Below are 144,179 nucleotides of genomic sequence, written 5' to 3' on the forward strand. Positions count from 1 at the left end.
TGGAGCATAGGAAGCTGAGGGGTGACCTTTATAAAAGTCTGTAAAAAAAATCATGATGGGAAAAATAAGGTAATTATAGTCTGTTTTTCCTGGGATATGGGAGTGCAGAATTAAGGTGAGAGGGGAAACTTTAAATGGATGCTGAGGGGATCTTTTACACTTAGGTTGGGAAATATAGGGAATGGTCAGTCAGTGGAAGTAGTTGAGGAGGTTATTGTTGCAACATTTAAAGACATTTAGACAGTGAGGAAAGATTTAGAGGGATGTGGGCTACTTGGTTGGCATTGACAAGTTAGGCTGAAAAGCCTGTTTCTATGCTATAAAACTGGTATGACACGTACAATCGCCAACACCATGTCCAGTACCACTAGTAACTCATCACCTTATTTAGTTATCCCTTGATTTCTGATGGAAATATGTTCCTGGAAAAATTTAAGCTAAATTTTGTAAATCAGAAGGATTGGGCATTTTGCATTGTGGATATTTAAGCACAATGTATTCCTAAGCATTGGAGAGTAGTGTTTTCCTTTGTGAAAAGAAGCTTCCATTCACAGAAGACAAAATCCAGAGTCCATGTTAACGCAAAAATATTGTAAGTTGAGGAATTTTTGTACTTTCATGGAAATATTACTGCAAAAATTTAAATGGTTATTTTTTTTTACTGAAATATTAATAGATAGTTCTTTTTCACTGTTGTACCACTCCAAACATTGATTCCTTCCACCCTGACATACAGTGGTTGGAGCATCACCTCTGCAAAATGTACTGCAGACAATAACAAAAAGCTACTACTACCACCTGAAGGTTCCCCTCCAAGTAATACACCATCCTGATCTGGAGATGTTTCTCCAGTCTTTCATCGTTGCAGTGTTTAAATCCTGGCCAGGAGGAATTACAATACTGTAGCAGGTGGTAAAAAGGCAATTGGGAACGTTGACTTTGATCTTGAAAAATGGGGAAAAAAAGTGCTTCGATTTCGCCTTTTAATCCCAACAATGCTTCATGCATCTTTAGTATCAAAATATTCATATTTCACTACCTAATGTAGTTTCGTGCCAATCGGAAAACAAAAGGAGATAAATTTGTTGGAATTATGTCATGAATGTTCAGTCATATCAATGAGTTCATGGACACTGGCTTTGGAGAAGAAAATTATCCATGTAAAATAGATCCTGTGAATACACTGGAAATGCCTTAAAGGTTTGTTAATGTAGATGAGGCCATAAGCTTCAATCTATTAATAATTGAATTTTTTTTATTGACACCAGTGGGAATTGGCATTCCTTGGAGATCTGGCACATCATTATCGTTGAACAATTGACATCTTTAGGAATTATCTTAAAAGTCTATTACAATTGATGTTTCAATTTGTGCTTGGTTCTTGCTTTGAAAGTCAGATGTTTTACATTTGATTAGTAACATGGAAAGGTAAGATTTTTTTTTAAATTAATGCTACGGGCAGTTCCCTAAATTAAAATGGATATAAAGAGTGTGATTTAAGTGAAAAAACAGAATTTGCATGCACTGTGTCCACAGCAAGCAAGTAGGTATTTCTGTTAAAGCAGTGCATCTTAATATTTTTTCCACCTTGTGGATTATGCTGTTTGGTTCAGACTATTCAGCCCTGACCTGCTGGTTGGACAAATAGGTTAAAAATACCTTAGAAGATATTCTTCCTCCTGCTCACTCCTAGGTACTGGGCTGGACATTGAGGTACAATTATGCCATTATATCTAGACCACACCAAATAAATTACAAATGTTTCCATTCAGCTAGTATGGATGGAGGATTAATACTGCCTGGCTGTCTTTGTATCCAAAATCCAGATGCCTTTGAAGGAGGGCTTCTATGGGGGTGGGGGGGGGGGGTGGAGAATGTGATGTGGTAGAGGTGGGAAACAGAGTCCCACTTCCCCTGGTGAATTGATAAAAAGGAGAAAGAAAAACAATGTTTTAACAATTCAACTTGTAAGAAAAGATACTTTTAAACTTTATCAGAATGTAAGAAAAACATACAAATAAAAAAATGTAATATTTTATCAGTTATGACCCAATAGCAAGCAGCTATTGGAAGCCTGATTGATAGAGGAAAGGATATTGGAGGAGAAAATGGAGGATGTAATGGATAAAATAGAATGAAGTAGATGGACGCTCTGCAAAAAGAAATAAGATATGGGGGAATATTGATCTATTAGAAAACTTTAGCAAAAGGAATAATATCAAAATTGTTGGTCTTAAAGAAGGAGTGGAATGAGCAGAATCTATACTATTCTTCCAGGAATGGTTGCCTAAAGTTTTGTGTGAGGATAATGTTGGAACACATATTGAGATTGAAAGGGCACATAGGTCCCTTAATTGGTCCAAAAGCCATGTTCTGTATTGATTAAATGTTTAAGATATCAAGGCAGAGAAAAAATACTCAACACAGCAGCGAAGGGAGCAAAGGCCAGAGGAGGACCGTTGGAAGCTGAGGGAGGCAAAGTGAAATGCAGTTGGGAATTCAAACCAGTAAAAAGATCCCTTTGGCAAGAAAGGATATAACTTCATACTGCGCCATCCAGCAACTCTGAAGGTTATAATGCTGGGTGGTGAAAATATTTTTTTTTTGGATCTTCACTATGCAACAGACTTCGTGAATCAATTACCAGAATTTGTAATTGAAATGGTGTATACATTTTAAGAAATGTTTTCTTTTTTACATATTCCTCTTCCATATAAAGAATGAAATATTACTTTTTGGAATTTTCTGGGGGAATTAGGGACAGTGGGATCCTGACTTCTGTTACATCATGCGTGCCACAACCTTTTTCCACAACCTTTTTCTCTTTTTCCATTGGATTGTTGGAGACGGTGCGTTTTGTTCCAGGGGATAAGGATTGATTGATCTCTGAAGGGGAAAGCATGGGTTGAGGGGATGAGAGGGGGTAAAGGCCTTGATTTGATGAATCTCTGTAGGGATGAGTAACACTGAAATTTACATTTTAATGTTAATTTGGTTTGAATGGGACAGTTAAAGAGGATATTGATTTGTTAAAAAAATGGGGGCCAACCTGACCTTCCTTCAAGAAACTCACTTAAATGAAAAGTAACATCAAAAATTAAGAGATTGGGTGCTCAGGTCATAGCTTCTTATAACTCAAAAGCAAGAGGAGTTGCAATTTTGATAAGGAAAAATCTTCCAGTAAGAATGCAGATGTAGTTACAGATCCTGCAGGTAGGTTTTGTAATGGTACACTGTCAGATATATTCCGAACCCTGGACACTGATGAATTTGTATGCTCCAAACACTGGTGATGAGAAATTCATTAATTAATCTTTTTCAAATTGGCAGACGCATATGAAAACATCTTAGTGGGAGGGGATTTTTTAATGTTTGTCTGGATCCAATTCTAGATAAATCAACATGGGGTGTTGTTAGGACAAAGGTGGTGAAAGCTACCTTGGTATTAATGAGAGAACAGAATTTAATGGATGCCTGGAGAAGATCTCACCCAAGGGAGAGGGACTTCTTTCTATTTTAATAGTCATGAGAAATCTAGGATAGATTTGTTTTTGGCATCAATTCAACTACAGGGTAGGGTCGTGGAGGTTGAATTATTGAGCAAGACTTTTATCAGAACATTTACCTCTGGTATTAACAATTTCAATGCCAGATAAATAAAAGATGGTGCTTTAATTTGTTGCTGTTGAGAAGATCGGACTTTTGTGATTTTACAAGGAGACAAATTGAGATGTTCTGCGAGACCAATTGTAATTCAATCACCAATATATTTATTATCTGGGATGCTCTAAAAGCAAGAGGATAAATAATAAGTTATACTTCAAGGATTAAGAAAGAATACACAAAGGAGGTGAGAAGAATTAGAAAATGAGATACTTTATTTGAAAAAGGAGCTTCAGCAAAGGGGTTATGAAGAAAAACGTAGATTATGTATAATACATTATAAACATATAAGACAAAAAAAATTAGGAACTAAACAAAGGGACTATGAGGTAGGTGAAAAAAGCCCTCAAGGTCCTTTCTTGGCAGTTGAAAGCAGAACAGGTCTCAATAACAATCTACGTGGTCAAAATACAAACAGGACTTACAAACAGCACAAAATTAATGTGGCTTTTAGACAATCTTATTCAATTGAAGAGTTCCTCTCACAATTGGAACTACCAAATTTAGATTTAGAAGAACAGGAAGGTCTCGATGACCCCTTCACTCAGATGGAGATAAGGGAGGCATTGCAAGTCAAAAAGTCTCCAGGGAGGAAGGGTTCCTCCCAGAATTTTATAAAGAATTTAAGGATCTTTTGATCTTTTCCAAGAGTACAATCTCTTTCAGACACTGCTCATACAATTGCCTCAGAGGTTTATTTTCAGGAACTAAACAAACATGTCAGAAAATTTCTTTGGAATGGTAAGACGACTAGAGTCTCCATAGAAAAGTTAACATGGAAATATGAGCTGGGAAGTTTACAACTCACAAACTTTAAAAATTATTACTGGGCAGCACAGACTAAATTTCTTACTTCCCTCTTTGAGGGATGAGTCAAGTCTTCATGGGGGAAAATAGAATTGTTTAAAGTGGAAGAGAAAATAGCAGAGAATTTTATATATAAATGGGACTCAAAATTAATATCTGGTGAAGCCCCATTGTTAAAACATAATATTTGGAGCAAAATAAATTACCAGATGGCGACCATCTCCAAAAGCACCCCTGACTCAGGATAGACTTATACCTTTAAAATGGGTAATAAGATTTTAGATATCTGGTCCCGAAAAGGGATCCTGTTCATTGAGGATTCTTATGAGCCGGGGCAACTTATGTCATTTAAACAATACAATATTCTGCTATTTTCAGTTAAGAGCATACTTAAGGGATAAACTGGGCCTGATTATGACTCTCAAAGTGAAGTGACATGGAAACTCTGACTTCACAAAGAAATTTACTTCACCAATGTATCTTACTTCAAATGGGAACCCATAAACAGGGGGTTCATAAGTCTAGACAGAGATGGGAATCAGACTTAAATATAAGTATTGGTGATCAAAGCTGGCCTGATTTATGTTGGGTCTGTATTACAAACACAATAAATGTAAGATACAGATTGGTGCAAAATAATTTTTTACACCAATTATATCTCACACCGCAAAAATTAAATAAATTAAAATCAGACATTTCAGAAAAATGCATTAGGTGCAATGAGGAGATAGGAACTCTTTTAAATTCAACTTGGGCATGTTCCAAGGTAAGACCCTTCTGGGTAGATCTGGGGAAATTCTTAGAGCAAATTACAGGAATTCATTTTCCACAGAACCCAAACTATTCTTACTGGGGAATATTGCCAGTGTAAGACCTAAATGAGGTTGTCCCTATATCAAACAATGTTTGACAATATCGCATTGGCAGTGGCCTGAAAATGCATAGCGGTAACTTGAAAGTCTGATTCACATCCAAGTATAGCCTGTTGGAATGTGAAAATATATAGCTGTGTTCCCCTTAAGAAGATTAATTATAACCTAAGAAATAAGTATGACATGTTTTTAAAAATATGGCAGGATATATACATAATGCAGGTGCAAATTTTTAATTGTGCCCCATCTCACCCATGAGGCCTCGATATGTAGGTAAATCATGAAAATGTGCAACTTGTGGGGTGAATGATGATTCCCTGACAATTCCTCTATCTTTTTCTTTCCTTTTCTTTCTTTTTCTTTTGTACTGCATTTCTTTTTTAAATTTCATGGGAGGTGGGTGGGGGATTATAGTCATCAGATATCATAGATTATTATTTTTACTCTTCAATTTTTTTTTCATTGTATTTTGTGATTGCATGTTTGGCTTTAAAAATGTAAATAAGATATTCCAAAAAAAAAGAGGGCTTCTACTTTTTGAAAGGAGCTTCTGTAATAACACTGAGCAATGCAACAATAAAGTTCCGGGAGCATTGTTTCAAGGACCATCTAATATCCCCCAGGATCAGGACACATCTTGGTGATGGAGATCATTCCTACCCATATGTAGATAGTGTCCAATTAGTTCTTTAAACTCCTGATTCTTGAATGTGGAACAAGTAGAGTTGGCCTAATCTAATAATCAGACTATTCTGCATCTTTGCTTGCTAAAATAAAATGATCTGAGACAGCCTGAATCAACTGATGCAACAGAAGGTGGAGTAGGTGTCCTTGGTAATACAGAGTCAGAATCTGGTATGATACTGAGATTGTGAATAAGGGTTAAGATTTGGATTATTGTCAGGGAGAAAAGGATGGAATTTGTGCCTGGGAAATGGTCTTCCAAACACCTGGGTAGAGGAGATCCATGTGCTGGATGTTGGATGTATATTTTATTAAACAGGCCTTTAAAATCTGGTTTGGAGACTCAACTTATCAGATCATCTTCAGTTATTAAATGCTTACAATCAATTTTTGCTTACTATGCAAGGGATGGCAGAAAGAGTAATACTTTTCCACACCTCACAAATTAATTCTTCCCCGTTTCATTTACTCAGAATCCTTCTACAAGGAGCAATGTCAGATCTACTGACAAACAAAAGTAATGGAAGTGCACATTGGCTGGGTGACTGAGGGTGAGAGAGAAGCAAAATGACCCAGCAAGGTGTAATACAGTGCATAAAGTGTAATATGGGATTCTGGCAAATGTAAAGTCATCAGTTTTGGGATCCAGTTTCTAGCAAAATGCCTTTGGAATCTTGGAAAATTGCCTCCTAAAAACAAATTCTAGAAATGAAGCATTTTGATTTTTTTTTTGGGGGGGTGGGGTGGGAAGGGGTTGTATCCCCCTCAAAAGGATAAGATGAAAAATTTATTTTGGAGGAAAATTTGAAATTGTAAAATTTCCTTAACTAAGAGTGTGACATGATCAATAAATGAAACCTGATTTTCACTTCAGTTCAAATAAGTGCTGGGAAGAGAGATACTGGATATCCGAGATAGAGTTAATGAGATCACTTCCCTTGTCATTTTAACACATATTAATTCCACCGAGGTTTGTTTTGTAATTTATTTTATTTTGTTCCAAGCTGGTAAGAATCCAGCTAAAATGATCTCTGCTGACATTTTAGGTTGTGCTAAAGTGAAAGTAGTTAATTTTTGAAAGTATGTTCAAGTCTCTTGCTAAAATAATGAATTAAAATAGCTTTTTGTGAGCATCAAGGGTTTTAAACTATTTACCCAGATTTCTCATTTGGAATTTACTGTGTTGCCTTATGTCACAGTGCTTCAATTTCTGTATGGATATGACAAAGGGTAGTTATTTCATAATGTTGCCTGTAGAAATGTTTATTTTCCAGAATACTACCCCCTCAAATAGTATGCAGTAGCATTCTGTCTAACGAACTAGAATCAGTTTACATTTGTAGAATATTGATAGTTGGAAGTAAACCAAATGATGATTCACTGTAATTTCACTAGGGATTTAAAAAGCAGACAATAGAAAGGGTTGCCACTTACAATTTCTAATGAGCTATTTAGATTTGAATAATTAATTTATTTTAACTTCCTTCTCTTTGAGAATCTCCATGTGTGAGCCTAATCCCTTTCACATCAGTTTCCTAAATTTCATTCAAACCTGTACTACTGGAATAAAATGTGTTGCTACCTATCGAGAGTCCTAAGTAGCATGGATTTAGGCCCACTCTCAAATGAAAGACATGGGAGCAGATGAATAGTTAATTGACTTGAAATGTTCCCCTCCTCAGATACATCATCATCTACATTTTTGTTTCTCCTTGTGACGTTATAGACCCTGGACAGCTTTATTTTCAGACAAGGGACAGGACTGAATATGCACCGGGAGAGAGAGGAGCTCGCGCTGTGGGAAGCGCTGAAGCAGTGTGCTAAGAAAGTGAACAGCTGCTTGGAGCGCGAGAGCCATGTGCTGGGAGAATTGACAGCTGTCATGAGCACGAGAGCCACGTGCTGACGGCGGTGGGCTTGTGGAGTGCACGCCCGCTGTTGAAAACCATACTCTGCCAATCAGAAGAGCTGAAGGCTCAGCACGCTGAGTTTGAACAATCAGACAGGCTACAGTTAGTCAGACAGCTTTGCCAGGCAGGAGGCTGAGTTGCTTCATTCGCAGGTGATAGTACTGCCATGAGGAACTATCTGTCGGTGTGCTCACCCAGCAGCTTCAGTTAGAGGAAAGGAGACTGAGCTGTTGTCCTGACAGCAGTTTGTGACACTCTGATTCCAAGAGAGAGAGAGAGAGAGAGAGAGAGAGAGAGAGAGAGAATGTGTGTGTGTGTGTGTGTGTGTGTGTGTGTGTGTGTGTGTGTGTGTAATCTATGTTTCTCCAGTCCCCTTTCAAGAGGAGGACTTCATGAGACTGAAGTCACTTGACAACCCAAGACATGGTTTTAGAGGAGAAGACTCGTGTGAATGAAAGTCACTTGACAACCGTAAAGAAGGCTTTGCAGGGGCGGATCTAGTGTTAGTGACTAGGAAATCACTGTGTGAACATTCCCTTTGTGAAGAAATTAAAGCTGGTCGTTACCACATTAGAAAACTCTGGAAAGTCTCTTGTGTTCCCCTGCCAAGGTTGTAAGTCTGCAGTGATAATGATCATCTCTTTCCAAGTCTAACTAAAAGACCTGTGTGCAACTCTACTAAGTAATCAATGCCTAGAGACCAGATTCTGTGGACTCTTCTTTTGACCAACTGACTTGATGGGACTGACTCGAGGTTTTGTTTTGGGAGTTTTATTTTGGGGCATTTTGGGCTTGAACTGTAATGGTCTGGGTTTTGTTTCCTACATACACGCAATAAATATCTGTTGTTAGTATATAGTTGCCATAAAGGCTTATATTTTGGTGTTAAGTGTATGGAGTTAATTCTATTACTGATCAGTTATTAAATTTTGATTTAAACTTATCCCATCTCTTTATGTGTCTCTCAATCGCTGCTGGTGAGGTGTGACAGTGGAACTCTTTTCTTTACCTTAATCCCAAAGTTTAGCAGAATATAAATACTCTTGGCTTGAAAGACATTTCAGTCCGAACCTGGTTTAAAAAATTGAGAAGGTATTCCATTTTGCAGCAATTGATTTAAGACAAAATTTGACCAAAAGGCACCAAAGCTTGTGCATTATTAATTTTCTCTGTTCACAATTTAATCAAATACAAATACTGTTATTTACCAAATATCAAAAAGATTAAGAACCATATTCTGATAATGGAAAGGAAATATTTTAATTGTCACCACTTCCTAGAATCTGGAAATATTGCCCTCAATCTCCCAACTGTGTCTCCTACCCTTTTTTTTGAAACAACCTTAATGGGAAAGAAAATTTCATGTTTCCACTGTGTAATTTTTTTATATCATCAGATGATTTGTAATCTTCTGTCTGCTTCCTCTAAGCCTCCACCTCCCTTGACTAACATCTTGCTAGACTATTGCCAATAATACCTACTGCTGCTAGAACAGGCTGAAATGAGTTCATCTCTGCTTGACGCAGTTCATATGAAAAGCCTTTGGGAGTATTGAAGAGTAATATTATAGATTATATTTTCTCAGCATTTCTTTTTTTTTTGCTGATTAGTTTGCATGTTACTGACAGATACTCCAACTGTGCTTGATACATTGACATCTATGGCAAATACTCCCTAACAATTCTGGAGAAATGCTTTTTTTTAAAAAATCTACTTTTTTTCTAAATGTAGAGTAAGGGGAAAAAACGTAACATACACTAAATACAATTTAAATCCTTAAGGAAATTAAAGATATTCAGAAAAGACATCCACAATGAAATGTGTTGTTCATATCAAGCTGAGTGTTACAAATTGTATGGATTAGATAGATTAGATTTCAGAATGGGCAATTAGTCACGTCAATTTGATGCCAAAGATTGGAGTTTGGTACATTTTGAAAATAAAAATAAAGACACAAATAAATCAGAGTTGCTGAGTGATTTATTTATAAAATAATTGCAATTAAAGTCACAATTAAATTTTTGATCCTCAGTTAATCCTACTGTAATCACATATTTAATTGCTTCAGTGATAACATCTTAATCAGGTTTGGGTTATTGCTGACATTAGATCTGACTGTAGATGAGGCATCTTTTACATACATTCATCAGAGGAAACAAAATGGAGGGATTAGGAAGAGGAACTTAGTTCAACATTATTTCCTCGAAATCTGAGATGTGATAATGGATGAATGTCTTCAAAATTCTGAGGATTATAATTAATGATTATCAAGTATTCCCACTAGTTATCAAGATACAGTAATAATGTGCAGTATTAAAAATAATTTAAAAAACAAATTAAAAGTGAGGTTAGCACATTATGCTTAGGTGAAATTCTCTTCCACAAATATTGTTACATTCAAGTCCATATATTCTAACAAAAAATTATGGCACAGAAGGGAAGAAGAATATTGGAGTATTTGGGAAACAGCCAGACCATCATTTGTTTGATTGTCCATATGTTCTGCTTTCATATATTATCAAGTCATAGAGCTGAACAGCAAAGACAACAGGCCCTTTGACCCACCTTGACTACACAAAGGCACCTAGCTGAGCTGGTGCCATGTTCCTGCAATTGGCCCATATCACTCTAAGCTCTCCCTATCCACGGGCACATTTAAATATATTTTAAATGTTGTAATTCTATCTGCCTCCACCACTTCATCTGCTATCTCATTCCATATGAAAAAGTTATCCTTCAGTATTCATTTAAATAAATTGCCTCTAAAATTGGACTCCTTCCTCTGGAAAAAAGACTGTGACCATTCACCTCATCTAAGCCCCTCATGGTTTTACAGACATCCAATTTCCTACACATCAGCGAAAGCAGCCCTACCTTATCTAACCTCTCTTTGTAACTCAAGTTGTCTAGTACTGATAACATCCCAGTGGTTTTTCTGCACCCTCTCAAGCTCAATCACATCCTTCCATTACTTAGGCGATTAGAACTACACCCATTATTCCAAGCATAGGCTTGCCAATGTCTTGTACAGCTGTAACACAATGTCCCTTCTTTCGCATGGAATGGCCTGACCAGTGAAACCAAGAATGCCAAATGTGTTCTTCACCACCTTGTCTACTTGTTGCCATTATATACACTATATACCTCTACTCCTAATTCTTACTATCCCACATCACTCTCCAAGGCCTGCTAGTTAGTGACCTGTCTTGGTTTAACTTCCCAAGATGCAGCACTTTACATTTGACCATGTTAAATTTGATCTGCCACTTTCCCATTTGAGCTAGATCCTGTTGTAGCTCTACCATCAATTTTGGTGTCATCTATAAACTTACTAACCACATTGCCTGCATTTTCATCCAACTTGATAATTAACTTGATAGAAGGCAGTCCAGTATGAAATACTGAGGTAGTACAGTGCCAATTACTGTGGTCACAGGCCTGCAATCTGGAAAATAACCCTTACCCTACCACCCTCTAACTCTGATTTTAGGACTCAATGAAATGTATTCTTTTGGACAGACTGTATATATCTTTCTGTTATGAAGTTTGCTATTGAATGTCAAAAGAGGTAAATAAGCTTTTGAGTCAAAAAGTAAACCTGAAATGTCAAAATGACCAGCAAATTAAATGAATGATATCTTCACAAAATTAGCCTAAGATTATAATTCAGCTTCTTAAAAATTCCAGTTGAGCTTAAACACTTGTCAATGCAGAACAGAATGATCTGCTGCTTTAAGTATGCTCTCATGGACTTGGAGCATGCAGAAGTTAATAAGGACACCTGAAAACTGTCAAAGAGGCTATTCTTAGTGAATGAGGTAAAACCCCTTTTGACAACGTGGGAAGAAGGGAACAGCTTGAATCTCCTTGCCCAGTGCACTTCATCACAGGCTTCACTGGGGACTTAATCACAAAGGAAGATACATTTTTAATATCTAAAAACTTAGATGATTTTTCATGCCCTTGGAAATCTCAAGCCAATTAAGTACTTTAAAAGTACAATCACTTGTAAGGTAGAATATTCAGTAGCTAACTTACACACAAACAAGTTTCCACAAACAACATCAATAATATCTAAGTTGCCAGTTTTCTAGGATTTTATCAAAAATATATGTTGTTCAGAATATTGAATTTTTAAAAGCTGAATTTTTTTTTCCAGGGAGCAATTGCAGAAAAGATATAGGAGTTTCAGCTGAGGTAAGTTAGCTTCCCTTATCATATAGTCCTGCACTTTATGGTTTTATGCAGCTCTATGGATTGAAAAAGAACCATTTTATAATGAATTATAGATTGTAACTGGTGTTCAAAATGTATTGATGTCAAAAACAGTTGACAAAGCAGAAACAACATTATCCTCAATTGATTTGTATGGATAATATGACAACTTCCTTATCAACATTGCAGTTATCAAATTAACGCCATTTCCCCTGACTTTGAAGTATCTCCAACCCAAACAATAACCTATATCTCGCCCTTCTTTTGGGGTCAGCCTCATTCCCCCCCCCCCCCCCCACACACCCACACACACACACACACACACACACACACACACACACACACACACACACACACACACACACACACACACACACACACACACACACACGAAGGGCCACACATGACAATAAAAAGACAATAGGAAGACCAATGCCGCATGGTTGAAGATATGTTGTTACAAATAGAAACTTTAGCTCAGTTGACATAGATGGATCAGCAGATAAATATGTAAAAATCTCTCACCCTGGATTATTATCTAGTGAGAACTAGAGTACACCAAGCACATGGGAATCCTTAATGCACTGATTGCACCATCTAGGTTTAGCTATTGGTGAGAGAAGGCCTTTTGTGCATTAGCTTTCAGGAAAATAGCATTCTTTTTCAAAGCAAGTGTGCAAAATCAATGATAGAAAGTGCAATATTCACAACAAATGAAAGTGCCCACAGAAGAAACCTTCTCAATGACAAATAAACTTCTAATTATTGCTAATTTTAAGAGAATTAGAAGAAACTATGGAGCAGTGAAGATTCCTTAACCCATCTTTTAGAAATGAACTAAAACAAAATGTCAAAGGGGAAAGAAGGTGCTGCAATTGTGCCACCACAATTCTCTGAGGAATCAAAGCAAGCAGGCCTGTATATGGTTTGGGGAAGGTCCCTAATTAACACTGGCAATTGATATTGTGACTGATTTTTGAAGATGCTAAAATTATACTTTGTGATCTGAAATACGTTTGAGCGTGTGTGTGTGTGTGTGTGTGTGTGTGTGTGTGTGTGTGTGTGTGTGTGTGTGTGTGTGTGTGTGTGTGTGTGTGTGTGTGTGTGCATTTGAGAGAGAGAGAGAGGTAAAATATATTTGGATTTCATTCTTGAGCTAACACTTTTAGATTATTTCTTAATAGGTTGAAGGTGAGTCACAGTGGAACGAGTTGGATGGGTGCTGTGCTGGCAGACGTGAGTAGGCAGGCTGGTGGGTTTTTGAAGAGGAGGGAGAGATAACTGTTAGTTCCTGTTGTCTATCCTGTGCTAGACAATTTCAGAACAAAGAAAAATCTTGTGGCACTCGCAGGATGTGGCCCCAGCAGTGGTAACACGACATGGAAAGTGCCCTTGGCTGTGACTTCCACTAAATTTTTTAACCGTTATCATGTACCAAAACCTATTCTCTTGATAAATGAAGGCTCCATTTAATCACATTTTCCAGTGGAAATAGTTCCATCCAATGTGTAGCTTTGTAGTGAACAGATCTATTTAACAGTAATTTGCATAATTACTCCCCATGCTACGTCAGGATGCTTACAACCATGAGTGTCAAGGGAAAGAATAGCTGTTATGCAGATTTATGGAATGTTTTGCATGAGATGGGCCACCCTTCCATTGGTTTGGAAATTACACTGACCTATCAGTGTTACTGACAGGAAAAGCTTCAAACAGAACCACTGGAATGTTTTGCATCTTGCACTGATGAAATCGTCTGAGTGATTTGGTGTCCTTTGTGTAAGACCGACTTGAACAGAGATTATGGTGAAAATGTTTCCATGTGAATTCTACACTAGAAAATGAAGATGTAATTCTGTGATTTTCATTTTTTTTTTATACTGTAGACTGGACCATAAATGGACCTTTTCTAACATTCAAAAAATGTTAATACTTTGAGTTCTAGCTTGTAGTAACCCACATTGCCCCTCTCGCATCTAGACATATGTAGGGCCAAACATTTTTAATCTGCAAACTCAATGAAGAAATGTTTTACAACATACAATCCTTAGGAGTTAAGATATTCATTAATAAATAATATGTTTAAATTTTATATATAGTCACTAAAATTCATGCAAGTGGTTAATGCTTCCAACCTCTTTGACTTGCATATCGGCCTTTCATAACCTTAGTTCCTTTTCCAGGTACACCACCTCTCTACCTCATCTCACTTCATAGCCTGTAACTAATTGCTAGAATAATCTAGAAGATGCAGCACTCTTATGCGGGCTGTGTTTCTCAGAACAACATTGTGATGGAAAACAGATTATTAAGCCTCTTCACCCCATCATGTCCATGCTGACCACCATGTATGTAGCTCTGTGAAAATAAAAACAGATAAAATTGGAAACACTCAGCAGGCCAGGCAACATCTGTGCAAATAGAAACATGTAAGGTTTCAGGCTACTATGGGCACTCACCTGGCTCAAGCTATGCCTGACTTTTTGTTGGAAACATGGAATAAATTTTTGTTTCTGTCTGACTCAGACTCACTACCTCAACTCTTCTTCTCTTACATCGACAATTACAGTGGTGCTGCATCATGCGTTCATACACACCTTCTGCTGCTCCTCTCATCTTCACATGGTCCATCTCTGACTTTCCCTTCTCTTTCTGTATCCCTTGGTCTCCGCCTCAGGGATATGCTGAACCCTGACATCCATTACAAGCCCATTGATTTCTGGACTAGCTGTGAGGCTCCAACATTTTGTGCTTTTATTTCAGATTTCCAGAATCTGCAGTTTTTGCTGCGCTTATTTTGTTATGTAGCAACACAAATGTCATTTATTAGCTGTTGGTCCAAACCCCTCTGAACCTTGGTGCTTCCGACCATGCTCTGGATGAAAATGGTTTTACTCAGATTTTCTCCAACCTCCTACTCCTTTACTCTAATCCTATGCCCTCTAGTTTTAGACACCGCTGCTCTGGGGATATGTTTCCTTGATTCTACTTCACCCTCACAATTTTATTTCCTCAACAGGTCCCATGTCAGTCTTCTCTGCTTCAAGGAAAACACTGTACTCTCTCTAGTGCAATCATATCCTTATCAGTTTATTGAGGAGTAACACACAGGTTAAGGTACTGGACACTGGAGATAATGGCCAGTACTTCTAAATGTGTCATATGATAGTTTATGCATTCACGTGGAACAGAATTATGGTACATATCAGTATATAAGGAACATAAAATTTGAGGCATAGCCAGTTTGCCATGGCAAAGATGTTTAAAATTAGAAGTGTACATTTAAAATGTACGGAAAGAGGGTTAAAGGAGACCTGAGGGGTAATTTTGTACACAAGGGGTACTTGATATCTGAAATGAGCTGTTAGAGGAGGTGGTGGAGGTGAGAACAGTAACAATATTTAAGAGGCATTTGGCCAATTTTTTGAATGGAGGAGAATGGAACTAATGCAGTGAAATTTAATTAATATGGACGTGGTGGATTGAAGGCCTGTTTCTATTCCGTCCAATAGTACAGCTTGAATTTTATACTGGATTTTTGAGGTGCGGGTACTAGGGCCCGAAGTTTCTTGTGTGCATTTCTTTGATCATCAGATTAAGATATTGTAAATTACTACTTCAAGACACCAAGAAAGAGCCCTGTGTCCAATGAGGTAGTGAAAGAAAAAGAACAAAAGAATGGATGAAAAGAGATGAAGGAGAGCAAAGTAAAATAATAAACTTTAGGTTTAAATAATTTTCTGACAAAAAAAAAACCTTCAGGAACTCCAGACTTCAATAATATATTCTCAGTACCACAGAGATTATTGTTGACCACATTTTTGAAAGCTACTTCAACTGGAAAGAAGTGAATACCTTGTGGTGTTGGATTTAATTTGTATATACCAGGGCAGGTAAATGCAGCTTTTAGTGAAGCTATTGCCAAGTAGTACATCCTTGCTTCTGACATTTAAATTTCCACATTTAAACGTGGCTCTCCCTTGGTCTGGATTTGATGTGGTATTTGAGCAAATCATACTGAATTCTACCAATCTTGCAGATGTGTAAATATTATTTTGAAACATTATTTTAAAAGTAAAGATGTAAATTATAATCTTAAAATATGTAAAAAATTACAAGAGCTTAATTTTAACACCTATTCCCCACCTCCACCCTTTGCAACACCATAAAAATAACTGATTTACCTCCGTAAATGTTGACAATGGTTTAAAAAAAAACTGCCTTCTTAAAGCAGCTAGAATGCATTAATTCGGCATGAACTCCATGGGCAAGTTCTCATGAAAATATCTCTTTTTCTGCATCTGAGCTTTGCCATCAGGAAATTGTAAACTGGAATATTTTTGCTGAGCAGCAGAAAAGATAAACTTATAGTCTCCACAAACTAAAAAAAAGCCAGGTATTTGAATATAGACATTAAAAATAACATATAATTCAGATGATTAAACTGTGAATTGAGCTTTATATTTCTTGAGAATGGAAGATTAGAGGATGATTAAATGAAATGTTTAAGATAGTGGAAGTTTACATTTGAGAGAAGCCGTTTTCTCTGACAGGACTCTCCAAACAAGGTAGAGCCAAGCTGTTCCAGGCTGATGCCATAAAACACTCTGCGTAAAGATTGGAGGAAATGTGGCTTTGGCTCCATCAATAAATTTCTGAGGCAAGGTCAATAGAAAATTTCTAAACTGACACTGAAGGATTGTTGTTAGGTAAGAGATGCAGCCAAGATGGTAGAGAGATTTAAGGTGCAGATAGGCAACTATATAATTAACTGGCAAACTCCTTCATCTAGGTTCTTAATAAATTGTTAAAATAATGAATTTAAAAGGAACAATTGGCTGTTAAAGTTCAAGTTTATTTTATTCAGAACTATGAAAAACTTTTTTCAGATGAGGTTGATCGGTTGTGTGAAATCACTAACTGGCTTCATTTGGCTTTCCTTTCGAATGGCAAGATTTGAAAATAATAATGTGGCTTGAGTGATAATGTATTAATTTACTTATAATAATTTCACCTGTGTTTTCTATATTTTAGATTTTACCTCAATGCACAGTACTGTATATGCACAATGAGATTTTATCTGATGCACAATGTGCTTATTAATCGCAAATCCTTGGTATACTCTTGCTTTAAAAACTCTTCCAAACTTGATTAGGCACACAAAAGAGAGGTACATCCGTTACCAAGCAGAAAATGGAGAAAGAGAGGGGAATAGAGAGAGAGAGAGAGAGAGATCTATTTTAGGTGGTATTATTAAAAATCAATAAGAGTAGGTAGATTGCAAACCTTAGATTCCCACCAACTTACTTTGCAAAGCATGTTTTGTGCCTTTTCGTTAAATGATAGCTGTGTGCAGACATTGTTAGTGAGATATTATTTCTTTTTGTTGGATAGTTCATCATAAGTTATTGTTCACAACTATAGTAATGCATTTAAAAATTCTGCATCCAATTTTTAATCTCATATAGAATGAATTGTTGCTTGAAGGGAAGATCCTGCCTGACCAACCTACTGGAATTTTTTGAGGTAATCTCAAGTAGGATGGATAAAGGAGAGGCTGTGAATGTTGTCTATTTGGATTTTCAAAAGGCCTTTGATAAGGGCCACATAAGAAGCTACTTAATAAGATGAGAGCCCATGGAATTACAGCAAAGATATTAGATTGGATGGAGCATTGGCCGATGGGCAGGAAGCAAAGGCTGGAAATAAGGGAATCCTGGTCTGGTTGGTTGCCAGTTACTACTGGTGTTCCACCATGGTCAGTGTTGTGGTCCCTTCTGTTTACAATGTATATCAATGATTTAGATTATGGATTAAATGGTGCCGTGGCTAAATTTGCAGATGACACCAAGATAGGTGGTGGAGCAGGAAGTGTTGAAGAAAGCAAAAGGTTGCAGGGAGATTTGGACAGTTTAGAACAGAGGGCAAAGAAATTGCAGATGAGATACAATGTTGAGAAATGTAGAGTTGTACATTTTGGAAGAGGAAATAAACAGGAAGATTATTATTTAGAAGGGGAGAAAATTTAAAATTCAGAAATGCAAGGGGACTTGGGGATCCTCGTGTAGGATAACCTAAAGGTTAACCACCAAGTTAGATCAGTAAAGAAAATGAATGCTATGTTGGCATTCATTTCGAGAGGAATAGTGTATAAGAGTAAGGAGGTGTTGATGATGCTCTATGGGGCAGTGGTGAGACCTCCTTTGGAGTACTGTGTGCTGTTTTGGGCCCCTTATCTTAAAAAGAATGTACTGATGTTAGAGAAAGTACAGAGCCAAGATGATTCCTGGAATGTAAGGACTAACATATAAGGACCATTTATCAGCTCTTGGACAAATACACAATGAATACACATTGGAGTATAAAGAATGAGAAGGAATCCCATAGAAATATTTCGAATGCTGAAAGGATTGGACAGAGTAGATGTGAATAAGATGTTTCTCTTGGTGGGTGAGTCCAGGACAAGAGGGCACAGTCTTGGAATTAGAGGGTACCCATTTAAAACAGAGATGAGGAAAAATTTCTTTAGCCAGAGGGTTGTGGATTTGTGAGACTCATTGCTACTTACAGCTGTGGAGGCCCATTATTGGGGAAGTTTAACGAGGAGATTGATAGGAATCTAATTAGTCAGGGTATCAAAGGATATGGGGAAAAGACCAAAAATTGAAACTAGATGTGAGAATGGTTTAGCTCATGGTGGAGAGGCAGAACAGACTCGAAGGGCAGAATGATCTATTTCTGTTCCTTTACCTTGTGATCTTCATCTTATGAATGAAGCTAGAAGCATATAAAGGAATTTTTGTGCATAGATGAAGGTGAAAGGGGATTTGCCTGAAATTTTTGTTAGGCCCAATTCCAATGCAAATCTAGGGCACGATGTAGGTTTCAATTTCCTTTTCCAGGTTCAAATATAGCTGACTGCATCAAGCAGAGTGTAAGCTGTAGATCATTTCCTTTGTTCTGGGACAGCCATGTGTGTGGTCTTTAAAGGCTGCCTCAGAATAGCACAGAAATGGAATGCACCTTTATAAATGTGGAACCAGGAGGAAAAAATGGTGAACTTTAATATGACCAGAAATAGTGTGCATAAAAGTATTCAAAAGAATTAGTAACACTACCAATTGATATGGTGATTTTCAATGCTGATCTGAAGCACAAAGGAAAATAAGTGGCTGTTGAAATAAGTTCTTTTGAAATGTTCCAGTTTTAATTGTTTTATTGACAGCTTCTGAAAAATTGTCATTTATGTCATTTATGTTAGCCTGCCAGGTAGTGTCAGTGGTTGTTCATCATCAGAAATATGATGGTGGAGGGGAAGAAGCTGTTTTTGTTTTTGTAACATTGCTCCTGTACCTCCTTTGTGATAGTAGCAGTGAGAAGAGGGAATGGCCTGGATGGTGAGGTCCTTGATGATAGAGACTACTTTCTTGAGACATCCCTCTTGTAGATGTCCTTAATGGAGTGAAGACTAATGCCCATGATAGTGCTGGCCGAGGTCACAACTCTCTGTAGCTTTTTCCTGTCCTGTGTGTTGCCACCTCCGTACCAGACAATGATGCAACCAGTCAGAATCTTCTCAAATTCCTCATAAAACATAGCCACTAGTGAGCCTTCATGATTGCATTGACATGAAGGCCCCAGGATAAATCTTCAGAGATGTTTTCACCCAGGAAATTGTTCTTCACCCTCTCCACTGCTGACCCCATGATGAGAACTGGTTTGTGTTCTCCTGGTTTCCACTTCCTGAAGTCAGGTACATGGATACGAAAGATTTGGAAGGAACAACTCTACTCACTTTACACCTTTGACTGTGAGGCTCAATACGATAACAACACCATCTACAAATTTTCTGTTGCCTGGGTTTCAGCATCTGAAATACAAGGAAAGAATGAGCAAATTAGGTCTTTATTCCTTGGAACAAAGAAGACCGAGAGGGGATTTGATAGAGGTTTTTAAGATAATGAGAGGGATAGATAGAGTTGATGTGGAAAGGCTTTTCCCATTGAGAGTAGGAGAGATGGATACAAGAGGTCATGGGTTGAAAGTTGATGGGTAAAGGTTTAGGAGTAACATGAGGGGGAACTTCTTTACTGAGAGAGTGGTTACTGTGTGGAATGGGCTTCTAGGAAAGGTGGTGGAGGCAGGGTCAATTTTGTCATTTAAGAAAGAGTTGGATAAGTCTATGGATGGGAGGGGGATGGAGGGATATGGGCAGAGTGCTGGTAAGTGGGATTAGAGGAGGGTACTAGCAGGGCCATATTGGCCTGTTTCCTGCTGTAATTGTTCTATGGTTATATCTGATACTAGGGTAGTGGTTTATTACAGAAACAGCATACAGGAGGGATATTGAAAATTTGGCTGAATGTTGTATTAACAACAACCTCACACCCAATATCACAAACACCAAGGAGCTGAATGTGGATTTTAGGAGGGGAAAACCAGAGATGTATGATCCAGTGATTATTGGGGTATCAGAGGTGGAGAGGGTGAGCAAATTTAAATTCCTGGGAGTCACTATCTCCGAGAAGCTTTCCTTGACATCGTGCCTCTACTTCCTCAGGTCTGCGTGCAGGTTTACTATTACATCGGAAATCTTGGCAAGCTTCTACATGTATAGTTGGAAGTGTGCTGACTGGCTGCTTAGCAATCTGGAATAGGAGTAGCAATACCTGTGAGTGGAAAGCTCTTCAAAAGGTAGTGGTCACCACCCAGAACATCACAGGAAAAATTCTCCCCACCATTGAGAAAATCTACATGGAACACTGCCGTCAGAGAGCAGTAGCAATCATTAAGGATCCACACGACCTGCTGCCATCAGGTAAAAGGTATAGGTGCCACAAGACATGTACACCAGGTTCAGGAAAATTGCTACCCCTTCACCATCAGTCTCCTCAACAATAAACTCAATCAGAGACCCATTTAAGGGCTCTTACTTTGCACATTGCTTATTACTGAATATTTTCTTTCCTTTCTCTCTTTTGTATATATACCTTTTCTCTTGAATACAGTTTTTGGCACCACCAATAAGTAGAAATTCTGCCTGGCCTGCAGGAAAATAATCTGAGGGTTGTATGTGATATCATGTATGTACTGTGACAATAAATCTGAACTTTAAGCTTTGATCTTTGAACTTTGAAGTGGTCAAATGCAGGAAAATGGGACGAGTTTGAATATATAACTTGGTCAAGTTGTGGTATTGGGCCTATTTCTGTGCTGTAGGACTATGTCTCTTAAGGGTAGACCAGATTTCTATTTGGCAGAGCACCTATGTTCTTTCCACAACAGATATCTCAAGTTTCCTGTTAACTTGCCCATTCTTGGCCTTCTCCACTGCTACAAAGAGAACAAAAGCAAATTGGAAGAACAGCATCCATATTTCATTGGATAGTTTCCAACCCAATGTTATGATCATTAGAATTTTCCAGTTTCAGGTAACCCATATTCTAGTGTTTTCCTCCCACACACACTCACTGTTCCACCTTATTTATTTCTCATTTTGTTCAACTTACCCATTTACTCCCCCACAGGGTTCCATTTGCCCATTGTCACCTCTCATTCTGATGCTACTCATCACCAACCAGTCTCTATTCTACCACCAATCCTGTGCTGCTATATATTGGCAATCGTTTCTCTTCCCTTTCAATCCTGATGCACAGTCTCAAGATGAAATATTGACCACCCCTTTTGCTTCCACAGATGTTGCTTGATCCACTGAGATCTTCCAGTGTCCTGTTTTCCCATCAACAATTTCACAAGTTAATTCCCTTTAGAAAATGAAATCCATTGGGACCCAGAAACCTGTCACCCTAAAGATCCAACAATTTGCTCAGCATCACTGCCCTGCTACTTGTAATTTTTCTGGGCTCCCTTGCAACTCCTAATTTACAGTCCTTTCTGGAATGTTACTCTTATCCTCTATAGCCAGGACTGATGAAAAATGTCTGTTTAATTCATCTGTCATGGAGTCATGGAGTTGCATAGCCCGGAAGTGAGGCCTTCAATCCATAATGTCCAAAATGACCTCCTTGCCCATTTACATAATTACATTTGCCCCCATTAGCTCCTTATCCTTCAATGCCTTGCCTATTTAAATGCCTTTTTAAACAGTGATTGTGTCTGATTCTTCCACTCTTCTGACAGCATTTCAGATACACTCTCGGTGTAAAATACTTTCCCCACCTTACCTCTCACCTTAAATCTATTCTCTCTTGTTTTTGAAGGCCTTTCTATGGGATAAAAGATTCTATCTACTCTATATCTCATAATTTTATATATTCATATAGGTTAACCCCCAGCCTTGTTTGGCTTCATGTTAAACCCAGCCTATCCAATCTCATCCGATAACTAAATTCCTCCAACCTACACAACATTTTGGTGAATCTCCTCTTTCATTCTCCAGAGCAATCACATCCATCCTATACAATGGTGGTGTAATCAGTGCTTTAAGTTACAACATAACCTCCCAGTTTTTATATTCTGTGCCCCAACCTGTGAAGACAAGCATGCCATATGCCTTGTTTATCTCACAATCTACCTGTGTTGCAGTCTATTTTTTAATATTTTATTTAAATTTTAAGAAAATACAGGATATAGGACTCAATTAATAATATAAAATTAATACATTGAACATAAAATCAAAGAAAAACATTCACAAGGTCCAAAAACAATAAAAAGGAAAGGAGAGTCCCTCTTCTCCCAGCGCCCCTCCCAGATTCGAAAGAAAAGGGGACAGAGAGCAGGGAACAGAGGGAGATAAAAGAAAGAAAATAGAAAAGAAAAAGCAACAGGAGCAGGGTTTGACATCTCAGAGTCACATAATTTTAAAAGTATTAAATTTCTAATAAGGAGTATACTAATTGACAAATAACAAAATAAATTATACAATCTGGGCATTTAAGTAATCTAAATAAAGTTGCCAAATTTTGACGAACGTACTATATCTATTCCTAAGACTCTAAGTAATCTTCTCAAGGGGAATACAACTTTGCACTTCCATGTTCCAACGATCAATGTAAAATAGGGAACTGGATTTCCACATTACTGCTATAGATTTCCTGGCTATTGATAACGCAATTTTAATAAATTTAGATTTACTTCTGGAGAATTTAACTTTTATAACTGCCAAATTCCCCAGAAGAAACAATTCTGGCTCTAGATGGACGTTCACCCCCACAATTTTTGTCAACACTTCTCCCAATTCTATCCAGAAGGGTCTTAATTTCATGCATAACTAGGTGGAATGTAAAAAGGTACCAACATCTTTACCACACCTAAAATACCTATTTGAAAATTCTGGTTTATTTTTATGTATTTTTTGAGGTGTGAGATATAATTGGTGCAGAAAATTATAATAAATCAGTCTATATCTAGAATGAATTAAGGTAGTCACAGTATATACACATTGATCTTGTGGATCGATTACAAACTCCAAATCTGATTCCCATCTCTCTCTCTCGATCTATGTAGTCTAGATTTTGAGCTTTGATCTTGGATCAGAGTATATATATTAGAGATGAATTTGGTTGCATTCCCCTTTCATGTTTGAATTTCACATTGGTTGGACCATTAATGGTCCCCACCTTTCCCTCAAAAAAGGTTGCAATTGGAGATAGCAGAAGAATGTGTTGTTAGGTAAATTATATTTACTTTTAAGTCCATCAAAAAACACAAATTGCCTCTTTTGACTATCACAATCTTCAATACCATGTTGGTACCAGGTAGCCAAGATTCTATTACCCAAAGTTATGGGTTTTAAACTGTTTTGAGATAGAGGCGTCTTTGAGGATAATCCCACAAATTGTTTAATTTTATCTCAAATGTAAATTACATGTTTCAATAATGGGTTTTTTGTTTTCCTTTAAATTAATTTAAAATTCCATTTATAAATAAATTCTTCTGCCATCTCCTCTTCTACCATGTGTAAGCCAATTTTAGCCCGACAAGGAATTGCCTCATTAAAAAAGCAGCAACAAAACAAATTTGTGCAGCTAAATAATGTTTTTAAAAATCTGGTGATTTTAACCCTCCCAATTTATAATCCCAGGTCAATTTATCCATGGGAATTCTAGAAACTTTACCTGACCAAAGGAATGAATGACTATGTCCAGTCAGAATTTTAAAAAAAACTATTAGGTAGTGGGATAGGTGGGGATTGAAAAAAGTATTTAAGACTCAGCATTATCTTCACTTTTAGACAATTTACTCTACCCAATAATGTGATGGGTGGGTTTACCCATGTACGTAAGTCCTCCTCAATTTTCTACAGCAAGGAGAGATAATTAATCTTGTCTCTTTCTCTTTGGCTTGGCTTCACGGATGAAGATTTATGGAGGGGGTAAAAAGTCCACGTCAGCTGCAGGCTCGTTTGTGGCTGACAAGTCCGATGCGGGACAGGCAGACACGATTGCAGCGGTTGCAGGGGAAAATTGGTTGGTTGGGGTTGGGTGTTGGGTTTTTCCTCCTTTGCCTTTTGTCAGTGAGGTGGGCTCTGCGGTCTTCTTCAAAGGAGGTTGCTGCCCGCCAAACTGTGAGGCGCCAAGATGCAGGGTTTGAGGCGTTATCAGCCCACTGGCGGTGGTCAATGTGGCAGGCACCAAGAGATTTCTTTAGGCAGTCCTTGTACCTTTTCTTTGGTGCACCTCTGTCACAGTGGCCAGTGGAGAGCTCGCCATATAACACGATCTTGGGAAGGCGATGGTCCTCCATTCTGGAGACGTGACCCACCCAGCGCAGCTGGATCTTCAGCAGCGTGGACTCGATGCTGTCGACCTCTGCCATCTCGAGTACTTCGACGTTAGGGATGTAAGCGCTCCAATGGATGTTGAGGATGGAGCGGAGACAACGCTGGTGGAAGCGTTCTAGGAGCCGTAGGTGGTGCCGGTAGAGGACCTATGATTCGGAGCCGAACAGGAGTGTGGGTATGACAACGGCTCTGTATACGCTTATCTTTGTGAGGTTTTTCAGTTGGTTGTTTTTCCAGACTCTTTTGTGTAGTCTTCCAAAGGCGCTATTTGCCTTGGCGAGTCTGTTGTCTATCTCATTGTCGATCCTTGCATCTGATGAAATGGTGCAGCCGAGATAGGTAAACTGGTTGACCGTTTTGAGTTTTGTGTGCCCGATGGAGATGTGGGGGGGCTGGTAGTCATGGTGGGGAGCTGGCTGATGGAGGACCTCAGTTTTCTTCAGGCTGACTTCCAGGCCAAACATTTTGGCAGTTTCCGCAAAGCAGGACGTCAAGCGCTGAAGAGCTGGCTCTGAATGGGCAACTAAAGCGGCATAGATCATTCAAATTACTATTAAATTTAATCCCCAAATACTTCATATCAGATTTAACCTAATTAAACTGATTGCCATATTGATTTTGGGTATAGTCTCCTTTGCCTGAAGTTAAAATCTCACTCTTGTCCCAGTTTATTTTATATATAGTCTTTCCAATAATTATCCAGTATGGTCTTAAGTCTAACTAGAGATGTGGCAGTCTCAAGAAAAGTCCCTCTGTTTATCCTTTTTACTCGATACATCTTTTGACCTCCCAAAATATATGACCTCACATTAATCAGGATTAAGTTTCATCTGTCAATGATCCACCCAACTTTCCATCTGATCTAGATCAAACTGTATTCTTAGACAATTTTCCTTGCTGTCCACAACACCACTGATTTTGTTTCCTTTTATTAATTGATTATGAAAAAGGAACTCCAAGAAAACAGCTGAAACAAAAAAAATCAGATCTCTAAAATTTTTGCATCATCGAAGTCTTGAATAAGACAACGGTCAGTTAACTAATTTAACTAATAATCAAGTTTATCCTTCAATTGCTGAATTGCTTGCACTTCTGGCAATTTTTGTTAATTTTAGGTTGTGTAGGATTTAAAATATTTAACATTAAATAGAACTGTGCCCTTTAATTGCCTTGTTTGGTTTTTCTCATGAATTGGATAGCCAGATGAGCAATTTTATTGAACTGGAAAGATGACTCTTCACCTACCCCCTAAACATTGGTTACATGATGTAATGTCCTATTTAAGCTTAGTGAAAATTAGATCCAACATGAATGATAGAAAGTTTCAATTTGAAAAGATGTGGGGCCCAATCATAGAATATTATAATGATTGGAAGAATTAAGACTTTTGGATGTTCTGGTGATACTCTGTCCAGTTTCTGAAGGTCGCTATATGATCCATATCTTTGCATCCTTTTCCACAAGGCAAATTTGATTAAAGGGATGGGATAGAATAGATTTAGTTTTAGGGTTTTTTTTTGCTTTCTTTTCTTTTTATTCCTTTATTTTAGATTAACTTGTTAAATATGGGTTTAAAATTGGGTGTCATAGATCATATCATTATATTAGACAGAATTTACCCTTTGTCAAGGGATTGTCTACAGTGGTTTACATATTTTCTATCCAGAAATATTTTTTAGAAATATTGTCAAATAAACAAATATGGATAGGTTTTCAATTTACATTTATATTAATTTGTGATATGCATATAATATGACCTGTTATTTGTTTTATTAGATGTCATTGTATGTAGGATTTATATGTTAAACTCAATAAAAATATTTTAAAAAGCAGAATATATATATTTCTCATTTCTGCCACTAGCACATATTTTACAATTACTACAAGATTAAATTTCTTTTCTTTTTCAATATTTTTATTAGATTTTTATATAGAAATACATTCAAAAAGGGTAGATGCATAGCAATGATACAACTGTAATAAAGTAAGCGAACTCACTATAACAGGAAAGATTTTTAATTCCAAGATGAAAAGATTAAATTTCAAACCTTTAATTTTGCCTCATCTAGAGGTGGAACATACCCACATCCGTGATTAGATAATACTTCTTCATAATTATAGGCAATAAAAAAAAGTCATGTGTTTTGTCTCTTAAGAAAATTATTGGATTTCTTAATATTGGCATTACACTGGAATTGCCAACATTATATTGAAGTGAGTGGAAAATGTAGTGAATGACATTGGTAAGAAGATTCTTACTGTCAGGGCTAGAGACGATCTGATGGAATCTAACCATTTTCAGTCAGAAGTGTCAAATGAATGATCCATCTCAGTTTCCTCCTGAGAACCTCAATATTACAGACATCAGGTTTCACCCAATTCAAGTTACTACACATTAAAACACGAGACAGGTGAGGACACTGATTGCAGTAAAGACAATGGGATCACAAAACATACCTGCTGTAGTCATGTAGACTTACAGTCCAGAAATAGCTGAACTTCTCTCATAGCTTTTCCAATACAGTTACAACAATGGCATTAAATCAACAATATTGAATACTACTCAGCTGTCTTATTCACAAAAAAAACAAATCCAGTTCAGTTATATAGCCTCCAATTACTCTGTTACTAATCATTAGTAAAGGTATGGAACAGTGCTATGAAGTGGCACTTGTTCACCAATAACCTGTTCAACAATGTTCAGTTTGGTCCGTGCCAGAACTCCTTTGCTCCAGACCTCATTTCAGCTTTGATCCTAACATGAACAGAACAGATGGATTTCCGAGGTGAGATGAGAATGTTAGCTCTTGAAATCAGAGCATTGTTTGAATAAGTGTGTTATCAAGGAGCCACAGTGAAACTGAAATCAATAAGTTTCATGGAGCCCAATTAGTGTCATCATATCTCATGCAAAGGAAGATGGCTGTGATTGGCGGTGGTCATTCCTGCCCTGAAAAAGTTCCTTAGGACAGTGTTCTGAGGCCCATCTTCCTTCAGCTTAATTACCTTGCTTCCATTATCAGGCCAGGAATTCAAATGTTTGCTGATATTTGAACAACATTTCTAAGATGCTCCCTTAAAATCAACCCTTTTCACTATTACCTTGGCACACATGACAATAATTAATTTATAAACTATTTGGTACTATCTCCTTTGGCTTGGCTTCGCGGACGAAGATTTATGGAGGGGGTAAATGTCCACGTCAGCTGCAGTCTCGTTTGTGGCTGACAAGTCCGATGCGGGACAGGCAGACACGGTTGCAGGGGAAAATTGGTTGGTTGGGGTTGGGTGTTGGGTTTTTCCTCCTTTGCCTTTTGTCAGTGAGGTGGGCTCTGCGGTCTTCTTCAAAGGAGGTTGCTGCCCGCCGAACTGTGAGGCGCCAAGATGCAGGGTTTGAGGCGATATCAGCCCACTGGCGGTGGTCAATGTGGCAGGCACCAAGAGATTTCTTTAGGCAGTCCTTGTACCTTTTCTTTGGTGCACCTCTGTCACGGTGGCCAGTGGAGAGCTCGCCATATAACACGATCTTGGGAAGGCGATGGTCCTCCATTCTGGAGACGTGACCCACCCAGCGCTGCTGGATCTTCAGCAGCGTGGACTCGATGCTGTCGACCTCTGCCATCTCGAGTACTTCGACATTTGGGATGAAAGCGCTCCAATGAATGTTGAGGATGGAGCGGAGACAACGCTGGTGGAAGCGTTCTAGGAGCCGTAGGTGATGCCGGTAGAGGACCCATGATTCGGAGCCGAACAGGAGTGTGGGTATGACAACGGCTCTGTATTCGCTTATCTTTGTGAGGTTTTTCAGTTGGTTGTTTTTCCAGACTCTTTTGTGTAGTCTTCCAAAGGCGCTATTTGCCTTGGCGAGTCTGTTGTCTATCTCGTTGTCGATCCTTGCATCTGATGAAATGGTGCAGCCGAGATAGGTAAACTGGTTGACCGTTTTGAGTTTTGTGTGCCCAATGGAGATGTGGGGGGGGCTGGTAGTCATGGTGGAGGACCTCAGTTTTCTTTAGGCTGACTTCCAGGCCAAACATTTTGGCAGTTTCCGCAAAACAGGACGTCAAGCGCTGAAGAGCTGGCTCTGAATGGGCAACTAAAGCGGCATCGTCTGCAAAGAGTAGTTCACGGACAAGTTTCTCTTGTGTCTTGGTGTGAGCTTGCAGGCACCTCAGATTGAAGAGACTGCCATCCGTGCGGTACCGGATGTAAACAGCGTCTTCATTGTTGAGGTCTTTCATGGCTTGGTTCAGCATCATGCTGAAGAAGATTGAAAAGAGGGTTGGTGCGAGAACACGGCCTTGCTTCACGCCATTGTTAATGGAGAAGGGTTCAGAGAGCTCATTGCTGTATCTGACCCGACCTTGTTGGTTTTCGTGCAGTTGGATAATCATGTTGAGGAACTTTGGGGGGGCATCCAATGCGTTCTAGTATTTGCCAAAGCCCTTTCCTGCTCACGGTGTCGAAGGCTTTGGTGAGGTCAACAAAGATGATGTAGAGTCCTTTGTTTTGTTCTCTGCACTTTTCTTGGAGCTGTCTGAGGGCAAAGACCATGTCAGTAGTTCCTCTGTTTGCGCGAAAGCCGCACTGTGATTCTGGGAGAATATTCTCGGCGACACTAGGTATTATTCTATTTAGGAGAATCCTAGTGAAGATTTTGCCTGCAATGGAGAGCAGCGTGATTCCCCTGTAGTTTGAGCAGTCTGATTTCTCGCCTTTGTTTTTGTACAGGGTGATGATGGTTGCATCACGAAGGTCCTGAGGCTGTTTTCCTTGGTCCCAACAAAGCTTGAAAAACTCATGTATGGCAACAAAAAAGTAATGTTTATGAAGCAAAGAAACAGACCCTTCAGCCCACTGCCTCCATGTTGACCATTAAACACCCATTTATCCTTCATTAATAAATGTAATTCTCCCTGCACTCTCATCAACTGCCCACTGATTCTACCATTTGTTCACTAAGGCAATTCCCAGTGGGCAATTAACTACCCACATAACATATTTCTGTCATTTTTAAATTTAGACATATAGCAGGGTAACAGGCCATTTCGGCCCACGAATTCATGCTGCCTAATTTATACCCAATTAACCTACACCCCCGGTATGTTTTGAATGGTGGGAGGAAACCAGAGCCCCTGGAGAAAACCCACACCATGCAGACACAGGAAGAACGTATAAACTCCTTACAGACAGTGTGGGATTCAAACCCTGGTCCTCATCACTGGCGCTGTAAGGCATTGCACTAACGGCTACGCCAACCCTGTTGCCCTGTTTTATGTCTGGATGTCAGTAATTTGATAATATTCTTTGACCATCCCCTTGTGCCTTACAAATACAACTGCCATTTTTGAAAGCCACAGTATGAAAAGTTTTCACACCTCATTAATAAGTTTCAGAAATAAATACAAGCAAAGGATGGAAAATTCACCAACATTATTCAAATCCATTCAGAGATTTAAAATGCACTGTTTAATTGATAACTCTACGGGTTTCTCAATTAAAAGTAACCATTCTCTCAACCAGTGGAATCACTGAAGTGCCTGAAAATTCAAACTTGTAATAATATTAGAACAGATGAGACGACAGTCTTAAAATTCAAATCATGTCTGAAAGCCTGCAGCAAAAAAGCGGGTGTCTACAGTTCCCCAATCATGTGGTTGATAAACCATGCAATCACAAGGAAAGCTTTCATTGATTCTGTAGTCAGTTCTACTTAATGCACTGAAGAGATGGATGTAGAAAAGCTGTAAAGATTTCCTCAGGCTACTTGGTACTTGATGGCATCTGAAATATTTATTGGTTTAAATTCTGTAACATAATAAGATGTTACCTGATGGAATAGATCCTTTTGTCACTTACCTGTTTGTGTCCAAGAGAATGTGCAGATGAATTTGAGTAAAGTTAGCCTGCTTTTTGCCAGTTTCCTGGAAAACATTTAAATAATGATCCTTAATAATCCATCAGGTGGTGTTTGTCATACATAAACTTGTTATATTAGTACTGAGTAACATTGGCACAGTATTACTGACCAGGTGATATCTCTTTCAAATCTCATAGGCATACTACTAAATTGGCCCAATCGTCTGTGGAAAAGGAAGTGCACAAGGAATCCACTGAATTAATAGTCATCAATGAAAGAAAATATGAAGGGAAGATTATACACGCCACAAGATTAACAGGCATTACATAACCTAACATAACATAAGGATTTTATGAAGTTACCCCATTAATGTTTAATCATGGTGCATAATCCTATAGCCAACTTTCAGACCTAATATAATCCATTACCTTTTGAAATGATTTAATTCACCACATTGGCCATTGAATGTTACACTATGATTTTGAAATTGAGCTTCTGTCACCAGTTGCAATATAATATTTATGTACATGTCAAATTTCATTCTGGCAGTATTAGAGAAATAAAGTTACTTTGGATGTTAAGTAACTTTTTGTTATTATCATATCACTGTTTGTCTTGAACTTCCAGAAAATATTGATCCAGTTAATGGAGAAGTTTGGGCAGAAATCTTTGTTACTGATTTAGCTGACCATGATCACATGGTTTTCAAGTAATTTTTGTTTACTCTTCTTATTGAGCCTTTCTATATTTTCTATATCTTTGAGTGCATTTTTATGGCAACAGACACAAATTAAAAATGACTATAATTTCACAGCTTCAAACTTGAACAGTGCTGTCATTTTATGAACTCAAAATTGATTTTACCTGAGTGGATCAAAATAGGATTAATTTGTAGATAAAGCTACGCCAATCACATGAGAGGATCAGGCACTTTTGTTTGCACCTGACTATTTCCTGGCATCAGGCAGGCACACTCCATTCACTCAGACTACCATGAACTGGAGCTGAAAGCTCCATGACTGTTTTATCAGTCTTATACAACCCAGGAGTGGAGTTACCTAGATTCTTGGCTTTCTCCCAATTGAAAGGGTGACTCTTCTGACAATTAAAAACCTGACTGGCTGCCTTACAACTGTCTACTGGTCAAACAGCTCCCAATGTTCTCATGAATGATAAAAAATATTACTCACCTCATGTTTAACTGCCATGTTAAAACCATTGATACCATTCCATTGGTGGAAGTTTTGGAATTGATGTAGTCAATCACTCAATTAGATTTGGGTAAAACACGAAAGTCTGCAGACACCGTGATGAAGGTAAAAACACAAATGCTGGAGAAATTCAGCAGGTCAAACAATATCGTTTATATAGCAAAGGTAAAGATACATCACAAACATTTGGGCTTGATCCCTTCATCCTATGAGCAAAATGTAAGCATGTGCCAAAATGAAAAAGAAAACAATTAGGTTTGGGGATGGGATTGGGGATTTCAGGATATGAGATGAAGACATGACCAACTGTCGTGTTTTGAAGAGTATCAGGTTCGGTGGGTTCACAGAGAGACTAGTCTGGACACAGGTGTTACAATCTCACGTAACTTTATTGAACACACAGGAGACAAATGGGAGAATGTCAAACAATACTTAATTACTCCACTAGACAACTATAGACATTCACATCAGTCCCAAGTTGGCCGCCTATATTCTACACACTCCTGCACATGTATACACTCACAGACGGACTTCAGCATACACTCCCAATCCCTTGTACCTCAGGATGCAGCTCAGTGATAAGTAATACGTATGGGGTTATTAACACTTTAACAAGACAGGGGCTTCAACAGGCATTCCCAATCCTTGTACCTTGGGGTGCAGTTCAGTGTTAAGTAATTTACAGTTAGTAACATACTCTAACAAGACAGGGAGTTAAACACACACTCCGAGTTCCCTGTATCAATGGATGGGGGTTGGGGGAATCTCCCTGCAAGGACTGATCTATTGCAGTACTACGGTTTAACTTACCACGACACTTCCGGTGATGTCCACAGTAGTGACCTTACGTGGAGCAATGTCCAGGGATTGGACCATGAGGCAGAGAGAAAGGATGTATTATTCGGTGATGTTATATACAGTTCTGACCTAGGCGCCTAGCCAATAATAATCCAGGTCATTTAAACAAGGTGTGCACTCATGGGTGGTCGGAGTCCAACCTTGATTGACAGGTGATGTGACTTCTGAATAAGTTTCAGACAGGGAGGACATGTGACCGCCCACAATCCACAATGTTTTGGAGAGGAAGGGAGGCCATAGGTTTCTCCACAGTCCACATATAACACCATTTATAGAGGTTATTCCCAGAGTCTTCAGTGGCTTCACAGCCTTAGATAACTAAGGAGATCAAGGAACGCATTAAACTAAAGGCTAGTCCATACAAAGTCACCAAGAACAGTGGGAAACTAGATTGGGAAAACTTTAAAAAGCAACAAAGAACCATGAAACAAGCAATAAAGAGAGGCAAGATAGACTATGAGAAAAGATTAGCACAAAATATAAAAGAACAGATAGAAACATTTTTAAAAAGGGTGGCTAAAGTGAATGTTGGTCCTTTGGAGAATGAGAAGGGAGATTTGATATTGGATAATGAGGAAATGGCTGAGGCTTTGAATAATTATTTTGTGTCAGTATACACAGTACACACCAACATGGCAAAGACAAATGTTATGGATGTGATGGGATGTGAGGACCTAGATGTAATAGCTATCACAAAAGAGCTATCTATCTCAGAAAACAGGAGATAGATAGATAAATCTCTTGATCCTGATGGAATGCATCCCAGGGCACTGAAAGAAATGACATAAGTTATAGATATGGCTTTGGTGATAATTTTCCAAAATTCCCTGGACTCAGGGCAAATGTCACGTGGCTATTCACAAAAGAATGTAGGCAAAAGGCAGTGAACTATAGGCCAGTTAGTTTAACATCTGTAGTTGAGGAAAATGCTTGAAGCTATCATGAAAGAAGAACTGGATCCATCAGGCAGATGTAGCATGGATTCAGCAAATCTTACTGGAGTTCTTTGAGGATATAATGAGCACAGAAGATAGAACAGATGGACGTTGTTTACCTGGATTTCCAGAGGCATTCGATAAGATGCTGCATAAAAGATTTATACATAAGATAAGAATGCATCATGTTGGGGGTGATGTATTAGCATGAAAAGAGGAGCGGACCAATAGAAAGCAGAAAGTTGAGGTACAAGGGTGTTTTTGTGGTTGGGTAATGGTGGTGAGCAGTGTGCTGCAGGGGTCGATGCTGGGGCTGCAATTGTTCATGATATAAAATGATCTGGTCATGGGATCCATGGAACCTTGGCTTTGTGGATTCAGAATTGACTTGCCTGCAGGAAGCAGAAGGTACTCTACCTGGAGGCCAGTGACAAGTAGAGTTCTGCAGGGATCTGTTCTGGGCACTTGCTCTTTGTGACATTTATAAATGACCTGGATGAAAAATTAGAAGGATAGGCCAGTAAATTTGCTGATGACTTGAAAGTGGGAGGTGTTGTGGAGATTGTGGAGGACAAGGATGATCCTCTGCTTCTGTGGCTGCTCATAGGGGCTGGCCCAACAACAAAAGCTGAGTCTGAGACAAGAACTATGCATGAACCATAATCGAATGGCACACTCATTTAGTGATGAGAGCTTCCCCCAAAGAACTCAAATGAGGTGGCTCAAAAGCCATTATACCAGTAGATCATTCAAGGACGCACACTGTGGAAGAAATGATAGAGTTTCTGGGGCAGAAGCCACTTGAGTTTTCAGCAACTGAATTGAATAACACTTTCCTACACAAACTATTGTGTTGACTAGCACACACTGGTTCTGTTGCTTTCAATTTTGCGCGTGAAGACAGGAGATTCTTGGGAAAGGACAACATACGGCAGATTTTTCATTTCACCATGTGATTTTATCCACCTATGATAGCAATGCCTCCCTCAGGGAGTTACCATTATAAATACTGCAAGGGTTAAAACAAAGGTTTGCATGCTCCCCACTCTACCTGCCATGATCAGTTGATGAGGTTGGTTGCTGCTCCAGTCTATAGTCAATAAAAGCCTTATCAGTTTCACAACCTCAGTCTTTTGTGGTAATTGATGGTGCATCATTATGTTATCAGTCAGACTAATATGGAGGCTACAATCTCACTCAGACTCATTCACATTTGTTCACTCCACTACAATGTAACAATCAATTTTTAGTCGGAAGAATCGCCACTGTTGGGCAGCAGACAAGGTTTTGCTCAACACATGTGAGATCAGGATTTACAGCAATACCAGCACTTGCAATACTAGTATAACTCCCCTCTGCACAATGAAGAACATAGTGGAGATGTGGGGGAAAACAGAACAGAAACACACCTATTTACACTAATCCTACACTATTTCCATGTAATTCCCCCTGCATTTCCATCTACTCCATCAAAATGGTAGAATCTGGGAGGAGCTGAAAGACCTATTTCTGGGATAGGTCAAGTTCAAGTTCAAGTTGAGTCTGAGACTCTCCAAAATTCTAGAACACCCCACAAATTTGACTCTTCAGCTCTATACTTGCAGAAATTTACAGCAGCCAATTAACTAGCCATCCTGCATGTCTTTGGCATGTGGGAGGAAACTGGCTCACCTAGTGGTAACCCACATAGTCTCGCACTCCACACAGATTTAAACAGGCATGAATTTCTGTGTGGGGAGCTGACAGGATGAAATAGGAGATGGGGTGTGGGAAATGTAACAGTTTGTGTGACTAATCAAGTTCATTGTCACATATTGCAGTGAGGAAGTTTGTTTTGCAAATAGTCCATCTAGACAACCAAACCATACTTATAAAGACTCAATGCTGGAGAAACTCAGCAGGTTAAACAGTGTCTTTTATATAGCAAAGATAAAGATGCATAATTGATATTTGGGCTTGAGCCTTTCATCAAGATATGGAAAAATGTTGGCAGGTGCCCAAATAAAAAGGTAAGGGGCGAGGCATAGAGGGAGGAGCATGGTCGCAAATGCAGGAGGTTATAGGGGGAGAAGGGAGAGAGGGCAAAGCAGCAAGCAGGGGGAGGAGGGATGGAGAGGGAAGAGGGTGAATGGAGAGGGAAGAGGGTGGAGAGCTGAGGGAAAGAAGATGGAGGGAAGGGAAGGGGCAGGGAAGGGAGAGAAGTTGGTTAATGCCATCTGGAATTGGTTAATAGCTTTTCGTTAGATGCTCAACATTGGCAAGCGGTACATAGAGCGCATTTGTCTAAGGCTAAATTGTCTCGCTTTTATTCCAGTATGACTCTCTGGTGTGACTGGTGTAAAAGCAGAGAAGCACCATTAATTCATATGTTGTCCCAGTCCAGAAAAATACTGGAGAGAGGTTTTCCTGACGCACAGTAAATAAACTCGAGAGGCTGAGTCTGAGTCACTGATCTAGGGGCTTTTATTCACAATGGACAAGGACCTCATCCTGTGCCATGACCCAGGCTTTCTGGGGAGGGTCAAGGTGTTAGAGACTTTATACAAGGTCAAAAGAGGGAGGGGCTACAGGTACAGTCACAGGATGGGGTGGAGCCTGGTAATCAGGATTACAACAGTTCCATACTCTACCAAAAATTTTTAATTAGATTTAACACCGAACCCTTTGGTAGCCCTCTTTGGTACAACAGGAGGGAATGATTCTTCTTTATCTTTGGTTCAGAGTCGTACCATTTCTTTTGCCTCTCTTTTCGTAAGGCTTGTGATTTTACTTAAAGGGAATGATGCCGCCCCGTCTACTCATGATCAGTGGTTGCATAATATCTTGTCCTGTTTAAATATGGAAAAGATTCGTCATTCAATTAATAATTCAAATATTGGATTCCAGAAGTCATGAGGGTCATTTATGACTCACTCTTACTTTATAATTTTATTCAAATGCAATTTAATTGTCTGACTTGTATCTTTTCCACATTCCTTATATTAGTTATTTTTAACTTCCATTTTCTTTTAATACTAGTCCTATAGCATTTGGCAACGCAGTTAGGTAAAGGGGTTTGAATTTTTCACCTTTACTATTTTCTTCTTTCCTTTTTTTTTGAATTATTAAAGTTTTTTTCTAAAAAAGGTATATATTATTTAGAATGTGAATTATGGATACGATTTACGGTTTACAGTACAACTCCGATTATCCAAAATGGTCAGTATGTCGGATAAACAGTTTTTTTTCGGACGACTGTTTATTTTTTAAAATCAGCCCAGTAGCAACGACAAATCACTTGTAACAGGGTTTAAACAAAACAAATAACAAGGGAAGGCTTTTTAAGCATTAAAATAATGTTTAATTCTCACCAAAAAAATGCTGACCTCCGCCGATCATCGGCACCTCCCCACCAAGGCCCTGCTCCTGCGGGGAGCCCGAGGTCTGCACTGCTGCCAGCAGCCTGACTCTAAAAAAATTTTGGATAAATGAGTATTTCGGAGAATCTGATTATGGATATATTCAGAGTTGTACTGTATAAATGTTAGTGTTATATGGAATGTCTTATTTAGTTTATGTAACTGTCCATATCATCTTATTGAATTGTACCCTTTTTTGTTTGTATGTTTTTTTAATTAAAATTGATAAAAATATTTTAAAAAGAAAGTTAATACCATCCGGATGGAGAGTGCCTCCAATAAATGGGTGGTCTTGGTGGGATAGTACATAAGGCATTTGAGTATGGAAGGGAGGTGCGGAACTGAAATAGTTGGCCACTGGTGCTCAGCGATGCAATCTCCCAGTCTCGGAATTTCTCTGTGTCTGCCACATCTGTTCCCAAGATGAGGTCTTCAAGCCTACATCTTCTGAAATGTCTGCCTTTTTTCACAAACATAGATTCCCTCCCCTCCTCACCCACATCTCCTCCATTTCCCACTCATCTGCCTCGGCCCCCTCTGCCCCTAAACACAACAAACACAGGTTTCCCCTTGTCCTTACCTACTGTTGTGTTGGGTTCAAACACACTTGTAATAAAAACTACCTTGAGCCTGGAGTTGTGTTCACAACTTGCTTTATTTTAACATAACCCTTGATGAATATCTACATGTACAGGCATCACATGCTGCTCCTGAACCCACCAGACGCATAACTCTCCTGGTTGAGGAAGTCCCGCCCCATGACATCATCAGCCTGCTCGATGTCCTGCCAATACTGTTACACCACATCCCCTTACTTTGCGTTCGAAGCCCCCTTTTCTGTGGCTTCGCCTGCTACAGTTATCTTTATGCCTTCAGGTACAAATATACATAAAACATTTACAACACACAAGTCTTTCTTGACTCTGCGTGTTTTACAGTCTCTACAGATTCAGTCTCTGAGGTCTCTTTACTTCTCGTCCAGACCTCGTTCTTATTATGCCAGGCAAACTCTGTGTTTCATTCAGCAGAGTCTCTGGACCTGCCTTTGCAGGGTTGTCCATTTCCGGCTTGCACGGTGGTCTCGTCTATTGCTGTGTCCATCATAGGGTCTGCTGTGGTACAGCTGTTGGTTCCCAGGCAGTGTCTTGTGCAACAGGTGGTGCCTCCAGTGGCTGGGGGAGGGGTGGCACCATGCTGTTCAGGTTGGTTGGAGGTGAGAATTCAGGTGCCAATAGCGGGGCCAGTTGGTTGGAATTACCAGCGGAGGGGATTGGCCGGTCGATCGAGCGGTCTCCTGCATGCGCCATATTCCAGATGGAGATGGTGTCTTGTCAACCTTCCTGATACTCCACGTAGGCATATTGGGGGTTGGAGTGGAAGAGTTGAACCTTCTTGACCAAAGGGTCAATTTTGTGGTGTCTGATGTGCCTTTGAAGCAGCACAGGCCCAGGGTTCATCAGCCAGGACTGTAGTGTGATTCTGAATGCCAATGTCCTGGGGAAGGAAAAGAGCCTTTTGATTTAAGGGCTAAAAGGACCACCCTCCAAACAGTGGCATTTTCCCTCTCTACTTGCCCGTTCTCCTGGGGGTTATAGCCCGTGGTCCTGCTCGAGGCTATGGCTTTGGCCAACAGGTACTAGTGCAGCTCCTCGCTCATAAAGGAGGACCCCTGGTCACTATGGATATATCAGGAGTACACAAACAGAGCGAAGATGCTGCGTAGTGCTTTTATGACCGTGGCTATGGTCATATTCAGACAGAGGATGGCAAAGAGGAAGCGAGAGTATTCATCCACGATATTAAGGAAATATACATTCCTGTTGGTGGACGGGAGAGGTCCTTTAAAATCCATGCTCAGCCACTCAAAGGGGCTTTGGTAAGCTGGTAGAACTGGTGTTTTTACTTGGCGCAGACCGGGCAGTTGCATGTCAACTCCCTGATGTCTTCAACCGAGTTGGGGAGGTTGCGAGGTCTTACAAAGTGGTAGAGCCTGGTGACTCCAGGGTGGCAGAGGTTGTTGTGGAGGACTTGGAGACGATCCAGCTGCGCGCTGGCACATGTCCCCTGGGACAGGGCATCGTGAGGCCCATTGAGCTTTCCAGACCAGTACAAGGTCTTGTAGTTGTAGGTAGACTGTTCAGTTCTTCACCTCAGGATCTTGTTCTTAATTTTTCCCTGCTGTTTGTTGTCGAAAATAAAAGCGACTGCACCTTAGCCAGTCAGCAGGGTGAACGGATTTCTGGCCAGTTAGTGCCTCCAATGGTGTAAAACTTCCACTATGACTTGGGCCTCCTTCTCGATGGCTGAGTGTGGACCTCAAGGCCCTGGAGAGTTCTGGAATAAAATGCCACGGGCCTTCGTGCCTGGTTGAGCTTGGCAGCCAGGGCGAAGTTGGACACATTACTCTCCACCTGGAAGGGGATGGATTTATCTACAGCACACATCGCCGCCTTGGTGATGCCTGTGAATGCCGTTTGGGCTTCTGCTGACAGGGGGAAAGTGGCCGATTTCACCAGGGGGCGGGCTTTGTCTACATAATTGGGGACCCATTGGACATAATAGGAAAAGAAGCCCAGCACCTTTTCAGGGCCTTGAGTGTCTGGGGTAATGGGAGTTCCATCAGGGAACACATGTGGTCTGGGTCTGGCCCAGTGATGCCATTCTCCTCCACACAGCCCAGGATGGCCAGTCTTGAATTCCTAAAGATGCACTTGTTTTAATGATAGGTCAGATTGAGGCTTTTGGCCACCTGGAGAAACTTGTGGAGGTTGGTGTCATTGTCCTGCTGGTTGTGGCCGCAGATGGTCACATTGACCAGGTAGGAAAATGTGATCTTGAGTCCATAGTCATCGACTATGAGGTCCATCTCCATCTGGAAGACAGAGACCCTGTTGGTGACTCCAAAAGGGAAGTGGAGGAAGTAGTAGAGGCGGCTGATGGTAAGATGACTAGAGGTCGAATGTCGAGAAAACCCAGAAGTGGGACCATGTCAGTGATGAGGAAGTGGGAAGGCGTCCAGCGGGGTGAAGCGGTTTATGGTCTGACTGTAGTCAATGACCATGCGTTGTTTCTCTCCGCTCTTTACCACCACTACTTGGGCTCTCCATGGGCTGGTGCTGGATTCTATGACCCCTTCCGCTAGGAGTTGTTTGACCTCCACTTTAATAAAGGCTCTGTCTCCAGGGCTGTACCATCTGCTCTTAGTGGCTACTGGCTTGCAATTAGGGGTGAGGTTCTCAAACAGGTGCAGTGGTGGGACCCGTTGAGTAGAGAGGCCACAGGTCGTGTTTAGTGGGGTCAGCCAGTTGATGTTGCAGACCGTGAGGGTGGTTGGGAGCTGTTGAACTGCATTTGGATGCTCTATAGCTGGTATGGGAAATCCAGTCCCTTTATGACTGGCGTGCAGAGGAGCAGCATGATCAGGAGTTTAAAGTTCCTGTACTTGGTGCCCTGTACAGTCAGCATCATGGTGCAACAGCCACTAATCTTGGCCAAGTGGGATGGGGAGGCCAAGGAGACCTTGCATTGCATTGGTGTTACCACAAGGGAGAATTGCTGTACAGTGCCCGGGTGGATGAAGCTCTCAGTGCTTCCTGTGTCAAATAAACAGTTCATAGGGTGACCATACCTCAATGTTCATCATGGCTTTGGCCAGTTGGTGAAAGCTGTCTTGGTTGAGGATGATGGAGGCGAGCCTCTGGTTGCTGTCCATGTCACTACTGTGTTGGTTTGGGGGCGCTCGCCAAGATGGCTGCCCAAAGTCACACATGCGATGCTGTCCCTTGCCACCAGAAGTGCTGCTGCCCCATCTTGTCATCCCCAGTGCCCTGCCGATCCATCCTCGGTCACTGGAAGTTACACCTGATGTAAAGCTGGAAATGGGAGATCCAAAATGGCAGCGGCTGTTGGCTGCATGTGGCAATGCTGGAGGATGATTGGGGCCTTCATACTTTCGTGTAGTGCGCTTTCTTCCTGCAAGTGGAGCATGTGACACTTTGGCCTGGGCAGCTTTTCCAGGGGTGCTTCCCACACCCACAGAAATAGCACTTCTAGCGCTCGATAGCAGCAGCAGTGACATGGGACCCTGTGTCCCAAGATGGCAGCGGCGGCTGCGTTACTTGAAGAGAATGCTTTGGTGCTTTGTTGCACTATCTCCAGCAATTTAGCCAAGTCCACTACTTCCTGCAGGCTCTGATATCACCCTTTTCCAGGAGTCTCTGTCTGATGTAGTCAGAGCTGAACTCGATCACGCACACATCCCATATTAGGCCTTCGAGGTGGGCAGCTGCAGAGACTTCACAGGGCTGCCCCAGCTGCCACAGTGCCTGTATATACTCATCAGTTGACTCACCCAGCACTTGATTTTTGCTGCCCAGGAGGAATCGTGCGTATATGATGTTCGTCGGGGCCTGGTACTGTTTCTGCAGGAACTTCATTGCTTCAGTGTAAGTAGAAAAGTCTCATGTTGCTTGGAAAACCCAGAGGCCAACCTGAGCAAAGAGCACTTCCCTCTTGTCTTCTTCGCTCCACACGTCGTTGCACCTCATGAATGTCTTGAGGCAGTGTACCCACTGGTCGTATTTACTCAAGACCTCTGGATCCTTAGGGTCTGTGTCTAATCTATCTGTCCGTACTACCTTGTCCATGGTCTAAAATTAAGGTGATTAAATTGTACTACCAATCAACCACAATCACAATTAATAGGCTTTAATCACCTTAAAGTGTCAGCACAGCTTGCATGTTGCTGGCCTGGTTCCAAGGCAGGTTCTGAGGGAGGGGATTGGGCGTAACATCCTTTGTTGGGATATCTGGGATGGAGGAATCACAGGTTCAGGGGGTGGGCCAACCTATACATACTTACATACATAGTGGTAGCACCACATTTAGGTCATGATATTTCTTGCAACCTTGCTCCATTATCCAGGGATTCCCACTTCATGAGGAGACGATCCAAATGACCTCCTGCCAGGCACTTCTTAGGTAGGACATGGATGGTCTCCTGACCCTTCTGGCACACAGCACTACTTCCTTTCAGAAAACCAAGAATCTCTCTTTCTGTTCTTTTCCTCCTCTATGGAACCTCAATTGTGCATTACTGGTGTCTGAGACACATTTGGAGCAGGTGCTTTAAGGGTGGATGTCCTTATATGCAGGCACTCTGGGCAGCAGAGATTCAGCAATTGCTCTGAACTGGATGATATTTGTAATTTTCATGGAGGATGTAAACCATGATGGAAACTATTTTTGACTAATGTTGCAATCATTTGCAATTTGGCAGTAATGCTAAATATAACAATTGCACCAAAAATAAATGCAATCCAATTTCCACATACTCTGAACTTCAAAAGTGTGCATCAAATGCACACGAGTGATAGGTTCAAATTCCAAATTTTCATGCACATTGAAGAATTAAAATAAGAAATGACAAAACCCAGAATCAATATATACTAGAATCTTAAACACCTAATTTCTTTCTCTTGCAGAATGCAGTTGGCATCAGATAATTTGTGGCCAGTCACTGCTATTACAGTGTTATTCAAATATGTCATCTAGAATTTGTGGATTACATTATAGCATTTATTATGTGCAATGTGACTTTATTTAATTGTATCTATTCCACCCAACACACCCACACATTGTCAACAGGAAGTTCAACTGGTGTTTTTGTCAATTCTTGTAATTTATTTCTATTAACAAGTACCAAAATTTTCAAACACATTAATACCAGCTAATGTTGCTTTAATACCTGACTAAAATTGAAAAGTTGGTCATTTTTTTAATTGACTGTGTGAAAAATATTGAGTGATGAAACAAATAATTGCCTTTTACTGCTTTTATGACTGAGAGGAGTTCACCCGGAAGCAAGAGTAGGACAGAGGCAATTTCATTAGGTCAATTCTATTTACATACCTAGAATTTCAAAGCAGGAATAAAGCTTATCTTTAACCAATTCAAGTACTAGTTATGATTCCATTAGAATTTCTTTACAGGCGGGAGGAGTCACGTGATGGAGTAGTGGCCGGACGGTGAACTCCAGCCCTCTCCAGAAAAGTCGGGAAAAACAAGAGAAAACACAAAGGCACAGAAATAAAAGTTACAGAAAAGTGAGTATAAAGGTGGAAAGAAGATGGCGACAAAAAAAGAAAAATCGAAAGCAACGGCAAGAAGAGAGGAAGAGAAGACAAAGGAGGAAAAAGGTGAAGGCCTTACCTGTCCGAAGAGGCCCGCTGCGGAGAGAGAAACCCGCTCCCTCAGGTCGGTAAATAATGGACTACAAAAATGGCTCGCTGAGCCGAGTAAAAGTGCGCAACCGCGCATGAAAAAAAACACACCGACGGGAGGGGGGACCAGCTGGGGAGTCGATCTCCACAGCCGGCAACGACAGCTGCAGAACACCTGCAGCAAGAAGAGACCACAGAAGACAATAGAAACAAGAAAGAAGAGGAGGAAAGGGCAACAAAGAAACAACAGATGGTCAACCCAGAGGAAGAAGAAGAGGAAGAGTATGGGGAAATAGAAGAAGAAAAGATAGGCAAGGTCAAGGATATACTTGCTCTTATTAAAGGATACATGGAGTCATTTAAAGAATGGCAAACACAGGAATTTAAGGATTTAAGAAAAAGAATAAACAACACAGAAGAGAAAATAAATAAAATGGAGATGACCTTAACAGAAATGGGAAAAAAAATGGACAAGATGGAAGAGCGGGCAGTAGCAGCAGAAATGGAGGTAGAAGACTTAAAAAAGAAATTGGAGAAATCTAATAAAAAAACTAAAGAGACACAAGAACTACTAGCTCAAAAAATAGATACAATGGAAAACCATAACAGAAGAAATAACATAAAGATAGTGGGCCTTAAGGAAGATGAAGAAGGCAAGAATATGAGGGAGTTTATAAAAGAGTGGATCCCTAAGACCCTAGGATGTCCAGAACTACAGCAAGAAATGGAAATAGAAAGGGCACATAGAGTATTGGCCTCTAAACCACAACCACAACAAAAACCAAGATCTATTGTAGTAAAATTCCTAAGATATACTACAAGAGAAAAGGTACTGGAGAAGACAATGGAAAAAGTAAGAGAGGGCAACAAGCCACTGGAGTACAAAGGGCAAAAAATCTTCATTTATCCAGATATAAGTTTTGAACTCCTAAAGAAGAGAAAAGAGTTCAATACAGCAAAGGCGATTTTATGGAAGAAAGGGTATAAATTTATACTAAAGCATCCAGCGGTATTGAAAATATTTATTCCAGGACAACAAAACAGACTATTCTCGGATCCAGAAGAAGCACGAAAATTTGCAGAACAATTACAAAAATAGACTGAGGGAGGAAGACGGGTAATGAGAGTTAAAATGATCACGATTGATATGTATGCGGGTAAAGAGGTATAAGAGTGAATAGAGACAATGAGCATACATGAATGTATCTGTACTTAGAGGAAAATATAGATAGTATAGACAAGAATTAATAAGGGAAGGTAATGGAATAGAGAGAATAAGGAGGGAATTAAAAGAGTGACCTTTGTGACATATGAAAAGTGAAATCTTTTCTGGGGAGGCGGGGTGGGGGGAAATAGCGGTCACTGCAAAATCAGTTGACGCTTGCGAGTGGATTCGCAAATCCAAATGGAGAGGGGAGATGTGGTTGTCCGACAAGGGATAAAGGACAACTCAGGAGGGGAAGGGGAGATTGGGGATAAATAAGATAGAAATAGGAGAATAAGGAAAATGTTAGATGTTGTAGGAATGTTGTCTTATAAAGAGTTGAAAATAAGAAAACAGAAATGGAAAAGGAGGAAAGGTAATGATGGAAAAACGGAAAGAGAAGATAAACAAAATATAAAAGGGCTACGCTGAACTATATGTCTTTAAATATTAATGGAATACATAACCAAATTAAAAGGAAGAAACTACCAAATTTAAATGAATAAATGTATTCCATTAAAAAAAATAACATATTGGTTAAGAAATAAGATTGAAATATTCGAACAAGTATAGGAGCCTTACATTAAATACAATAGCGAAAACCTACCGGGGACAAACAGTACCTAAGTTGAAGGAAGGAGAAGGAAAGAAAAGAATGGACTCAGTAGAATTTCTGGTGTAATTTTGTTGAATGACAACATTGTCTGACTGGCTTAATGCAACCTAGATTGTATACCTAAAATGGACGAGAGGGGGGGGGGGTGGGGGGGTGGTTTGGGAGGAAAGGGGGGGGGGAGAAAACGTCACTGTATATGTGTGAAAAAGAAATAGTGTATATCATGGCTAATGTGATTTATGGTGTGAAAAATAAAAAAATTTAAAAAAAAAAAAAAGAATTTCTTTACAGGCAATCATATTTACAAACCATAGTGGAACAAAGGCTATGGTGGCAGAAAATAAGGAAATGGAGGATCTATTTTCTGACAGTGTGCCTCTGTGGAAAGCCTTTTCTATTGGGAACAAGTAATGGAAAATAACATAAACCTTCTTTCCCCATTCATTGCAATAGGGTGAATGTAATAAAGAGTGTGTCTGTGATTTTCTTTTCTTTCTTTTTCAATATTTTTATTGAATTTTATATAAAAGTAAATACATACATAAAGGAATGATGCATAAAACTAATACAACTGTAATAGAGCAACAAGCACAATATGTCAGAGAAAAAATATTTTTCTTCTAAAACGGTATTATTCATAGGTAAATTGAAAAAAAGAAAAAAAAAGGAAAAGAGAAAAAAATATAATTAACCAATCTAAACCCCAAACCATTCCTAAGTTGTATGGCAATATAAAGAAAAAAAAACTGCAGGTAAAAATTAAAAACAACACCTATTCAAAGACCCCCAAATAACCCAATTAAGATTCCCTTTAGAGGCTGTAAAAATAATTCAGAAGAGAACCCCAAAGATTGGGAAAGTTTAAATTCGAGCCACTTGTGAAACATCTTATTTTCTCCAAGGTTAAATATGACATCATATCATCGAACCATTGATTGAGTGGGTGGGACAGCATTTTTCATCTGATCAAAATAAATCGTCTTGTAATAAAGAGAGGCATGACATTGAAATGAAGACAATTTCACTACCTTCTGTTCAACCATCCTAAACAAGGCCACCAAAGGGTCTAGTGCTAGGTTGACATTAATAATTATTGATAAAGTAAGAAAAACCTCTTCCCAATTCTTGGCAAGGGTCGAACAAGACCAAAACATATGAAATAACAATCCGTCCTCATTCTTACATCTGCATGGCTTTCTGAAATGCACCACCAGTGTATAAGGTCCCCTTTGGGGTGAAGATTTGAAAATTCATTCACCTTTTGTCTCACTTAAGCAATTCTTCAATTTCTTCAGCTGGAAATTCCAACAGTTTGTTTTTTTTAAAAAGGACACAACTTGCACACTTGCAAAGTTGCAAACTGCAGTGATATTCAGGATACATTAGGGCAGGAGTAAAGCATTCAGCAGACAGAAGATGTTCTAGTGCAGAAGATATCAGGAATGGAGCCCTTTCCAGATCAAGGCATTGGGTATTACTACTGACATATTCTCTCCTTGAGTTTCTACATAGTTGAAGATGAGTGAAGCAACCCTAAGAACATAATTTGATGCAGATTCAGAAGCCACATGGCTCCAGGGACCAGCAGTAAGAGAATGCCTTGAGGTGACATAATAACGTGCTGGATCTCTAACAATTATCTGAAAACCCAATTCAAGAAAGTTAGCAAAGCAAATCTGGTGATGCAAGTAGATAGGATGGTACAGAGGCAAAGAGTTTGCTTGACTCCATTGGTCAGGGCATTGAATATGAGTAAGGAAGTCATGTTGCAACAATATAAAACTTGAGTGAAGCTGCACTTGAACATTTTTACCTTATCCATGCCTCTCATAATTTTGGCAATTCAGATCATCACATTACAGCAAGGATATGTAGGCTTTGGAAAGTGAACAGAGCAGATTAATTAGGATGTTGTTTGAATTAGAAAAGGAGAAGTTGGACAACCCTGGAGGTAAACACAGTCTGTAAATGCTGGTGTCTAGTGCAGTACATAAAAGTGCTGGTAAAACTCTACAGGTCATCCAAACCCCATGGAAAGCAATAGGCAGTTGATATTTTGGGCCTGAGCCCTTCTTCAGGTATGTCGAAAATTAGGCAGACACCCAAGTAAGAAAGTGGTGGGGGAAGTGGGGGCACAGGCAACAGGTGATAGGGAGAGGGGGCAGAGGACTGAGAAAGAAGTTCTTTGATAGAAGAGACAAAGGAAGGGAGCTGGGGAATTGATGGAAGGGAGTCAGAGAAATGAGTGACAGTGATGGACCTGGGGCAAGGTTACTGGAAATTGGACAAATCAATATTGATGCCATCATGTTAGAGATGGCCACAACTGAATGCAAGTTGTTGGTCCTCCAATTAAAGTGTTGCCTCAACTTGGCACTACATGGTCAAGGGCAGACAAGTTAATGGCTGTCCACTGGGAACTCCTTGCTGTTGAAGCAGATAGAACATAGGTGCTCAATGAGGTGATCATCCCAATCTGCCTCAGGTTTCTCTGATGTAGAGGAGGCCACATCAGGAGCACTGGATGCAGTAAATACAAATTCACGTGAAATATTGCTTCACTTGGAACGATTGTTTGGGGTCCTGAATGGTGGTGAGGGAGGAGGTGTAAGTGCAAGTGTAGCACTTATTATGGTCGTAGGAGTAGGTACCAGGGAGGAGGTAACTGGTGGGAAGGAATGAGTGGATGACGAAGTGATGGAGAGAGACATCTCTACAGAAAGCAGGGGGGGGTAGATGTGTCGGGTGGTGGAAATTGTGGGCTATATCATCTTGGATGCGCAGTTGATTTCTATAGAGTTTCAGAGGCTGAGGAGAGACCCGAAAGTACTTTATAAAATTATGAGAGGCGTAGCTAGCATAGATAGTGAGAATCATTTCTCCAGCGTAGAATGTCAAACCCTAGACCAATGGTTCTCAACCTTTTTCCTTCCACTCTCATTACCACTTTAAGTAATCCCTATGCCATAAATCCTTTGTGATTAGTAAAGGATTGCTTCAGGTGGTATGGGAGTGGGAAGGGAAGGTTGAGAATCACTGCTCTAGACCCAATTGTTACTTGAGATAAATTGTCATTGGCCCATTTCCTTTGGAGTTATGAAACCATGCACATAATGAGTCAATTGGGTATAGTTAGTGATGGGGAGAGGGGCAGTTTAAAGCAAATGTCTGAGGCAAGACAGATTGGTGGGTACCTGAAACAGGCTGCCAGAATAGCGGAGGAAGCAGATACAACAGTTGTGTTTCTGGGTGGACATACAGAATGGAATGGAAGGATTTGTATCATGTGCCAGCAGAAGATAGTCACTTAAATCTGACATTATGTTTGGTGCAGACATTGTGGGTCAGACAGCTTGTTCCAGTGCTATATTGTTCTGTGTTCTATGTACTTTTCAGACTACATTATTCCATTGGGTATTTACCATCGCATCCACTGCCTTCTAAGTGACCAATATCAATGGAAAGGAGTACACTTCATATGTCAGTGTAACAGTCTCCTTAAAGACTGTGACAGAGCCCAGACATACTTGTATGAATGCTGCCTGATATCACACCAACCCCCACCCCCCCCCCCCACCCCCACTCCCCTGCAATCAGCTCTTTAACATCAGACATCATCAGAACACACAACAACAAAAGATAGTAAATCCTTGGTAAAACAGAGGAGATCCACCATTGAAAATGTTTGGCAGGTTTTTCAGCACTTACTGACGTGTGACTAGTGTGTGTTCTTGTACCCTGGAACTCTGATATGTGCTTCCAGAGGCTGTTTCCTCTTATCAACTGGGTTCTTCAGAAGAAAGGGATAAACTGGATGAGATGCATCAATCAATAACACTGAGAAGGAGGTAAACAGCCATTGCATGGACCTTTTGACTATTATTTTTTTAAAGGTCACACTGCACTGGAGAATTTTTAGAATTCAATTATGCATTTCAAGTAATTTGGTGCTTATGGTAAATATTTTGTAATTCAATCTGGCTTGTATGGCAGAGTTACTTTTGTGAAGAGACTTTCACCATCCTTGAGCTGGGTCATCAAGCAGTGGCTGGGTGCAGAGATGCAGAATGCTCATCAAGCATCCCCCTGCTGCTTGTCCCTGTATCTCTTGGATTTCCAGTTTATCTCAAATTCTGCACACCACATCACAGACCAACATGGATCTAGAATACCAGAGTGCCAGAGATCAGCTGGAACCACTGAAAATGAACTTGATTGTCAATCAATTAAAGAGGGTTTTTTAAAATGTTTGCTGTTCGTCCCTGAAGAATTTTCTCAAAAGGCATAATAAGTTCCTTAAAGGGTTAAATAATTTTAATAATCATATGTATGGATAAAATCTAAACTTGTCAAAATTGTTAAAACCTTTCTTCCAAATCAGCTTGTTTCCCTTACTATGCAAATATTACTCTATTTGTTCAACCTTCGTTGCAGGCATTGCTTCGCTTAGTTACAGACACATGAAGTATGTACAAAAGTTTCCACTTGTAAATATATCTGGAACAACCAGTGTTCACTGCCAAATGAGCCCCTGCCTGCTATTCCTCTTAAGTACAAACTCAAAGCGGGGGGGCAGGATCATGTTCAGAATGTCCCCTTTCTTATTGGGAGAGCAGCAAACCTTCAACACTCAGCATAAACAAGTGGTCACACGCGAGCAGAGCACGAGCACATTCGCTTTGTCTTCCCATATATGGAGGGGGCCACACGACAGGATGTCTGCTGGTCATGGTCCTCCATTCTTGTGACTTGCGATGTAATGGTTGCCAAACCCTGTCTGAGGTGATATATTTTTAGCAGCCGTGGGTGATATTCAATTCCACCACCAGCTGCCTTCATCACAAGTTGCCTGGAGCCAAATATAGCTCCAGTAATCCTTGGCATGCAGAAGTGAAGGTGTGAAATAGGCCTAGCACTGTCTAGAAGTCAGGGGTGAATCTGAGGATCTTGCAAGGCAACTGCTGACTGATTTTCCAGAATTTGTGTAAATGCTCTTGAAATCAATTGCCTGATTTTTGTTAAATGTTATGTGCTGATATCTATCTCTTTCTCTTGGTTTTTAGAATTTCATTGATGTTGCCAATTTTCATGGAAGTTATTGTCTACTGCTGTTTGTGCTTAGGACTATCAAAGCCAGTTGTGGTTGAGGGTTCGAATCCTGGACTGTTTGTAAGGAGTTTGCATGTCCTCTTAAGTCTTTTAAAAATATTTTTATTGATTTTAATAAAGAACAAAAGAGAACAATTCAATAAGATGATATGGACAGTTACACAAACTAAATAAAATATTCTGTATATCATTAACATACATAAATTGTAAATCATATCCATAATTCATATTCTAAATAGTATATAGCTTATTTTAGAAAAAAAACTCTAATAATATTAAAAAAAGGAAATAAGAAAATAGTAGAGGAGAAAAACTCAAACCCTTTACCTAGCTGCATTGCCAGATTCTATATATGACTAGTATTAAAAGAAAAATAAAGGAAAAAAATATATAAGAAGTGTGGAAAAGACACAAGTCAGACAATTTAATTAAATTGGAGTAAAATTATAAAATAAGATAGTGAGTCATAAATGACACCCATAACAATTGGAATACTATCTCTGAATTATTAATTGAATAACAAATCTTTTCCATATTCAAACAGGGCATGATATCCTGCAACTACTGATCACAAGCAGGTGGGGCAGGATCTTTCCCTTTAAGTAAAATCACATGCCTCATTAAAAGAGGCACAAAAGAAATGGTGCGACTCTGAACCAGAGATAAAGAAGATTCATTCCCTCCTGTTATACCAAAGAGGGCCATCAAAGGATTCAGTGTTAAATCTAACTTGAAAATTTTTGATAAAGTATGCAAAACCTCTCTCCAGTCTTTTTCTAGACTAGAGCAAGTCCAGAACATATGAATTAATTATGCTTCTCTGTTCTTACACCTGTCACACCAGGGAGTCCTATCAGAATAAAACCAAGACAATTTACCCTTAGGCCAGTCGTTCCTAACTTTTTTCTTTCCACTCACATTCCACTTTAAGTATTCCCTGTGCCATCAGTGCTGTGTGATTAGTAAGGGATTGCTTAAGGTGGTACATGAGTAAGAAGGGAACATTGAGAATCACTGCTCTAGACCCAATTGTTACTGAAATATTTTGCTTGATAAAATTGTCATTGGCCGATTTCCTTTGGATATATGAAACCGTGCACATAACAAGTCAATTAGGTATGATTAAAACAGTGGTTTTCAAACTTTTTCTTTCCACCCACATACCACCTTAAGCAACCCCTTACTAATCACAGAAGAACTATTAACCAACTTTCGTGTCCCAATCCACATCTGTTATAGTCAAATTTAAATCTTGTCCCCAAGCATTTTTGATTTTAACTATTGAAGTCTGATTTAAACAGTTCTTCCCTGTCTGAGTGGGTTTTCCTGAGGGGCTTTGGTTTCCTCCCACCCTTCAAAATATCCGGGAGTTGTGGGTTGTTTGAATATAATTGGGCAGCATGAGTTCGTGGGCCAAAAGAGCCTGCTACCACGTTGTATGTCTATTTTAAAATTTAAATTTACACCCTTCAATGGACACTTCATTGGTTGGAATGGATGATTGCCAAGTGATCTTTTCTAATTTAGTCATATTTCTCCAATTGTGGGATTATTGGGATTGCCTTGCATTGCTTAGTGGGATTAACTAATTTAGCATCTTACCTTTAGTTGTGGCTCAGCATCAAACCACACTGTTCATCATTGGGCTGCCAGAGAAACCCCGACACATTGGCTTAGTAAGCAGATTCACAGAAGCGGCCATTCAAACAGTAGCCATGACAATACATGTCCCCATTATGTGCAAACAATAAGTCACTGGTTCACTAGCAAATCAGAAGCACAGGTTCAAGTTACACAGGTTTTTTGTTTACAAAGCACTTTTCAGGTTTGAATTCCATCATAATAAAAATACTAAATGTTCTAAGTGTTAAGGTCATAAGTACGTTGCTCAATGCCACTGTTTTTATCATTCAGCTAGAATGCGGCCTAGAGTGGAAGAATCAGAGCATGTCTGGGTTTGCCACTTCTCTGTGCTCCTCTGATGCATGAGTTTGCAGTGGAAGTCTGGTGCTATGATTCTTCCCTGCCTTACCAAGTCAAAGAAACTGCTTACCCATTTCTACCCAGACAGGATTAGCTGCCATTTGCTGAGGAGCATCTAAGGGGCAGGTGAGGATGCAGTCTGGGAGGGAACCTCTCCACCAACAGGAATTGCTTCAGCCTGAATCATTTTGTCCCTTGGATCTCATTGGAACTTTCCTTGGTAGCATAAAGGAAAGTTGATAATAAAACAACAGAATGATGCCATTTTTTTGTCTGCAGCAGGGAACTTGTTGGTCCTTATGCTTCATATTCCTGTCACCATGAAAAAGAAACAATTAAAAACCACAAACTGATTGGTCATGAATCTCGCAGTTTTCTGTGGGATCTTGGTGTGTTCAAAAGGGCTACCAATCTCCTCATGTCAAAGCTGTTCATTTTAAGTGAAACACTTTGAGATATGTGGAATGGCATATTATTAATGAGATTCATTGTTAATTAAACCTCACATTTTAATTAACAATGAGATCAGACTATTCCTTCAAAAGTCATTGGGAAATCCCTTCAATGTGTGTGGATACCAATATGGTCAGAAAGAACTGATTATAATTACCTCAATTTGACATCTTCTTGTGCCGCATGGACCATCTGCAAACAATTTCTATCAATGTGACAAGTGCTCCAAGCCATGTCCTGTCCCTCCCTATCCAGAGCACCAAATCAACATGGAAATATGCTGTCAAGTATACCCATATAAAGCATCACTGCATTTTCATCGAAAATACACTTTGTCAGAGAAAACAAAGTTTGATGCTGATTAGTACTAATTCAGCAATCTGATTTACAGAAAATTTGAGAGAATGAAGAAGTAACATTTAAAAAAAAATAAAAGTACAGCCCTGTAACAGGCCAATTCGGCCCTATGAATCCATGCCACCCAATTTTCACCCCGTTAACCTACTCTTCCCAGTACGTTTTTGAAGGGTGGGAGGAAACATGCGTCCCCCTGAGAAAACCCATGCAGACACAAGAAGAATGTATCAACTCCTTAAAGAGAGCGTGGGATTTGAACCATGGTCTGGTCCCGATCACTGGCACTGGAAAGGTGTTGCGCTACGCCAACCATGCCATCCCATGGGTATGGTCAGGTGCTTTGAGAGGAGGTGTGGTGGCAGTGAAGGCCTTGCTTGATTCATACCATTCTTCAAGCTTTTTTGGAACTCAGAGTAATTTTTAAAAAGATTATATGGTGTAGTGGCAGCTACACTGCCACTGAAAGAACACACAACCAGACGGGTTGAGCTCAGTGAGCAGAACTGATTTATTGCAGGCTGCTGGGCTGGACTTGTACTCCCAGTCCGGACCTGGCTGAGAACCGCACTGGGGGACGCTGTTGTCACCTGATCCCCCAGCGCGGGCTTCTGAGCCCTGTGCTGAGAAGAAGGGGAAACCCCCGATGGCGCCATTTTGGCCGGCTGCCCTGCCGCGTAAATTACAAGTGGGGTAAGTTTGCCTGCCTAGTGGTGTGCCGCCACAGAGTGCCCCCACCCCCCCCCCCCCCAGAACCGGTGCCAATGTCCTTTTTAGCTGGGCGGCCTCGCTTCTTGGTCTGGGCCACAATCATTGATTCGGTGGGGTCGAGGTATGCTGGCTTCAACCTGTCCACAGTAAACAGTTCCCACCTGCCGCTGATGTCCAGCGTGAACGTAGACCCTGAACGCTGGACAACCTTGTACAGCCCCTCGTAAGGTCTCTGCAGAGGTGCCGTGGGCGGGCCCCGCTGAATAAAAACGTACTCTGCAGAAAGCAGCTCACTGGGAACATGAGATGGCCATTGTCTGGGTGGTGGTGGGGGTGCGAAGGAGTTCAAACGAGCCCGGAGGTGGGGAAGCAGCTCATGCGGTGACTGCTGGGAGTTGTGAGGCGTGTTGATGAACTCACCAGGAAGTGCCAGCGGTGTGCTGTAGACCAGCTCAGCTGATGAAGCCTGCAGATCCTCCTTGGGCATGGAGCGGATGCCCAGGAGCAACCAAGGCAGTTCGTCCACCCAGTTGGGACTGGTGAGGTGGGCCATAAGTGCCGACTTAAGGTGGCGGTGCAGACGCTCGACCAGCCCATTGGCCTGCGGGTGATAGGCCGTGGTGTGGTGTAGCTCGCCTGTTGGCAAACTGTGCACAGAGTGCAGAGGTGAACTGGGGACCCCGATTGCTGGTGAGGTAATTCGGAATGCCGAACCGGGTGACCTAATCGTGCAACAGCGCTCGGGAGCAGGAGTTCATGGAGGCATCCGGCATTGGGATTGCCTCAGGCCAACGAGTGGTGCGGTCCACCGCCGTGAACAGGTAATGGTTGCCCCAGGAAATGGGTAAGGGCCCGACTATGTCCACATGAATGTGGCTGAACCGTTCCCGGACGTGCTCGAACTCTTGCACGGGTGCCTGTGTACCTTGGACATTTGGCAATGGGTGCATGTTCTGGCACACCCCACGATCTGCTTCCGCAGTCCGTGCCAGACGAATCGCTCTGCCACCATCTGGACCATGGACCTGATGGACGGGTGCAAAAGTTCGTGGATGTGATGGAAGACTTGCCTGTGCCACTGCTGGGGGAACCACTGGCCGCGGGGTGCCCATGGAGACATCGCACAGGAAGATGCTTCCACAGGCCTGGTCCAGGTCTCAGAACCGCAGGCCTGTGATGGCAGTCCTGAAGGCTCACGTCTCCTCATCGGACTTCTGATCCCAGGCGAGCTGGTCAAAGTCGAGGCCGGGCATCAGAGCGCAGATGGTCGGTCGCGAGAGTGCATTGGCAATCACGTTGTCCTTCCCCACCTTGTGCCGAACGTCGGTGGTAAACTCTGACACGAAGGAGAGGTGACACTGTTGACAGGTTGACCAGGGGCCCTTCGCCATCGCAAGTGCCTGGGTAAGGGGTTTGTGGTCAGTGAAGATGGTAAAAGTCCTCCCCCCCAAAAAATAGCGGAAATGTTGCACTGCCAGGTACATGCCCAGCAACTCACAGTCAAAAGCGCTAACTTGCACTCTGGTGGGCGGAGAAGCCGGCTAAAGAATGCCAGCAGTTTCCATTGTCCGTTTACCTGCTGCTCCAGGACGGCGCCAACGGCTGTGGCAGAGGCATCGACAGAGAGCGCCATATGCAGGTCGGTGTGCGGGTGGGCGAGCATGGTAGTCTTCGCGAGGGTGTCCTTGGTGTCCTCGAATGCACTGCAGGCCTCTGGGGTCCAGGTGAGCGTTTTGTGCTTGGCTGCGATGAGGGCGAATAGCGGCTACATGATGCGTGTGGCTCCCGGGATGAATCAGTTGTAGAAGTTGACCATACCCACGAACTCCTGCAGCCCCTTGAGATTGTCCGTGTGGGAACTCCTTGATAGCGGTGACTTTCGTAGCAGCAGGCGTGGTTCCCTCAGCCATGATGGTATGGCCCATGAACTCCATGGACTCTTTCCCAAACTGGCACTTGGCTGGGTTGATGGTGAGGCCGAAGTCGGCCAGCCGGGAGAAGAGGGTGTGCAGGTGGGCCTTGTGTTGCACCCGATCCCTGCTGGCAACGAGGATGTCGTTTAATTAAATGAAGACAAAATCCAGGTTCCTGCCCATTGAGTCCATGAGGCGCTGGAAGGTCTGAGCGGCGTTCTTGAGCCTGAACGGCATGTGAAGGAATTCGAACAAGCCGAAGGGGGTGATGATGGCCGTCTTGGGTATGTCCTCAGGGTGCACCGGGATTTGGTGATACCCGCGCACCAGGTCAACCTTGGAGAAAACCCTCGCACCATGCAGCTTGGCTGTAAAGTCCTGGATGTGAGTGAAGTGCCAGTTGATGAAGTAGACAAAGACGATGTGGTCAAACAATAATCATGGCTTTTATTGGCAGAAACTCATGGTACAATAATGAAAGACAATAGATACAGACAGAGTTATACCCAAGGGGAGTGTCCTTAACAGTAATGACAGCCAATGTTAGTACAGCAAGGCTCGTCAGAGGGGGAAGACCGGCAGCTTAGCAGACATTCACCACAGTGAGGGATGGGGTAACGGTCAGGAACTGTCGCCTCGTTGAGCCATCGACAGTCTCCGCAGGAATGCTAGCTGTCGGAGACTTTCGGGACCAGGTGGAGCTGTGAGGCCCATGGGCTGTCAGACCACCGAATTATCCTCAGTTCCAACAGATGTGAAAACTCCTCCTTCGCCACTTGGAGCTTGTCAGGCAGGACCTGGCGTGCCTTAGCGTGAACCAGTGGGCCCTGTGTGGGGATGTGGTGGAACAGCCCATGGCGTGGCGAGGCAGCGGAGAACTGTGGCTTGAGGAGGGTCAGAAACTTGTCCAAGATTCGTTGGAACTCGTCTCTGAGCGTGCTGATCGTGGCCATCTGCGGCTGCTCTGTATGGGAGGCATCGAGGTGAATGGCCTGGAAAGTACAGGCATCCACCAGGCGCCTACCCCGAATGTCCACCAGAAGCCCATGGGCGAGGAGGAAGTCAGCACCCAGGATGGCAGTCGGAAGGGATGAGACAGTGAACCTCCACGAGAACTTTCATTGGCCGATCTGGAAGTGGACTGTCTTGTCTCCATACGTTCGGATCTCTGTTGTTGTCGAGGAGGTCCTCGAGGTCGGTTCCCGGACTTGATGGCCGTGGCCGGGATGACACTGATCTGGTCCCCAGTGTCAACGAGGAACCGCCGGCCGCTGACTGAGTCCCACAGGTAGAGGAGGCTGTGTCCTTGGCCAACTGCTGCACCCATTAACAGTGGCCGGCCTGCTCGATTCCCTGGAACGAGCAGGGCTGATGACACTTCCAAGCCTTGGCTCCCTAGCTCTGGTGGTAGAAGAAGAGGCCTAGAGCAGATGCCGTGCCCCTGGTTATGCTCTTGGTGGCCCCTACAGGGGCCAAATGCTCTACTGCAGCGCTAGGGGTGGGCTTGATGTGGTCATTCCCATGCATCGTGACCTGCTAGACAGCCAAGCCCTCCGGGAATCGCTCAAGCCATAACTCTTGGGACTTCTGAGTGACCTTCCTCGGGTTGGTAAAGCTCTCTTTGGCCAGTAACGGCCGGAAGTCCTCGGGCAGATCATCTTGTCCATCAGCTCCTTTGGGGACTGTGATAGTACAGATCTATCACCAATGTATATAGTGTATATAGTTACTGTATCTAGACTGTGCTTACAGCGATTAGCTGAGAGCTAAGCCACGCCTATTGTCTGGGCCTTAAAGGGTTGTGTCCCGAGCCAGGTCGGATCATTCCGGACTGGTCGGCCACCTGTAAAGAGCTCCTGTCTTTTGCTAATAAAAGCCTTGGTTTGGATCAACAAGTCTTTGATTCTTTCGACGAGCTCTACAATTTTATTAGCAAAAATAATTTTTTTTGAAAGGGATGGAGCGTTTAACTCGGCCAGAAAAATTTAATATCGACCCACAGTCAGCTACAGCCTTCAAAGCCTTTAAGTTCTGGCTGCTGAACTTTGAAAACTTCCTGAGATTCATTGAGGTGGAGGAGGATAACCAGCGTCTAACAGCATTGCTGTCTATGGTGTCCTTGAGAGTCTATGAGAACATCCAGGATGAGACCACTTACACCGCAGCCATAAAGGTACTGAAAGAACTGTACGATCAACCATGAACAGAGTTCATGCCCGGCTCGTGCTTGCATCAAGGAAGCAACAGCCCGGCGAGTCCAGCAGGGCATATTTACAAGTATTAAAGGTGTTGGGCAAGGACTGTAACTGTGTGGACAAAACTGCTGCCGAGATCACAAACGATCTCGTCCGGGATGCCTATGTGGCCGGGCTCCGATTGAACAAAGTGAGGCTGCGCTTGCTCGAGCAAGGGGTAGAAAAACTAGAGGATGTGGCCTGGATTGCGATCACAATGGAGGATGCAGCCTTAAAGTCCACCAAGTTCTCTAGGGACTGGACCCCTCATTCTGATGTGAGTAGAGTGCCTTTCTACCCTACCCCTGACGGCCTGTCGGCTGCTGCTACACTGCCCCCTGCGAACCCAAAATGTTATTTCTGCGGGAGGGACAAGCATAGCAGGTCCCAGTGCCCAGCAAGAAAAGCCAGGTGCCAGAAGTGCCTTAAAAAAGGCCACTTTGCTGCAGTCTGTAGGTCTAAAATGGCCGCCGGCAAACACAGTGCCTCGTGTGAAGCCCAACCGCCACTATCCCATTCAAACTCTTCTTCCCCAGAGCTCTCGTCCAATGAGAGCGAGGGCTCCCCTGCACGGCAACGCCTGAGGTCACGGAGACGCCGAACCCGGAAGGGGCAGCCCACCCTCGCAACCATGGTGTTGGCCCGCCTCTCGCCCCCGTCCGGAACACTCGACCCGGCCTTGGTCCTGACTGTGGCTACCGCTGCTGCCGCCACCACAGCCACCCCCGGGGCCGACGCTATTGTAGAGCTCATCGAAAGAATCAAAGACTTGTTGATCCAAACAAAGGCTTTTATTAGCAAAAGACAGGAGCTCTTCACAGGTGGCCGACCAGTCCGGAATGATCCGCCGACACAGATACCCCCAGGGCCAACGCTATTGTAGAGCTCATCGAAAGAATCAAAGACTTGTTGATCCAAACAAAGGCTTTTATTAGCAAAAGTCAGGAGCTCTTCACAGGTGGCCGACCAGTCCGGAGTGATCCGACCTGGCTAGGGACACAACCCTTTAAGGCCCAGACAATAGGCGTGGCTTAGCTCTCAGCCAATCGCTGTAAGCACAGTCTAGATACAGTAACTATATACACTATATACATTGGTGATAGATCTGTACTATCACAGGGACCTGTCCCCCAGGGTGTTGAGATGCAGCATCCGAGCAGCACGTTGGGACCTGGATAGTCCAAGGGATCCGGTGAGCACTCGTATTTGTCTTCGGTGGGTGGGTGCTGAACGAGGTGCAGCACGTGTTTGGCAGTGGCCTGGTCCAGGGTGGGAACCACATGGTAAAATTTCGTCGTGTTGGATGAAATCTAGCGGAGGTGAAACTGAGCATCCGTGTGGCCGAACCAGGTCTCCTGCAGCTGAACCTAGAATTCAGGCAGCTTGACAGCCATAGTGCTGATCCTAGGCTCATTCATGATGGGTTCAAAGATGTTTGAAGCAGTTTGGGTCACCAATAGTAATGGCAGCTACACTGTTTCTGAAAGAACACACAACTAGATGGGTTGAGTTCGGTGAGCAGAACTGATTTATTGCAGTCTGGAGGGCTGGACTTATACTCCCAGCCCGGACCTGGCTGAGAACCGCGCTGGGGGGGCGGCGCTGACGTCACTCGGGTGTCACATGGTCCCCCAGCGCAGGCTTCTGAGCCCTGTGCTGAGAACAAGGGGAAACCCCTGAAGGCGCCATTTTGGCCGTCTGCCCTGCCACGTGGATTACAAGCGGGGCAGGTTTGTCTGCCTAGTGGTGTCGCCACAATGCATTCTTTACTTTGTGCATCAGTTCATCCTCTGACCTCCCAATCATTTTGATGGACAATAAATCAAATAAATTTCACAACCTGTTGCAAATTTTGCCCTCTGAACAAGGCTCAGATAGAAATAACATGGAGGACCAGATTGCAGGCATTGCCTTTTCTTTTATTAATGATTTGCCTAATGCTGCCTTTTATAGACCCTCTTGAAACCTATTGCTTATATGCACAAAATGAGTGCATATATGCAACAATATCTCATCACTCTCTTTCCTGATCCCACCAATGTCTCTAACTTTTTTCACTCTGGTCCAACATCAGCAGCAGATGGGTAGAAAATTCCTCCAAGTAACCATGGTGAAATGTAAAGCCATTTTTTCTCTTCCTTATCAGAAGTGGTATTCTCTGGCTACTCAGCTCACTGCTGCTGTTATCATACCTCTGTTATTTCTGGATTTGATTATCCCAACAGGCTAGCAACTGGCCTCCTATCATTCAAATCCTGGTCGAGATGGTCATGTTAACAATGACCCAATTTCCGCCCAACCCAATTCACTCATCATCTCTGTGCTTGTTGATGTAAACAGGTATAACATTTAATTACAGCTCTTTTTAAAAAATCCATCATGGCTTTGGCCTGGTAATAAATCTCTACTGCCCTTCATGGTTAATGTGGCCTTGCACTGCAAACTTCCCTTCCACCTCTCTCTTTGTCTCCCTAAAGGCATTCTTGATCATACTTATGGTCATCTGCTCTGAAATCTTTCCAAACTAAACTTTGTTAACACTCCTCTGGTCTTTTGTTTATTACTACATTAAGGGCAATATATTGATAATCTGTCACTGGAAATTGGGTAACATTTGGATCATGAAGACAGTATCTAAACAACAATATTTTAAAGTTACTTCAGCCCAAGTTTCAACAACTTTTATACCAAACCCTCAAAATACATAAAATAAAAATAGAAAATACAGGAATTACATAACAAGTCAGGCCACAAGTGTGGAAAAAGAAACAGAGCTAACGTTCCCAATTGTTACCCTCAAAATAGGTACTGGATTTGTCTAAACACAGTGCTTCTTCTGCTATGTGGGCCTAGCTTTTCATCTTCAGATAATAATCATCCAGAATATAAAAGAACTTTTATGCTACTAGCTGGGGTACTAATATATTTATAAAATTAAACTGATAAAAATATTGACCTTTCCTCTAATTCAGTCAATTAGAGAGGAAGCAAACAATGATATTCTGAAGAAAAATATTGAAGACTGAGATTTACAATGAAGATAAAATGTGCTAGAGCTTTTGAAGACTCAAAAAAAAAGGTATACAGACTGTTTGCCATGGGCCCCAGGCAGTGACATCGGTGGTGAGAGGTTGTTTCTCCAGCATGTGCGCTCTGACAGCTGAAGTGCATGATCCACGTGATCAGCAGGAAGAATTAATGCAGGGTGAATTTAGCAAGGGAAACAAAGGTATCACGAAGGGGAAATGGAGTATGAAACAGGAATGCCCCAAGATACACAAATACTCCATTTGATCAGCCAACGGATATCAGAAAACAAGGGTAGGACCATATCCTGGCACCATTCATATCAGAATAAGAAGAAATTCAGGTGCTCGAGATCTGAAATAAATTTGAAATAACTGGTTTGTTCTGAATCTCACTGACCCAGGTTATTTATTTGATCTCTCTCTCTACTGCCTTCGTTCATCTGCCTCTGCTTAAGCACCTCCAGACAGATCAGTTCCCTCTCAAAGCGGCACCAAAAGCAACTGTATCACCAGAGCAACCGTGGTCTCCACCTTATCACAGACATAGCCCCTTCTCCCTGGCCTTCCCACTTTCTGCAACTAAAATACTGAGTTAGTTTCCCTGTTCTGATGAAAGGTCATCAGCCTGAAACATTTCTCTCTCTCCACAATTCTACTTGATCTATTCTGATTTTATTTTTATTTACTGCCATCTCTTGCCTAATATTATTTGCAGCACATTTTAACCAAAAGCTGTCGAGCAGTATAGGCATAATTTCCACATATTGAAAAATAATTAATGTTCTTTTTATGTCCTGTATCTGAGAGAGTTATGGGCACAGCTGTAAATTGGCACGAGAGGGATGAGGTTGTTGGCTAGGCTAAGAGGTGGAAAAGGGCCTTCAGCCTGAAGTTGTCAGTTACGATACACTTAACATTACATGAGGAAACCCCCATTCACCTACAACTCTCTTTCACAGCCCAGCAGAACATTGCAATACCTTCAAAGTTTGCAGCTCTGTCTGTTAATTTAAATGTTTACATTTGTGGGAATGTATGTGAGTTAGTTAGATTACAAAATTGGAATTAAGTGTTGAAAGGATGAGAATCAGAGCATTCAATTTCTAAAGATATAGCAAATTTACCTGTTGGGTCATCAGTTGCCTATCTAGATTATATTTCAAGCTTCATTATTTGGTATTTCACTGACATATTAGCTTGTTGCAACCAGGCCAAGGAATTCAGAAAACAGCAGAAAGTAATAAACCAAACCGATCATCTCGGGCTTCTGATCTCTCATCCATTGAAGTCCGCCAACATCATCATAAACGGCCACTACCACAGGAGGCATATCAAGAAACAAGCAACTACTATTGCTACATTAAATATTTGCAAATATCTACAATTACTTTCAATGATGCTACATTATTAGTTTCAGTAATTGCTGCATTTCAGAGAATAACCTGAGGGAGCAGTCATGCAAAGGAATACACAGATATTTCATGCCAACTTAAAGCCTTTGCATTATAACGAAACAACTGAACCATTGCCTATTCATGGAGCTAAATTAACGAGCCATTTACAGTTTTCCAATGGGACACATCTCATTTCCTGTATTTAAACACATTGCACAGCCGGGAATTGGCACTAGAGGATCATTTTCAAATTTGATTGGAGCATAATCTTAGGGATTTCTACTGGCTACTTATTACGTACTTGCTTTGATTACCATCACCACTGGCATCTGAAGGAGAATCAGGTAGATTACATAAGGAGCAGTTGAAATATTATTGTCGACATGATGCTCAGTCTTAGTCGAAACATTACCTTTTTGAATAGTGCAGCCACATACATGACAGAGCTTTGTCTTACAACACAGAACATTACAGCACAGTACGGGCCCTTTGGCCCATGATATATTGACCTACACATACCTATCAAAAAAATCTAAGCCATCCCTACCTCATAACCCTCTATTTTCCTTTCATCCACGTGCCCATCTAAGAGCCCCTTAAATGCCTCTTGTTCCACTCTCCACCACCACCCCTGGCAGTGCATTCCAGGCTCTCTGTGTAAAATACTTTCCTCCCTTTACTTTGAAGAGACGTCCTCTGTCCTGGGAAAAAGGTGCTGGCTGTTTATCTTATTCACGCCTCTCATAAACTATTAAGTCCCATCTCATCATTTTTTGCTCCAAAGAAAGAGCCCTAGCTCTGTAACATTGCCTTATAAGATGTATTTTCTAATCCAGACCAACATCCTAGTAAATATCCTCTGCACTTTCTCTATAGCTTCAACATCCTTCTTGTAATGAGGTGCCCAGCATACCACAGGCCTTCTTAACTATCCTATGAATCTGGCAGCAACCTTGAGAGATCTTGGAATTAGGCCCCAAAGTCCCTCTGTTCTTTCACACTGTTAAATATCCTACCATTAACCCTGTACTCTGCTTTCAAGTTTGACCTTCCAAAATGCATCACTTCACACTTATCTGAATTGAACTCCATTTGCCACTTTTCTGCCCAACTCTGCATCTTGTTTATATCCTTTTGTAACTCATAACAACCTTCACACTATCCACAACCTATCCAATCTTCGTATCATCCACAAACTTACTGATCCATCCTTCTACATTTGGTCCAGGTCATGTATAAAAATCACAAAGACTACGGGTCCCAGAACAGATCTCTGTGGAACTCCACTCATCACTGACCTCTTGAAATTCTAAAACCATGAAAAGGGAGTTTAGAGATTTATTTCCAGGGATACCTGTGATAATGGCACCTTGTAGCTTATGTTGGATTTTGTTGTGTTTATTTTACAAGAAAAAAAAGGTGGGCTAGTTTTAGGGGTAGATTTAGCACACTAAAGAAACCTGAAATAAATCAAACCCAGTATTATTCTAGCCATTTTTCAGACATCCAAGGCAGCCGTCCACACAGGCATTAGTTGCAGGAGACCTTTCCACTATTATAGGCTTAGATTCAAAATTCCTCTTGGAAACAGAGCTTCTCAAGGAAGCCAGAAGGAAGTCCAGCCGTTGTTAGTTGGTAAGTACGTCAGGCCAGAATGAGCAGAAATAAAACCAGAAAAAGTCAGATATAGTCAGCAGGTCAGGGACTACCTGTGGAGTGAGAAACTGAATTAATGAGTGAGATAAATGACTGAAATATTTATTCTGCTTTGTTCACTGCAGATATTAACTAACCTTTTTGTCTTTATTTCAGGCTTTCAGCATCTGCAGCTTTTCCCTTTTCGAGAATGAGCTATCCTCTCCAAAACAACACAGTACTACAATCCAAAGCAAAGCCAATTTGTGATGGATATGGCAGTGGCTACCACTTTGTTACTCATTCTGATAGATACATTTTACATACAATCAAATGTGTCTCTGAATTGAGCATCATCTTCTTCTACCTGCATCTTAACGAAATACCATTAAAAGGAAAATTACATTAGAGTTAATGCAATATATTCCCCAATAACTGACTAAAGTAATGTTTTTGTCTCTGTTGAAATCTCATCTCACTTCACTTTTGAATAGTAACTATCTCCCTGCTGGAACCTAACATTAAATTAATGAGAATTAGTGATAAATCATTGCAAAACATCATTGGGCACAGAAATATAAATTGGACATTCCTTAATTTGCAAAAGAGAAAATCAGTAGGGTTAAATCTCTACAACTAAAATCATTAATTTACATTTTCACTGGCATTTTAAATACTTTTCACTGTATAATTAAATTATATAGGCCACGGGTGATGCAATCACCATGACAACATGGTCAGATGCTGGCTAACAACACAGAAGAACCAGTAAACATCAGCAAGGTTCAAACAGGCCTAAAGCACACAACACATCTAGTTTTAAAAAAAAGCTCAGTCAACAATGCAATAATAGATCCTTGTATATGTGTACAGTATAGAATAACTTATTTGAGGATGCCTCCAATAAACTCAAGGCTGACCATCTCTGAAACAAGCTTTCCTAGGCTTTCAAACAGCCTTCAACAAAAATATTACCTGGCAGGAATCCTAAACAAATTGTTGCATTGGATCCAAAGCTGGTTTGAAACAAAAGAGAATTTGACAGAGCAGTATCTAAGTATTGCTCACAGTTTTACAAGTGCGAACAATACATATCAGCTAAAATAATGCTTAGAATATATAATTCAAATCAAAATAGTCCAGCCAAATTAGAAATGACCTAATACCTGAAGAGAGGCCACTTCTGCCCAGTTTGATCACATTGCTATTTATTTCAATGTCACACAACTAAGGATGGACTCATTCATACAGGTCCTTATGTGTCACTAAGCTTCCCACTGTGTGGTATTTGCATACTTGATGTAATTTCCTCAGTAAATGTAAACCAAGCTACATCACTCTGTCCTTTTGGAGAACTGGGAAAGGCTTTGGATCAAACAGTTCCCAGTGCAAATAGCAGACAAACATTGATGGCACGTGACTGGGAGCTCAGAATAAATGTCATGTCAGGGTTCTAACCCCTTCCTCTCTGAATGCCATACCCTTGTGACCCACCTTTTCCCTGGCCCAGGTCCCATGCCCTGTCCAAGATTCTGTTTGTTCTAACCAGCCCAAACCCTATCCCACTGTCTGCACAATGAACTGCCCCTGACCCATCAGCCTGGGGTTATTGTTCCCATCCCCCATCCCTCCACACCCCACCCTATTATTTCAACTTAGATTGAAAACCTGCTGGCTCCCTTGGGAATAACCAAGGTGGCCATAACCTTTATTTTCATGCTTATCATGCCTGGTCCCTTCATACCTTTTGGCTTCCTGACAGCCACTGAGTATTTTTCACTTCCATTTATAGTGTATTCATCTATTGTTTCATCTTATTGTAATTCTCTATTGTTCTTGGCTTGGAGTTTTGATATGTCTATCAAGATTTAATATGAATTCTTAATAATCCAACCCTTTGTTTCATCTGCCTCAATATGGCCTCTATGTTCCCTACGTATATGGCTTGGTATTAATATGAAACAAATATACATCCCTGAACAAATGCACAATGAAGATGGAGATTTCTTCCATTGCAACTTTAATCGGGCTTTATACAAATGCTGTGATTAGTTTTGAAAATCAATTATGTCAAGTGGCTGATGTCTGGGTAAACATGGCACAGCTACCATTCTAATTGGCAGCAGCATATGTTGGCATAAGTGTACCTGGTATAGGACTGTGAGCTACAATAGAACACTGTTGAAATAGGTTGATGACTTGCACTTGCTTATTATTAACCAATCCTGCTGAATATATCTCCCCTCAGCATAAACTCCTATTGGCTGTGAAACAGAAATCTATCCCAGGAAAATGAAACTGCATCATTTTAAATATTCTGTCTCAGACACATTCCCCTTTGACTGATCATCATCCCTGATCTATTGTTTTCCTTGTTATCCCTCCCCATATCCATCCTCTCTATACTTGCCTGAACTGATCTTCCCTATTGTTTCCCTGATTGTTCCTTCATTAAAAAACCTAACATCCTCACCAGTCTCCACTACAGATAAACAGTTACCAAAAGTATTGTAGCAACAGCCTACCTCCTTCAGAGCCTGCTGAGGAAGCCTCTTGGTACCCTTTACTTTCCATTCTGCTGAGTCCATAGGTCTAAACTGCATCATAGACAGTGATCCAAGAAGCAGGAGGTAGGTGTTCCTTGTAATGAGATAGTTAAGGAAAGTTTGAGTCCCTTGGACTGTCTATGTGGGTGAAACAGAGGTAAACGCCAAGGGGTCACTGGTCTGCACACAGACCCAGATGTCCTCATTCATACGCCTGACCATTAAATGTTCACAAATGTGAAATAAATATATCGAAGAGCTGAATGACCTTTTTCTATTGAATCATTGAATTGTTTTGTGTTCTTTGCATAGAGCCAGAAATTTATCCCTCTCTCTCATTCAGTTGTGGAGAAATCTAGGAAATCAGAGTTACTTCAACTTTGGTTCCACGAGAAAAAACTGTTAGCTACTTAAATGATTGAAATTGTCCTGATGAAGGATTTGGCCTCAGATTTGGAGCCCTTTACAAAACTTTGCGCAAATTTCCCAACAGCCAAATTTTACTATGTACATAGTCAAAGTGTAGCATTAACTAAATTTCATGGAGGAACTATCTTTAAAGATTTATTTCTGAATTGTAAAGACAGATCATTTTGCACCTTTGATTTACAATAAGATTGACATAGGATATAGAACAGCACAGTATAGTGCAGATCTTTTGGCCCATGAAGTTGTTCTGACCTACATGAACCTACTCTACCATCAATCTAACCTTTCTCCCTTTCATAGCCTATAACGCCCCCCCCCCCCCCCCCACACACCCTTTTCTTACATCCATGTGTTTATCTAAGAGTCTTTTAAATGTTCCTATTATCCCAGGCTCCTCCACCACCCATGGCAATGCATCCCAGATACTCTGATATCGCCACTAAACTTTCTTCCACCCACTTTAAACAGATATCCACCATTGCCATCCTGTGAAAAGGGTGCTGACTGAGCCTCTATCTATGTCTATGTCTCTCATAACCTTATACCCCTCTATTTAGTCATCTCTCATCCTCTATCACTCTAAAAAGAAAAGCCCTAACTCATTCAACCTATCTTCATGAGACATAATCTCTAATCCTGGCACCATCTTGGTTGATGTTGTCTGTACCCTCTCTAAAGCTTCCACACTTGTCACATAAAGAGGAAACCAGAACTGAACACAATGCTCTATGTATGGTCTAACATGAGTTTTATAGAGTTGCAACATTACTTTATGACTCAAAATCTATCCCCATTATTTCACATCTCAAATTCAATCCCCAGCACACCATATGTCTTCTTAACTACCCTATCAACTTGCATGGTATCTTTGAGGGATGTATGAGCTTGCCCCCCCAAAATCTCTCCCTCTGTTCCTCCACACTGCTAAGAATCCTGCCAGTATCCATGCACTCTGCCATCGTTCATCTTCCAAAGTCTATCACTTCACACTTTCCCAGATTGAAATCCATCTGCCATTTCTCTGCCTAACGCTGCATCCTGTTTACACCATTCACTAACTCACAACAACCTACTACACTATCCACAATGCCTCCAACTTTTATCATCTGAAAATTCACTGACCTATCCCTCTACTTCCTCATCAAGTCAATTATATTTAAAAAATCACTAGAAGCAGGGGCTCCACAGGTCACCAACATTCAGGCAGAATGCATTCCATTTGCTACCATCCTCTGCCTTTTATGGACAAGCCAATTCCAAATCAACGCAGCCAAATTTCAATGGATCCAGGCCTCATGACTTTCTGGATTAGTCTTTCTTGTCAAACACCTCACTAAAATGCACATGTACCACATTCTTCATCAAAATGATTTATCAGAGTCTTGAAAAAATCAGTTAGACTCATGATGCATGACCACCCCCCCATTCCCGCACAAAGCCATGCTGACTATTCTGAGGAAGACTATACTTCTCCAGATTCATGTCAATCCTGTCTCTAAGAATCATCTCCAATAGTGTGACCACCACTGATGTAAAATTCTCAAGATTATCCCTATTACCTTTCTTAAAAAAGAACATTTGAAAGTGCAGTTTTAGTGCCATAACATTACTGGACACCTTAAGGCTGTTAACTATCATTGCACTAGAAAAGCTTCAATTCTACTACCTGGGATATGGCATTCGTCAGACACTTAATGGTTCTAAGGTTCAAGTGGAAGGTCAAATACAAAATGGGAGCCCTAACATTAGTAGTGAAATGTGTGTAGGTGAGTAGGCAGAGGGAAGGAATCACTAAACAAAACAATATCAGCAGGAGTGATGCCTCACACTCGCAGATTCCAGACTATGTTGGTATGGCATCCCTTAGATAACACTAAAGCAGGGTTCCGCCCTAAGGCTTACTTCTAAGTTCAAGATCCAGGTCACTACACAAATATATGTGAATGTGACCGTCTCAATGTCAGACAAAAAGTACCAGCGTAAACTATCCAATTTTTCCAGTCGAATTTTAAAAAATTTAGATATACAGCATGGTAGCAGGCCATTTCGGCCCACAAGTCCATGCATCCCAATGAACCTACATCCCTGATAGTTTCAAACGGTGGGAGGAAACTGGAGCTCCCAGGGAAAACCCACACAGACACAGGGAGAATGTACAAACTCCCTACAGAGAGCGCGAGATTCAAACCCTGGTCCTGATCGCTGGCGCTGTAAAGGCATTGTGCTAATGCTATGCCAACTGTTTTACATTAATTTCTTTCATGAAGCACACAAAAAGTAGAACACATTTAATTCAAGAAGGTTTCTAGCTTGGGAACTTTGCTACTTCAGCCTCTGAGAGGAGAATAAAACTTTCCAAACAGTGGGTGGCGCACTGGTGCAAGACATTTTGCTGTTGAACCAGTGTGAACTGCAAGATCCAGTCACTCAATGTTGCATCAACTTCCCAACTAGATCAAAGTGAAAAGCGCATTCCAGGAGAAGACAGCCTTCTCCTGTTGCGATTTGAGGAGTGGTAAAAGTCAAGGGCTTATCATACTATCTTTCTGTCTGTTAAAGAGGCTCAGGTGATAAATGACTCTCCTTTCTCTTGCTGAAGCTCAACAGAGAAAATAAAACCTAAAACAAGATAGCGTCATAAAGAGTTCAGCAGCATGAAAGTGATCCTCTGGCTCAACTAACAGTCCCATTTGCCTGCATTCAGCCCATAACTCTCTGAACCTCTCCTATCCTTGTAGCTATCTAAATGTCTTTTAAACATTACACCTGTCTCCACTTCTACCTCTCCCTCGTCCCATACATCCACCACCCTCTGTGTGAAGAAGGTGCCCTTCAGGTCCCTTTTAAATATATCCCATCTCACCTTAAATCTATGCCCTCTAGTTTTAGATTTCCTTACCCTGGGAAAAAGACTGGGTCTTTACTTTATCTATGCTCCTCAAGATTTTTTAAAGGTCCCATTTGAGCCTCCGACATAATGGGGGGAATAAAACCCCAGCCCATCCAGCCTCTTCTTATAGCCTCTTCAAGTCTGCCAGTCCCATTTGATTTTCTGTTGAATCTTTTCTGCACCCCTTTGCTACTTAATATTTTTCCTTTGGTTGATTGATAAAAACTATCCACAATACTCCAAGTATGATCTCACCAACATATTGTACAGTAAATTACAGTACCAATGGCTGCACTCAATGCCAAGTGCTTTCTTCACCACTGTCTTGACCTGTGCTGCCAATTTCAGGGAACAATGTAACTGCACACATTGGTCTTTTTGTTTTATAACACTCTCCAGGGCTGTACTGTTTACTGGGTAAGTTCATTTTATCAAAGTGCAACACCTCTAACTTGTCTGAGTTAAATTCCATCTGCTGTTCCTTGGCTCACTTTCTCAGCATGAACAGTGGAGAAGATTATTTAAGATTAAAATAAAACTTGAGCAATAGTAGGAGCAAAGACTTTCAGATAAAAATAGGAAATCTGCTGCAAGCCAAGGCAAATGTGAAGAAAGGGTATATTTATAATCCAGTTACAGTACTAATTCTGTTATTAATGACGAGATAGTGAATTTCTTTAGGTGAATGGGGAGGTAATGTTGTGGTGATGCTGGTGAGGTTGTAGTGCCTCCGTTCATGATAGAGAGTCAAAAGAATATATTAAGACTACAAAGACCACTCCAGGAAACCACTTCACACCACAGAAAGTGGAATTACCAACAATCAACTCTCCAGACACACAAAAGTGACACCAAAGATATCCAGTCATGGCACACAACTAAGTAAGTAAAGAAACTGAAGGGCTTCCTAATGGTTTTGTTGTCATTTAGATTTCAAAGCTCAGTATTCTCCAGTTTAGGCACTCTAGCTCTGAAGCAGATCCACCCCTTGGTTCATGATCATACTATAACAAAGTAGCCTGAATTACAATGTTTGAGGTGCACGTGGACTTAAGATGACGTAGACAGGTACTACAAATAGAAACCATTTAAAAATACCCTTTGTCTAAATGTGGAAGGGAAGTAAATATCGTGGTAGTATCACCTTACCACAGGAGCACTTGTATAAAGTCGGTGTGAAGCTTATTATAGATCCACACACGTCACAGTAGTGGAAAAGAAACCAGTGCTGAAATTGGAATTAGCATCCAAGGGAAAAGAAATGGAATTTGTCTGTATTTTCCAGAAGATAGAGAGTGAGACAGATTGGCTTGGTTTTGAATACCATGTGATGATGTAAAGGATACTTGAGAAGAGGTGCCTGCTGCTTGCAGGAGACTGCTGAAGCTGGCCAGCATCTCACTCATGATATGAGTCAATAATGAGCAATGCAGGAAAGGAGAAAGAAGGTAAACAAAAGCAAGACATGGGGGTGAAGAGGTTAAATGAATCCACAGGATGGTCAAGTTGTTATCGGACGCTGCATTCTAGGCTATCCTTTGTTAACAGAAGAATTGGAATTTTGCATCAAACCCAATCTGAATCTTGTGCTGATGGCATTTAGGCCCAATTGTGATTCTGTTGAAACAGGAAGTGATCTAACAGACCTCAGATTAAAAAGAACTATTGTGGTAGATAGTCTGATCCATGATCTTTTTGATTTGGAGAACCAATCAAAGGGTCCACAAAGCCTACTCCTGCTCCTCTTTATAATATTGTTATTTATTTGCTTATATCATCTTGTTAACCTTAAATAGCATGTCTGTCCATGTGGATCTGTTTTTACAGTTTTGATTTGGGGAACTATTGAATCACTTGTCACAATTTTGATTGGTGACTAACTGGTTGCAAATTGACATTGGTTTACTTTGTGAAAAATCATAGCCATGAACACTACATATTATATTTTCATCACTCATTTCCCTGCTAGAAATGAGTGAAATATCTTTTAGTTAACAATGTAAAATAATTAACAATAGTATTAATCGGAAGCACTGAGGTGGCCATGTTATGTTGGAATACAGGGCAAGTTCTGGTAAATGGACCCTTGCTGGTTACCATGGCCTGGGTGGGCAGAAGGGCCTGTTTCTCTGACTCTATTACTCTGTTGCTTTCATTGCAACCAACTATCATGTGCAACATAAGAGTTTGGGAAGACCTCTGGCTGGAGGCTGTATGAATGAATTTTAGTAGACTGATTTGAATCTTTAACATTGGAATCAAATATCTGTCCTATGAATGCCACATTTTTTTTTCTTTCTGACATTACAAGATAGCTGAAGGCTGGTATCATGGCAAAAAAAAACCTGAGTTCAGGAAAAAGAGCAAAGGTTTATGAGTCCTTCAATAATAACATGGGAATTTCCAATCTGAACTAATTTCTCTCTCTCTCTCTCTCTCTCTCTCTCTCTCTCTCTCTCCAAAGTCCATTGATGTAAAACGGGAGGCATATTGGTCTCTCAGATTTCTGTTTGTTGTGAAGGAGGAACAAGTAATGTTAGGGGGCATATAATTTCTTCTTGTCAATCTGCTGCCTTCAATTTCTTAATGGTACTCTGTTGATAGGAAACCCCCTTTTCTCCTCCCCCAACTTTTCCTTTAGGTTGGTGCAAGAATTCTTTCAGTTGCTCTCAGACTGAGCACAGATAAGAACCAGTTTAGGCACTACTCTGGTTACTTATAGTTCCAATGTTGGCAGAAATATAAAAACCGTTGAGACACATTTGTGAAAAGGAACTGTGTGGGTTAGAACAAAAGCATAGCATTCAAACCATTGGTCTATTTATAAAGAGCTATGTATGTGGTGTGATCTATTCTAGTATTACAAGTCTTTTCAAGAGATTAATATCTCTTTAGTAACCTTGCATTGCTACTTTAAATGTAGCAATCTCAATTAAAAAATCATACCTGCTTATTTTTAATCTGGTGTAGATTTTGTAAAACGACCCAGCAAAATTTGCAGACTGCACTGAAAGCAGACACTTAGACTTCAGTTGAACAGCTCCATTCAGGGGCTCTCCCCAAGGTACATTGAATAAATGCATCAGATAGAAAAGGAACCGAACTGGAAAGGACTGATTCCATCCAATGCTCCACTAATCTAACGTGAAACTTTGTATCGATGCCCCACAATGGTGTAATTGTAAAATTGATAGGAGAAACTTTGCTTCATTTAGTTGTATGTGTACGGTCAGACGATAATAAACTTGAACGACTTATTTATTTGGGTCCTACCTACTAAATCATACTGGTCAAGGTTTCAGAGCAGATCAGCTACAAGTATGAAGTCATTGCCAGCTGAATAGTCTCCCCATCTAGGCCCTTAGACAATGTTCCAAAGGATTATTGGAATCATCCCCTTGCAAATGTAACAAGAAAGGGGAAACTAGGAGGCAGCAAAGCTCTTTAAAAGCAGATGCATTTGGCTATGACCAGAAAAATAACAACAAATGTAATCCATCAAGAAGGGATCTGTATATCAAATACCTCTGTTTACTTCATCACAAACAAATGAAGGGTTAATACTGATTTTCACAAAATATTCTTGAAAAAAGGGACAAAAGCAGCAACCAAAGGAGGAAGCTATCAGACTGTAGAAATGGTGCTATCTGACTGACAGTGGCTGTCACCCAGAGAAAGGTATCAAGTTGGTTTAATAAAGAACTGGGAATGGGGGATGTATAACAGCTACTAAGACAGCCCAGGGCACTGTGCATGTGAGTATGTTCCTGCTGCTAAGGGCAATGTCACTCTCACCACACTGAGGTGTTATTTATAGGAGTCCACAACTTCATTCTTTGTAACCAAGATACCAGACCGTTGATCCCAGAAAATAATTTTAAATAAGAGCCGACCACATATCAGATTTTGCAAGAAATTAACAGGGAATGTATCTGTGCTGTAAAAAATTGTAATTATGTAAAGACTGATGACTAGGTGTGAATAGCAAGAATGGCCTGTCACTTTTAAATTAGATATTTCTGAACAATTTTTTTTAAAAACAGCCAATTAAACTATCTTCGGTCAGGAGTAGAACCTATCGCCCAAAATTAAATCTTTTTTTTAACCATGGCCAATGGAAACAATTGGCCATAATTATTATTTATAACAAGGTGCACTGAAGTATGTATTGGATGAAGATAACAGCAGTTAAATGTAGAGCTGAAATAGCAGTGATTGATAAATGGGAACTTTTATGAGTTCATCACATTCCAAATCTTGCCACATGGTTCACAGCAGGTTACAATACAGAGAATAACACATAGCATGGAGTGTGTTGGAAGCCAGAGGGGTTCAGCTGACATCACAAAACATAAGATCAAAATTCAGGTGCTGTATTAGCTTCACCTGAACCCCAGATGTGTCATCCATCCATCAAACAATATAAATCAATTTTAGCAAGTATTTTTGGACGATTTTGTTTGAGCGCCAGTGTACTTGGTGCAGTTATGCTGCATTTTTTAAAAAAAACACCCTATGTACATTAAGGAAAGAATAACAGATGGTTGAGTGTTGTTCCAAGAGTAAAATAGTGGATGGATTTGCATAGCATCAGAGACCACACTTCAGAGTTATGAAAGTCAGCTATACCTTAAGAATGGATTTTAGACAGAGTTTCTTTTTATTCTTTATAATATCCACAACATTTCATGTTCCTTTACGATCTTAAGTTTATTTATAGTCACTTATTTTACTGGTTCCATTTCTCAGCTAGTCATTGGCTGTCATCATTGTAAATTCAGGCATGCTAGCAGGGGCATACCCATTTTTAAGGTTCAGACACCAGAGAATTCCAGTGGCAAGAAGACAGGGAGAAAGCACCTCTCATAGTGATTTATATAATTTGATGATCAGTTTATATTAAGATTTCTTTTCACTCCTAAGAAATTATGTTAGCATTTAAATCGTAGGAAGTTATGAATATCTTAACAAAGAATATTTACTCTTAGTAAGAATGAAGGTTACTGAGATCCGAATCAGTATTAGGTTTATTGTCATTCACATGTGTCATGAAATTTGTTGTTTTGTGGCAGCAGTACTGTGCAGAACAAGGCGCAAAATTACAATTCTGTAAATACAAGATTAAAAAAAAATAACTAGTGCATAAAAGACAAAAAGTGAGGTAGTGTGTCATAGGTTCATTGTCCTTTGAGAAATTGGATGGCCGAGGGGAAGAAGCGGTTTTTGTAGCAATGAGTGTGTGTCTTCAGGCTCCTGGACCTCTTTCCTGATGCTACCAGTGTGAATAGGACACAACCTGGGTGGTGAGGACCCTTGCTGATAGAAGCTGCGTTCTTGAGGTTTCCCTTTCCTGAAGTCCACAATCAATTCCTTACTTTTACTGACATTGAGTGCAAGGTTGTTATTGTGGGATTATGTTCCCACTAATGATTTCTTACTAAAAGTAAAATAATATAATTAATCAATATCACTCATGGGCATGTGATGGGCTGATCCTTGGAAAGGCAAAACAGAATGTGTACCCAGCTTCCATGACACCAGGCCATTCCAACATGCATTGTAATCAATTAAATTATTTCTGAATATCAGAATCGTGCCAACTAATTTACACAGAGCAGGATCCCAGAAAGGTAAACAATAAACAAATCTGTTTTATTGTAACTCGTTACACTGAGAGAGAAGTGACCAGGATACTGCAGGCAGCTCTACTATTCTTCTTCAAAATTATAGCATAGGATTGTTTATATCCACCAAAGAGAAAAGAGTCGGCCATGGTTAAACAATCTTCAAACAGAAGAGCGTAGGATTAGGCCCTTTGGCCCATGTGTCTGTGCTGTCCACAATGCCAGTTTAAACTAGTCCTGTCCCCATATCCATCCATGCCTCAGTATCTCTTAAACATTACTATTGTATGAGCTATCACCACCTCCTGTGGCATTCCATTTCTAGGCACCTCCCATTCTCTGTGAAAACAAAACTTGCCATGCAATTCTCCATTAAACTTTCCCGTCTCATCTCAAATCCACATCTTTGAGAATTTGACATTTCCACCCTGCAAAAGACTCTTCTTTATCTCTACCTCTCCTAATTTTATAAACTTTCATCAAATTTCCCCTCAGTATCTGACACTCCAGAGTAAGCATTCCAAGTTTGCATGACCTCTCCTCATTGCTAATACTCTCAAATCATGAAAAAAACCTGCCAAAAGTCTTCTGAACTTTCAGTGAACCTTCCCCATCCATCTTGTTATGCGGCAATAGGAACTGAACACCGAGCTCCAAATGTGGCCAAACTAAAATTTAGAACAACTGCAACATGACTAACTTTTACATCCAGTGCCCTGATCAACAGAGACAGGAATACTGTATGCTTCCTTTACCACCCTATCTACTTGTGTTGCCACATGCAGTACATTTTTGTGTCATCTGCAAAGTTATTAATCAGCCCACCTACATTTTCATCCAAATCATTGATCTACCTCACAAACAACAGAGCTCCCAGCATGGATCCCTTTGGAACACTACTGGATGTTGACCAGGATAACACACCTCAACCACTATCCCCTGACTTCTATAAATCAACTAATTTCTGAAACCAATCAAGTCACCTATGTGCCATTGGTGACACATCCTATCAGCCTATCATGAAGGATGTTGTTGAATTCTTTACTAAAGTCACATTCACAACCGTACCCACATCAATCATTATTGTCACATCTTCAAAAAACCCAATCATTTGTAAGAAATGACTTCCTCTGCATTAAGCCGCATTAACTTCCTTTAGTAGATTCATGCTTTCCCAAATACATATAAATGATATCCTGAAGAATCTTCACATAATTTCCCTACCACTGTTGGCCCTGGCCTTCTTGGGGAAATCCAAGTCAACCACCACAAAAATCCCATTGCTTTTATATCTTTCCATAAACTGCTTGCACATTGGTTCCTCTATCTCCTTACCCAAAAAGATTCACCTCAAACAACGTGGCATTTACTTGGTACCGAACCATATGGACAACCTGAATTTTTATGATTAAGAATAGATCTGATCAGATTTATTCTTGTCATGCCATGATGGAGCAATCATCTTGTGGAAAAGGCTAGCTTGATGACCAGGTAGTCCTTTCTTTTTCAAATGTTTCTATTTTTTTAATCAGGAAAATCAATTTCCTATGCATAAAGATTTACTTAGAAATAGGAAAAATATCCCAATGTCTAGAACAATTGCTGCCTTGCTAATATCACTCTCAAATACCTTTACTAAAAGTGATAGCAATTCAGATTAGTATAGAGCAATACTCAATAATCAACAGGTGCTTGGTGGGGGTAAAAAGACTGTTTTTGTACTCTCTGACTCCAAAACACTATTATTATTGTGAGACTCCACTGCAAATACCATTTTGATGCCAACAATATTCTGCACTTCAAATTAACCTTTGAATCCTGGTCTTTTGTTACCACAAGTTACCACCAATAGGAAGCCTACTGTATCACTTTGGAGATGGATGAACACATTAAATATAAGAGCACACTAACAATTCAACTATTTACCTCCTTGTATTCAATTATTAATGATGCTATGTTATTAATAAGTGAGATGGTCTTGGGTCATACAGAGCGGTAAAATGGGACACAAAATGCAATTTTGGAAAGTGAGGCATAGATAGGCATATGCATGTAAGAAAAATAGAGGGTTATGACAATGAGATAGGGAGTGTTAAATTGTTGCTGGAATATGTTTATACAAGTCGGCACCACTGTGGGCCAAAGGGCCCATCCAGGGCTGTACTGTGCTGTACTGTTCTATGTCCTATGAAATAACACTCCTTGTTACTCCCTATTAGTGTGGCTCAAGGCTCATAGTTAATTTTGCCCAAAGTCCCTTAAGTATATCTAAATAAGCAGAGGAGTCATAATTTTTCTTTGAAAGGATTGTTACAACGTCACTGAAAGGTCCTGGAGAGTTGCCATCTCGAGTCACTGTTTCCCAATACATCAAGACCTGTGGAGCAAGGCTGAAAGTGCCCTTACAGAGGAGAAAATACAAAGGTCAGATTTGATTTATAGACTTGGCTGAAGCTTGTTCTTTCACCTCTGGAACCAGGATTTAAATACAACATGAAAATGACGAGGTAGAACAAGGAGCCGTACAGCACATGAGCAGGCCCTTTGGCCCACATGATGCCCAAATTAAACTAAAACTCTACTGCTCCCACCTGAAGCAAATCCATCTGTTCCCTGCATATCTGTGTGTCTATCTGGAAGTCTCCTAAATGCAACATGGACCTGGGTACGATAGAATTTTACACTCTATGAAATGAACTTAAGCAATTTTGAATGGTTGAATGATGCTTGAGGGTGATAGTGCAGGAGATGGTGCCCTGGTGTTTCTTTTGATGGTGCAGGAGACTAATGGTTTTATGTTGTGGAAAATGCAAAATTCATCATAATGCATTGAGGTAGGGTTTTTAGGATGTGTGAATTTGAAGTAGAGTAGAAGAAACTCAGGTCACAGGTAAAATACGAAAATCTGCAGACATCATGGTTGAAGTAAAAACACACAAAATTGGAGTTCAGCAGGTCAAACAATGTCCGTTATATAGCAAAGGCAAAAATACAAAAAACTGACATTTCAGGCTTGAGCCCTTCATCAAGGTATGGGAAAATGTCAGTAGGTGTCCAAACAAAAGAATGGGGAGGGGGGAGGGGTGGTCAGAAGGTAAGAGGTGATAGGGAGAGAGGGAGGGAGGGAGGGAACAGCAGAAATCAAGGAGAGGAAGGATGGCTAGGTGAAGGGAGGGGGAAGGGAGGGAGGGGAACTGGAAAGGGAAAGGGAAGGGGGAGGTGGAAGAGGAAGCAGGTTAGCAGAAATCAGAAAAGTCAATGTTAATGCCATCTGGATGGAGAGTGCCCAGATGGAAAATAAGGTGCTGCTCCTCCAATTTTGTGGTGGTCTTGGTGGAACAGTGCATAAGGCCATGGACAGTCATATGAGTGTGGGAATGTGACACAAAACTGAAATAGTTGGCTACTAGGAGGTCTCTGTTACTGTAGTGGACAGAGCAAAGGTGCTCAGTGAAGTAATAGACCCAATTCATTCCCAGTCTCTCCAATGTAGAGTAAATCAGATCTGTGGATATATGAGGGAGTCATGGAGGGAGCAGTCCCTATGGAAGGCAGAGAGGGGAGGAGAGGGGAGGATGTGTCTGCTGGTGGGATCCTGTTATGTGTTGTAAATTCCAGAGGATAATGTATTGGATGCAGAGGCAGATGGGGTGGTAGGTGAGGATGAGGGAGATCCTATGTTTGTTATGTTTGCGGGAAGAGGGGGCCAGGGCAGATGAGTGAGAAATAGAGGAGATGCTGGTCAACATTTCTTCATAATGTGACAGGTGCAGGACTGAAGAAAGTACGCTGTTACACATGTTCTGGTCTTGTATTTCTCTTTCCCTTTTTTGGGAAGATATTTTTCATATCTTATATTTAGTCCTTAATGATAATTTGAGACCAAATCCCTTAATTGCTCTATTTGGATTAACTAAGATAACTGACTTGAATTTAACAGTCTCTCAATCCCATGTAATCTCCTTTGTTTCCCTTATTGCAAGATGTTCAATACTGATGAAATGGAAAGATGCCATCCCTCCTACTCATGCTCAATATCTATCGATATGATGGCATGTTTAACTTTGGAAAAAAATCAGGTGCTCTACCAATGCAATGGGTTTGAATTTTTTTAATTTATGGGGTCATTATCAACTAATTTATTAATTTATAAGATTATTCTCATATTGTTTTGTGATTTTAGTATTCTCTATATGGTAGTAAATTATGTGCAACTACCAACAACTTTGAAAGGGGGTAGATTTTGTAGAATAGAAATGTATATATTTTTATTTTTGTCAATTAGCCATTTTATATTTGTTTAAGTGCGTAATATACTTTTTTGTCTTTCTGTTAGTCTGTTTGTTAAAGTACTTTGTTTATATATAATAGTTTTTTCTATATTTAATTATTACACCCATATATTCATTTTTATGCACTTACTCTGTTTAATGGCTTTCACTTGTTTATCACTAGTGAAAGCTAATAAAAATATTGAAAGAGATGAAGGCTGAGTTAATGGTGATGGAGGGGAAGCCACGTTTGCGGAAGAAGGCAGACATTTCAGTAGCTCTGGACTGGAAGACATCATCTTGTGAGCAGATGCAGCGAAGATGGAGAAATTGAGAGAAGCAGATGGAATCCTTGTAGGGAACAGGGTGTGAGGACAATTAGCCCAGGTAGTTGTGGAAGTTGGAAGGTTTGTAGTAGTATATGTTGGTGGAAAGCTTGACTCCTGAGATGGAGGTAGAGAGATCCAGGAAGGAGAGAGTGTTTTTGGAGATGGATCAGGTGAGTTTGAGATCAGGGTGGAAATTAGCTGCGAAGTGGATGAAGTTGACAAGGTCGTCATGGGTGCATGGAGGAAGAGTTGAAGGGTCTTGCCTGTGCAGGCCTGCAGCATGGATTGCTCCAGAAAGCCCACAAATAGGCAGGCATAGCTGGGACCCTTTGATTAGGAGGAAATGAGATTCATTGAAGTTATTTAAGGTGAGGACAAGTTCTGCCAGGTGGAGGAGGGTGGTGGTAGAGTGTGACTGGTTGAGTATCTGGTCCAGAAAGAAGCAAAGTGCTTTAAGACTCACTGACTTGGAAAGTCGTGTGCTTGTGAGTTGTAAATCTGGCATAACACAAGTGCATTTCCAATACTGAATATTTTTATTACATGTTCATTTAGGGAAGTGGCTGTTGGCTTTCAGTCGATCTGTTCTTTCTCTCTCCTCTATCTTTTTTTCTGGTTAACTTATCACACCATCATATCACTTCTAAGAAGGTAGCCAGAATACTTGTCCCTCACCTGATTCTTGATCCTTGTCCTCTTAACCTACCACTCTGCTATGTGTTACCAGACTACCTTTTCATTTCTAGAACTGAAGTGCAATATCCGGGCCTTACTGAACAATAATGCAGCTATAAAGTGACTCACTAAAGATTATAACGTTATTCGCAAACACATTAGAATATCTAAACTACCATAATAAAAATCTTATCATTACATAGTAATTGGTCCAACCATTTCCAGCAATAATTCACTGCACCCATTAACTCAGCAACTTCAATAATAAGCTAATAATCACCAGAACAGAACCAGTTGCCACCAGTCAACTCCTGTTTACTTTGTTGTATAGAAGGGCAAAGTATGAGCGGAAGCAGGAAAGAGGGGGCGATGGCAAAATTTTCTTGTGCTTTTGTAGGTATTTCAAAAAAGAGAGCAGGGTCTTCTAACATTTATCTGAATTGGGGGATTCATTTAACTAATCATAATATTCCTTTGTTTTACTGTTTTGTAAATAATCATGTGCTGTCACCCTTTGATTTCCCAAAGCTGTGGACTCCCGAACCTGGTGAAAGTCAATGTGCTTAATGTAAAGGCAGAATAATGTTTAAATTACTCTTCAAAATATATAACCACATATTATATATCAACCATATATATATATATATATATATATATTATATATATATAGCAGTTTACAGCGCAGAAATAGGCCATATCGGCCCTTCGAGTCCGCGCCGGTTCACTTGAACAACTCCACTAGTTCCACTCTCTGCCCAAAACCCTCCAACCCCTTAATATCCATGTACACATTCAATCTTCTCTTAAATCACAGAAAGGACCCTGCTGCAACTATCTCCTCTGGAAGATCGTTCCATTCTGCCACCACTCTCTGAGTGAAGAAACATCCTCTAACATTTCTCCTAAAGTTTTCCCCCTTACCCTTAACTTATACCCTCTTGTTCCAACCTCCTCTGTCCTCAGGCGAAAGAGTCTACTCATGTCTAGTCTATCTATTCCCTTCATAATTTTAAATAGCTCTATCAAATCCCCTCTCAGCCATCTACGTTCCAATGAATAAAGTCCCGGTCTCCTTAATCTTTGTCTGTCCTCCAGATGCTGTAAGCCAGGCAACATTTTTGTAAATCTTCTCTGCACCCTCTCTACCTTATCTATATCTTTTCTATAATTTGGAGACCAGAACTGAACACAATACTCCAAACCTGGCCTCACCGATGCCTTAAACAGTCACAGCATCACTTCTCATCTCCTATACTCTATGCTATAATTTATGAAGGCCAGCATACCAAATGCCTTCTTAACCACCCCGTCTACATGGGAATCAACCTTCAAGGAACTCTGTACCATAACGCCAACATCCCTCTGTTCCTCTGCCTTCCTCAATGCCCTCCCCTGAACTGCATATGTCCTATTTTAGTTATATTTTCCAAAATGCAGCATCTTGCACTTGTCTGCATTAAATTCCATCTCCCTTCTTTCAGCCCACTTTTCCAAACAAACCAAATCCTTCTGTAATCCAAGAAAACCTTCCTCACTCCCCCTATTTTCGTATCGTCTGCATATTTGCTTACCCAGTTAACCACCCCCTCATCCAAATCATTAATATAAATGACAAACAACAGGGGACCCAGTACCGATCCCTGAGGCACACCGCTTGTTACAGGCTTCCATCCTGATAGACAGTTGTCCACATGACTCTCTGCTTTCTATCTTCCAGCCACCTCTGAACCCATCTCACTATCTTTCTATTAATCCCTAGTGACTGACCTTCCTTACTAACCTTATATGTGGAACCTTATCAAAAGCCTTACTAAAATCCAAATAGATCACGTCAACCACCCTTCCTTCATCTACTTTTCTTGTCACCTCTTCAAAAAACTCAACAAGATTCATCAAACATGACTTCACAAACCCATGCTGGGAGCCCTTATCAATCCCTGCCTATCCAGATATTTGTACATACTATCTACTTTCCCCACCACCGAAGTCAAAATTATTGGCCGATAATTATTTGGCCTGCACCTTGTGCCTTTTTTAAACAATGGAACTACATTTTCAACCCTCTAATCCCATGGCACCACACCCTCCTCCAGTGATGGTTGAAAAATCACTGTCAGAGCCCCCGCTATTTGTTCCATGACCTCCCTTAACGTCCTGAGAAAAATCCCATCAGGACCAGGAGACTTATCCACCTTTATTGACCCTAGAAGTTCCAAACCCTCTCTTTACTAATCCCTATCCTTTCCATAACTGAGCCATTTGCCTCATTTATCTCACATAATCCAATGTCCCTTTCCCTCATGAATACAGATAAGAGTTCACGGATAAGTTTCTCTTGTGTCTTGGTGTGAGCTCGCAGGCGCCTCTTTGCAGATGATGCAGCTTTAGTTGCCCATTCAGAGTCAGCTCTTCAGCGCTTGACGTCCTGCTTTGCGGAAACTGCCAAAATGTTTGGCCTGGAAGTCAGCCTGAAGAAAACTGAGGTCCTCCATCAGCCAGCTCCCCACCATGACTACCAGCCCCCCCACATCTCCATCGGGCACACAAAACTCAAAACGGTCAACCAGTTTACCTATCTCGGCTGCACCATTTCATCAGATGCAAGGATCGACAATGAGATAGACAACAGACTCGCCAAGGCAAATAGCGCCTTTGGAAGACTACACAAAAGAGTCTGGAAAAACAACCAACTGAAAAACCTCACAAAGATAAGCGTATACAGAGCCGTTGTCATACCCACACTCCTGTTCGGCTCCGAATCATGGGTCCTCTACCGGCATCACCTACGGCTCCTAGAACGCTTCCACCAACGTTGTCTCCGCTCCATCCTCAACATCCATTGGAGCGCTTATACCCCTAATGTCGAAGTACTCGAGATGGCAGAGGTCGACAGCATCGAGTCCACGCTGCTGAAGATCCAGCTGCGCTGGATGGGTCACGTCTCCAGAATGGAGGACCATCGCCTTCCCAAGATCGTGTTATATGGCGAGCTCTCCACTGGCCACCGTGACAGAGGTGCACCAAAGAAAAGGTACAAGGACTGCCTAAAGAAATCTCTTGGTGCCTGCCACATTGACCACCGCCAGTGGGCTGATAACGCCTCAAACCGTGCATCTTGACGCCTCACAGTTTGGCGGGCAGCAACCTCCTTTGAAGAAGACCGCAGAGCCCACCTCACTGACAAAAGGCAAAGGAGGAAAAACCCAACACCCAACCCCAACCAACAAATTTTCCCTTGCAACCGCTGCAATCGTGTCTGCCTGTCCCGCATCGGACTTGTCAGCCACAAACGAGCCTGCAGCTGACGTGGACTTTTTACCCCCTCCATAAATCTTCGTCCGCGAAGCCAAGCCAAAGAAAAGAAGACAGATAAGAAAAAAATCATTCAATATCTCCCCCATCTCATACAGTTCCTCACATAGTCCACCGTTCCCATTTTCCAGTGGACCTACTTTATCCTTAACCTTCTTTTTACTATTCACGTTATCTGTAAAAACCCTTAGGATTCATTTTCACCTTATTAGCTATGGACACCTCAAACCTTCTTTTTGCCTTTCTAATTTCCCTCTTAAGGTTCTTTTTGCAATCTAAATAATGATCATACATCTCATCAATCTTTTGTTTCTTATATTTAGAATAGGCCTCCCTCTTGTCCCAAACCAACTTCCTAATTTTTCTAGAAAACCACAGCTTCCTTGAACTTTTGGTCTTGCCTTTCGGCTGGACTGGAATATAGAGATCCTGTACTTTCAAAATCTCACCTTTAAATACCTTCCAATTTTCCTCTACATCCTTTCTGGCAAATAGATCAGCCCACACAACTCTCTGCAAATCCCTTCTCAATTCTTCAAATCTGGCCTTCCCCCACTCGAAGACCTTAGACTTCGGACCCAATCTATCCCTTTCCATAATTAATAATAAATGATTGAAACTTGAGTGACTTTATACAGAATGGTGCAGAATTCAAATGGATGTTGTTTTCTTTTGATAATGATTCTAAAGGCTGCTTAATCCATCACCGATGACTTGTAATAGCCAATTTTTCAATAAAAAAAATGCAGAAATAACTTTGTTACAATCTGCATTGCATTGAGAAAGGAACAGAATGGACACAATGTCTTCTTTCTCACATCAGTCATCTTCCAGAGGATAAAACAATTGCAAACTATTGTCGCCATCATTAGCCTGCTGCTGACGTAGCTGGATATCAGTGACATCACTAGGATTGGTGTCCCCTGATGCAGTAACTCATGGTGGCAGTGCTTACCGGGTGTGGTGTGGCAGTGGCGCTGACCCGGGGCGGGGTTTGTGTGGTGGAAGCGCTATCCAGGAGGGGAGGTGGGGGCAGCACTGACCTTGTAGTGCATGCAGACAAAACCAAGTATTCATTTTGGTGTCACCCCCATCGATGGTGCCACCAGGTGGAATCCGCATCCCCTTAGTGACGCCAGTGCTGGAAACCATCATCATAAATTTAGTTGTTGGTCATGTTAGAAACAATGGAGATCCTCTCATATACTGCCTTGTTTGAAATGTATAAATATCACACTGCCCAGGAAGAAGCTATTTGGCCCAGACTGAATATATATAAAATTCTTTGATAGTCAAGTCGTCAAGTCAAGTTTATTGTCATCTGATTGTATAAGGACAACACGATGAAACAGTGTTCTCTGGTTCTCAGTGCAAATCATGCAGACATACAACCAGACATAACACACACATAGACAAATAATACAAATGCAGGACAAGTATTTTATTTTGAAAAATAAATAAATAAATATTGCTTTGCGTGAATCAGAGTCTCCGATGGTTAGTGTGAGCAGATCCTTTGGTCATTCAACATTCTCACTGATTGTGGGAAGAAGCTGTTCCTCAGCCTGGTGGTGCTGGCTCTAATCTCCTCCCCGACAGTAGTTGAGCCATTCTGCAAGATCAGAGTGGAAAGACAGTAACTTTCCATTACAATTAGAGCTCTATGAATCGGGCTCAATCTATGTATTCTCTGTTTTTACCAGTTGGGGAAACTGATCAAAAAACATTTAAGCAGATTCACTGCTACCCAGCACTCTGATCCGACATAAACTTGTGACTACATTGAGGGAGATCCTAGATGCAATACAAGAAGGCACTGAGCCATCTTCTTTACCTGAAATGGCCAAGAACTCTTAATCCCTTTACTATCACAGAAAAACTATTAGAAGGAGTGCAGATACAAGTGGAAGATTCACCCTTACACTTTCATTTTTGGAAAACACTGAAGGCCAAACATAATCTTCATGTCCAAATAACATTGTTGGAATTCACAATTATGAGATATGAAATTTCGATAGGGGTTTCAAGGCTGAGTAGGGAAAATGCTTAACAGGATCTTGAGTAAATATAGTGTTTTGTCCTTCAAATTTCAAACATTCAACCTAAATAATTCTTCATTATAACCAATTCTTTCCAGTTAGCTGAGTGATGAGTTTGTTTTGAAAACAAGGAGCTCTCTTTTGGTTGACATTGTTTTCTGCTTGTTATCATTTTATTTTTTATTTTTTCTTTATTCACAACACAGTAGAAGCTGATTCCAGCCATTGAAACTCATGTCACCAACCCTGTGCATTTTGAAGGATGGGAAATAACTGAAGCAACCAGGTAAAATCCATGCAGGTAACAAGGAGAGAATACAAATTTCTTACAGACAGCAATGGATTCAACCCAGGCAACTGGTGCTGTGATCGTGTGGCGCTAACTGCTTTACAAACCATTCCACCCAACCTTCTCCACTTGCTGTAAGGCAAAGAACTATTTTAGGGCAAAGTTAAGTAAGAGTCTTCAGACATTAATAATTCTGAAGCCACGGTTGGACTTTAGTAATCCTCCCCAACACCTTCAGAAGTAGAAGTTGAACTACGGACCAATATTTTTAAATCCATTCTTAGGAGATGGATGTTAAATGTACATACTAAATCCTCCTGAGCTTGATGAGATCCTCTTCATAAAGCCTTGATGAATCTCAGTGAGCCAAATGGGTTTGGTGGCAGTCAGAGAGCTTCATGGTCACATTTACTGATTCCATTCTTCATTTTCAAATTGTTGAAATTGTATTCCTGATTTCAAACCACAAAAGTGGAATTCACTCCCATTTTCTTTGGATTTTCAGTAAAATTTCTGGATCACTGGAGTAGTAACATAACTACTAACCTACTAAAACTCAGTTCAGAGGTTAAAATTAAATGAATATTGTCAATGGGTCTGAAATGCTTTGTTTGATGTCGTTGTTGGAGAGATAGCAATTACTTTGGTTGAAAAAGAATTTAAGAGTTATTTTATAAAGGGAACGATAAAGTGTTTGTGGGTTGAGCAGCTGAAGGTGATTTAACCAAATTGTTTTGATGGTGAAAAAGTAGAAACATACTGTGAAGGTTTAAGATTAAAGCTTACTTGACATTAGCCGCAGTTTACAGTTTTGGAGCTGGAATTTTAAAGAAATCTGTTAACTATTTTCATTGTCCCAAATAACTCCAGCACAAAGGAAGTATTAAGTCTTCTTTTCATGAATCAAAATGAAGGAGGGACCCATTTTTTCAGCATTTATAAGTAGATATGCCATATCAAGGTTTGGGCATTCATTTGATTTACTATCTGATACATTTTGCTGCATCTTCCTAAAAAAATGAGTACAGCAACATATGTTTACACAATTCTTCAGCCTGTTTAATACTGTCTAATAACCCTCTAACTTTAAGCAAAAAGAAAACTGAAGTAATGGTAATATCAAAGGTATCTGATAGTCCAAACTGTAGGATTGTATTGGGAAATGAATTCCTGAAACAAGTTCACAACTTTCATTACTTTGGATCGTGGGTAAAATTTGATGGTAAATTTGAAATAGACATAAAAGCAAGAATAGCAATGGCAAGAACAGCATTTATAGAAATGAGAAACATCCTAACGAACAAGAAAATAGCAATTGACATGCACCTGAGAACTCTCAGCTGCTACATTCTTCCTATATTGATGTATGTATGGATGCAAGTCATGGGCCATCACAAATGCAGTGGAAAAAAGAATCAATGCAGCAGAGATGTCGTTTCTTAGAAGAATGCTACGCATATCATGTACGGACAGGATAATGAACAAAGAAGTTCTGCAAAGAATGAAAATACATTACATTACTTAAAAGAATCAGAAAACAGCAAATTCTTTGGACACATCATGCGAAGATATATATTAGAACATTGAGTTACATCTGGAAAGCTGGAAGGAAAAAGAAGCAGAGGCAGACAGAGGATGAAAATGATAGTGGATTAACATCATGGATAGAATCAGGGGAGACAACAGCTACAATTCAGATGGTCAGAGACCGTGATAGATGGAGAGACATGATCGCCCATGTCGGATGGCAAGGCAGCTGAACTAACTGAATGACCCTCATTATTAACATTTTCTTGATTCTGATACATCTGGATATCTGATTTCCTTCTCTCTCCCCCTGAATGTTCATAACTTGAAGCTAGATCATTGGTGAAGATTGCACAGGTTTCCGATTCTGGGTAAAAAATTCTGCAGTGTTTGACAAGACCATTAAATCTGAACAAGTTATAAGCCTTGAATTATAGTTCCATCATTTTCTACCCTTGTTTCACTTCTACTAAAGCAAAGATGCTAGGTTTCTGTCTGAAGTCGACCTTCATGGCAAATCACAGGGATGGGGTTAATTGAGTTGCAAGGCAGTCAAACTGCAGGGTATAGTGTCACCGAGGTATATTTATTGCTTATGGATCCTGCAACTGGTCCACTGGTTAAAAACCAAGTTAGAAATACCTTAACCCAGCTATTTTCAGTGATTCACATTGCAAAAGTGTGAAAATATGCTGCGAGCTAGGGAAGTCAGATATTTTAGTTCTTTGTGCTTTTATACAGGACTACTTATTGGATGAGCCTGCCAAGTAATTTCATTTTCCTTTCACAAATTGCTCTCAGTTGAGAGAAAATGGCAAACCTGACTTCTCAGTTAAAATATAAAACCACGTTGATGCCCACTGAATGTAAGCTGAAGTGCATTGGATCAGTGTAGTTGGGCTTGGCCACTGCCCGATCACCAAATTGACTTGTTACATGGGCCATCACTACCTTTGTTTGAATTACAAAACAAGGGCTCAGGTATTGAAGAAACTTAAAAAGCTTACTGCTGAAAAGATGTTTGTATTTAACCAAGAGGAGAAAATTCTGAAATTCTTTATTGGAATAACAAAATGTTAGTTTTGATTTAGTTGAATATTTGGATGATTTTTTTTTAGACATACAGCACAGTAACTGACCCTTTTAACTCATGAGGCCATGCCACCCAATAACATCCAATTGACCAACAATCCCCGGTTCATTTTGAATTACTTCACAACTTTTACTTCTTCCACTTCCAATACAAATATTTTAATTCATTATTTTTTGTTATTTGTTTCTTCATTTTTTTTCTTCCTACTCTGCACTTCTATAGTGTAGATTTTTACATAAAAAAGGGAATTAAGGGATAGAGGGAAAAGGCAAGATGGCCTACTCCTGACTGTATTTCTTATGTTCAAGTTTGAACATCACCACAAATGCTGGTCAAAGTACAGACAACACCAAGAGATGCAGCTTTCCACATTGCTCTTTCTCTCCTGCCAGACAGACAAGTGAAGACTAATTAAACTTAGCCTGAAGCATCTCTATTTTGTCCACAAATCATTGTGAGCTGTGAGCATTTTATTTATGAAATACTTCAAAAAGCTTGATTGTTAGGTTTCCAGCAATGGCACCTTCATACCTTGCTGTCCAAACATAGGTTTTCAGATATAGCAGCTGGTGAATGTTTCAGATTTATTTTATTTAAGGGTCCCGTTATTGTTTTTTTTTTTGTTTCAAGGTAAGTTAAGAACTTTTAACATTGCACGTTTGATTATTCTGTCGTTTTCTGATACTGTCTCCAGGTCCATTTAATGTCCTGAATATTGTGGGTCAGCATAAGATGTACAAGATGTTGAGACATTAGTGAGCCAACACTTGGTGTACTGTGCGCAATCCTGATCTATACCAAAGATGTCATTAAGCTGGAAATGCCTGCAGAAACGATTCACAAAAATGTTCTTAGCAATGGTAGTCTTTCATTATAATCTGAATAGGCTTGAATTTTTCTGCTTGAAAGGTTAGAGGCTAAGAGGTTTATAAAACAATGAGAAGCATATATAACCAGATAACAATTACAGTATGGAAACAGGCTGTCTCAGCCCCTCTAGTCTGCACCGATTAATGTGAACTCCACCTACCTGCTCCCTGTCCATAACCCTCCAATCCCCACACATCCATGCATTCATCCAACCTTCTCTGAAATGATAAAATTGACCCTGCTGCAACCACCTCTTCCAGAAGGTCATTCCACTCAGCCACCACACTCTGAATGAAGAAGCTTCTTCTTATGTTACTTCAAATGTTTTGCCCCCTAACCCTTAACTTATGACCCTTCATTCCAATCTCACCTATGCTCAAGGGGAAGAGCCTATTCACATCTACTCTATCTATCCCCTCATAATTTTATATACCTCTATCAAATCCCCCCTCAACCTTCTAATGAATAAAGACCCAGTTGACTCAATTTTTCTCCATATTCTAGATTCTGCAATCCAGGCAACATTTTAGTAAATTTTCTCTGCACCCTCTCTACCCCATTGATATCCTTTCTATAATTTGGGGACCTGAAATGCACAGAATATTCCAAACTTGGCCTCACCAATACCTTGAACAGTCTTAACATCACCTCCCAGCTCCTATATTTTATGCTTTGATTTATAAAGGCCAGCATACCAAATGCCTTCTTCACTACCCTATCTACATGAGAATCCACTTTCAAAGAATGATGAACCGTTATTCCAAGATCTCTCTGTTCCCCTGCATTCCTCAATGCCCTCCCCTTCACTGAATATGTCCTATTTTGATTATTCTTCCCAAAATGAAGCACTTCACACTTATCTACATTAAACTCCATCTGCCATCTTTCAGTCCAAATCCTTCTGCAGTCCCCAAAAACCATCCTCACTATCCACAACTCCCCCTATTTTTGTATTGTCTGCACATTTACTCACCCAATTTACCACTCCATCATCCAAATCATTAATGTAAGTGACGAACAACAAGGGACCCAACACCGATCCCTGAAGCACACCGCTCATCACTGGCCTCCATCCTGACAGACAGTTGTCCACCATGACTCTCTGGTGACTATCTTTTAGCTACCGTTGAACCCATCTGACTATCTCAACATTAATCTCTTGTGCCTGAACCTTCTTTACCAACCTTCCATGTGAAACCTTATCAAAAGCCTTACTGAAACCCAGATAGACTACATCTACTGCTCTACCCTCATCAACCTTTCCAGTCACTTCCTCAAAAAATTCAACAAGATTTGTCAAACATGACCTTCCCCTCACAAACCCATATTGGGTGTTCCTGATCAATCCCTGCCCCTCTAGATACTCATACATATTATCTCTAAGAATACTTTCCATTAGTTTACCAACCACCGACATCAAACCTACTGGCAGATAATTGCTGGGCCTACACCTGGAGCCTTTTTAAACAGAGGAACCATGTTTGCAATACGCCAATCCCGCGGCACCACACCCTCCTCCAGTGACTGTTGAAAAATCACTGTGAGAGCCTCCGCTATTTCATCCCTGACTTCCTTCAAAGTCCTGGGGAAAATCTCATCGGGACCCAGAGACTTATCCACCTTTATATCCCTCAGAAGTTCCAACACCCCTTCTTTCCTAATCCCTATGTTTTCCATAATTACCCCTTTTGCCTCACTTATCCTCAGATTTCCATATACTTTTCATTAGTGAATACTGACAAGAAGAACTCATTCAATATCTCCCCCATCTCATTCAGCTCCTCACACATTTGTCCACTGCAATTCTCTACTGGACCAATTCTATCCTTCATTCTCCTTTTGCTATTCACATATTTGTAAAAACCCTTCGGATTTACGTTCACCCTGTTCACTGTAGCCACCTCGTATCTCCTTTTTACTTTCCTAATTTCCTTCTTAAGCTTCTTTTTACAATACATGTATCTTCCAAGCATCTCGTTCATACCTTTCTTCCTGTATTTAATGTAGGCCTCCCTTTTATCTTGAACCAACTTCCTAATCTCTCTTGAAAAAAAAACTATGGCTCTTTTGAACATTTGGCCCTGCCTTTTATCCTAACAGGAACATAAAGAAGCTGCACCCTCAAAATCTCACCTTTAAATGCCCTCCAATTCTCCTCTACCTCCTTCCCAAAAAAAAAATCAGCCCAAAGCACTCCCTGCAAATCACTTCTCATTTCATCAAATCTAGCTTTCCCCCACTCAAAAACCTTCATCATCAGACCAGACCTATCCCTTTCCATAATTATGTTGAAACTAATGGTACCATGATCACTGGATCCAAAGTGCTCCCCAACACACACCTCAGTCACCTGCCCTATTTCATTCCCCAACAGTAGGTCCAACACTGCCTCCACTCTAGTAGGTACCTCAATATATTGCTGCAAAAACTATCCTGCACACATTTAAAAAATTCTAAGCCATCCAGCCCTTTCACTGAATGCATCTCCCAATCTATATTAGGAAAATTAAAATCCCCAACTAACACAGCCCTGTGCTTATTGCGCATCTCAGTTATTTCCTTACACATTAGCTCCTCTAGTCCTCGCTCCCCACTAGGTGGTCTATAATGCACCCCTATAATTGTAACCTCACCTTTCCTATTTTTTCATTCTACCCACACCACCTTTCCTTGACGAGCCTTCCAATCTATCATGCATCAGCACCGCTGTAATATTTTCCCTGACAAGAAATGTCACATCCCCCCACCCCTCCAATTCTATCACACCTAAAGCAGCGAAATCCCAGAATATTTTACTGCCAGTTACATCCCTCCTGCAACCACATCTCACTAATCGCCACCACGTCATACTGCTAAGTGCCTATCCACACCTTCAGCTCGTCCACCTTCCTTATAATATACCTAGCCTTAAAGTAAAAGCATTTCAGAGATTTCCCACATCTTATCTTTTGTTTATCCCCCTCTTTACGGTCAACTCTACTACTTATTATGATCATCCCCCCTCCATTATAGCACTGATCACTTTCCTCCTCGATCATCTGCCTTTCCACCCTCAAATTTTGTCTACAAGCCTTCTCTGTTTACCAACGAACCTTCTCTCTGCTGTCCTCCCTTATGTGGACCCCTTCCCCCAACCATACTAGTTTAAAGACCCCTTATGAGCCCTAGCAAATGCCCCCGCCAGGATCCTGGTCCCTCTTGGATTCAGGTGCAACCTATCCGTTCAGTACAGGTCCCCGCTCCCCCAAAATTGGTCCCAGTAATCCAAGAACTCAAATCCCTGCCCCCTTCTCCACCCCTTTAGTCACGCATTCATCCTCCACCTGATTCTACTCTTGCTCTCACTATCACATGCACAGGAACTAATCCAGAGATTACCCCCTTTGCGGTCCTTCTTCTTAGCTCCCTACCTAACTCCCTATATTCATTTTTCAGGGCCACTTCCTCCTTCCTCCCTATGTCATTGGTACCAACGTGTACCATGATCTCTGGTTCATTACCCTTTAGGATATTATTGACATGAGAAGTTACATCCTGGACCCTGGCACCAGGGAGGCAAACCACCATCCGGTTTCCTTTATCATATCTACAGAATCCCCTATCCGTTCTCCTGACCATCAATTGTCCTATAACTATTACCCTCCTCTTCCTTTCCCTACCTTTTTGAGCTACAGAGGCTGACCTTGTGCCAGAAGTACAGCCACGACTGCCTTTCCCAGCCTGAATGTCCCCCCCAAAAGTACTCAAGGAGGAGTACTGATTTTTGAAGACTACAGGCACAGGCGCCCTCTCTTAAACCTGACTCTTCCCTTTCGCTCTCCTAACTGTAACGAACTGACTCTCCTCCCGTGGCCCCTGGTGAGACCACCTGGCTATAACTCCTATCTATGACAGTCTTTTTCCTAGGGCACAGGAATGTAAAACTTAAGGGTAGAGATTTAATGTGAGAGGAAAATGATTTAAAGGGGACCAGAGGAGCAATGTCATTTTATTCAAACACAGCTTTATTGAAACTCTATTCAAAGAGCTGCTGCGGGATGGGCACAACCGTGGGTCTCCGTTGGCTGAATGTTTGCTTCCGAGAGTCTGTGTGCTGCTTCAGAGAACATATACTTTTACAATTTAAAACTTTTATTTAAAACTTTATTTATTTTTTTTAAATTATCTATTACCTCAATTTTTTTTTTGCCAGTTGTTTGAGTTTCCAGTTGATTGAATGAAGGATATGGGATCTTTTCTGTATATGGATAGGAAAGGTTTTGAGGGATACAGACTGAACACAGGCAAGTGGGATGGTGGTTGAAGCTAAAACATTGGGGATAAAAGGCATTTAAGAGACTCTTAGATGATGACAGAAAAATAGAAGGTTATGGAGTAGGGAGGATTTTGTTCTTTTTTTAAGGAAGGGATATATGGGTCTGCACAACATTAAGGGCCAAAGGGCCTGTATTGTTCTATGTTCTAAGTGGGACTAGCTTTGGTAGCCAACCAGGCTGGTTGAGCCATAGAATTGTAAAGCAAAGAAATAAGCACTTTGACCCACTTTGTCTATGTCAACTGTCATCACCCCACTTGCACATTTGGAAAGTCATGGTTAGATTAGGGAAAGTCAATATGAGGGCCAGGTCATGTCTTACCAATTTGAGGAGGTGACAAAGGTGGATAAAAATGATTAATAAGGATAGCGCAAAAGCTGTTGTATATATGAACTTTAGTACATCATTTGATAAAGCCGATCATGGTCGGCTGAATCAGAAGGTTAGGAGATTAGGATGCATGGGATCCATGGTGAGTTGATAGATTGTTTAAGAAAACGTCCGGCTCATAGAAGACAGAGGGTAGTGGTGGAAGGCTGTTTCTCAGGCTAAAAGTCTGTGACTTTGCAGGGATAGGCGTTGAGACCCCTGTTGTTTGTGATGACTTAATGACAAATTATGTGGGTAGGTTAATAAGTTTGTAGATGTACCAAAGATTGATGGAGCTGTAAACAATGTAGAGGGCCATTAAAAATACAAAAGGATATAGATCAGTTAAGGATATGGGCAGAGAAATGGCAGATGGAGTTTAATCTGGACCAGTGTGAGGTCTTGCACTTTGGGAGATCACATGTAAGGGGAATGTGCACAATTAATGGCAGGGATCTTAAAATTATTGATGTGCAGAGGGATCTGGGGCGCCAGATCCACAGCTCATTGAAAATGTCCATGCAAGTAGATAGGGTGGTAGATGCTGCATTTCGAAGCTTGTCTTCGAGCGGGGCATTGAGTATAAAAGTAAGGAGGTCATATTGCAGCTACATAAAGCTTTGGTTCTGTCCAACTTGGAATATTGTGTGATATTCTGGCTGACCCATTACAGGAAGGGTAGAGAAGTGGTTCACCAGGATGTTGGCTGGCTCAGAGAGCATAGGTTATGAGGAGAGATTGGACAAATTGGGTTGTTTTTTTCTGGAGCACAGGAGACTGAGGGGTAATATGATAGATGTGTATAAAATCATGAAAAGGCATTGATAGGGTGGAGAATCAGAATCTTTCCCCAGGGCAAACTCATCTCACACACTGGAGGTTATGCATTTAAAGTGAGGGGCAGGAAGTTTCAGGGAGATGTGCAGCGCAAATATTTTACTCAGAAAACCAGGAATGGGTTGCCGGAGCTAGTGATGGAACTAGGTACAATAATACAATTGAATAGGCTTCTAGATGAACACTTGAATACGAGGGATGTATATCAGGAGCAAGCAGCAGATTTTTAGTATGATTTGGACATCATGTTCGGCACAGCCACACGGGCCAAACAACCTCTTCCTGTGTTGTACTGTTCCATGTTCTATGTTGCCTACATTAATTTTCAATTCATTACTTATTGAAGTATCTGTAAAGAAGCCTCTTATACTTGCAGCTCATTCCAGATACCAACTACCCTTTGCATGAAAATGTTGCCCCTCATATACCCTTTAAACCTCCTCTCTCTAGCTTTGGTCCCATCTACCATGAAAAATAGACACCAGCTATCTACTCTATCAATGCCTCTTATAATATTAAATGCCTCTATCATGTCACCTCTGTGCTTCCTTTCCTTGGAGAAAAACAGAGCAGCCTATCCAATTTTTCCTGATAACTCAAGTTTTCCAATCCAGAATACTGGAAAGGTAACAAGCTTGTGAATCTTTTCTGCACCCTCCCTTGCTGGTGACCAGAATATGGAGGAAACATTTTCATAAATACCCATGATTAAAGGTGAAATTTGATAATTAATTTTGTATTTTTTTTAAAATTGTGAAGTCATAATGTTATGAAATATTTGCATGAGAGAATTACAAACCAAATTCTGGTGCATTAGTTTATTTTTTTTTACGATTAATGGTTTGGTAAGCAAAGATTATGGCACTCTTCACAATGGCAAACTCACTTCAAACTTAAGACGACAAATTAAAACAATTTCAGGGTACTTTTTAGTAATATAATTTGTAGTTAGTGGAAATTTTGACCAAGTCAACCAATTTTCCTTGATTGTAAAGTTGAAGCACAGCCTATAGAGGAGGTTGAGTCATTGTCACCAACTTTGGAATCTATGCATTAAAGCTACGTGTGTGGAAATCCAAATGTTGCTGCCAGTTTCCCAATGTTATAACAGCAAATACAGTGCTAACATCACTGTTGTGAACAGAAATGTAAAATATGGGCCATTCCATTGAAATAAAGAATGTGAAGAAGTAACAGAAATGACTTGCATTTTTACAATGCCCTTTGGAACTCAGGACTTCCCAAAATGTTTTCGAACTGACAACATTTTTGATGTGTAGGCACTGCTGTAACTAAGGAAAGTGAAAATGCAAGTCATTGGTCCTAGGCTGGAGTTATTGTCGAGATCCATTTTTATTGGAGTGTATTTGGAGGAAAATATTGAGGCAAAATCATGAAAGTGCTCTCAGCAGGCTCAAAAATACGTGGTTGCTGCCGACGTGAAGTTACAGGAAAACTTCCACAAAAAGATATTTATGGATCCAAAGTTTCTCCAATAATTTACAATAACCAAATGTGGTCAAATTCTGTCTGGAAAAGAGCCAGTTGTGCCTCAAATAGTTGAAATGGGATAATGTTGCGTGATATCAAAATAAAATCTTTTCAGTAGCTTAAGAAATATTTCACTCTATCTCTTTGTAATCTTTATACAGTTATGTGCCAAGCCCTGCCCTGCCCAACATTTATAAGAACAACAATCTACTAACTATATTGATTTAGTGTAAGCCTATCAACTAGGTATGTCATAAAGTAGGTAAATAAAGATCAGCATAAATCCAGTCTTTGAAAGACATGGTTATTCATCTGCAATTATGCATTTTCATTAAGTTGAGAATCAAGCTAATAGTAGGACTTAAATCAATCTCTGTTAAACTCCTTTGATGCATTTGAAATGAGTTGGCTATTTTCTTAAATGATTTTGCCTAGCTTTAAAAGCCAGCAGATCATCTCTCACCCCATAATAGTCTCATCTGGGAATCAATGGATAACAGCATTGTTTCCCTCAAATCATTCTCAATACCTCTGCCAACTTCAATGAGACCCTATCACCACCCACATCTTCCCCTCCCCACCCCTATCTGCTTTTTGTAGGGATCATTCTCTCTGTTACTCCCCAATCCATTCTTCCCTTCCACCCTCTTAGGCACTTCCATCCATAACCAGAGAAAGTGTAAAACACTCCCTCCACAACAACCCCCCCCCCCCAACTAAATTCAGAGCAATAAACAGACCTTTCAGCTCTTACCTATTGGTCTGTACACCTCCCTCTCCTCCTTCCTCCCTCCACCTCTGATCCCCCAATGATCACTAGATTGCACACCTCTGGCTTTCCTTCCCTGAAGTCAGCAATTAGCTCCTTAGTTTTGGTGACATTGAGCGCAAGGTTGTTGTTGGTGCACTAGTCAGCCAAGTTTTAAATCTCCATCCTGTATGTTAACCATATAAACATATAACCGTTTACAGCACAGAAACAGGCCATGTCAGCCCTTCGAGTCCATGCTGGTTCACTTGAACAACTCCACTAGCTCCCCCCTCCCGCTTTCCACCCATAAACCTCTAACCCCCTCACATCCATGTACACATCCAACCTTCTCTTAAATGACAGAAGGAACCCTGTCGCAACTATCTCTTCTGGAAGATCATTCCATTCTGCCACCACTCTCTGAGTGAAAAAGTATCCTCTAACATTTCTCCTAAAGTTTTGTCCTTTACTCTTAAGCCCTCTTGTTCCAACCTCCCCTGCCCTCAGGAGAAAGAGTCTATTTACATCTAGTCTATCTATTCCCTTCATAATTTTAAATACCTCTATCAAATCCCCTCTCAGCCGTCTACGTTCCAATGAATAAAGTCCCAGTCTCCTTAATTTTTTCTGTCCTCCCGATGCTGTAAGCCAGGCAACATTTTTGTAAATCTTCTCTCCACCTTATCTATATCCTTTCTATAATTTGGAGACCAGAACTGAACACAATACTCCATCCCCTTCATTTATTCAACCCACTACCGTGATATTGTTGGCAAATTTGTAGAAGGTTTTATTGTCATACCGAGCCACACAGTTGTAGGTCTAAAGTAATATACGGACTCAGCCCTGTGGTGCTCCGGTACCGATGGAGATTGTAGAGGAGAAGTTCTTACCAATCTTCACTGATTGTAGTCTGGAGATGAGGAAATCCATGATCCAATTATACAGTGGGGTGTTAACTCCCAGCACTTAGAGTTTGCTGATCAGTTTTGAGGGGATGATCGTGTTAAATGCCGAACTGTAGTCAATAAAGTGCATCCTAATGTATGCACCTTTGCTATCCAGGTGTTCCAGGGTTTTGTGTGAAACCAGTGAGATGGCATCCACTGTAGACCTGTCACTACGATAGGTGAACTGGAATGGATCCATGTCACCACTCAGAGAGGAGCTGATCTGCTTCATCACCATCCTTTCAAAACACTTCACCACTGTTGATGTAAGTGCTTCTGGTCGATAGTCATTAAGGCAGGTTACTACACTCTCTTGGGCACTGGTATGATTGACGCCTGTTTGAAACAGGTGGGTATCATGTCCTGCTGGAGTGAGATATTGAAGATATCTATGAATACCTTGGTAAATTGGTCAGAATAGATCTTTAACACTCGGCCAGATACTCCATCTGGGCTGGATACTTCTCTCGGATTCATTCTCCTGAAGGCAGCACACACTTCAACCTCAGATACAGACAGGATGGGATCTTCAGGGGATGTGGGGCTATGGAATGGTGGTTCTTTGCTGTTACTGTCATCAAATTGGGCCTAGAAGGCATTTGGATAGAAGCTTTTGGAGGCTCTGGGAGAGAAGCTTTGCTGTCTGCTACTTTACCAGATTTAGTTTTGCAACTGGTTATGGCTGTTTGGTGTCCCTTGCTGTTTTCATTTTAATTTGGAATCTCCACTTCACCAGGGAGATAACTTTCCACAGGTCATACCTGCTCATGTTGCACTGGTCTGGATCTCTGGACTTCAATGACTGTGATATGGTCTTAATAGAAGAGCTACAAATGATGTACTCAGTGTAGCCTTCTCTTCTTTGGTGAGGCTAAATGCAGATTGGGGTCCACACTTCACTGAGCTCTGACTGAAGGCCAAAGCTGGAACTCCAAGTAGTCAGCCATTTTAATTCTGCTTCCCATTCCCACATGAACATGTTTGCCCTTATTGTCAGGGTGAGGCAAAATGTAAACTCGAGAAATATATTTCTCCCGGAAACTTATAGACCCAATTTGAGGTACCCCCCCACCCCAACTTTGCATCCAGCTCTCCTTTACCTGCTCTTGTTCTCATTTTTCTTTCTAATCTTCCTGTCCTGCCTTTGTGGTCTCCTCCCCTAACTCTCTCCTACCCTTCTTCCATCCAGTACCCCATCACTTCTTGGCCCTTCCCTTTTACTTTCATTCCCCCCCCCCCCCCATATAGTCTCCCAACTTTAGTCTCAATAAAAGGTCCCGACCCAAAACATTGACTGACCATTTCTCTTCATGGATGCTGTCTGGCCTGTTGAGTCCCTCCAGCCTTTGACCACTCAAGAATCTTATCCTCTACAGTTTTTGTGTTTCTCTCCATTATCCAGAGGATGCTCCTTTTGGGCAAAAGTGTGGAGCACACATAGTGATGGGAAAGAATGTTCCTGTTACAATATGCCCAAAACAGAACGCCAGCCCAACATTTGTTTCTTCACACTTACGGTCAGGATCCTGCCAACAGCATCCGGGCACCCCAAACATGCTTGTGGAGGGCAGCAGGCTGCCACTTCATTGTTCTTTGTTCTCACCATGGAAACGGTGCCATTGCAAAAATCAGAAGCAGTGAAGCGTGAAAAGGAAGGAAGCAACTAATTGAAATCTGAGAAATCAGGCAGTTGCTGATTTAATCAAAGAATTTGTGGAGAGGGTTACATCTTCAAGGAGCAATAGATTTCCTGTCTGCAATTACATTGTTCACCTGCTTTGAGGAATGAACGGAGAGCAGATTTCAGGTCTATGCATCCAGGTAGAACCTGATCTGTAATTATTTTACTTCATTACATCAAATGGCCATCTCCAGATGGATCTTTCCTCCAGATATCACATAAGAAGGGCAGGATTTCCTTTGGGAATGATCTTGTAGCGTGATCAATAACCACCAGCAGACACAAAGCAAGTGATTAAAGGCTCTAATATCTTGAATCATCCAGCACATAACTACATGCTTTTGGCCTGGATCCAAGGCTGGTAAAGAGAGAAGAGACTAGGGCAATCAACCTTTATTGGGAAACTATGAAGAGGAGTCACCAGGTCAGAGGCAGGCCAGCCTGACCAGTCCAGTGAGCTCCCCATCTGAATTACAATGTGCCACCACAGCTCTATGACCCAAAACCTTTTACCCACTAGCAGAAAAACCTTAGTTCTGACTATACAGATGACAATTGCTCTAAAATTGTTTGTGACCCAATACCACATAATTAGCCACAAAAATCAATCAGTATTAAATAAAAGAAGTGATGGAAGTCTCAGTTAGTTCAGCCGAGAACTTTCGAACCATAGCATGTAATGTGCCCAACCTTGTGACCATCACATCACTGTAATGTGTAATAGGACATTTCCAGGCTGACTTCCAAGACACCTATTACAAGGCCTCCTGCATTCCTTCATTCATAAACCTTCCTAACTTTGGTGTTTAGATATAAGATCAGTTCTCCCAGTGAAGGCACCTATAGCTTCTAAATTAACATTTTTATGGGCTTGTTCCCTGCCTTCAATTCAAGATTTGATCTTGGCTGAAATTCCTTCATATCCGTCAATGTTCTTTTCATTTTTGGAGCAATTTTACTTGCTCCCTTGAACATCAAAGATACTGTAGCAAACAGTTTGAATTCAACCAACAGCTGGAACACCAAAAGAAAATGCTGCAGACCACAAAAACTCTGAATGTTGCACTTTTTAATCAGTATTTTAATTTGATGTATTCACTCACCATCTCTATGGGACTCTGGACACACAAACATTTCAGGCCTCTGAAGTTTGCTGGATCAAAATGCCTCTTCAAAATTCTTTCAATATCCTCACAGGAGACCTCACCCTTAGTCCGTGGTGCTCATTAATTTACTAAGTCCTACTACTTTGAGGAACAGCTCCACCTGTTCCATACACAGAACAAATGGCAGTGACCACTCCTCTTCCTCTGGGACAGCAACATGGGCAGCACATCTATTACTTGCCATCATTGCATAAAGTGAACCTGTTTTCTTTTCCTTCACACTTGGTCACTTCCTTACTATTTTGTCAGATGGGATATCTCCAATGTGGCCCCATAGGTTCCTTTCTGTGATGCTGTTTAGAAATAATGACATGGTTAGCATAACAGCTCAATGCCTTTACAGTGCCAGCAATCCAGGTTTGAATCTGGTGCTGTCTGTAAGGAATTTGTATGTGAGTTTTATCCAGGCGCTCCTCTTTATTCCCATGCTCCAAAAAAATATACATAGAGGATTGGTCCGTTAATTGGGTGTAATTGGACAGCACAGCTTTCATGGGCTGGAAGGGACTTCTATATTGGCGAATCGTCAAAATTTAAATTTAAAAAAATTAGAAGGACAAGTGACAAGCTTAGAACTTTGTCTGGACAATCTTCATTGATGGTGAAAATGATCAAACCACATGTCATTCTAAACAATTCAAACACACTCAATACACCAATGGCCTTGAACAAGAGACTTAGAAGAAATTAAGTTTAAAGAATTTCAGGGCAAAAAGCAGGAAGAACTCTGATACAAAAAAGCTTGTGGGTTTGTGGTATTCATTGCCAGAAATAACTTCATCATTTAAGATTAAGAGAAGTAGATGAGAGGTTGAAGGAATGAAGAATAAATGAGTATGGGAAAAAGGCAGAGACGTGGTATTGCTTAAGTACTATTGCTTCTGGATTTTTATTGCATATAACTTAAGTTGAGAATAACAGATTGCTAACAGGCAATTATAAATAATGAGCATTGGTCTCATACGAAATACTGCCTTCTTATAAAAAAACACTGGCATGGGACTTGCTGCTGGACCTCCATCAATTCTACTTTATAGTCTCTGTTGATAGATCTGTATAAACAGCTCAGAATAACTGGGCCTTTGATTCTCCCATTCTCTGCAGGAACACCTGGATCCACTTTCTGCTTTCCTTTAGTTACAAATTAAGGTCATGAACTTGCATTTAATGTGCTGCTTCAAGAAGTGGTTCTTTAACAGCTGACTCAAACTTCCTCTTTCATTGGAAACATTCCATCAACATTGTGATTTACTTCAGATCTTATGGCATTATTAAAGTCCTTTGCTATAACACATATTCAAGTTAATTCATGTGAATTTCTATATCATGCCAGTTTGTAACAACTAAACTTTGTACATTTCCCCTGCATTTCAGTCCAAGTAATTTGTTCCTAATTGTTTTTATGGATACTGGTGGATCTAGTCTGAAATTCTACTTCCCATAGATCATAAGATGTGGGAGCTGAATTGGGCCTTTTGGTCTGTTCTGCCGTTTAAAATATGGCTGATGTATTTTTCCTCTCAAACTCATTCTCCCGCCTTCTTGTTGTAACCTTTGAAGCCCTTACTAATCAAGAACCTATCCACTTTCACTTTAATTCTCACCAATGACTTGACCTCCATCTGTGGCATCAGTTCCACAGATTCACCACCTTCTGGTGGAGGAAATTTCTCCTTTATTCTAAAGGACATCCTTTTATTCGGTGGCTGTCCCCTCTTGTCCTAGACTCTCCTACTACAGGAAACATCTTCTCCATGCCCACACCATCTGGCCCTTTTAATATTCATAATATTTCATTGAGATCCTCCCTCATCCTTCTAAACACCAGTGAGTACAAGCCCAGAGCCATTAAAAGCTCCTCAGGCATTAATCCTCTCATCCCTGAGATCATTCTTGTAAACCTGTGAGTTCTCCTGACTTGCTATTCAGAAAGGTAAGTAACATTGTCAATGTTTCTAATTTATTGATCATTGGGCACCTTTTAACTAACAAGCGTGGCTGATATAAGAAATTGTAACACATGATACATAATCTTTAAGGCTCTACTCAATATATGCTACACAGTTTTCCCTTGAATATGATCAATAAATGCATAACAATATCTGTCCACATACATTGTTTGGTCAATTTTTATTATATTTTTAAATATTTTTAAATGCATTCGTTCCTGGAATACAGACAACCCAATTACCTTTGGATGGAGGAGGTACTTAAGAATTACCATAAAGGCCACACCACATGAGAATGGCAGATATCATTTCCTGAAAGGCAGTAATAATTATTTTTAAACAATCCGGTCGTTGCTTAGTAGTTTCATGTTTTTCTTTAGTGTGACTAGATTTTCCCCTTAATTCCATATTTATTTGATTACAGTACTTGATTTTAAATTCCCCAGATGATGCGGTGGGGATTTTAATACATCTCTCAAAATCAGTGCCATTCCCATTCAACAGGTTTGCCTCATGGCACCAAAGGTAAAGCACGCCAGCATCCATACCTCCAATATGCCATGAAATGTGGACCTTCCTGAGCAGGCATTTGTGAGGTAGCAAGGCTTCCATAACAGCCATTAAAAAAAAGCCTTTTTAGAAGGCACTCTCCTGGGACAATATGAAGAGACTGGTTTGAAACAGGGACTGCAGGTGAAACCTTTAATACTCATGCTTGGGTGGATTTTTTTTAATTATCTGAATTACTCATTGTAGGCAGATATGCCTACTACTTGCAACAGTGCTGCCTTGCCCTTTTCACATAACAGTTATGTAGCTCTGTTTTCTGTCCTCCTCTGGGTCATATCATTTTCTCTCAGGAAAATCTCCACCTGTCAGTGTGCAGAACAGCAGTGACCTCTTGTATTTCTCCAGTTCAGCATTATGTCCACCACCTGCATCACTCCTTCCGCAGATGTCCACTTGGTTACTGACTTACTACTTCCTCAGTAACAATATTCCAAAATTATCCCTCGGTAAGTATCTGTAAGTTTCTTTTCCTTTCTTGCTGTTCAGTCAGCCAAATAACAAACTTGGAACTTCCAATGGGAAACAACATTAAACATGACATGTATCAGAAGTCAGACTGCAGGGTGCAGATAAATTATATATGTTCACCCTTATCTACATGCATTTTTGTTTTCTTACTCTTCTGATGGTTATAAATGCAATGGGCAACATAATCTTCCTCGGATCCACACATTCTTTTTCACGATGACCAAGAAAGCATCCTCGACTTCCCCAGAAGCCTGAGGAAATTAGACATGTTGACTGTGTCCCTCAACAAATTCTACAGATGCACCATTGGAAGTATCTTGTCAGAATGCATCATGGTCTAGTGGGAACTGCTCAACCCAAGCATGCACAACGACAGAATGTTATGATCATGGCTCGGATCATCGCACAAAATTCCGTTCCCCTCCATCAACTTCATTTTTACTTGCTGCTGCTTTAGAAAAGCAACCAACATATTAAAAGAGTCATCCCACCCCAGCCACAATCTCTTCACTCACTTCCCATTAGGGAAAAGATTAATGAGTGCGAGATCACACATCACCTGATTCAAGGACAGTTTCCTTCCTGCTGTTATCAAACTCCTACATGAACCTATGTTGCCTTTGTTCTGTACCAGCTGATCTCTTTTGGAACTCTGCACTTCAATACTGTTGAGTACTGTCTATACTCCATATGGAATACCTAGCTGGACTTCTTGCAAAACAAACTTTCTTGCTGCAGCTGAAATATTCTGTTTCATTTCCTCAAAGCTAAGGTTTTTAAACTAAACTCCAACTCAGGCAACTTAAATTATTATAAAATACATTTTTATTCAATATTATACCTCATATCAGATCTGGATTCGTGATTTGATTTTTGTTTCATGATATTCAAAATTTTCCTGTTACAGCCACACATTATTTTCTGAAGTCAAAAGGGCAAAATTTCTTCATTCACTGCTTGTGTACATCATCCATCCTGGACAAAGCACTTTTGAATATGAGAACTATGTATCAACAATAGATCCTAACTCATTCTCCATTCACTAACTAACTCTATAAAGGCTGCATTACAATGATCTTCCACTTGAAATATTCTTTCCCGTGATTCATCCAGAAGATCATTGCTAATATTTGCTCTCAGTACTGTTTCTGATTGGTTGAAATGCTGTAAAATCAATGTTTCTCCTCAAAATTAGAACCCATCATTTGGCTAAAACCAAAGGGATAAAAATTAATCAACGATCTGCAACAAGCAATATCCTTAAATTTATTATCATATCTCCCTTACTTCATAGAAAAATTAGGAATCTCAATCTGGGTACTGCTCTTTCTTTATTTACTACTAATACATGCAAAATCATAAAAACTACTGACCTCCCTGTTTGTCACTGTCACAGTAGTTTATTATGTTTGATTCAGGCGATGTCTTTTAAAAGAGATATTCTTTGTTCAGGAGAAGGTAACCGATCCCAGGAGAAGACAAGGAATTCTCCCAGAACTCTGGACAATATTTATAGTTTCTCCAAATCCAGAAAACTAGACTTAAAAAAGTCTGTTCTATGCAAGTTGCCTACTACAATAAAAATGTTGAAAATACTCAGCAGGTCAGGCAGCATCTATGTAAAGAGAAAGAGTCAATGTCTGTCTGTTTTATTTGCCTTCATAATAAAAACAGTTGTCATTCATTAACTGTTCAGTGACTGTGAGGACCTTGAGGACATGGGAGGTTTGATATAAAAGCTTGTCCTGGTACATTAGGATGGTACTGCTGCCGGGAGGTACTTCACACAGTGACCATGTGATAACTTCCTACCCTAAGTTTCCACTGTATCTTCAAATTGCATGAAGTCATCCTCTGCCAAATCTTACAAGTAGCTCTTTCAGTGCCTCCCACTTCAAAAATGTATTGTGCAATGAAGTAGTGATCCTGGAGGAAATGGTTTTGAATTATATTTGTTGCCCCGTACTGTACAATTTTACTAACTTTAATCTAAGTAGTCATTAGGACATGCAGGCCAGCCACTTACAATGTTCAGCTCATGAATTTACCCTAAACCAGCCAGAATGGCAGTAAAAGAGCAACCGTAAATTAAACATTCCTCGGCTAAGTAGAGCAGTGTGGTTTCTCACGATCGTTATCCAGTAACTCCTGCTGAGCATTTCTTGATCCTCTCCAAACAGACCCTTTACATGCATTATCCAGCAATTGAGGTGCCAGAGGATAATTTGTGCCACATTAAGAAATTGGCGGGGTGGTTCTAAGTCTACTCAACCAGACAAACCAAGATAGGCTGATAGTTCCAAATGTCCGGGTGACTCAGTAGTTACCAGGATCTTATCATTCCAAATCTTATCCTGCTATACTAAGCAAACAGCAAGACCAACCAGCTGAAGTTTTGTTGTCCTTCGTTACATTTACATGCGTGTCTGGTCATGCAACATTGTTTACGACAAAGGCACATAACCAATGTTTCGAGCCTGAACCCTTCACCAATGTATGAGGAAAAACAGCCAGTAGCTTATTTTTTGCGGAGTGGCAATACTAATACCAGAGGACATCAGTTTCAGATGAGTGATGGAAAGTTTAGGGAAGATATCAGAAATAAGTTTTTGCACAAAGTGAGTGATGGGTACCTGGAATGCATTGCCAGGGGTGGTGGTGGTAGTGGCTAATACAATAAGGACATTGAAAAGACTCTTAAGACCATAAGGCATAGGAGCAGAAATAGGCCATTCAGCCCACTGAGTCTGCCCAGCCATTTAATCATGAGCTGATTCATTTTCCTGCTCAGCTCCACTGTCTGGCATTCTTCCCATAACCTTTGATGCTTGGCTAATTATGGTTGTAAGAAAAAGTTTTAAACTGTGAATGAGGTTAGATTGATCGTGGAGTAGGCTTATATGGGGTCAGCACATCATCGTGGGCTGAAGACCCTTTACTGGGCTGCACTATTCAATGCTCTAAGTTATAGAGTGAGTGATCTAAAAAAAACACATTCATCTGCTTTTTTTGTGCGATCTGAAATTCCTGTTCAGAAGCTCATGTAAATTAAAATGTTAGTGCATTTAGCATGTAATGACAACTGCACTGTTAAAAGTAGATTCAACCACTTCAAGTGTCCCATTGTGCAAATATTTTATTTCATTTCCTCATGCCCCATTACACCACAAGCAACATATGTCATTTTGCGAGACCAGCCACCAAATTATTGGGCTATGGGGTGAGAGGGGTAACGGAAACAGAGGAGACATACCAGCATCTCATGTAAATGGAAAGAGCTAGCACCTTTTTTAATGATGACCAAATTGCTGTTATCAGGATCACTGTTAAGTTTCATCATATCAAGGTTTACCTGTGGCGCTTGTATGTGACCTGCACTCTCCAGCTCACTGAATCCCAGGCCACTGTTTTAGGCAGTTTTCTGCACTGTGGGCCTGAGAGAGAATATGCCAGTGCAATTTGTGAATCACCAGTTCTTGCTCTGCCCAAGTTCTTGTCATGTGTGTGCCTGTCAAGATTCATCACCGTCTTCATTGCCCCTGTGGCAAAAAGTCAAATTGTGTTTTTTGCTCACTTGCTTGATTCTCAGCATATCACCCTCCCGTGAATCATTGCTAGCTTCTATCTTGAGACTCTTTAGGCACTGAATTGGAAGGTGTTTTCTCTGTGTTCAACTTAAAGGCACAGATCTGTTATTTCCTTACAAAGATCTCTCGTATGCCCATAGAAATCAAAATGTAAATGAATTTTACTTCAAGAAAATAGCATTCAATGTGATAGGAAGGGAGCATGTTTGTTAATTGTATGTCCACATTTTAAATTAAGCATTCATTACTTGGAGCTGTATTTTTGTTGTGCTTTTTTTCCATCTTTTCAAGAGATGATTGGACAGTTCCAATCTCCCTGTAGCTAATAAGGAAGCTGATGCGATATTGATAGCTGAAGCTGCAGGCAACTGGATGTGTCAGCAGATGATTGTGAGGTGTGAGATTGCTGATTAACTGTTTTATGGTAAAGAAGGAATTAATAAAATCTATTAGAAAGGCAACATTTTACATCACAGATTTATAGGAAAGTGACATTTTAATAACATAAATCATGTACTGTTTGAGATACATGTTCAGAATATGCTGGAGCAGTGTTTCTCATTAGGGGACATGTTTATTCGTCCTCCCCGTTCCCCCCTCCACCCCACTGATCAACTGAAAAATATGGGCTCCAAGTTACCGGAGTCTGAGGTGAATAGAACAAGGGTGAACTGCACTAAACAATCTGCTGGAGGAGCTCAGGAGGTCGCGCAGCATTAGGAGTCAAAGAAAGGTCAATGTTTCATGTCGGGACCCTTCACCGTTTCGGCTCCAGAATCCAACATCTCTACAGTCAGGAGAGCTGCAGATGCTGCAATCTTGAATGAACAAAAAAGAAGCTGAAGGAAATCAACAAGTAAGCAGCATCCATGGAGAGAAATGTTCACTCAACGATGAAGGTCGAGGAGTGTTCAGCATAAGAATGAGTTCCGACAAGCAGAGGAGTGTTGGTGGAGCGGGAACTGAATGTCTCTGAATCTTTTCATGGATGCAGCTTGACCTGCTGAGTCCTTCCAGCTTCCCTTTATTCATACATGGGCCACCTTGGTGAGTGAACAAAGGGACAGGTAGTTCCCTTCCCAATAAAAGTGAAGGATACAGAGAAAGAAACAGAGCAAATTACAAAAAGGACAAGAGCGAATTCAAATCAAATCAGATTTAAAGGATAATAAAGAGGAAAGAAAGACTGAAAAAAGAATCAGAAAGGTGAAACAAATCAATTTGAATTTTAAAATAGATCTCAAAACTATTATTTGCAGGAGTGTAACTGTGGTTTAATTTGAGCCCTTTGTTAGTTGTATGCATTTCAGGAACATAAACCATATTGTTTAAAGGGGTCCTTGCAATGCTAAATTCCTGCATTTAATTTCCTTTTTATTGCAGAAATTTGTATATTTCTGGAAAGTAATAAATTCCTTTTTCATCACAAATTGTGGCGTTCTTCACACACAATAGCTGCATTTCTCAATAGCAACATTTTTCATTTATACTTTAAATTCTTCCAGTTTTTATTTTGTTTTAGAAGGATGCATCTTTATTACCTATCAGAGCACCCCTTTCAAATAGGTCCCACTCTGCAGGTGAAGGCACTCTCCTGGGACAATATGAAGAGGCTGGTTTGATACAGGGACTGCAGGTGAAACCTTTGATACTCATCCTTGGGTGGATTTTTGTTGAGTTATTTGGCAGATAAAATTACTCATTGTAGGCAGATATGCAGTCTCGATCCAAAAACTTTCCCAAGACTTCTAAGAAAAAAATTCTTAATTTCTCTTATGCAGGTTGTTATGCGGTTGGTGCTAAAATAAGTAATTCAAAATGAGCTGGAGTTGACAGATTGGATAAGTGGTGACGCAGCTTTCACATAATTTGTTCCTGACATGTCTTTTCACAGATTTCATACAAGGATCTTGAATTTTTTTACGGGATCTGTCATCAGAAAAAGAGTGAAACGTTGCTGTATGAAGACTTTATTGTCCGCTTGAAATCCACATTGACGTCCTTCAACGTAACAGGACCTTTTTCATGCATCTTTCCAATTCTGAATGATAAAAAGTTCACAAGTGGCAATTTAAAGATATTATCTGAACATACTTCATTTCTGGAAGAACTAAAAGAACCTGCAACTAAAATCTAAAATTATTCTTGTTATTAATAACCATCCTACTTTCAACAAAATTTACTTAAAAAGTCAAAAGGTGGGGTGAGGGTTTTAGGATGTCACTTCAGAATGGGAAAAGGACCAGATGAAGAAACAATTTCTCCTAATGATAAGGAGCAGAGGACTGGCCAATACGGCTCTTTGAGCACGGTTTCACCATTCAGCTGGGATGAGACTGAACCCCTGGTGACCACTATCACTGGTTTTGACTCGTAAATTTTCTTTAAACTTTCCACCTTCTCATTAAACATATGCTTTATATTATTTGACATTTCCACCCTGGGGAAACGACTCGAACATCCACCTCTCATTATTCTAGAAATTTATATCAGGTCACCCCTCAGCTACTGACAGACTAGAGGAAACAACCCAATCTCTCCAGCACCCTATCTGAAGCTTCACATCTATCCTATAGTGTTACCATCAGAATTACACACAATACTGCAAACATGCCCTAACCAATGTTTTATACAGCAGCAACAAAATTTCCCAAATTTTATCCTCAGTTCCTTGAATGATTCCCCAAATCTCCATCAGTACCAGAGCACCACAGGGCTGCATTCTTAGCCCTCTGCTCTACTCATTTTACACCTACAACTGTGTGGCTTGGTACAACATTAACACCATCTACAAATTCACTGATGATACCACAGTAGTGGGTTGTATAAAGAAAGATGATGAGTCAGCATACAGGATGGAGATTGAAAACTTGGCTGAATGGTGCACCAACAACAACCTTGCACTTAATGTCACCAAAACCAAGGAGCTGATTGTTGACTTCAGGAAGGGAAAGCCAGATCCCAATCATTGGGGGATCAGAGGTGGAGAGGGTGAGCAAATTTAAATTATTGGGAGTCATTAACTCAGAGGATCTTTCCTGGCGTCAACACACTTATGGCATTGTGAAGAAAGAAGTCAGTGCCTCTACTTCCTCAGGAGTTTTTGAAGATTTGGTATGACACTGAAACCCTAGAAATTTCTACAGATGTATAGTGGAAATTTTGCTGACTGGCTGCATCATGATCTGGTATGGGGACACCAATATCCCTGAGCATAAATCCATGCAAAAGGTAGTGGACACAGCCTAGGTCATTACAGGGTAAACCCTCCCCACTATCAAGAACATGTACAGGAACGCTGCTGTTGAAGAGCAGCATCAGTCATCAAGGACCCACACTACCAAGTACATGCTCTGTTCTCACTGCTGCCATCAGGAAAGACTCGTACCACCAGGTTCAGGAACAGCTGTTGCCCTTCTACCGTAAGACGTCTCAACAGCAAACTCAATCAGGGACTCATTTAAGGACTCTTACTTTTGGACTTTATTGATATTTTTATTCTCTCTATTGCACAGTCAGTTTGTTTACATTCGTTATCTGTTTACTGTTCTTTATTTATTCATAGGTATACACTATGTTCAGGCTTTTTTTTGCACTACCAATAAGTGGTAATTCTGCCTTGCCTGCAGGGAAAAGAATCTCAGAGTCATATGTGATGTCATGTAAATCTGAAATCTGATTAAGGCAAGCATGCCTTCTTTACCACTCTATCCACTCACATTGTCAGTTTTAGTGAGAGATTCCTCAGTACATCGCTGCTCCTAAGGGTTGTCCAATTTTCTTTTGCATTCGACTTCTTAATGTGCAACACCATGCACTTGTCTGGATTGAACTTCATCTGTCATGCTGTCCATGTTTAAATTGAGCTACATCCTTCTGTATTGTTTTACAACCTTCTTAGTATCCATGACACCAACAATTTTGTATAATCTGCAAGCTAACTAATCAGCCTGATATTACTTTCATCCAAATCATCTATCACAGACAACAGAGATCCCAGTACTGTTCTTTGAGAAACACCACTGGGTACAGACCTCCAGTTACAATAACACTCCTCCATCACTACCAATTTCGAATCCAATTTACTAAGTCACTACGTAAACAATGCTGGAGAAACTTGGCATGTCAGACACCACCAATGGGTAGAAATGGTCAGTCAACATTTTAGGTCAGGACCCTTTATCAATACTAAGATAAAATGTGAAATTGCATATATAAAGGAGGAAAGAAGCCAGTGAGGGGCCCAGAGGACATAAGATGTACAACTAGCAAACTGACTCATTCACAGAAAATATCCTGCAACTTCTTGCTTGATCAGGATTCCAACATCTGCAGCTACATTCCTTAATCTTCTGGATTAGTCTACCATGTGGGTCCCTTGTTAAATGCTTGGCTAAAGTCACTCAGCTTATTCTCTTCTTCAAAGAACTCTATCAGATTTGTAAGACATGACCTGCTCTGCACAAATCAATGTTGACTGTCCCTAACACTCCATAATTTTCCAAAATTAAGTAAATTCTATCCCCTGGAATCCTCTCTAATCAGTTCCTTATCATGGATGTAAGGCGTGGTTGCCTATATTTTGCTGGATTATTCCTATTTCTTTTTTTAAATGAAGGAATAGCATTGGCTACTCCCTGGGACCTCACCTTAGCTTATGAGGATATAAAGATCTCCATCAAGGTCCAACAATCGTTTCTGTTGCCTCCCAATATTGTTGAATACAATGCCCTCCTTAATGTTTGGGACAAATACACTTTTTTCCCCTTTATTTGTCCCTGTGCTCACAGTTTTAAATTTGTAATCAAACAATTCACATGTAAGTGCATACTCCTGATTTTATTCAAGGTTATTTATATATATATTTTGGTTTGACCATGTAGAAATTACAGCACTTTTTAGACATAGTCCCCTCATTTCAAGGCACCATAATGTTTGGGACCTTTAGCTTCACAGGTGTTTGTCAGTACTCAGGTATGTTTAATTCCTTCATTGGTGTAGGTATAAGAGAACTAGGCTTGCTTCTCAGCTTTTGATCACCTTTGGAGCCTGCAATTGCCATTTTTCAACATGAACAGAAATACAGAAGCAAACAATTGCAAAGATGGTATACTTTGGATCCTGGGAAGTTCCTTTACCCTGCCACACTTTGCTGTTGCTATCACTCTGATACAGGTTAATCTTGGTTTCCTCTGTCCACAAGACCTTTACCCAGAATTTTGCAGTCTCTTTTAAATACATCTTGGCAAACTGTGTTCTGGCCATCCTTTCTGTAGCTAACTAGTGGTTTGCATCTTGCAGTGTAGCCTCTGTATTTCGGTTCATGAATTCTTCTGGTGTCAGTAGTCATTAACACATCCGCACCTGCCTCCTAAAGAATGTTTCTGATCTATCGGACATACTTTTGGGGATTTTTCTTCATTAAGATGAAAATTCTTCCGTCATCAGCAGTGGGGGTCTTCCTTGGAATACCAGTCCCTTTGCGATTACTGAGCTAAGGTATGAGAAATGTCTCTTTCTTAATATTTTTTTTTTTTAAACCAGTGATTCTCAATCTTTTTCTTTCCACTCACATATGCTATAGGTGTTCTGTGATTAGTAAGGGATTGTTTAAGGTGGTATATGGGTGGAAAGAAAAAGGTTGAAAATCACTGTTTTAATTTTACCTAATTGACTTGTTATGTGCACGGTTTCATAACTCCAAAGGAAATGGGCCACTGACAATTTTTCTCAAGCAAAACTTTTCAGTAACAATTGGGTCTAGAGCAGTGGTTCTCAATTTTTTTTCTTCCCACTCACATACCACTGTAAGCAATCCCTCCTAATCACAGAGTGCCAATGGCATAGGGAATATTTAAAGTGGTATGTGAGTGGAAAGAAAAAAAAGTTGAGAACCACTGTTTTAGGTGATTTGGGTAATGTCACTTATTATTTTATTCTGGTTTCTTGGCCTCATAATGGCTTCTTTGACTTTCATTGGCACAATTCTGGTCCTCATGCTGAAAAATGGAAACTCCAGATGCCAAAGGTGATCAAAAGCTGAGAAGCAAGTTTTGCTCTCTTATACACTGCACCAATGAAGCAATTAAACAGATCTGAATACTGACAAACACTTGTGAAGCCAAATGTCCCAAACATTATGGTGCCCTGAAAGGGGGGACTATAAATGTGCTATAATTTTTACATGGCCATACCAAAATATATATAAATAACCTTAAATAAAATCTGGAATATGCACCTTAATTACACATTAATTGTTATTATTTTTTAATTGAGTTTTAGCAGTAAATGATGAATAGGTAATAATAATAATCATCATCCATATCCAACAAAGTAACTATATTGGTACGAATAACCTATGATACATAACCAAAAGGTAGAAAAAAAATTATACTAATTAAATTATCTTACCCCACCCTTATGAAGTTGTTGGTTGTACATACATGGTCCACTACTGTAAAAAAGGAAAAAGCCAAATCACTAAACAGGAGCATATGAATTGTTAGATTACAAATTTAAAACTGTGCAGTATAGATGCAAATAAAGGAAAAAAATGTCTTTGTCCCAAACATTATGGAGGCCACTGTAAATCCTATCATGCCCTTAATATTCTTCAAGCAGCCAAACAGCTCTTTCTCTTTGATATCAACATACCCTTGAATATCAACAAATTCCTTCCCGATCTCATTATCCACCCGAATTCTTGACCTTGATGAATACTAATACAAAGTACTCATTTGGTACCTTGCCCACTTCCTCTGGCCCCAGGTGTGATGCCTCCATTGTCCTGGATTGGTCCTTCGCCTACACAGTGACATCCGTGACCCTGGTTCCAGGGAGGCAACATTGGCACTAATCCCATTCATGTACCATGGCCATGTCCTTCTATGCCTCTCATATTCAAGCCTCTGCCTTAATGCCTCTTAAATATAGTGATTGCATCTTTTTCCATGACCTCCTCTTGCAGCCTATTCCACATATCAAACACTCTCTGTATAAAAGACATTCCCCAAATCCTCTTTAATATGTCTTCCTCTCACTTTAAATCAATGCCCTCTTTTTGATATCCTGACCATGGGAAAAAGACTATGTTTCCCATCATTATATATCTCTCTAACAGGTTTCCACTCAGCTGCCTTTGCTTCAGGAAAAACAAATCCAGTTGATCCAACCTCTTCCAAGCAACATCCTGGTAAATCTCCTTTGCATTCGCTCGAGCTTAATCACACCCTTTCTAAATGTAGTTATCAAAACTGCACACTACACTTTAAGTGAAATCGAACCTTCATTTTGCAAAGTTGCAACATTACATCTGAATTTTTATATTACTGTATATGTCTTAACCTATGAAGGCAAGCATGCCATATGCCTTCTTCAACACTCTGTCTACTATATGTCCCACCTCTATTTGATTCCTTCACACTTTTTGAGATTATTTTCCATCCGCTAACATTCCTCCCAGCAGCACAGGAGGAGACTGCACTTTACCAGGGTGGCTTTAGCAGACTTTGCAGCCACTGAATTAGGATCTTCTGCCCACTGGCCCAGGAGGACACATCATACCAGTTGCCATCAGTCACAGTGGCACTTAATTTTTGTGGCATATTAAAGGGTACACCAGCAACAATTCACAATCGCAAAACATTCCTCCATTCAGCAGATGACCAGTGCCTCCTTTGCCAAGGAAAGCAGCAGGTCACACTTCCACTGATCCCAGGAAGCAACAGAAGAGATATGTGGCATTTCATGTGAGCTTGGTTCCCTAACATCCAGGTGTGATTGACTGTATACATGGCCAGTAGGGCGCCTGAACACAAGCCAACAACAGCAAACACAAGAGGATACTAGTTTACAATGGAACAGACAGTTAGTTAACACAAGATCAACATCATGTGGGTTATTGAGTTCAATGAGAACATAAATTGGAAGAGATGTAAGGTGGACTGCTACTTCACTATCACCCACTTTTGCTATCACACAAAATCAAATCCTTCCCTTTTGAATATGTCATTCTGTGTTAATGTCTACATAAACAATAACAAGCTCAGTCTTGCTGGCTGTCATTGTTCTTTACATTCAGATTTGTACCAATCCATGGATTTGCATTGAAGAAGAACTGCCCTCAATAGACCGAGTCCATTAATATATTTGTCTGAAAATGTTCATGGTAACTGTACTGATAATTAAAATGCAGCAGCTGCTTTCCTGATTACCTCATTTTAAAAGGTGCATTGTATACCTTTTGAAATTTATACATTTTTGTGTTTAATCACAACAATTACCAAAGGTATTGTGTTTATTTTAACTCCTTCCTTCTCAAAGATCTGGGGCAGGAATTCCTCAGGGCCAATTTTTGGATGGAGACTCAGCTCTGCACAGTCCAGCTGAGAAACTGGCAACTCACTCAGAATTGGGCTTCAAGCTTCGTCCAAACAATATGGTGGAGCTGTGGGTATTGGACACCACCACAGCAAGTGCACTTTCTTCAGGAAGTGAACTGCAGGTTCCTGCTATTTTCAGCATCATTCTACAAATGCGCACCAGTAAAGAATGACAAAGAAACATAAGAAAAATATAGGAGGTAAAAGTTGAAGTGGGAAAAATGGTGCATCCAATAGAGCTATCGTCTCATAGCTCCAGTGACCTGGGTTCATTCCCAACCCCAATGGTGTCTGTGGAGTTTATATGTTCTCTTGAAGGAATTTCCTCCAGATGCTTGTGGATTAATAAGCTAATTGGGCAGTGGAGTCGTGTGTAGGTAAGTGGTAGAAGCTAGGGACATTGGTGGGAATATGGGGAGAGCATAGAACAGTACAGCACAAGAACTGGTCCTTCTGCCCAGGGTGTCTGTGCTGAAATGATGGCCAGATTAAACTGAATAACTTCGGTTTGTATTCCCTGCATATTCATTCAGCTTTCTGACAGCCTTTTGAATGCTACTTTTGCATCTGCTTCCATCACTACACAAGCAAGCACTTAACAGTTAAAAAAAAATCTTACCCTGCACACCCCCTTTAAACTTCTCCCTTCTCGATTCCTCACCTTAAACATGTCCTCCAATAGGAAAAAGATTCTGACTTTGTATCAGGTCTCTCTTCAGCCTCCTATGCTCCAGAGAAAATAACCCAAGTTTGCATATACCTTCTGCTTCAGGCAAGATCCTTCTTCTGTACCCTTCTCAAATATTCCACACCCTTCTTGTAATAGGGCACCCCACATCTATAACACCCATATCCTGTTGTGTCCTTTGTGAGCCTTCTACACCATCTACAACACCACACCACCCCCACCTCCCCCCCCCCCACCAGTTTCATGTCTCAAGCCAATTTCTATGAGGCATAGAAGGACATGGCCATCTTTTCATCTATGTTATTTCTCTATATCACAAATAACAGGGATCCCAGCACCAATCCCTATGGAATACTGCTGGTCCTGCCACCACCCTTCAATGAGCCAGCAAATTCCGTATCTAGACAATCAACCGTAGATCCATGCATTGTATTTCTGATCGGCCAACCATGAAGGAACTTGTTAAATGCTTTACAAAGTCCATGTAGACAACATATACAATACTACCTTAACCTCATCAACCACCCTTGTCTGCTCAAAAAAACTGAATCAAGTTTCCAAATGCACATAAATCTAATACCTAGGTATCCTTCTCAGTAACTTCCCTAAAACTGATGTGAGGCTCACCAGCCTATAATTTCCTGGATTTTCCCTACCTTCTTTCTTAAACAAAGGAACTGCATTGATACTCACCAGTCCTCTGGGGCCTCACCTATTGCTAGTAAGTATGCAAAGATTTTCACCCACTTGCTCTAACTCCAAACATTAATTCTGTGTGGTTCCATATGACAATGACACCATCTATAAATTTTGCTGATGATCCCACTATAGTGGGTTTTATAACATGAGGCAATAGGTCAGCACACAGGAGGGAGTTTGAAAACATGGCTGAACGGTGCACCAACCTTGCATTCAATGTCACCAAAACTAAGGAACTGATTGTTGACTTCAGGAAGGAAAAGCCAGAGGTATACATTCTTGTAATCACTGTGAGATCAGAGGTGGAGAGGGTGAGCAAATTTAAGTTCTTGGGAGTCACTATCTTGGAGGATCTTCCCTGGACTCGACACACTTATGGCATTGTGAAGAAAGCACGTCAGTGCCTCTACTTCCTCAGGAGTTTGCAGAGGTTTGGAATGACACCAGAAACCTTGGTAAATTTCTACAGTTGAATGGAGCAAAGTGTACTGAATGTCATGGACTGGTATGGGGACATCAATACCCCTGAATGTAAAGCCTTGTAAAAGGTAGTGGACAGAGCCCAGGACATCACAAGTAAAATCCTCCCCACTATCGAGAATATCTACAGGGAACGCTGCTGTTGGAGAGCAGCAGCAATCATCAAGGACCCCACCATCCAGCACACGCTCTGTTCTCGCTACTGCCATCAGGAAAGGGGTATAGGTACCATAAGACTCCCATCATCAGGTTCAGGAACAGCTGCAACCCCTCTAACATCAGACTTCTTAACAAAAAACTCATTTAGGGACTCATTTAAGGATTTTTACTTGAGCAATTTATTGATTTTTAAAATTCTCTCTGTATTGCACAGTCAATTTGTTTACATTCATTATCTGTTGACATTTCTTTATTTGTTTACATGTATATGCTGTGTACAGTACCAATAAGTGGTAATTCTGCCTCACCCACAGTAAAAAGAATCTTAGGGTTGAATGTGATGTCGTGTATGCACTCTGACAATAAATCTGAAACCTAATGCCCTCCTTTGTCCCTGAATGTTCCTATTCTTTCCCTAGTCAACATCTTGTTTTTAATGTAAGTATAAAAATTCCCTTTCACCCTACTCACAAAGAATAAAGAGGAATCATGTGAATTGGTGCTTGATGGTCAGTACAGGTCTGGTGGGCTGATTCTGGTGCTGTCCTGCTCTATGACTATTTCCCCACAAGGCTACTCTGCTATCCAACAAAATCACATTTGATCCTGTACTTCAAACACCACACCAACATATGCTCTATCAGCCTTAATCTTGAATATAGAATATAGAACATTACAGCACAGTACAGGCCCTTCAGCTCATGATGATGTGCCAACCCATGTAAACCTAATCCATAACAATCTAATTGTTCCATACCTTACACCCATAACCCTCTATTTTTCTTACATCTATATGCCTATCTATTGAACGTTCCTCCAGGCACCCACCATTCTCTATGTAAAAAACATATCTCTGGTATCTCCCTAAAACTTTCCTCCTTTCTCTTTAAACAGCCATTCTCTGGTATTAGCTGCTGTTGCCCCAGGAGAAAAAGTGCTGGGTGTCCACCCTATCTAAGCTCCTCATATTTTATATGCTTCTATAAAGTAAAATATATACAATAACAAGATCTGGGTGTTGACAGATGAGCTGATACTATTGTGGGTGTTATCCTTGTCAATCTTGATCAATAAGATTTTTGTTTCCTGTCTCACATCATTTGGATGGCGTCCACATACATGGTTGTTCAATTCCTAGAAAAACTGGTTGTGTAGCCTTGAAGCCCAGTCTTTTGGTGAGGCCTTATTGTACCGCACGGATGGCAGTCTCTTCAATCTGAGGCGCCTGCAAGCTCACACCAAGACACAAGAGCAACTTGTCCGTGAACTACTCTTCGCAGACGATGTCGCTTTAGTTGCCCATTCAGAGCCAGCTCTTCAGCACTTGACGTCTTCTTTTGCGGAAACTGCCAAAATGTTTGGCCTGGAAGTCAGTCTGAAGAAAACTGAGGTCCTCCATCAGCCAGCTCCCCACCATGACTACCAGCCCCCCCACATCTCCATCGGGCACACAAAACTCAAAACGGTCAATCAGTTTACCTATCTCGGCTGCACCATTTCATCAGATGCAAGGATCGACAACGAGATAAACAGACTCGCCAAGGCAAATAGCGCCTTTGGAAGACTACACAAAAGAGTATGGAAAAACAACCAACTGAAAAACCTCACAAAGATTAGCGTATACAGAGCCGTTGTCATACCCACACTCTTGTTCGGCTCCGAATCATGGGTCCTCTACCGGCATCACCTACGGCTCCTAGAACGCTTCCACCAGCATTGTCTCCGCTCCATCCTCAACATTCATTGGAGCGACTTCATCCCTAACATCGAAGTACTCGAGATGGCAAAGGCCGACAGCATCAAATCCACGCTGCTGAAGATCCAACTGTGCTGGGTAGGTCACGTCTCCAGAATGGAGGACCATCGCCTTCTCAAGATCGTGTTATATGGCGAGCTCTCCACTGGCCACCATGACAGAGGTGCACCAAAGAAGAGGTACAAGGACTGCCTAAAGAAACCTCTTGGTGCCTGCCACATTGACCACTGCCAGTGGGCTGATATCTTGGCGCCTCACAGTTCGGCGGGCAGCAACCTCCTTTGAAGAAGTCCGCAGAGCCCACCTCACTGACAAAAGACAAAGGAGGAAAAACCCAACATCCAACCCCAACCAACCAATTTTCCCTTGCAATCGCTGCAACCGTGTCTGCCTGTCCCGCATCGGACTTGTCAGCCACAAACGAGCCTGCAGCTGACGTGGACATTACCCCTCCATAAATCTTCGTCCGCGAAGCCAAGCCAAAGAAGAAAAGAAAGATTGTGGAGACTTTAATACAGTGTTTCTCAACCTTTATCTTTCCACTAACATACCACTTTAAGTAATCCCTATGTCATCGGTGCTCTGTGATTAGAAAGGGATTGCTTTTGGTGATATGTGAATGTGAAGGGAAGGTTGAGAATCTCTGCACTAGACCCAATTGTTACTGAAATATTTTGCTTGAGAAAAATTGTCACTGCCCCATTTCCTTTGGAGTTATGAAACCATGCACATAATGAGTCAATTAGGGATGATTAAAACTGGTTTTCAAACTTTTTCTTTCCACCCACATACCACCCTTACTAATCACAGACCACCTATGGCATAGGGATTACTTAAAGTGGTATGTGAGTGGAAAGAAAAAGGTTGAGAACCACTGCCCTAATACAAGTGTTGGGTTTCTTAATAACAGTGAAGGGGTATTACAAGATGAGCATTATTAAGAAGAGAACTTGGAACCAGTGAGTAGCCTGGAAAAAAATGGCCCACTACTTTCTGAGCTAAGTTTGGGCCAAACTGCCTGCATTAAAATGTCAGGAAGTGACAGAAAGTTCAGGACTGCTGCCTGAACATGGAAGTTCTGAGCTTTACTGGTGACTTTTTGGAGTGTAGAGTGCTGGAATATGCACTGAGTGAATTCCCCAAATGGGGAATCTGCACCAGATTAGACTTGGGTCAGTAACAGAAAATGTATTGATTTGATGGAGATATATAACTGTGAGGGAGAAACAGTTGTATAAATGAATTCACATGTCAAAAGGTTGTGATGTTTTTAATGAAGAAGTTGTTTAATTTCAAAAGAATATTACTTAAATCACTTAAAAATACTGACAAATGTACAGTAATTTTTAATGCTTTGCAAACACTTATTTAATTAGTTTTGACTGTTACTGTATGATTCAAAGTAATGGAATATGATGAAAAATGACAGACATGGTGTTTCTCCATTTTGGATCAGGGTTATCCTAATAATGAGCGATCCACATGATCCAATCCATCCACAATGTAAATCACGTCAGGCTGTTGTTCATTGACTACAGCTTGGTGTTCATTTCCATCACATCAGCAAAAGCAATGACCAAACTAAGGGATCTGGAACTCTTTTTATCCCACTGCAACTGGATCCTTGATTTCCTCATTGATAGGTACAAATCAGTGCAGATTAGAAACATGACCTCCTCCTCGTTGACAATCAATACAGAGTACCACAAGGCTGCGTGCTTAGTCCCCTAATCTACTCCTGTACACTAATGTCTGCACAGCCAAGTTCAGCTACACTTCAATCTACAAACTCACCAACGACACCCACTGTTTTTGGATAATAAGGAATAAAAAAGTCAGCCATATAGGATAGAGATCAAGAATTTGGTTGGGTGGGGCCTGAACAACAATCTTTTGCTCTCAACATCACCAAGACCAAGAGCAAGAGCACATTGTTGATTATAGGAAGGGGAGGCAAAGGGACCTCACACCTGTCCTCATTGATGAGATGGAGTTGGAGAGGAAAGCTTGAGTTCTCAGGAACACAGAAGGCTGCAGAAAGTGGTAAGCATAGCCAAGTCCATCACAGGCACCAATTTACTGTAGACATGTACATGAGGTGATGCATCAAGAAGGCAGCCAAAAAGGATCCCCATCACTCATGTCACAACCTCTTCTCACTGCTACATTCAGGAAGAAAGTAAGAAGCCTAAAAACCAGATATTCCCCCATGCACAACAAGAACAGGATTCCCCTTATCCCTATTGACCAGCCCATGAGACTCTGTGCCCAACATATCTTCCTCCACCATTTCCACCACCTACGATGTGAACCCACCACTCCTCCCCTCTCCGCCTTTGCAGGGAATGCTCCTTGGTAACTCTCTTGTTCACTCCTACTCTCCTCCCTATCAAATTGCCCCCTTGGCACCTGCTCCTGTGACCACAGGAGAAGCTCCACCTGTACCCACACCTCCTCTTTCACCATCAATTAAAGCCCATAAACAGACCTTCCAAGTGAAACAACATTTCACTTGTGAATCTACAGGGCTCATTGGCATCCAGTGTTCCCATTGTGGTCTTCTCTACATTGGGCACAGTCTGGCAAATCTCATTGTTGAGACACCTCGGCTCTGTCCATCCCGGTATCATGGATCTCCCAGTCGCCACCCATTTCAATCCCTTGATGACATGTCTGTCCATGGTCTCATGTATTGCCAGACTGAGACCACCTCCAAATTGGAGGAATAACACTTCATCTTCCATCTGGGCACCCTCTAACCAGATGGCATTAACATCAACTTCTCCAGTTTCCATTACACCCCTGTCCCCTTCTTCTTCCCCATCACCTTTCCCCCAGCTCTGTCACTCTCTCTCTCTCTCTCTCTCTCTCTCTCTCTCTCTCTTTCCTTTTCCTTTTGTCTCCTTTCACAGAGCCAAAATTCTCACCTGAACATATCCAATTAACATCTTATGTTGGTCTGGACTTCTCCCCTTGCCAGTCTTCAATCTTTATTCTGACACTTTCCTGTTCTTTGCTTATACCTTGAAGAAGGGCTCAGGCCCGAAATGTTAGTCATGTATCTTTTCCTCCTATGGATGCTACGAGACCAGCCTAATTCCTCCTGCATTTCTGAGTGTTTTTACTACAATCACAGCATCTGCAGACTTCCATGGTTCACCTTACCCCCCCCCCCCCAACATACCCCCACCTCCACTCCACATTGGGGGAACTCAGACTACTAGTGGCACTGGGTTCAGGCTCATTGTTATCTGCCAATTTTTTCCTTCCACAAAACAGGATCAAAGTCATTTTCTTTACAATCTTTGGACAGAAGTTTAAGCATAATTTCAAGGTCACAGGGTGTCCCAAAATCCTAGGCAGATTCCCAAATGGTTACTCTTAAAGCCTGAGCATCAACAGTGATCAAGAGAGATATGTGTAGATAAATGTGTCATCTTCTTGTTATTAGGCCAGTCCATCAGGATCAAGGATGACTTGAATGCACTGTAGTTCTGAGGTGATGTGAGAACTAGTCTCTTCCCTCAGGACAGACAGCTGAGCAGATTGTGACGTATTCCTAAGTCCAGGCCAACATCCTCAGCAATGAAGCTCTACTTATATACAGTGAAATCCTTGATATCCGGAATTTGAGCGACCGGCATTCTCAAGCAATTGGCAAAAAAATGGAGGAAAATAAATAGGTAAAATGTACAGAAGTTTTAAATTGGCATGCTTCACTGTTAGATTACCAATCACACAGTGCACAATCTCAAGCAACCAGAAAGTACACTCATCCAGCATCTACTAATCCCCATAGGTGCCAGATACCAGGGGTTTTACAGTATACAGGTGTTTTACAGTATTGCAGGTGTAGGCTCGCCGCCTCTTCTGAATAAATAAACGATTGAAGTTTATTGTCATATATGCAAGTACAACATTTATATGTAATGTAGCTTCCCAGATGCATAAAACTTACAATAAAAATGCAAGAAAAAATATATAAAAGGAAGAGGAAAATAAGCTTATTGTTCCTAATGCATTGATGTGGTTCTCAGCACAGTTTCTTGTTCTCCACTTTGAGTATCATGGGCAAGGTTTCTAAAGAGTCAATAAAGAATTTTTTTTCAAGAAAGATGTGAACACAACCTAAATTCTTTTTTCTTCTATCCACTTGGTAATCTTTACGATGATGGAGCTTGGAATAGACTTTCTGTGTCAGGAGTCTGATGTTGGACACTACAAACTCAGCACATTTTTTGCCCTACAACCATCAGTAAATATTATGGTTTATTTTCCCCTTCCTTTTATGTTTTTCCTTCTCTCTCTCTCTCTCTCTCTCTCTCTCTCTCTCCATACCCACAGGAATGTTGACCAGGAAAAATTGAATGTTTCAACAGGTGCCGAGATTTAAAAACTTATTTTGTTCTCTTCCTTTACACATTGAAACCAAGGGTTAATCCCTCTGCTGAAGTAGCTAAAACACAAAAGGTGAAAAGAGGAAATGCTGCAGCACAACATGGTTGAGTGACGGATGGTCACAAGTGAAAGAATACCCAATAGCTACATCACCACTGGGTGCAATGGTCCGTTTATTCCATGGGGTACTGCTTGACTAGGATTAAAGATATTTTGCAATGTGTTGTGTGGTGCGGACCATAATTCCCTTCAGATGTTCAGTGTTTTTTTTCAAATTTGAACTCAAGAGAATTATCTGGGCTGTAATAATTATTCTCACTCACACTGAATATAAAGGTTAATTTCTTCTCATAATAAAGTAATCACTTATTAGTTTGGGGAGGGGGGGGGGTCCATCATGGTCATGACCACACCTGAGGTTATCATCAGGAACCTAAGCATTGCAAGTGAAATAATGAGATCCACAGGGTGATAATGGCCATTATTCCCTGATAACGTGATTACTAATTCTAATATTAACAATCTCAATTCTGCAGTGTGAATGACTGATAAATGAAAATAAATGTACTTAATGAATTATAAACTTTAAAAAAAAGGCAAATGGTACTGAATTGTTTTCATTAAAATGGAAAGCATGCAAGAGATTAGGTAGCAAATTTGTTAAATTTCAATTTTGAAATTCTTCCCATGTGAATATCTTATTGTGTAAAAAGCTAATTCATTTAATAGGAGCTAATGATGTTCAGCTGTAATCTCATGTAGTATTGCTTTCTTGGCACTGGAAAGGCTACAAAGGCTTTTCACTTTGTCTCTAATGAGACATTTGAATATTTGTACATCAAAAGTCTCAGGTGAGTACCTGTGATTGCAACAATGTGAATAACCTGAGCACTCAATGACCTATTCCAGGAATAATATTTCATTAATGTGAAGAGCTCAGACTTGAAAAAGTACTGCAACTCAAGAGAAACTTGGGGAATTTGCAAAGGGACCTGTTCTGTGACAATAAGAGGGCAAGTCAACATTTGCCAATTTACAATATTTCTGATAATTTTCACCAAAATCCCAGGGGGACCAGAATCCTGGCAGAGGTATTTGCTAGGGCTACTCAGGATCCTTTAAACTAGAATGGTTGGGGGGAGGGAACAAAATAGTACAGAGCAGTAAGGAGAAGGTTAAAATGCAAACAAAGAAAGTTTGTAGTAAGTATTTGAATATGGATGGGCAGGTGATAGAGAAGGGAAATGCTCTGGAAGAAGATGAAGGGCAATTGGCAGGTAAAGTAAATAATGTTGTTATTAAAGATGAGGGAAAACAGGGATTAAAAATTGGGAAATCTCTGAAATTCATATATTTTAATGCCAGGAGTATTGTAAAAAAGGTGGATGAGCTGAAGGTGTGGATTGATACTTGGAAGTATGATGTGGTAGCGATTAGTGAGACATGGTTGCAGGAGGGATGTGATTGGCAACTGAATATCCCTGGGTTTCGTTGTTTTAGGTGTGATAGAGTCGGAGGGGCAAGAGGAGGTGGGGTTGCATTGCTTGTCAGGGAAAATATTACAGCGGTGCCTAGGAAGGATAGATTAGAGGGCACATCCACGGAGGCTATTTGGGTGGAACTGAGGAATAGGAAAGGAGAGGTTACACTTCTTCTTTGGCTTGGCTTCGCGGACGAAGATTTATGGAGGAGGTAAAAGTCCACATCAGCTGCAGGCTCGTTTGTGGCTGACAAGTCCGATGCGGGACAGGCAGACACGGTTGCAGCGGCTGCAGGGGAAAATTGGTTGGTTGGGGTTGGGTGTTGGGTTTTTCCTCCTTTGCCTTTTGTCAGTGAGGCGGGCTCTGCGGTCTTCTTCAAAGGAGGTTGCTGCCCGCCAAACTGTGAGGCGCCAAGATGCACGGTTTGAGGCGATATCAGCCCACTGGCGGTAGTCAATGTGGCAGGCACCAAGAGATTTCTTTAGGCAGTCCTTGTACCTTTTCTTTGGTGCACCTCTGTCACGGTGGCCAGTGGAGAGCTCGCCATATAACACGATCTTGGGAAGGCGATGGTCCTCCATTCTGGAGACGTGACCCATCCAGCGCAGCTGGATCTTCAGCAGCGTGGACTCGATGCTGTCGACCTCTGCCATCTCGAGTGCTTCGACGTTAGGGATGAAAGCGCTCCAATGGATGTTGAGGATGGAGCGGGGACAACGCTGGTGGAAGCGTTCTAGGAGCCGTAGGTGATGCCGGTAGAGGACCCATGATTTGGAGCCGAACAGGAGTGTGGGTATGACAACGGCTCTGTATACGCTTATCTTTGTGAGGTTTTTCAGTTGGTTGTTTTTCCAGACTCTTTTGTGTAGTCTTCCAAAGGCGCTATTTGCCTTGGCGAGTCTGTTGTCTATCTCATTGTCGATCCTTGCATCTGATGAAATGGTGCAGCCGAGATAGGTAAACTGGTTGACCGTTTTGAGTTTTGTGTGCCCGATGGAGATGTGGGGGGGGCTGGTAGACATGGTGGGGAGCTGGCTGATGGAGGACCTCAGTTTTCTTCAGGCTGACTTCCAGGCCAAACATTTTGGCAGTTTCCGCAAAGCAGGACGTCAAGCGCTGAAGAGCTGGCTCTGAATGGGCAACTAAAGCGGCATCGTCTGCAAAGAGTAGTTCACGGACAAGTTTCTCTTGTGTCTTGGTGTGAGCTTGCAGGCGCCTCAGATTGAAGAGACTGCCATCCGTGCGGTACCGGATGTAAACAGCGTCTTCATTGTTGGGGTCTTTTATGGCTTGGTTCAGCATCATGCTGAAGAAGATTGAAAAGAGGGTTGGTGCGAGAACACAGCCTTGCTGCACGCCATTGTTAATGGAGAAGGGTTCAGAGAGATCATTGCTGTATCTGACCCGACCTTGTTGGTTTTCGTGCAGTTGGATAATCATATTGAGGAACTTTGGGGGACATCCGATGCGCTATAGTATTTGCCAAAGCCCTTTCCTGCTCACGGTGTCGAAGGCTTTGGTGAGGTCAACAAAGGTGATGTAGAGTCCTTTGTATTATAGACCACCCGGAGGGGACCGAGACCTAGAGGAGCAAATCTGTAGGGAGATAGTAGATATTTGTGATAAGCACAGGGTTGTAATTATGGGAGATTTTAATTTTCCACATATAGACTGGGAAACACATTTTGTGAAAGGACTGGATGGGTTAGAGTTTGTGAAATGTGTGCAAGATAGTTTTTTACAACAATATGAGAGGTGCCGACCAGAGAAGGAGCAGTGTTAGATCTTCTGTTGGCAAATGGGATGGGTCAAGTGACGGAGGTTAGTGTTGGCGAGCACTTCGGGTCCAGTGGTCATAATGCCATCAGCTTCAATGTCATTATGGAAAGAGAGAAGTCAGGGCCAAGGGTTGAGGTTTTTGATTGGGGAAAAGCTAGATTTGAGGAGATGCGAAAGGACTTGCAGGGTGTGCATTGGGACAATTTGTTTTATGGGCAGGATGTAGTAGAGAGATGGAAGTCTTTTAAAGATCAGATTTTGAGAGTGCAAAAGCTTTATGTTCCTGTTAGGTTAAAAGGAAGGGCAAAAGGTTTGAGAGAGCCGTGGTTTTCAAGGAATATTGGAAACTTGGTTCGAAGAAAAAGGGAGGCGTACATTAGATATAAGAAGCATGGAGTTAAGGAGATGTTTGAAAGATGCATTGAATGTAAGAGGAATCTTAAGAGAGGAATTAGGAAAGCTAAAAGAAGGTACGAGGAAACTATAGCAAGCAGGGTGAAAACTAATCCAAAAGAGTTCTACAAATATGTTAATGGTAAAAGGAAAGCTAGAGACAAAATTGGTCCCTTAGAAAATCAGAGCGGAAAACTGTGTGTGGAGCCTAGAGAAATGGGGGAGATATTGAACAGTTTATTTTCTTCGGTATTCACTAAGGAGAAGGATATTGGGAGATGTGAGATTAAAAAAAGCAAATTGGGTAAATATGGGGAATATAGAGATTACAAAAGGTGTAGTTTTAGGGCTTTTGAAGAATATAAAGGTGGATAAGTCTCCGGGACCAGACGGGATCTTCCCCAGGACATTGAGAGAAGTGAAGGAGGAAATAGCAGAGGCTCTGGCGGTAATTTTCCAAATGTCATTAGATATGGGGATAGTGCCGGAGGATTGGCGCATTGCACATGTGGTTCCGTTATTTAAAAAGGGTTCAAGGAGGAAGCCTGGCAACTATCGGCCTGTAAGTTTGACGTCTGTGGTAGGTAAATTAATGGAGAAAATTCTTAGAGATAGTACTTATAAACATCTGGATAGACAGGGTCTGATCAGGAGCACTCAACATGGATTTATGGGAGGAAGGTCATGTTTGACCAATCTGATTGAATTTTTTGAAGAGGTGACTCGGAATGTGGATGAGGGTAGCGCAGTGGATGTTGTCTATATGGACTTCGATAAGGTACCACATGGAAGGTTAGTTAGGAAGGTGCAGTCTTTAGGTATAAATTTTGAGATAGTCAAATGGATTGAACATTGGCTGAAAGGGCGAGGCCAGAGAGTGGTAGTGGATAATTGTCTGTCAGGTTGGAGGCCGGTGACCAGTGGTGTGCCTCAAGGATCTGTATTGGGCCCATTGTTGTTCGTTATATACATTAATGATCTAGATGATGGGGTGGTGAATTGGATTAGTAAATATTCAGACGATACTAAGATAGGTGGAATAGTGGATAATGAAGAAGGTTTTCAAGGATTGCAGAGGGATTTGGGCTGCTTAGAAAAGTGGGCTGAAAAATGGCAGATGGAATTTAATGCTGATAAGTGTGAGGTGCTTCATTTTGGTAAGAAGAATCAGAATAGGACATACGTGGTAAATGGGAGAGCATTGATGAATACAGAAGAGCAGAAAGATTTAGGAGTAATGGTACATCGTTCCCTGAAGGTAGAAACTCACGTGAATAGGGTGGTGAAGAAGGCTTTTAGTATGCTGGCCTTTATCAATCATTGCATGGAATATAGGAGTTGGGAGGTGATGTTGAGATTGTATAAGACATTGGTGCGGCCTAATTTGGAGTTCTGTGTGCAATTCTGGTCGCCTAATTATAGGAAGGATATAAACAGAGTGGAGAGAGTGCAGAGAAGGTTTACCAGAATGTTACCTGGGTTTAAGCATCTAGAGTATAGGGAGAGATTGGACAGATTAGGTCTTTATTCTTTGGAGCGTAGAAGGTTGAGAGGGGATTTGATAGAAGTATTTAAGATTATGAAAGGGATAGACAGAGTGGATGTGGATAGACTATTTCCGTTAAGAGGAGGAAAGATTAAAACAAGAGGACATGAGTTAAGAATTAAGGGGCAGAGGTTTAGAGGTAACATGAGGGGGAACTTCTTTACTCAGAGAGTGGTAGCCGTGTGGAATGAGCTTACGGGAGAAATAGTGGCGGCGGAGTCAATTGTATTATTTAAGAAAAGGTTGGACAGGTATATGGATGAGAAGAAGATGGAGGGTTATGGGCATTGTGCAGGGAGGTGGGACTAGAAAGGGGTGTTTGGTTCGGTGCGGACTAGAAGGGCCTAATGGCCTGTTTCCGTGCTGTAATTGACATAAGATCTTACACAATAGTTAAAATGCAGTAAAACATCTCAAGGAGCTTCACTTTGTGAACAGCTTGGATCAAATGTATACTGAGGGGAATTACATTGGTGACAATGCAATGGAATTTGTGATAGGTAGATATATCAATACTATTGGTCTTCCCATTGTTTAATTGGCAATGATTGTGGCTGATCCTAGCATGGCTATGGTGAGAGAAGTGATGTGAATGGCCACCTAACTACCGTACAAAGGAAATTCATTCAGTGCATATCGCTTCCATCTATCCTGAAGGTCTGCAGCGAGGGAGTAGTCCCTTTGGCTCAACTTGCTCATATCGATTATACTGGTCCCATTTAAATGTAATTATTTTTTTTACATTAATTTTTTTTAAAAATTTAGACACAGAGCACAACCACAGGCCATTTCAGCCCACAAGCTTGTGCCAGCCACTTAACCTACCAACCCTGTACATTTTGAACGGTGGGAGGAAACCGAAGCCCCTGGGGAAAACCTACGTAGACACGGTGAGAATGTGCCAACTCCTTACTAACCGTGTGGGATTTGAACCCTAGTCCCGCTTGCTGGCATTGTACAGCATGGGACTAACCGCTACACTAACTGTGCTGCCTATGTTCTGCATGTTCCTCCAAACCTTTCCTATGCATTTCTTTAGTATATTACAATCATCTCCACTTCCTTAGATAGCTCACCTCCATATACCTACCTCCCTCCATGTGAAAGCATACTCCCCAGGTCCCTTTTAAATCTTACCCCTCTCTCACATTAAATCTATTCTCACTAGTTTTAGATTCCCCTATCCTTGGAAAAAGGCAAGGACTGTTTACTTTATCTCTGTCCCTCATGGTTTTGAAAATCTCCATAAGGACTCCCTTCTCCTTTAGCTTCTTACACTGTGGTGAAAGTCTCAAATAATCCAAGCCTCCAAATCCTAGTTGTAGTGTCATAAATCTTTTCTGCACTATTTCCAGCTTCTAGCCTACATTTGAGTGATCAAAATTGTTCAAAATACTGGAAGTACAGGCTGATCAACATCTTGTACAGTTACAATATGACAGCCCTGCCCCTTGTACTCAATAATGTTGTATTTCTGGCCTGCGGCTGGATTTTATCTTTATCTTTTGTGATTGATTAAATTTGTCTCCATGGTGATGAATCACCTGATCCCAATAAGGCAGTCAGTTAGATGATTGGGTAAAATGAGCTATTAGCCTTGGGATGTTTCATTAGCAGGCTGAAGAAGTGGGGGGTGGGCAAACCTAATTTATCATGAGTCAGCAGATTGATAATTAGACCATAATGGACTCAAGGTATGTTTATTACAGCTTTTAGTACCAAAGCAATTGTTTCCCACAAGAAAGGTAGACCAGTAAAGCAGACTTGCTATGCTATAAATGAAAATATATATAATTTTTATTCTTTGAAATGTAAAATAGAAAATGCTAAAAATACTCAACAAGTCAAGCTGTATCTGCAGGAAGAGAATCAGAGTTAATATTTCAGGTCTTAACTGTCCTAACTGGGAGCAAAGAAAAGAAGTGTGTTAAGATGCAGGGAAGTTGGAGAAAGAGGTAATTTCTGGCAGGGTAAAGACAAGGGTGACTGTGGGGACAAGCAATGAGAGCAAGTTTACCTGGGTCATGAATTAGAGAGTGAAAACATAGAAAATGAATGTACAAGCTGTGAAATACAGGACAGGAAGTTATGCCCAGCTAATCAATCTGCGCATGCTCTATACTTTGTTGAGGATTGATACAGATAGAAATCAAGTTACCTGAAGTTGTAGAATTCAACAATGTTCTTATATGGAAGATGAGGTGCTTCTCCTCAGGCTTGCATGGGTCCTCACCATAGTGGTGCAGGAAGCCACAGACTGATCGATCAGAAATGTGATGGAGAATACGGTTAGCACACTGCCTTTCCAGAGACAGCAATCGGAACCAGGGTTTGAATCCTGTGCTGTCTGTAAGGGGTTTGTACGCTCTCCCCATGTCAGTGTGGGTTTTCCTCAGGGGGCTCTGGTTTCCTCCCCTGTTCAAAATGTACCAGGTTTGTAGGATAATTAGGCAGTCTGGACTTGTGGGCTGAAATGGCCCGATGCCATACTGTATATACATATTTTTTTAAATTAAAATTAAAGTGTCTAGTAATGTGGTCACTCCAGTGGACTGAATGCAATCATACAATTTGTCACGGAGTTGTAGAGTCATAATAGAGCACAGAACCAAGCACTTCAGCTCGACTTGACCTTGCTCACTGAGGTTCTTATCTAACACTTTCCTGCATTTGGTGCCTATCCCTCTACCAAAAGGTTTACAATCCATGCACCTGTCCAAATACTTTTTAAATGCATGACTGAATCTGACTCTGCAGTGAGCAAAACCTGCCCCTCAGAACTCCTTTAAATATTTATCCTCTCACTAAAACCTGTTCCCTAGTTTTAGACTCCTATCTCCTAGGGAGAAAAAAAACACTGATTAGCTACTCGACCTATCCATGGCATATACCTTCTTTTACCTGATCAAACAGTCAATTTTAGAAGTAAAACATGAAAGTCTGCAAACATTGTGGTTGAAGTAAAAACACAATGCTGGAGAAACTCAGCAGGTCAAATGATGTACTTTATCTACCAAAGATAAAAATACATAACTGACATTTCAGGCTTGAGTCCTTCATCAAAGAATGGAAAAATGTCAGCCGAATAATGTACTTTGTTAATAAAGATTTCCTAAACATACCATCTTTTTTTCTTGCCCTCATAGAGACATCCTGACTCTAAACACTCACTGTAATACTTTTCAGTGACTCCCACTCATCAGATATTGTTTGTCCCTTGGACAATGACTCCCAATCTACTTTTGTTTGGTCCTGTTTCATACTACTCTCTCAATTTAATTGTAGCTCCAAACTTTCCTGTTCACAAAGAGTTCTGCCATTTGCCCATCCTCATTTCCTAAATAGGTTAAGTACAGATCCCTCTTGAAAAGAAGTCTTTACATACTGTTTTACAAAGCTTTTCTGGATGCACTTAATCAATTCCACCACAATCTGGGCCCCTTGTATTAAGGCAGTCTCAATCAATATTTGGAAAGAGTTAAAATTAGTCACTGTGGTGACCCTGTTATTTTTACATCCTACTGGTCTTTGCCCACAGATTCTTCCAGAGCCCCCTGACTATTTGGCCTAAGGTATAATCCCTTCAAAATGATTACTGTTTTTTAAAAATTCCTAAGTAATACCATAATAGTTCAATTTGCTGATCCTTTTGGAACATGCCCCATCATGCCTGCAAACACCATACCTGGGAACACCCAGGGACTCCATTCCTACCCTTTCCTCCATGATTGCCATGATATCACAACCCCGTGGGCGGATCAACACTCTCAGCTCATTTGGGTTACCTCCAAGGCTCCTTGCTCTAAGGTAAATATAATTAAGCCTACCAGTCCTTTTACACCTTCCCAGCCATCTCTGGCTGCTCTTCCCAGTTGACTAGCTTGTTCCATTTTCTACAAATGTTTCTCTCTACTCTGTCCCCTGCGATGCTGTCATTTTTGGTTCCCCCACACCCTTCTGTGTCACCAGTTTAAATCACTCCATGTAGCCTTTTGCAAACCACCTTCCAGTTTTAGTGTAATTGTCTTTTGTGTACAGGTCACCCCAATTCCTGAAGAAATTTAAATTTTCCAAACATCTGAAGCACTGCTGCCTCCTGCACTAACTCCTTAGCCACACCTTCATGTGACCTATGTTCCAATTGATAAACTCAATACCTCATGGCACAAGTTTGCATTTGGTTTCTCCAATGTGGGGGAAACCTTGATGTGAACACCAAATGTATGACTGCAGATTAGATGAAGCACAAGAGAATTGCTGCTTCACCAGGAAAGTCTCTGGGTTCATGGATGGTGGGAAAGAAGAGGTGAAAGGACTAGAACAAGTGGAAGACTTGAGAGGCATATAGGAGATGGCCAGAATCTTTATCCCAGGGTAGGTATGCCATATGCTAGAGGGTATTTATTTAAGGTGAGAAGGGGGAAAATTTTTTTACAAGGAAAGTGATAGATGCCTGGAACGGGTGACTAGTAGTGGTGGAAGCAAATATGACAATAATGTTTAAGAGCTATTAAGTTTCCATGTGAATATGCAGGGATATGGATCATGTACAGGAAGAAGAGATTTAGTTTAATTTGGTATCATGTTCGGTGCAGACATGTTGGGCCAAAAGGCCTGTTCTGCTGTTCCATGTTTTGTGTTCAGAATGTTTCATCACTTGCGATTCCAAGGGAAAGTGGTTGGTGGAAACAAAGCAGATTGGGGAGTCATGAGGGAGACGTTTCCCATAAAATGCTGAAAGTGGGGAGTGGAGATGAGGTGCCAGACTTGCTGTGAATATCTTCCTGCTCCTTTTTTTTCTTATCTATTTTCTTACTCTCTAAACACTTCCATTGCCCAAACAACCTTGCTTACAGCTTATCCCTGTAGGCTCCCAGGTTTTATCCTGTCAAAGACATCCCTCTCCTCCACATTTCCTTCCACTCCATCCCGGTTCTGAAAAATTTTCTTCCACCTGCAACACTGACTCTATTTCTCTTCTTGCTGTTACAGCCTGACCTGCTGAATATTTCCACCGTTCTTTTCTACTGTGCTACGAGATATCTTAGAAATGTTATCCTGGCTGTAGATATAGATATCAATTTCCATTTATTTTTAATGACATTGTGGAGTTATTTTCAGCTGCTCGCTGGGATTCTCTAGATTTTAGCAACAGCTCTGGTGCTGAACAATGGGAGGTACTGCAGAGTGGAAGAGGACACAACATTCATTTAAAGTGAACAATAAAGATTGTGGGCTTTAACAACAGTTTTCATATAACCAAAACCCTTCTTAATCCTCATCCATAATTCAATGAACAATCCATGCCTGGGGCCTATCATCCAGGCAAGCCTGAAATGGAAACAGGCTTGGTGACAGGCTAACCGTACCTCCTGCAGAACATATGAATGATGACAGGTACTTTTCCTCACTTTTGCAGCTCTGCGGCATTCTCATTGTTTTAATCTTTGAGATCCAACATGGGTCCACAGGGTCTACAAACAACTCGGAATGTGACATCAGCCAAATAGGCATATTACTGCAGCTCTTTACAAACCGTGTTAGGTAGGTGGAGCTAGAGCTGGATGAACTCCGGATCATTCAGGAGGGTGATAGACAAGAGTTACAGGGAAGCAATCACACCAAGGAAGCAGGAGGAAGGTAGCAGGGTGTCAGTCAGGAGAGGGAAAGGGAACAGGCAGAGTGCCCCTGTGGCCATTATCCTGAATAACATGTATACAATTTTGAATAATGTTGAAGAGGACGGCCAACCAGGGACAAGCCACAGCAGTCAGGTCTCTGGCACAGAGCCTGGCCTTGAGGCTAATGAGGGCAGGGAGGAGAAGAGGTGAGCTGTAGTGTTAGGGGAACAGATAGGAGGTTCTGTGGAAGAGATCTAGAATCCCGACTGCTATGGGGTCTCCCAGGTGCCAGGGTCCAGGATGTCTCAGATTAAGTTCAAGGCATTCTCAAGTGGGATGGTGAGCAGCCAAATGTCATGGACCATGTAGGGACCAATGATGTGTGTTTGAAGGGGATGAGGTCCTGCAATGAGAGTTCAGGGAGTTAGGTGTGAGGTTGAAGGATAGGACCTCCAGGGTTATGATTTCAGGATTGCTCCCTGAAATCACATGCTAGTGAGGTTAGAAAAAAGGAGGATTATGCAGCTTGACATGTGCTAAAAATGGTGCAAAAGGGAGGGGTTTAGATTCCTGGATCATTGGAGTTTCTTCCAGTGAAGGTGAGATGTTTACCAGTGTGATAATTCCAACTGAAATGAAGATGGTCTAATATCCTTGCAGCAAGGTTTGCTAGTGCTGCTCTGGGGAGTTTAAACTAGATTTGCAGGGGGGCGGTAACCAGGGTTCCAGTGTAGTGGAGTGGGTGGAAAACAGATGATGTTAAGACTACATACAAAGATAGGAATCAAAGGGTTGTGCATGGTGGGAAAAATATTCTGAGGTGTGCCTATTTCAATGTAAGGAGGATAGTAGGAAAAGCAGATGAGCTAAGAGAATGGATTGAGATGAGGAATTATGACACTGTGGCCATTAATGAAACATGGTTGCAGGAGGGGCAGGACTGGCAACTCAATGTTCTGGGTTAATTTGTTTCGGATGCAAAAGAGGGGAGGGATGAAAGGGGGAGGAGTGGGATTGCTCATCAGGGAAAATGTCACAAAACAACAAGACAGACTAGAAAGGTTGTCTACTGAGACTATATGCGTGGAACTGAGGAATGGGAAAGGTATGACCACACTCATGGGGTTGTATTGTAGTCTGTCAAATAATCAACGGGAATTGGAAGAGCAAATCTGTAGAGAGATCGCAGACAGCTGAAGGAAACATAATAGTTGATAGGTGATGATAATAGGTAACTAAGTTTTCACATATTGATTGGGACTGTAAAAGGGCTGGATGGGTTAGAGTTTGTCAAAGTTCAAGAAAGTTTTCTAACTCAATATATAGAGGGACCAACTAGAAAGAGTGCAATACTGGATCTCATATTAGGGAACAGGACAGGTGACAGAAGTGTGTGGAGGGGAACACTTTGGCACCAGTAATCATAATGTCATTAGTTTCATAATTATGGATGTGATAGGACAGGTCATCAGAATGAGACTCTAAATTGGAGAAAGGCCAATTTTGAGGTCAGGAGAATAGATCTAGAAAGCAGATTGTTTTGTAGTAAGTATGTGCTTGATAATTGGAAAGCCAATGGTGAAATTTTGAGAGAACAGAGTTTGAATGTTCCTGTAGGATTAAAGGCAAAGTTATGAGGAATAGGGAACGTTTGTTTTTGAGGGCTATTGTTAAGAAGAAGAGACCTGAACAGAAGGTATAGGTGACAATGAGCAAATGAGGTACTTAAGGAGTATGTAAAATGCAAAAACAGAAGCAATTAGGAGCCCTAAAAAAGGATATGAGGTTGTTTTGGCAAATAGGGCAAGTCCTAAGGTATTCTACATGTATATTAAGATCAAAGGAATAGTAAGAGATAAAATTTTGGTCTTCTTCAAGATTAGAGTGGTCGAATATGCATGGAGCTAAAAGAGATAGGGTAGATATTAATTTTTTTTCAAAAATCTGCATTTACTCAGGAAACTGGCACATTGTCTATGGAAGTGAGACAAAGAAGCAGTGAGGCCATGGAACATCTACCAGGGGGAGGTGCTTGCAGTCTTAGGGAAAATTAGGGTAGAGAAATCCACAGGGCCTGGCAAGGTATTAAAAACAGAAATCCTGGAGGAACTCACCAGGTCTGTCAGTGTCCATAGGATAGGATTCCTCCAATGGATGGTCTGAGACCTGCTGAGTTCCTCCAGCATCTCTGCATTTTTACTAAAATCACAATATATGCATACTTTTGTGTTTGACTCCAGGCACTAGTATTCCCTCAGACCTTGAGGGAAGCTAGTGTAGAAATTCCAGAGGTCCTAGCAGATATACTTAATATGTCCTTAGCCATGAGTGAGGTGCTGGAGGATTGAAGGATAGCATATGTTGTTCTGTGGTTTTAAAAAAAAACTCTAAAAGTAATCCTGAACATTACAGGCTGGTGAGCCTGACATTAGTAATGGGTAAGCTATTGGAATGTGTTCTAAGACATCAAGTATTTGGATAGACAGACAATGATTACAGATAGTCAACATGGCTTGATGCGTGATAGGTTGTGTTTAACCAATCTTATAAATTTTTCAAGGAGGTTACCAGGAAAGTTAATGAAGGAAAGACCATAGATGTTGTCTACATGGCCTTGACAAGATTCCACATGTTCATGTGAGGTAGTAAATTGGACTAGACATTGGCTTTATGGGAGAAGCCAGAGAGTGGTGGTGAACAATTGCCCCTCCGACTGGAGGCCTGTGACTGGTGGTGTGCCTCAAGAATCAGTGCTGGGTCCATTGCTGTTTGTCATCTATATCAATGATCTAGAATGATAATGTGGTAAATTGAAGCAGCAAGTTTGCAGATGACACAAAGATTGGAGGTGCAGTTGATGACAAGGAAGGCTTTCAAAGCTTGCAGAGGGATCTGGACCAGCTGGAAAATGCAGAAAGGTCCCAAATTCCCACAAGAAAGGTGTTTTTGTGCAGCAAAAAAGGTGCTTTTGTGTTGATACATAAGCCCGATGATTTGGGGAATAAAAAAATGTCAAAATGATGCTGCTTGACCTGTTGAGTTCTTCCAGTGTTCCAATTTTTTTTTTGTTCCAGATTCCAGCATCTGTAATCTCTTTATATTTCAAAATAATTTATCTGAAGTTTTCAATATTATGGTCAAATTAATGTTCATCTTCTGACAAAGGTTGTGAATGCCTGGAGACCAGGTTGACAATAAAACCAGGAATAAGAAGCCAATTCACAGGTGAGTTTTTTTTTGCTTCAGAATAAGATGGTGAAATATTAAAACCCATATGGGTTAAAAGGCAAATCAGGGATGTTTCAGAGGAAAAAGGAGCAAGTGAGAAATTGGTATGTTGGAAGAAAACTATAAAAATAAAGCCAGGTTCAGTGAGCCTGGTGGCCTAAGTTTATTTAAATTGAAGTTTATTTTTATTATGTTTCTGTTTGTTGTCACTTTTTTCCATCACAAATCGCTTCTCACATTTTTTTCTGATATAAAAAAAATCTGGAGAATATTGCTTTGCAAAAAGAGAATTTGGCTCTCAACTCAGAGAAATCATTAGTAAAAATATTATCATGTTCTTCTTTCATAGTTGTTGCTGCTATGTTAATTTCAGAGGGAAAAATAAGTTGTCACAGAAGAAGTAAGTCTTAACCATCAATGCAGGAAATCCTTGAATATTGTTAACCATGAAGAGGGGAAAAGCCCTTTTAAGGGCAAGGGCTGGTACCAGGTCCGCAGGAACAAAATTCCCGTGACACTCAGCATCTTCAGAAGAGAAAGAAATTGAGAAAAGATCTGTACTTACTTTTTTAAAAAATGCTTTGAAAGAATATGTAGTGACGATTCAAGAGCTTGCAGAATCTGTGGCAAAAGAAAATGCAAACATTTGAGGAAATCAGCTGATGCTTTAGATTGAGACCTTGCATCATTAGGATCAGAAGCATTGCCTCTCCCTTTGTCTCCTCAAATGCTGTTTGACTTGCTGAGTTCCTGCAGGGAGTTGTGTTTTTGTCACTGATGGAATGATCTCCTTAAGTAACCAGTCACTTCATTTGTCAACCTCCCAAAGATGGGAATAGGATCATATCTTCTAGTTGTCAAGCAAACCTTTGGGTTTAACTTTGGCTTTGGCTTTGATTGAAAATCATGATTTCCAACCTGTTTTGTTTTATTCCTCCCAATATTTATTTCCATTGACTTTATGCAGAAAAAAAACTGTGGCTGGCATGTTGGAAATAAACTGGAAAGTGGCATCAAGGGTCAGGAGCACAGTGGCTGGGAAGAAGTTGAAGAATAAAGGAGGACCAATGTGGAGCAGTGGGATCGTACAAATAAAAAAAAAATTATCTTTAGCTTCACTGCCTTCAGAATGGGAGTGGGGCAGTGGAGGGAAAATTTTCCCTTCTCCTGAAACTCAGTTTTCATCCCATAGCTCTGTACTGGTTAACACAACATTATTTTATGGAGCTTTGAAAAGGAGGTAAATAAAATTAGAAAAGTACTTTGCATTTAGTTCAAGTCTGCTGTTCATGTAAATGTTCCCAAAGTGAAGTAAGAGCGCATAAAACTTATATTTTACTTTGTCTCAAGGACCACAATACAACCAGAGTCACAAGCAGCTGACTTAATTAACACAATTAGGCATAATTTCTGTGATAAAGAATAATTATGATTAGCATTGCAATGACTGTGAATAAATGGTTCAGGTACTTCTAAAGTTCTTGCTGTTCCTCAGTTGGCAGATTATTTCAATGAACCCAAAATAATAGATCAAGGGCTGTATTCTGAAACCACATTTGATACTACACATGTTACCCAACCTATTAACACAGCACACATCTGGAAAACACAGCCCCTGGAGTCTTCTTCTATTCCTGAGAAATCTCAGGAAAAAAATGTATGTTTAGTATCTACTAGATTTTTTAATGATGCTCCTCTGAAACAAGATACAAATTGAATGTAGCCATTAAAAATAAATAAGAAGTGGCTGATCGTTTTCTTGATTGTTTACTAATGAAGATGATATCTTTGTGTGATGCTATTTACCCACACTATATAATGAGCAAACGTACATTAAAAAAACATTATGTGCTCTGCCCCTGAAGTTTGCCTTTGTCTCCCTCATTTCTACTCAACAACTGTTATTTCTCTGGCTCTTTATCTCACCCCTCTCTTGTTTCTGTCCCAAATATACTTTATTCTGAGCAAACACCTTTGATTTAATTCCTACTAAAGCACTAACTACTCACCCTACCAATGACCTCTTCACTATTCACTTAATAAGGTGGCCATACCAAAGGAAGACATGGTCATGGGTTACCATATATTAATTTAAACGGTATCGCAAAAACAACAAGTGCAAGCACACTGTATGGTGACCTATGACCATGTCCTCCTTTGGAATGCTTCACAAAGTAATCTTTGCCTGCAGTGCTCTAGCAGTTGATCTATTTTCTCTCTTGGAGCTATTGATTTATAGAATTATACCACTAAAAACAGGCCTTTCAGCCCAACTCATCATTGATGCCAAGTTGCATACCTGTTACCTGCTCGTTTCATTTTTCCCGCATTTGGCCCATATCCATCCCAACCTTTCCTATCCATGTGCCTGTCTAAATCTCTTTTAAGTAACATAATTGCCCCTGTCTTTATCACTTTCTCTGACAATTTGTTCCATCTATTAGTCTTTTTTTTTTAAGTTGACCCTCAGATCCCTTTTAAATCTTTCCCTTTCACCTAAAATCCCCCTCTAGTTCGGGGGGGGGGGGGGAAACTGAGCAATCATCTATCTATGATTTTATATACCATGAACAGCAGCTGTGGCTCAGTTACTAGACAGAAAGTTGTAGTTTCACATCTCACCCCTGAAGTTTTGAACACAAAAATTCAGACTATAATTTAGCTGAAGGAGGTAGTGTGCTTTGACTGAGGTGTTAAACTAAAGCTCAGACTGAACCCTCAGGTGGATATAAATAACCAAGTCCACAATATTAAAGAAGAGCTTGGAATTTTCCATGCTGTTTTGGCCAACATTTATTCTTTAATCAGCCATTACAAAACGTATGATATGATTAGTATTACCTTACCCTCTGACTATCCGTTATCTGTGGCAGCCATTATTGTTTGCTGCAGAAGTGGTTCAGTGAATGACCACATATTTGTAAAGTGCATCCCAAGTTCATATGACTCAAAAGATTAATGTGGCAATGATTTATCTCCTACATCATTAATCTGAGGAAGTCGATAGTACCAACTTGTAAGTTTTGTGGCTGGTGCTCTTATGCCAACCAGATGATGCAGCAAATTTAGGCAGACTTTGATGTAGTGTGCAAATAAGAAGGTGACCAAAGTTCAAACCTCACCCTCACATGACATTCTTCCCCAGGATTCCCTCATGTATCAGCATCAATATAAGTACTCTTTAACTACTGTACCAATCACAAAACTCAGACTTGGTGTTTCAAGAATTATTTGGAACGTAGGAAGTAAAAATAGCTAATGGAAGCTGTCAGCCTGTATCACCAGCAAAGGATTCGGCTGCGCAGCTAGGAGAGGTCATCAAGCTATTGTTTTAATTAAAATTTCTATGTTCTTTTACTTGGAATCTGGTAGGCTCATCCAGCCAGCATTTGCCTTTTAGAAAATTAATAATACCAAAGATCTCTTTAACACGGATTATAAATTACACATTGTAGAGACATACACATTAAATCATCGTCAAAAAATTCAAATTCATCATCATCCAATTCCAATTTCTTTCCATATTATGCACATAATAAAACCACACAAGGAGGATCTGTCCTTCCCCGAAGTTTCTAGTTGTAAGATCTGTAGATAGTGAATTTTCAAATGAATTCCACTTCAGTTTCAAATGCAATTTTTGACTCTTCATATTTTTTAATGGCCCCACACCTACTGCCATCTGTTCTGCAATGACAAAGCTGGGACTCCAGACCTCGAGACTGATCCATGAAGGCAAATCTTAATGAGAGTACTGTAGGTGAGTTTGAAGCTACTGTCTTTCCAGGAAAGTGCTCATTAGTTTTCTTGGCACCCTTGCTTCCTGCTGCTTGTCTACTGACATCCCAAACAAGTTAATAATGCAGTCTAGATGTGAGTTTGCACCTGGTGGAGATTAACACATAGTGCCTTCAGTGGAAAAGTGCAATCCCCCAGTGTGGAAGTTTATTGAGCAGTACATGACTGAGTACAAAGGCAGGCATTCAATCATTGTATATTTCTAATGCTGTACTTATATTGCCTAGCCTATAAAGTAAACATTTAAATATGTGCTGAAAGACATTTAATATGCAGCAAAAAAACAAATGGGTCAGGCAGCGACTGTAGAGGTATTGAGATGTTCAAGACCCTGCATCAGCACTGAGAGTATAGATAGAAGATAGCCAGTACAGACACGTGAGAGTGAGAGATGAGACAAGGGATGGCAAGTGATACTATAGGTGGAAGCATATGAGATAGGGGATGATGGTCGAATGGAGCCAGGTGAGGAGGGGGGAGAGGTGAGTTAGAGACAGAAGCTGTTGGGTGATAAATGGATAAAGATAAGAAATAAAAATTGATTCAGGGGGATGGGGGTGAGGGGAAGGGGAGGTAGGGATTGTGGCTGAAAGGTGAAGTGGAACCAGATTAGGGACAGATGATGGCAGATGGAACCAGATTGGAAGGCAAGGGGGAAGGAAGGAACCCAAGTGGATAGGTGTGGGGGTGATGGGCTGATGGAACAGGTGGCAGATGGAAACAGAGGTAATGGGGAGGGTGGAGAGAGGCAAATGGTGAACAAAAGGAGAGCAAATGTGGGGGGACTGGTGGGAGTGGTAAAGGCACACAGGGGATATGGGGGTATTGGTTACTTGAAAATGAAAAATTCATTGTTCCTGCCATTGGGTTGCAGGCTGTGCAAGTGGAATATGTTCTTCTAGTGTGCATTTACCCTCACTGTGGCAGTGGAGAAGGCTGAGGACATGCAGGTGGGGAAGGCTGAGGACATGCAGGTTGGTGTGGGAAAGGGGAGTTAAAATGACACTCGGCTAGAAGCTCAACATGGCCAGTGCATCCAGAGCACAGGTGTTTGCCATATGCATCTCCCACTAATTTAATGATTTAGTTATCAGTCATTTTTATGTCACTTTATAAGGCTTTATTTTTCAGACAAAGACCAAACTGGATCTGGGGTTAAATATCTATCTTCTGCCCACCCTGTCTCTTGAGGCCAGAGCTGATTGGACAGATTTTGGGTGGGATATGGACTATGGGACTAGGCAGAATAATAGTTTGTTCCAAACTGGAAGGGCCTGTTTCTATGTTGTAATATTTTGTGGTCCTCATTAGACAAGAATAATGTTTGTTGGAATTTACCATGTTTTCTTCTCTAAACTCCATTGTCTTGTCAACAAGAATTACAAATTACAGAAAAGAAAAATCTATGGTTCTACCAAATGAAATTATCCCTAAAGGCTTTAAGAAATATTCATATAATTGTCCTGAGTATGAATATTGAATTATGAAAAGTTACGTCAATATTGATAATGACAACAACCTATGAAGTATTGAACCCACCTGCATTGAATTCGTCCATCGTTATTGAATGAAGATCTACTGAGACCAATGCCTGAAGAGGGCGCACAAAATCAGTGAACCGGTGCGGACTCGAAAGGCCAACATGGCCTGTTTCCACTCCGTAAATGGTTATATGGTTATATAACCCACTTCTTTTGATTTCCATCTATTTTTGATGAACACTAACATTTCA

At 40.8% G+C, this 144,179-nt stretch overlaps 3 long non-coding RNA genes across 3 annotated transcripts; 2 read left to right on the forward strand and 1 right to left on the reverse strand.

Annotated features, from left to right (window-relative positions):
• Window positions 1-12,094: 12,094 nt before the first annotated feature.
• LOC138751375 (uncharacterized) lies at window positions 12,095-31,560 on the forward strand. Its single transcript, XR_011349879.1, has 3 exons — window positions 12,095-12,133; window positions 13,336-13,387; window positions 30,951-31,560. It is a non-coding gene; the product is annotated as an uncharacterized lncRNA (long non-coding RNA).
• Window positions 13,175-52,033, reverse strand: LOC138751373 (uncharacterized). The gene is made up of 6 exons (XR_011349877.1): window positions 51,908-52,033; window positions 37,108-37,205; window positions 31,944-32,049; window positions 30,753-30,817; window positions 19,947-20,021; window positions 13,175-14,509 (listed from the first exon to the last, which is right to left on the reverse strand). It is a non-coding gene; the product is annotated as an uncharacterized lncRNA (long non-coding RNA).
• Window positions 52,034-52,168: 135 nt separating this feature from the next.
• LOC138751374 (uncharacterized) lies at window positions 52,169-64,421 on the forward strand. The gene is made up of 2 exons (XR_011349878.1): window positions 52,169-52,414; window positions 64,189-64,421. It is a non-coding gene; the product is annotated as an uncharacterized lncRNA (long non-coding RNA).
• Window positions 64,422-144,179: the final 79,758 nt, after the last annotated feature.

This window comes from Narcine bancroftii, chromosome 1, assembly GCF_036971445.1.
Source record: "Narcine bancroftii isolate sNarBan1 chromosome 1, sNarBan1.hap1, whole genome shotgun sequence".
Taxonomy (NCBI): Eukaryota; Metazoa; Chordata; class Chondrichthyes; order Torpediniformes; family Narcinidae; genus Narcine; species Narcine bancroftii.